The 144,179-nt window shown below is 43.4% G+C and overlaps 7 protein-coding genes across 16 annotated transcripts; 4 read left to right on the top strand and 3 right to left on the bottom strand.

Annotated features, from left to right (window-relative positions):
- Window positions 1-10,109: 10,109 nt before the first annotated feature.
- On the top strand, window positions 10,110-21,052 carry nmur1b (neuromedin U receptor 1b). Of its 2 annotated transcripts, XM_035787625.2 has the most exons (4): window positions 10,111-10,501; window positions 17,162-18,059; window positions 18,415-18,772; window positions 19,502-21,052. In XM_035787625.2, exons 2-4 carry the CDS (start codon window positions 17,183-17,185, stop codon window positions 19,512-19,514), a joined length of 1,248 nt encoding a protein of 415 aa, XP_035643518.1. In that variant the 5' UTR covers window positions 10,111-10,501; window positions 17,162-17,182; the 3' UTR covers window positions 19,515-21,052. The 2 variants fall into 2 exon arrangements, with proteins under 2 accessions (XP_035643517.1, XP_035643518.1); XM_035787624.2 differs by lacking the exon at window positions 19,502-21,052 and having other exon boundaries at window positions 10,110-10,501; window positions 18,415-18,920.
- An 8,270-nt stretch (window positions 21,053-29,322) lies between these two features.
- cpdp (CPD photolyase) lies at window positions 29,323-49,545 on the bottom strand. 4 transcript variants are annotated; one of them, XR_008064995.1, is made up of 11 exons: window positions 49,374-49,545; window positions 48,815-49,182; window positions 48,292-48,443; window positions 47,772-47,954; window positions 46,462-46,620; window positions 45,821-46,019; window positions 45,217-45,369; window positions 41,513-41,634; window positions 37,757-37,916; window positions 34,782-35,080; window positions 29,323-34,680 (listed from the first exon to the last, which is right to left on the bottom strand). XR_008064995.1 is itself a non-coding variant. In XM_035787619.2 (11 exons), exons 1-10 carry the CDS (start codon window positions 49,382-49,384, stop codon window positions 34,932-34,934), a joined length of 1,656 nt encoding a protein of 551 aa, XP_035643512.1. In that variant the 5' UTR covers window positions 49,385-49,545; the 3' UTR covers window positions 29,323-34,781; window positions 34,917-34,931. The 4 variants fall into 4 exon arrangements, 3 of the variants coding, with proteins under 3 accessions (XP_035643512.1, XP_035643513.1, XP_035643511.1); XM_035787619.2 differs by having other exon boundaries at window positions 29,323-34,781; window positions 34,917-35,080; XM_035787620.2 differs by having other exon boundaries at window positions 34,917-35,080.
- On the top strand, window positions 49,102-59,729 carry LOC118394431 (UAP56-interacting factor). Of its 4 annotated transcripts, none has more exons than XM_035787621.2 (10): window positions 49,102-49,313; window positions 49,865-49,973; window positions 50,467-50,604; window positions 51,131-51,303; window positions 51,547-51,752; window positions 52,520-52,589; window positions 52,707-52,771; window positions 52,944-53,018; window positions 55,726-55,864; window positions 59,171-59,729. In XM_035787621.2, the coding sequence occupies exons 1-10, from the start codon at window positions 49,257-49,259 to the stop codon at window positions 59,267-59,269; spliced, it is 1,131 nt and encodes a 376-aa protein (XP_035643514.1). In that variant the 5' UTR covers window positions 49,102-49,256; the 3' UTR covers window positions 59,270-59,729. The 4 variants fall into 4 exon arrangements, with proteins under 4 accessions (XP_035643514.1, XP_052319376.1, XP_052319375.1 ...); XM_052463416.1 differs by lacking the exon at window positions 59,171-59,729 and adding an exon at window positions 56,631-57,307 and having other exon boundaries at window positions 49,111-49,313; window positions 49,890-49,973; XM_052463415.1 differs by lacking the exon at window positions 59,171-59,729 and adding an exon at window positions 56,631-57,307 and having other exon boundaries at window positions 49,111-49,313; window positions 49,884-49,973.
- A 4,739-nt stretch (window positions 59,730-64,468) lies between these two features.
- Window positions 64,469-88,827, bottom strand: LOC118394429 (TSC22 domain family protein 2-like). Of its 2 annotated transcripts, XM_035787616.2 has the most exons (4): window positions 86,410-88,827; window positions 75,980-76,054; window positions 66,712-66,763; window positions 64,469-66,192 (listed from the first exon to the last, which is right to left on the bottom strand). In XM_035787616.2, exons 1-4 carry the CDS (start codon window positions 88,170-88,172, stop codon window positions 65,818-65,820), a joined length of 2,265 nt encoding a protein of 754 aa, XP_035643509.1. In that variant the 5' UTR covers window positions 88,173-88,827; the 3' UTR covers window positions 64,469-65,817. The 2 variants fall into 2 exon arrangements, with proteins under 2 accessions (XP_035643509.1, XP_035643510.1); XM_035787617.2 differs by lacking the exon at window positions 75,980-76,054 and having other exon boundaries at window positions 86,410-88,825.
- A 13,168-nt stretch (window positions 88,828-101,995) lies between these two features.
- pfn2a (profilin 2a) lies at window positions 101,996-109,493 on the top strand. Of its 2 annotated transcripts, none has more exons than XM_035787614.2 (3): window positions 101,996-102,333; window positions 104,427-104,619; window positions 107,273-107,591. In XM_035787614.2, the coding sequence occupies exons 1-3, from the start codon at window positions 102,205-102,207 to the stop codon at window positions 107,368-107,370; spliced, it is 420 nt and encodes a 139-aa protein (XP_035643507.1). In that variant the 5' UTR covers window positions 101,996-102,204; the 3' UTR covers window positions 107,371-107,591. The 2 variants fall into 2 exon arrangements, with proteins under 2 accessions (XP_035643507.1, XP_035643508.1); XM_035787615.2 differs by lacking the exon at window positions 107,273-107,591 and adding an exon at window positions 107,598-109,493 and having other exon boundaries at window positions 102,000-102,333.
- A 4,511-nt stretch (window positions 109,494-114,004) lies between these two features.
- LOC118394427 (uncharacterized) lies at window positions 114,005-118,723 on the top strand. Its single transcript, XM_035787613.2, has 7 exons — window positions 114,005-114,400; window positions 114,635-114,808; window positions 114,927-115,045; window positions 115,126-115,288; window positions 115,404-115,519; window positions 115,618-118,548; window positions 118,636-118,723. The coding sequence occupies exons 1-6, from the start codon at window positions 114,037-114,039 to the stop codon at window positions 118,543-118,545; spliced, it is 3,864 nt and encodes a 1,287-aa protein (XP_035643506.2). The 5' UTR covers window positions 114,005-114,036; the 3' UTR covers window positions 118,546-118,548; window positions 118,636-118,723.
- A 13,962-nt stretch (window positions 118,724-132,685) lies between these two features.
- ahsg2 (alpha-2-HS-glycoprotein 2) lies at window positions 132,686-136,969 on the bottom strand. Its single transcript, XM_035787612.2, has 7 exons — window positions 136,616-136,969; window positions 135,838-135,948; window positions 135,664-135,745; window positions 135,177-135,334; window positions 134,527-134,634; window positions 134,263-134,340; window positions 132,686-133,423 (listed from the first exon to the last, which is right to left on the bottom strand). The coding sequence occupies exons 1-7, from the start codon at window positions 136,823-136,825 to the stop codon at window positions 133,025-133,027; spliced, it is 1,146 nt and encodes a 381-aa protein (XP_035643505.1). The 5' UTR covers window positions 136,826-136,969; the 3' UTR covers window positions 132,686-133,024.
- Between the last annotated feature and the right edge of the window lie 7,210 nt (window positions 136,970-144,179).

The raw sequence follows: 144,179 nt of genomic DNA, 5'->3' as shown, positions 1-144,179 counted from the left end.
CTGGTCCTTTTGTGGCAGGGCTGAAATGCAGTGGAAATGTTTTTTTTGAGATGCAGTTCATTCGCATGGCAAAGAGGGACTTTGCAATTAATTGCAAATCATCTGATCACTCTTCATAACATTCTGGAGTATATCCAAATTGCCGTCATACAAACTGAGGCAGCAGACTTTGTGAAAATGTATTTGTGTCATTCTCAAAACTTTTGGCCATGACTGTACATGCACATTTCCAGATGTCATCAGAAGTAATACAATCAGGGCACGGCAGAGGCCAGGGAGAGATCTGCAGTGTTGATTTTTTATGACATTTGAACGTGCATCAGATGGCAACAAGATCATATTGTACAGCCATTTCATCAGATAACATGAATACAAAGCCGGTGAGAGGTGGTTAGAATAGGATGGGAGGCCAAGAGTCTGTGTATCCAATAGAGAGTCAGAGTCCCGAGTGTGGGAACAAACATATTCAATCCCACAGTTGGGTAAACAAGCAAGTTCATAGTCAACAAAGCACTCAGGAGTCATGAGACACAGCTAGCCATTGTAAGTTCAAGAAGTCACTTACCCCAAAAAAATAATTTGATAGAGTAGCTCTCTATGAGTCCAGTAGGTTATAAAAGTATGTGTTTAAATAAATAAATAGCAGGCCTATACTAGTTAATTAAAGCGTTTGAGTAAGATCAAATAATAAAGGAATAATAACAAGTTAATTAGCCTGGCTAATATTCCTATCAGTTGCTTCTCTAACACTCTGTCACAGCAGACATGGACCAATACAGTGAGGCAGACAGAGGCAGTGAACAATGTCCTGTGTTACAGAATAACCAGTGAAGTTTACTTTAAAGGACACATTTAGAGCTGCTCTGTCAACAATCACATTTGTCTAGTACTTGAAAAAGTAGGGTCTGTTCCATCTCATGATTTATAATCAGGGTGAAAAAAAACAACATGGTTTGTAGATGTGTGATTTATGTAATGGAAAGGTTGAGCATCACATACAGTACCAGTCAAAGGTTTGGACACACGTACTCATTCAAGGGTTTTTCTTTATTTATACTATTTTCTGCATTGTAGAATAATAGTGAAGACATCAAAACTATGAAATAACCCATATGGAATCATGTGTAAGCAAAAAAGTGTTAAACAAATCAATATACATTTTATATTCTTCTAAGTGACCACCCTTTGCCTTGATGACAGCTTTACACACTCATTCTCTCAACCAGCCTCATGAGGAATGCTTTTCCAACAGTCTTGAAGGAGTTCCCACATATGCTGAGCACTTGTTGGCTGCTTTTCCTTCATTCTGCGGTCCAACTCATTCCAAACCATATCAATTGGGTTGAGGTCGGGTGATTGTGGAGGCCAGGTCATGTGATGCAGCACTCCATCACACTCATTATTGGTCAAATAGCCCTTAACACAGCCTGGAGGTGTTTTGGGTCATTCCAGCAAAATGTTGTGAAAACCATGCTGGTGTGCCTTGAATTTTAAATAAATCACCTACGGTGTCCCAGCAAAACACCCCCATAACATCACACCTCTTCCTCCATGCTTCACGGTGGGAACCACACATGTGGAGATAATCTGTTCACCTACTCTGAGTCTCACAAGACATGGCGGTTGGAACCAGAAATCTCAAATTTGGATTCATTAGACCAAAGGACAGATTTCCACTGGTCTAATGTCTATTGCTTTCTTGGCCTTAGCAAGTTTCTTCTTCTTCTTGGTGTCCTTTAGTAGTTTTTTGCAGCAATTCGACCATGAAGGCCTGATTCACACAGTCTCCTCTGAACAGTTGATGTTGAGATGTGTCTGCTACTTGAACTCTGTGAAGCATTTATTTTGGGCTGCAATCGGAGATGCAGTTAACTCTAATGAAGTAATCCTCTGCAGCAGAGGTAACTCTGGGTCTTCCTTTCCTGTGGCGGTCCTCATGAGGGTTAGTTTCCTCCTAGCGCTTGATGGCTTTTGCCACTGTCCTTGAAGACCTTCATCTCTTAAAGAAATGATGGACTGTCGTTTCTCTTTTCTTATTTCAGCTGTTCTTGCCATAATATGGACTTGGTATTTTACCAAATATGGCTATCTTCTTCTGTATACCACCCCTACCTTGTCACAACGCAACTGATTGGATAAATTCCACAAATGAACTTTTAACAAGGCACACCTGTTAATTGAAATGCATTCCAGGTGACAACCTCATGAAGCTGGTTGAGAGAATGTCAAGAGTGTTCAAAGCTGTCATCAAGGCAAAGGGTGGCTACTTTGAAGAATATTTTTTTTAACACTTTTTTGGTTACTACATGATTCCATATGTATTATTTCATAGTTTTATGTAGAAAAACAAAGAAAACCCCTGAAATGAGCAGGTGTATCCAAACTTTTGACTGGTACTGTTTTTCCACCTTTATACATCAGTACAATAACCATGTTATGTTACAGCCTTATTCTAAAATGTACAATGTTGAGGAATTACCCAGAACACTGAACCGTAACTTGAGGTCAGTAGGAGACAAACTGTAAACATTTAGAAATAAGTTAAAATTGTAGAAGGAAAAAACAAATTTTCACTTTGTTACATTTAGATTTGTTGAATGTGCACCAAGGACGGCATCCTTCGTTCCACTGGTCTCTTTACCGCATGTTATGTTCTTAACTAACATCGTCTTTGTCTGCTGACAACCCACTCATTGTCGGTACCTTGACGCGGTGAGTGGGGTTCAAACCAAGACAGACCATTCATTTATCATTTCTTTAAAATGCTCACATAATCACCTGTGTGTGTGTGTGTGTGTGCCCTTTCCCTCTCCCTTCTGCAGGTGTGACTGTCACAGCTGCAACATAACTATTCAACATGACAGAGTGAGTAGTTATTGGAAATTGAGTGTGAATTGAACTATGAACTATGAATACTGCTCCAGTGTTAATGTTATTGTGTGCCACTGGATGTGCTGTGTTTTGGTAGCTTTCATTATATTCAGGTGACCTGACTCGGACACAGTGGCAGCCCTACCCACCTGGTGGCCTGTAATTGGCTGGTATCTTATCTGCAATAAGAATGGAGGCAACAGAGACAATGGCAGGATGCCTCCCAGGAGGAAGCCCTGTAAAGAGGGACACATTTTATCCATACTTCCTCATTGGCGTGACTGTCATGTAGCGTTTCTGTTCACATGCCACTTATCTGAGATCCTCGTGTGTATTCCAGTCTCATGACACCCAAAGCAACACTGCCACCACTGCTGCACCTTCAGACAACCCTTCACTAGCTACTCACGGAAACAGGGATGACCTTTTCATATTCCTTCATTAGTGTGACAGCTAACGTTGTTAATCACATGCCATTTATCCTATTCCACTAGTGTGTTCTAGGCTGCCTGTTGTGATTTATTTAAAATTCAATGAACACTTAACCAGCATGGCTACCACAGCATTCTGCAGCTATATGCCATCCTATCTGGTTTGCGTTTAGTGGGACTATCATTTATTTTTCAACAGGACAATGACCTATCACACCTCCAGTCTGTAAGGGCTATTTGGCCAAGAAGGAGAGTGATGGAGTGCTGCAAGAGATGACCTGGCCTCCACAATCACCCACCTCTACCCAACTGAGATGGTTTGGGATGAGTTGGACTGCAGAGGGAAGGAAAAGAAGCCAAGAAGTGCTCAGCATATGTGGGAACTCCTTCAAGACTGTTGGAAAAACATTCTGGGTTCTGCTGGTTGAGAGAATACCAAGAGTATGCAAAGCTGTCAAGGCAAATGGTAACTACTTCAATAATCTAAAATCTAAAATATATTTTGATTTGTTTAACTTTTTTTGGTTACTACATGATTCCCATATGTGTTATTTCATAGTTGTGATGTCTTCACTATTATTCTACAATGTAGAAAATAGTTTTTTTTTTAAATGGAAAAACCCTTGAATAAGTAGGTGTCCAAACGTTTGACTAGTACTGTAGATTAAAAAACTACCAGCCACTCAGATTTGTTATCCGCCTCCCCCCACACAAAACAAAAAGATGAGTCTGCTTTCTAATGTTTCTAAACCAGGAAATGTATTACTAGTAAGAAGTAATGTGTTATTATTGCTTTCTGATCTTTTAATCATTGTATGTTCAATTAAATAATTTAGATACAATAGTAATAACAGATGAACAGTTCTACAACTGAACATCAATAATCAACAAAGTGCCTACCCTGCCATTTTTATAAGGAGTACATGATGTGATCATAAGTAGAAATAGAGAAGTACACTAATAAATCTAGGAGAACAATTCAAGTATTTGAGTATGTTAACTAAGAATGAATGAATAACATTTTTCGTGGGTACTCCATGCTTACTCAAGCACTATCAGTAGGTGGGACAAAAATGTTCCGCTGCTGGCTGTTACCATGGTAACTTGGGCACTTGCTTGTCTGTGATGGACTGTGTTGCAATGTTTGATTTTTTTCCGGGAGAATTGGGCTACATTGAAAATGATGTCACAGGCGTTTTTTTGTGGTTATTTCTAAGTTGCACTGTGGCCGCTATGGCATTTCTCATAAAAGTATATATATATTTGACTGTGACCTGCTGTCAGGCAGCTGTTGCTGAGTGAGTGATTGGTGGGGAGGGCCAGAGGGTTGTGTGTATGGGGGGTGATTCAGGCCATAATTTAGCCTAGTGAAGCTACTGATACCTCTCACCAAGTCAGCTAACGTCTTTCCAGCGCCATAAGATACCGCCATGAATTAACATGGACTGTCAATGGAGACAAGTTTTTTAAGGCGTCAAACTGCCGAAGCGTTCGCGTCACGTTCATGTCACGTGACACGTAGTGTTCACGTTGTGTAAAGTGGCACTGACATGTCACTGTCAGTTGTAAGTTTATTATGAAAGATCTCACCATGAATGCCTTAACCGTCTACATGACATCTACATCGGCTTTCACTTTGTGTACAAGCGACACTTACGCGTCATGTGTAAGTGATGTAAGTAATGGTTTAGTTTATTCTTAAAGATCTGACCATGAACGCCATTCATTATTTTGTTAAAAATATTTTCCAGAGTAATCGAATCAATTTCATTTCTCAATTTAGCTAAAATAGACATCACCTCAATACAAAAATGATTAGGCTAGTTGATTTTTCTAGCCAGATACCATTACTGTGTAGATATGCCTATTTCTCACATCAATACAGACACAAGGGCTTCTTTGTTGGAGGTAGCCCTATTCAGAGATGAGGTAGCCTAGGTCTCTAGTGGCGCATTCAAAACAACTTGGAACTCAGCAATCTCTGACATCAGTGTATTTCAGACAACTGTGAACTCAGGGGAAAAATTCGCTTAGACTGGGATTTTTTTTTTGTAACAGTCATTCAACTCCGAATTCCAATTCAGAAACACCTTTCTCTGACTTTCTGACCTGAAAATCACTGATGTTGTGATAAGACCTATTTCCCCCCCCCCCCCTTGTGTCACTGGATTTAGATACATAAAAATGGTCTCCATGAGTTAATCTGACTAGGTAAAGAGCCTTATTGCCCAAATCAATATGACACATATCCTGGCAGTTATACTAGACTGAAAGCTACGTTCACCACTGGTCTGGTTTAACCAGGCTAAGTATAACGTATCACGACTAGAAATTCCATAAAACTTATGCAAGAACCCCCTATTAAGTCTAGAGCTTCTAAGAAATGATCCAGGCTAGAGAAGTTGCAGCCAGGAAGAGGACACACTCCTTACTGTGATTTCACTCTGCCCAGTAGGACCATGAGTGCCTGCAAACAAAAGTCTTGTTATCTCCACTCACCCTCAGTTCTGTACATAGTTACGTGTATTCAATCACTAGGTCTTAATCCTGTGCTGCAGTCGAGTCAACATTTATTTATCCAGGCAAGTTAATTCACTTATATTTACAGTGATGGCCTGGCCATTAAGTGGCTTCCGTCGGTACTTGAGACAACAGGAAAACAGGAAGAGAGAAACATAGGATCATTTCTTAGAAGCTCTAGACTTAATAGGGGGTTCTTGCATAAGTTTTATGGAATTTCTAGTCGTGATACATTTATACAGTATAAATAATATGGGAATAGTCATATTTTTACATCCATTTTAATGTATGTGCGTCCCCTCCTGTACTCCCTGTTCACTCATGACTGCACAGCCAGGCACAACTCCAACACCATCATTAAGTTTGCTGATGACACAACAAACAGTGGTAGGCCTGATCACTGACAACGATGAGACAGTGTATAGGGAAGAGGTCAGAGACCTGACCGTGTGGTGCCAGGACAACAACCTCTCCCTCAACGTGATGAAGACAAAGGACTACAGGAAAAGGAGGACCAAGCACGCCCCCATTCTCATTGACGGAGATGTAATGGAGCAGGTTGAGAGCTTCATGTTCCTTGGCGTCCACATTACCAACAAACTAACATGGTCCAAGCACATCAAGACAGTCGTAAAGAGGGCATGGCAAAACCTATTCCCCTTTAGGAGACTGAAAAGATTTGGCATGGGTCCTCAGATCCTCAAAATTTCTTACAGCTGCATCATCGAGAGCATCCTGATGGGTTGCATCACTGCCTGGTATGGCAACTGCTCAGCCTCCGACCGCAAGGCACTACAGAAGGTAATGCGTATGGCCCAGTACATCACCGAAGCCAAGCTTCCTGCCATCCAGGACCTCAATACCAGGCGGTGTCAGAGGAAGGCCCTTTAAATGGTCAAAGACTCCAGCCACCCTAGTCATAGACTGTTCTCTCTACTACCACATGGGAAAACGGTACCGGAGCGCCAAGTCTAGGTCCAAGAGGCTTCCAAACAGCTTCTACCCCCAAACCATTAGACTCCTGAACAGCTAATCAAATGACTACCCAGACTATTTGTACCCCTTCGCTACAGCTACTCTCTGTTAATATCTATGCATAGCCACTTTAATAACCCTACCTGCATGTACATAATTACCTCAATATTACCTCGACACCGGTGACCCCGCACATTGACACCGACTCTGTACCGGTACCCCCTGTATATAGCCTCCACATTGACTCTGTACCGGTACCCCCTGTATATAGCCTCCACATTGACTCTGTACCGGTACCCCCTGTATATAGCCTCCACATTGACTCTGTACCGGTACCCCCTGTATATAGCCTCCACATTGACTCTGTACCGGTACCCCCTGTATACAGCCTCCACATCGACTCTGTACCTGTACCCCCTGTATATAGCCTCCACATCGACTCTGTACCGGTACCCCCTGTATAAAGCCTCCACATTGACTGTGTACAGGTACCCCCTGTATATAGCCTCCACATTGACTCTGTACCGGTACCCCTGTATATAGCCTCCACATTGACTCTGTACCGGCACCCCCTGTATACAGCCTCCACATCGACTCTGTACCTGTACCCCCTGTATATAGCCTCCACATTGACTCTGTACCGGTACCCCCTGTATATAGCCTCCACATTGACTCTGTACTGGTACCCCCTGTATATAGCCTCCACATTGACTCTGTACCGGTACCCCCTGTATAAAGCCTCCACATTGACACATTGACTCTGTACCGGTTCCCCCTGTATATAGCCTCCACATTGACTCTGTACCGGTACCCCCTGTATAAAGCCTCCACACTGACACATTGACTCTGTACCGGTTCCCCCTGTATATAGCCTTCACATTGACTCTGTACCGGTACCCCCTGTATATAGCCTCCACATTGACTATGTGCTGGTACCCCCTGCATATAGCCTCCACATTGACTCTGTACTGGTACCCCCTGTATATAGCCTCCACATTGACTCTGTACCGGTACCCCCTGTATATAGCCTCCACATTGACTCTGTACCGGTACCCCCTGTATATAGCCTCCACATTGACTCTGTACCGGTACCCCCTGTATATAGCCTCCACATTGACTCTGTACCGGTACCCCCTGTATATAGCCTCCACATTGACTCTGTACCGGTACCCCCTGTATATAGCCTCCACATTGACTCTGTGCCGGTACCCCCTGTATATAGCCTCCACATTGACTCTGTACCGGTACCCCCTGTATATAGCCTCCACATCGACTCTGTACCTGTACCCCCTGTATATAGCCTCCACATTGACTCTGTACCGGTACCCCCTGTATAAAGCCTCCACATTGACACATTGACTCTGTACCGGTTCCCCCTGTATATAGCCTCCACATTGACTCTGTACCGGTACCCCCTGTATAAAGCCTCCACACTGACACATTGACTCTGTACCGGTTCCCCCTGTATATAGCCTTCACATTGACTCTGTACCGGTACCCCCTGTATATAGCCTCCACATTGACTATGTGCTGGTACCCCCTGCATATAGCCTCCACATTGACTCTGTACTGGTACCCCCTGTATATAGCCTCCACATTGACTCTGTACCGGTACCCCCTGTATATAGCCTCCACATTGACTCTGTACCGGTACCCCCTGTATATAGCCTCCACATTGACTCTGTAACGGTACCCCTGTATATAGCCTCCACATTGACTCTGTACCGGTACCCCTGTATATAGCCTCCACATTGACTCTGTACCGGTACCCCCTGTATATAGCCTCCACATTGACTCTGTACCGGTACCCCTGTATATAGCCTCCACATTGACTCTGTACCGGTACCCCTGTATATAGCCTCCACATTGACTCTGTACCGGTACCCCCTGTATATAGCCTCCACATTGACTCTGTACCGGTACCCCTGTATATAGCCTCCACATTGACTCTGTACCGGTACCCCCTGTATATAGCCTCCACATTGACTCTGTACCGGTACCCCCTGTATATAGCCTCCACATTGACTCTGTACTGGTACCCCTGTATATAGCCTCCACATTGACTCTGTACTGGTACCCCCTGTATATAGCCTCCACATTGACTCTGTACCATAACACCCTGTATATAGCCTCCACATTGACTGTACTGGTACCCCCTGTATATAGCCTCCACATTGACTCTGTACCGGTACCCCCTGTATATAGGCTCCACATTGACTCTGTACTGGTACCCCCTGTATATAGCCTTCACATTGACTCTGTACCATAACACCCTGTATATAGCCTCCACATACCGGTGACTCTGTACCGGTACCCCTTGTATATAGCCTACCTACCTTGTATATAGCCTACCTACCTCCCCTCCACTCTAACCACTAGGCTACCTACCTCCCCTCCACTCCACTCTAACCACTAGGCTACCTACCTCCCCTCCACTCTAACCACTAGGCTACCAACCTCCCCTCCACTCTAACCACTAGGCCTCCTACCTCCCCTCCACTCTAACCACTAGGCTACCTGCCTCCCCTCCACTCTAACCATTAGGCTACCTACCTCCCCTCCACTCTAACCACTAGGCTACCTACCTCCCCTCCCCTCCAACCACTAGGCTACCTACCTCCCCTCCACTCTAACCACTAGGATACCTGCCTCCCCTCCACTCTAACCACTACGCTACCTACCTCCCCTCTACTCTAACCACTAGGCTACGTACCTCCCTCCACTCCACTCTAACCACTAGGCTACCTACCTCCCCTCCACTCCACTCTAACCACTAGGCTACCTGCCACACCAAATATGAGTAATATTAAAGTATCAGGTACATTTTGTCCACATCACCTCAGCATACGGTGGACTGAAGTGTTTTAAACGAGTGTTTAAGTGATATTTAAAACGGAACATTGGACTTGCAGTACAGAGACAACTTTTTTCTAAGCATTTTCACGATTGATGTTTTACAGTTCACGTCTTCTTCTCTTGTTTATTTATTTGGCTGTTGTTGTATAGAAGCGGTTATTGGGTGAGTGTTTAGTCGGAACATTAGCTTTCACCCTGGACAACGTGTTGAAGAGGTAAAATAATAGAGGCCATCTTGTCAAGGTAAACTCTATTTTTGTGTGTGACATCACTGCCCTTTTTACTGGGGCCGGGCTCTGTGTTTGTGTGTGTGGTGTGTGTGTGTGTGTGTGGTGTGTGTGTGTGTGTGGGGGGGGGGGTAATAAAAGTTGAACCTTTTTTAAATTGGTTGCCACTGTGAACAAAAGCTCTATCAAACATCACTACATCAGATGTCAATTGACACAGTCAGTGGTTCACTGCAGGTCAAGGACTCAATCTTACAAGGTGTGTGGTGCAGTTAGGAGATGTACATAGGGGATGTGACCAGAGGGAGGAGGAGGACAGAGAGCTGAGCATCATTTACTCTCCCAGAGAAAAATAGAGAGAGAGATTTTATGTTTGGTGCTATGCTCTCCAATTCACGAAGACAGAGGAGAGAGCAGCGCTCTTTGTCTCTTCACTCCAGCAGTTCAGGAGGTTAACATGGGGAACCTAACCGGTAAAGTATAGGAGGACGTCATCGTTGCAAAGTTGAAATCCAAGCAGTGGAGGACAAATGACGAACATCAATGTGACCTTTTTCCCCTCTCCTTTACATACATCCGTGTCTGAAGAGAAAGAAGAAGAGGACATTTAAAAAGGACAAGGTAAGTTTTCCATCTTTCCATCCATGGCACATGACTATGGAAGAACATTTCTGCAATGACTACCATGAATGCTTATTATAAACAAATGCCCATAAAATAGGTGCATTAGTGTACATTAGTGTTTCTTGTTAGACAAAGACAAGACAGGCCCACTGTACATTCCCAAATATATACAGCTATGGGTTCAACACTGTTTATAGTACCTATATCGCTAAAAGAATGTCAAAATGACCAGTATACTTTATACATTTATACAGTATAAATAATATGGGAGTCATATTTTTACATCCACTTTCATGTATGTATTTTAATACCTCTCATAGCTAATTATCTTGAACTTGATATGAATTTGGATGGGAGAGAGCAGGATGGGAGAGAGCAGGATGAGAGAGAGCAGGATGAGAGAGAGCAGGATGGGAGAGAGCAGGATGGGAGAGCTGTATGGGAGAGAGCAGTATGTGAGAAAGCGGGATGGGAGAGAGCGGGATGGGAGAGAGCGGGATGGGAGAGAGCGGAACGGGAGAGAGCAGGATGGGAGAGAGCAGGATGGGAGAGAGCAGTATGTGAGAAAGCGGGATGGGAGAGAGCGGGATGGGAGAGAGCGGGATGGGAGAGAGCGGAACGGGAGAGAGCAGGATGGGAGAGAGCAGTAGGTTGTTGTTTTGAATTAATCATGACTTTGTCCAGGCTGTGTTTATGCAGTTGGATCCGTGGCTGGTTTGGAGCCAAATATTTTAACTGAATTGTTACTATTGTTATGATTATTATAGTTTACATTGGTTATTTGGAGTGACAAAATCCATTTGGATCTTTTAGCTTTGTTTAGAAAAATGTGTAATGATGATTTATGACAGGTTGGTCACAGATACCTTAAATAAGTATGGGCTTCGCATAGAGTTGATCAGGCTGTTGATTGTGGCCTGTGGAATGTTGTCCCACTCCTCTTCAATAGCTGTACAATGTTGCTGGATATTGGCGGGTACTGGAACAAGCTGTCCTACACGTTGATACAGAGCATCCTAAACATGCTCAATGGGTGACATGTCTGGTGAGTATGCAGGCCATGGAAGAACTGAGACATTTTCAGCTTCTAGGAATTGTGTACAGATCCTTGCGACATGGGGCTGTGCATTATCATGCTGAAACATGAGGTGATGGTGGCGGATGAATGCAACGACAATGGGCCTCAGGATCGAGTCACAGTATCTCTGTGCATTCAAATTGCCATCGATAAAGTGTAATTGTGTTCATTGTCGTTAGCTTATGCCTGCCCATATCATAACTCCACCTCCATCATGGGGCACTCTGTTCACAACATTGACATCAGCAAACCGCTCGCCCACACAACGCCATACATGTGGTCTGCGGTTGTGAGGCCGTTTGGACGTACCAAACTCTCTAAAATAATGGAGGCGGCTTATGGTTGAGAAATTAACATTACATTCTCTGGCAACAGCACTGGTGGACATTCCTGCAGTCCGTATGCCAATTGCACTCCCTTAAAACTTGAGACATCTGTGGTATTGTGTTGTGTGACAAATCTACACATTTTAGAATGGCCTTTTGTTGTCCCCAGCACAAAGATCTCCTGTGTAATGATCATGCTGTTTAATCAGCTTCTTGATAAGCCACACTTGTCAGGGGATGGATTATCTTGGCAAAGGAGAAATGCTCACTACTACAGGCATTTAAACAAATTTGTACACCACATTTGAGAGTAATAATGTAAGAACCAATGCTGGAGTAGAGATGCAGGTACGGAGTCAAGATTTAAATAAGGAACAGATACAGAACAAGACTGGAACAGTGTCAGCACACGGGTAACACAACGACATACAACAATTAATCATGAAGCGGGGAACAGACATACAGTGGGGAGAACAAGTATTTGATACACTGCCGATTTTGCAGGTTTTCCTACTTACAAAGCATGTAGAGGTCTGTACTTTTTTATCATAGGTACACTTCAACTGTGATTGAGTGTGTGGACAGGTGTCTTTTATACAGGTAACGAGTTCAAACAGGTGCAGTTAATACAGGTAATGAGTGGAGAACAGGAGGGATTCTTAAAGAAAAACTAACAGGTCTGTGAGAGCCGTAATTTTTACTGGTTGGTAGGTGATCAAATACTTATGTCATGTAATAAAATGAAAATTAATTACTTAAAAATCATAAAATGTGATTTTCTGGATTTTTGTTTTAGATTATCTCTCTCAGTTTAAGTGTACCTATGATAAAAATTACAGACCTCTACATGCTTTGTAAGTAGGAAAACCTGCAAAATCGGCAGTGTATCAAATACTTGTTCTCCCCACTGTATATAGGGGAGGTAATGACACAGGTGATTGAGTCCAGGTGAGTCCAATAATTGCTGATATGCGTGACGGGGGGAAGGCAGGTGTGCGTAATGATGAGGACAAGAGAGCGTAATGCTGGGGAGCCTGGCACCTTCGAGCGTCAGGGAGGGGGAGAGGGTGCAGTTGTGACAGTATCCCACCCTCTAGGGGCACCGCCTGACGTCCCACCTGGGCGAGCCTGATGTGCCAGGCGAAGGCCTGGACAAGCTGGTTGGGGCGTAAAAGCCAGACAAACCAGCTGAGGCATGGGAGCCTGACGACCCGGTTGAGGCATGACAGCCTGATGATCCCGCTGGAACGTGGGAGCCTGGCGAGCCGGCTGAGGCGTAAAACCCTGGTGATCCGGCTGAGGCCTTACGTGGGATGGGCGCCTGCAGAGCCAACCGGGACAAGAAAACCCAGAGACAGCTAGGACGTGGAAGCCAGACGAGCTTAAGCACCCCCGGTTACATCAGTGGCGCCGCCCCAGACCCGATGTCACCACCAACCGGAAAGCCAGCACTCCCCGATGATTCATTTGATGGCTTACGGATTCTGTAACAACCAATGCTGTAGTAGAGGAGCTGGTACGGGGAGTCAACATTTAAATAAGGAACAGACATTGAACAAGACAGGAACAGCGTTAACACATGGGTAACACAACGACATGCTACAATTAATCCTGAAGTGGGGAACAGAGCTTGGGAACAGACATATATAGGGGAGGTAATGACACAGGTGATTGAGTCAAGGGGAGTCCAATAATTGCTGATGCGCGTGATGGGGGAAGGCAGGTGTGTGTAATGATGGCGACAGGACAGTGTAATGCTGGGGAGCCTGGCGCTTTCCAGTGCCAGGGAGGGGGAGCGGGAGCAGGTGTACCAGATAAGCCTTTTGTGCCTATGGAACATTTTTGGGCTCTTTTATTTCAGCACATGAAACATGGGAACAACCCTTTACATGTTGCGTTTATATTTTTGTTCAGTCTGGTGAAACAAGTGCATGTGATGAGTAACCTTGTCTGGGACATTGGTTTTAGCACAGAAGGCTAACACTGCCAGGAGAATCAGGTCACGCCACCAATATAACCGAGGTCTCCTGTGAGCCAACACAAGTTCTCATGCAAGAATTAACCATCATGCGAGCTTAGTTCCTGTGTTACATTTTGCAATGTGTGTTAGCAAAGTTATATTAGAGAGACAAGATGTATTCACCCCTTCATGAAAGGTTATATCTTCCTGCTACAGACCAGAACATCTGAAATCAATCAATCTCACCTGGAAGAGGAAAATACAACACTAGCGCCATTTTGGTATATTCATTCAGTATGAAATGTAGCATAACTCATAAAAAACAACAACATATTAATGGGAATGCAAATAAACAATTCTGTTCCTTTTGTCAGTAAAAAGGTATCCTTTCTTTGCTCCATCCAGTACATTGGCTGGTGCATGAAAGGTTTTCTAAATGGATGAGTGCATAGCAAGGCATCACATTACAGAAGAGGTATGCAATCACAAGTTAATGGCTCCTCCAAAATGTATCTACTGTGCCACTTGATTCAATCATACTGTGTTCTGTTGTTCATGAAAAAAAATTGTAACATGCATTTGTAAAACCCCCTGAGGGTAACACATTTGTAATCTTCAGATATTAAATCAGTTTCAACCTGTATTATGGGCAACAATGAAATATGGAGAAATCATAAAGAATAAAAGAAATCAATAACACTTTATTTGAAGCTTAGCTACGTATTATTCTGTAGGTACACTACAGCTCAAAAGTTTGGAGTCATTTAGAAATGTCCTTGTTTTTTAAAGAAAAGCACATTTTTTGTCCATTAAAATAATAATAAAATTGATCAGAAATACAATGTAGACATTGTTAATGTTGTACATGACTACTAAATGATTTATTATGGAATATCTACATAGGTGTACAGAGGCCCATTATCAGCAACCATCCCTTGTGTTCCAATGGCACGTTGTGTTAGCTAATCACATTTAAGTCATTTAGCAGACGCTCTTATCCAGAGCGACTTACAAATTGGTGCATTCACCTTATGACATCACCTTACATAATCCAAGTTTATCCAAGTCATTCTGCGAAATGAAGGCATTTCCATAAGAGAAATTGCCAAGAAACTGAAGATCTCATACAACGCTGTGTAGTACTCCCTTCACAGAACAACACAAACTGGCTCTAACCAGAATCAAAAGAGGAGTGGAAGGCCCTGGTGCACAACTGAGCAAGAGGACAAGTACATTAGTGTCCAGTTTGAGAAACAGATGCCTCACAAGTCCTCAACTGGCAGCTTCATTAAATAGTACCCGCAAAACACCAGTCTCAACGTCAACAGTGAAGAGGCGACTCTGGGATGCTGGCCTTCTAGGCAGAATTGCAAAGAAAAAGCCATATCTCAGACTACCCAATAAAAAGAAAAGATTAAGATGGGCAAAAGAACAAACACTGGACAGAGGAAGATTGGAAAAAAGTGTTATGGACAGACGAATCTAAGTTTGAGGTGTTCGGATCACAAAGAAGAACATTCCTGAGATGTAGAAAAAAATAAAAGATGCTGGAGGAGTGCTTGACGCCATCTGTCAAGCATGGTGGAGGCAATGTGATGGTCTGAGGGTGCTTTGGTGGTGGTAAAGTGGGGGATTTGTACAGGGTAAAAGGGATCTTGAAAAAGGAAGGGTATAACTCTGTGGACAGCGCTTAATTGGAGCCAATTTCATCCTACAACAGGACAATAACTCAAGGCACAGCTCCAAACTATGCAAGAACTATTTAGGGAAGAAGCAGTCAGCTGGTATTCTGTCTATAATGGAGTGGCCAGCACAGTCACTGGATCTCAACCCTATTGAGCTGTTGTGGGAGCAGCTTGACCGTATGGTATGTAAAAGTGCCCATCAAGCCAATCAAACTTGTGGGAGGTGCTCCAGGAAGCATGGGGTGAAATCTCTTCAGATTACCCCAGAAAATGACAACTAGAATGCCAAAGGTCTGCAAGGCTGTAATTGCTGCAAATGGAGGATTATTTGATGAAAGCAAAGTTTGAAGGACTTTTTTATTTCAATTTAAAAAAATGTTTTATAACCTTGTCAGCGTCTTGACAATATTTCCTCTTCATTTTGCAACTCATTTCAAATATGTTTTCATGGAAAACAAGGATGTTTGTAAGTAACCCCAAACTTTTGAACGGCAGTGTAAATTCGAGACACTCCACTTAGTAAGACATGTCAAGTTTAATATGGTATGTATTCATTTGTGGATGTCCATCACACATTCTGTATAATATGTTCCGAATTACAATTACATTTTTTTCGAATTGCAATTCGTACAATATCTTACGAATTTACAAATAAGTATGACATGTTACGAGTTCCAATTTGTTGTGGCTAACGTTAGCTAGGTGACTAGGTCGCTAAAGCCAACGTTAGCTAGGTGACTAGGTCGCTAAAGCCAACGTTAGCTAGGTGGCTAACGTTAGCTAGGCTAGGTGTTAAGGTTAGGAGTTAGTTTAAAGGGTTAGGGCTAGCTTACATGCTAAGTAGTTGCAAAGTAGCTAAAAAATAGTAAGTAGTTGAAAAGTTGCTAATTAGCTAAAATTATGAGATTCGAACACGCAACTTTAGCGTTACACGCCCACCCATCCCGACCAACCAACATCCTTTCATTTTGGCCTTAACTAACCTTCAGTCTTATATAACCATACCAAACCTAACATTTCAAACTAATTTGAATGTCCCAGGTTTACATTTACTATGTTTCGTCTAGTTTTTGAGACCAGGCTGCGTCATAACACTTTATAACACCTCATAACCATGTCATAACAGCTGTCATAGCCTGTCGTACATAACATTGTAACACTGTTTTCACACAGACGTTTTGTTGAATAAAATGTACATGTTAATGTTGTGCCATACAGCATATTGTGATATTTTATAACCTGGTTATGACCTACATAAGTGTCAAAACCCACAAAAACCTACCACCAAGGAAAACCATTCAATTACACCAAACTTGTAGTAGGCTTTGTTAGATAACATTTCCTGGAATTAGCATTGTAATTGCACACACATTGATATTAGACATACAGTACCTACCCCACTGCTCATTTGCTGATGACTGGGATGAATTCAGAAGCGAGACAAGACACCCTCATTGTGACATATGACTGACATATGAGCATGCACGTAATAGGTCACGTCATAATCACCAACTGCCAAATGTTGTTTGTTCAGACTGCAGCTAAACTGTAACCTACACTGAACCAAGCAAAACATTCCATTCCTATTATTTCCATTCTCCCCCTCAGGTGTTGTGTCCCCATAAACCAATGGCTCAGTATAACTGTTCCTCTCTGCGTCTGCCTGCCACCACTCCTGACCAGCTTGGTTGGAATGTGTCCTGGGCCCTGGGCAACGTCAGTGCTGATGACATGGAGAACATGTGCCTGAATCGGAGTCAGTACCTGGAGAAGTTTCGAGGCTTCCAGCGGTCGCCTGTTTTCCTGCCGGTTTGCATTACCTTCCTCATCATCTTCGCTGCGGGAGTGTTAGGTAACGTGCTCACCTGCGCCGTCATTGTGCGCTACAAGGTGATGCGGACGCCAACTAATTACTACCTGTTCAGTCTGGCCGTGTCCGACTTATTGGTCCTAGTCCTGGGTATGCCGTTGGAACTCTACGAGATGTGGAGCAACTACCCGTTCCTGTTCGGCGCTGGTGGCTGTTACTTCAAGACCTTCCTGTTTGAGACGGTCTGCTTTGCATCCATTCTCAATGTAACGGCACTGAGCGTGGAGCGCTACATCGCCGTGTTACACCCGCTGAAAGTCAAGCACGTGGCCACGCACACCCATGCCAAGCGTGTCATCCTGATGCTGTGGGTCATGTCCATGGTGTGCGCCATGCCAAACACCAGCCTCCACGGGTTGGCCGTGTTGAGGCCTCGATTTGGCCGCCAATACCCAGAGTCGGCCGTCTGCATGATGGTCAAGCCCATCTGGATGTACAACCTGATTATACAAGTGACCACGGTGGTCTTCTTCCTGATGCCTATGCTCACCATCACTGTGCTGTACCTGCGCATCGGCCTGCAGCTCAGGATGGAGAGGGGCATGCAGGGGTTCGGGATCGGGCAGGGTTTTGGTCCTGATCGCCACTGCAAGCACCAGCAGAGGACGCGCCACAGACAAGTCACCAAGATGCTTTGTGAGTTCCTCATCCACTTTCTCTATAGTGCCTGAAGGATAGAGAGGAGATGTCCAGGAAATTACAGATTACAGACCGATCTCTCTATTGAATAGGGATTTAAAATGATTTGCTGAAGTACAACTGTTCCTAAACATGTCTGTTGTTACTTAACCATTGCTCTTGCTCTCAGAAGATAAGATGTTCTGGAAATGCGACAAATTATAGTCTAATATTTATGTTGAATTGGGACTTTAAATGTGCTAAAGTACAAACCAAAAGATTAGTTTCTAAACATGTTCATTGTCACTTAAACATTGCTCTTGCTCTCAAAGTCTGCAGATGTCTTGTCTTGTCTGTCCAACTGTCTACGCAGGCGTACTGGTGATTGTTTTTGGCATCTGCTGGGCTCCCTTCCACATTGACCGTCTCACGTGGAGCTTCATAAGCTCCTGGACTGGCCACCACCACCTGGTCTTCGAGTACGTCCACGTCGTCTCCGGGGTCTTCTTCTACCTCAGCTCGGCGGTCAACCCCATCCTCTACAACCTCATGTCCACCCGCTTCCGGGAGATGTTCCAGCAGATCACGTGTCGCTCCGGCCTCTGTGGCGGCGACGTGCGCATGCTGAACGCCCGTAGCACCCAAATGACCCTACGTAGTATCGTCTATGAGAAGCCACAACATAATGGGACCCCAGAGAGAATCACCCTAGACAGAGAGGAGCAGAATGTGTACGTAAACCCCCACGGCCAGCATGTATATGGCAATACAAGCCCTGATTAGATAGAGGGTGATGGGGTGGGGGTACCAAAACAATGTACAAACATTAACTAAGATTGGGTACCAAAACAATGTACAAACATTAACTAAGATTGGGTACCAAAACAATGTACAAACATTAACTAAGATTGGGTACCAAAACAATGTACAAACATTAACTAAGATTGGGTACCAAAACAATGTACAAACATTAACTAAGATTGGGTACCAAAACAATGTACAAACATTAACTAAGATTGGGTACCAAAACAATGTACAAACATTAACTAAGATTGGGTACCAAAACAATGTACAAACATTAACTAAGATTGGGTACCAAAATGAGAAAATGTGTAGCTGATTGAACGTGGACAGCGAGAGTTTGGATGGAAAGCAACAGAGTTGAAGTTGAGCCCTAGACTTTGGATTTTAAGTGGAATTCTCACTGGGCGATACCAAAATTAACCAGGATGAGGTACCAAAATTAACCAGGATGAGGTACCAAAATGTCATTATTAAATCGATCACTGATTGAATGTGTAGCAGGTAGGTATTTATTGGGATGACTCATGTACTGAAGGCAGCTTTGTAGAGTAGACACTAGTTGGCACAGCCACAAAGTCATGAAATCAGATTTTAAACCTAACCACCCTGCTAACCTTATGCCTAACCCTAACATATAGCCAATTTTGACTTCGCAGCCGGCCCATCTAGTGGAAATCGCTTAGCTCTGCCTCCAGAACACGACATCTCAATAAACATCAACCAGCGACTGTGTACAGCCAGAGTGGATAGAGAGAAACATCAACCAGAGACTGTGTACAGCCAGAGTGGATAGAGAGAAACATCAACCAGCGACTGTGTACAGCCAGAGTGGATAGAGAGAAACATCAACCAGCGACTGTGTACAGCCAGAGTGGATAGAGAGAAACATCAACCAGCGACTGTGTACAGCCAGAGTGGATAGAGAGAAACATCAACCAGCGACTGTGTACAGCCAGAGTGGATAGAGAGAAACATCAACCAGAGACTGTGTACCGCCAGAGTGGATAGAGAGAAACATCAACCAGCGACTGTGTACAGCCAGAGTGGATAGAGAGAAACATCAACCAGAGACTGTGTACAGCCAGAGTGGATAGAGAGAAACATCAACCAGCGACTGTGTACAGCCAGAGTGGATAGAGAGAAACATCAACCAGCGACTGTGTACCGCCAGAGTGGATAGAGAGAGACATCAACCAGCGACTGTGTACAGCCAGAGTGGATAGAGAGAAACATCAACCAGCGACTGTGTACCGCCAGAGTGGATAGAGAGAAACATCAACCAGCGACTGTGTACAGCCAGAGTGGATAGAGAGAAACATCAACCAGCGACTGTGTACCACCAGAGTGGATAGAGAGAAACATCAACCAGCGACTGTGTACCACCAGAGTGGATAGAGAGAAACATTAACCAGAGACTGTGTACAGCCAGAGTGGATAGAGAGAAACATCAACCAGCGACTGTGTACCACCAGAGTGGATAGAGAGAAACATCAACCAGAGACTGTGTACAGCCAGAGTGGATAGAGAGAAACATCAACCAGCGACTGTGTACAGCCAGAGTGGATAGAGAGAAACATCAACCAGAGACTGTGTACCGCCAGAGTGGATAGAGAGAGACATCAACCAGCGACTGTGTACCGCCAGAGTGGATAGAGAGAGACATCAACCAGCGACTGTGTACAGCCAGAGTGGATAGAGAGAGACATCAACCAGCGACTGTGTACCGCCAGAGTGGATAGAGAGAGACATCAACCAGCGACTGTGTACAGCCAGAGTGGATAGAGAGAAACATCAACCAGAGACTGTCTACAGCCAGAGTGGATAGAGAGAAACATCAACCAGCGACTGTGTACCGCCAGAGTGGATAGAGAGAAACATCAACCAGCGACTGTGTACAGCCAGAGTGGATAGAGAGAAACATCAACCAGCGACTGTGTACAGCCAGAGTGGATAGAGAGAAACATCAACCAGCGACTGTGTACAGCCAGAGTGGATAGAGAGAAACATCAACCAGAGACTGTGTACAGCCAGAGTGGATAGAGAGAAACATCAACCAGCGACTGTGTACAGCCAGAGTGGATAGAGAGAAACATCAACCAGCGACTGTGTACAGCCAGAGTGGATAGAGAGAAACATCAACCAGCGACTGTGTACAGCCAGAGCGGATAGAGAGAAACATCAACCAGCGACTGTGTACAGCCAGAGCGGATAGAGAGAAACATCAACCAGCGACTGTGTACAGCCAGAGCGGATAGAGAGAAACATCAACCAGCGACTGTGTACAGCCAGAGCGGATAGAGAGAAACATCAACCAGCGACTGTGTACAGCCAGAGTGGATAGAGAGAAACATCAACCAGCGACTGTGTACAGCCAGAGTGGATAGAGAGAAACATCAACCAGAGACTGTGTACCGCCAGAGTGGATAGAGAGAAACATCAACCAGAGACTGTGTACAGCCAGAGTGGATAGAGAGAAACATCAACCAGAGACTGTGTACAGCCAGAGTGGATAGAGAGAAACATCAACCAGCGACTGTGTACAGCCAGAGCGGATAGAGAGAAACATCAACCAGAGACTGTGTACAGCCAGAGCGGATAGAGAGAAACATCAACCAGCGACTGTGTACAGCCAGAGTGGATAGAGAGAAACATCAACCAGCGACTGTGTACAGCCAGAGCGGATAGAGAGAAACATCAACCAGCGACTGTGTACAGCCAGAGCGGATAGAGAGAAACATCAACCAGCGACTGTGTACAGCCAGAGTGGATAGAGAGAAACATCAACCAGAGACTGTGTACCGCCAGAGTGGATAGAGAGAAACATCAACCAGCGACTGTGTACAGCCAGAGTGGATAGAGAGAAACATCAACCAGAGACTGTGTACAGCCAGAGTAGATAAGAGAGAAACATCAACCAGAGACTGTGTACAGCCAGAGTAGATAAGAGAGAAACATCAACCAGAGACTGTGTACCGCCAGAGTGGATAGAGAGAAACATCAACCAGAGACTGTGTACAGCCAGAGTAGATAAGAGAGAAACATCAACCAGAGACTGTGTACAGCCAGAGTAGATAAGAGAGAAACATCAACCAGAGACTGTGTACAGCCAGAGTAGATAAGAGAGAAACATCAACCAGAGACTGTGTACAGCCAGAGTGGATAGAGAGAGACATCAACCAGAGACTGTGTACAGCCAGAGTGGATAGAGAGAAACATCAACCAGAGACTGTGTACAGCCAGAGTGGATAGAGAGAGACATCAACCAGAGACTGTGTACAGCCAGAGTGGATAGAGAGAGACATCAACCAGAGACTGTGTACAGCCAGAGTGGATAGAGAGAAACATCAACCAGAGACTGTGTACAGCCAGAGTGGATAGAGAGAAACATCAACCAGCGACTGTGTACAGCCAGAGTGGATAGAGAGAAACATCAACCAGCGACTGTGTACAGCCAGAGTGGATAGAGAGAAACATCAACCAGAGACTGTGTACCGCCAGAGTGGATAGAGAGAAACATCAACCAGAGACTGTGTACAGCCAGAGTGGATAGAGAGAAACATCAACCAGAGACTGTGTACAGCCAGAGCGGATAGAGAGAAACATCAACCAGCGACTGTGTACAGCCAGAGCGGATAGAGAGAAACATCAACCAGAGACTGTGTACAGCCAGAGCGGATAGAGAGAAACATCAACCAGCGACTGTGTACAGCCAGAGTGGATAGAGAGAAACATCAACCAGCGACTGTGTACAGCCAGAGCGGATAGAGAGAAACATCAACCAGCGACTGTGTACAGCCAGAGCGGATAGAGAGAAACATCAACCAGCGACTGTGTACAGCCAGAGTGGATAGAGAGAAACATCAACCAGAGACTGTGTACCGCCAGAGTGGATAGAGAGAAACATCAACCAGCGACTGTGTACAGCCAGAGTGGATAGAGAGAAACATCAACCAGAGACTGTGTACAGCCAGAGTAGATAAGAGAGAAACATCAACCAGAGACTGTGTACAGCCAGAGTAGATAAGAGAGAAACATCAACCAGAGACTGTGTACCGCCAGAGTGGATAGAGAGAAACATCAACCAGAGACTGTGTACAGCCAGAGTAGATAAGAGAGAAACATCAACCAGAGACTGTGTACAGCCAGAGTAGATAAGAGAGAAACATCAACCAGAGACTGTGTACAGCCAGAGTAGATAAGAGAGAAACATCAACCAGAGACTGTGTACAGCCAGAGTGGATAGAGAGAGACATCAACCAGAGACTGTGTACAGCCAGAGTGGATAGAGAGAAACATCAACCAGAGACTGTGTACAGCCAGAGTGGATAGAGAGAGACATCAACCAGAGACTGTGTACAGCCAGAGTGGATAGAGAGAGACATCAACCAGAGACTGTGTACAGCCAGAGTGGATAGAGAGAAACATCAACCAGAGACTGTGTACAGCCAGAGTGGATAGAGAGAAACATCAACCAGAGACTGTGTACCGCCAGAGTGGATAGAGAGAAACATCAACCAGCGACTGTGTACAGCCTGAGTGGATAGAGAGAAACATCAACCAGAGACTGTGTACCGCCAGAGTGGATAGAGAGAAACATCAACCAGCGACTGTGTACAGCCAGAGTGGATAGAGAGAAACATCAACCAGAGACTGTGTACAGCCAGAGTGGATAGAGAGAAACATCAACCAGCGACTGTGTACAGCCAGAGTGGATAGAGAGAAACATCAACCAGCGACTGTGTACCGCCAGAGTGGATAGAGAGAAACATCAACCAGCGACTGTGTACAGCCAGAGTGGATAGAGAGAAACATCAACCAGAGACTGTGTACAGCCAGAGCGGATAGAGAGAAACATCAACCAGCGACTGTGTACAGCCAGAGTGGATAGAGAGAAACATCAACCAGTGACTGTGTACAGCCAGAGTGGATAGAGAGAAACATCAACCAGAGACTGTGTACCACCAGAGTGGATAGAGAGAAACATCAACCAGCGACTGTGTACAGCCAGAGTGGATAGAGAGAAACATCAACCAGTGACTGTGTACAGCCAGAGTGGATAGAGAGAAACATCAACCAGTGACTGTGTACAGCCAGAGTGGATAGAGAGAAACATCAACCAGAGACTGTGTACAGCCAGAGTAGATAGAGAGAAACATCAACCAGAGACTGTGTACAGCCAGAGTGGATAGAGAGAAAGTAATAAAGTTTAGTCCTTCGACGTTGAATTTAAAATGGTTTTCCCCACACACATACATTTAGTTATATGTGGAATATTCAAATGTTTATTCTGTGCAGATGAACGTGTTCTTCAACCAGATATTAATATTCAGATTGAACACATTATTTATAGAAGCTTATTTTGAAAAAGAAACGATACCCAGCTTTGTAAAATATCTTATTAATATAATACTGATCTTATTCTGTTCATATGTTTCAGGAGACACGATTAAATTGTAACAGTCTTCTTCCATGCGTTATTGTACTCGGTACACTATCAAAATCCCACTCACTATGAATGTACATCACAGGCAATATTGAAAGTATATGGGAGATAGAAATGTCATGACACAGACTTGGAAAATGTGATGTACGTATGACATCCTTAAAGAAATGGAAATGGGGCAGGATTTCCATCAGCAGTAAGTAAATATGTATGCTAAACAAATGCTGTGTGCCTTTTTAGTCATGCTCCACAATGCACAGTATTGCTTCAAGTGCTTTCTGAAAATTGTTTTATTCCTGTGTAAACTGATTTCAAATTAATATTTTAGAAGGTTTCAGCATCACGTACATTTCCATTGCTAAACAGAAGTTACATCATACAGTATTTAGTCATTACTTGCATGCTCCCATAACGTGTCAAATGTTTTTGAATGGTCTCTATTATGAAAATATATAGTTCTAGATGATATATTAGATGTAACCTGTCATGTTGTCATGTGGGTTCAGAAAGGACTTGATTTTTTTTTTTATAGAATACAAATTCATGTGTTATGTTGCTTTTAAGTAGCCTACTGTAAAATCTGAACATTATTTCGGAAAACACAATGGTTTTACTGACGAGCGGCATGACAAATCTACATGAAAAATCGGTTTAAATTGCAACAGTATAATTTACATTTGATAGAAAAAATCGTGGGGATATTATAAAGCCAATCTAATAGGAACACATTTCTTCAAGACGAATAAGACTTCTCTTGAGCTTTCTGTGTGCCATTGAGAATATTTCATTTAATATAGGAATAGCTAATTATATTCACAATCTCTCTGTTTGAATGACAGCTCTGAGTGAACAGTGCAGCATGAATCTCACACACTTCCCCATTATTACATTTGACCCGGATCCATCCGGATAATGAGCTAGTGACGGCTCTGCTGACTTCCTACTCTCCTAATCAACACTTCTTTATTCGCTTTCTAGCTAACGACAACACCGATCGTAGCATCTCAGATTCACAGTCCGTCTAGTTGAATGACCGAGGACACAATATAAAATGTCCGAAAGTTCCCGGGATTATGATTTTTTACCCTGAGCCATCTGGGGTAATGACTCCACCGACTGCCTCGTCTGGCTTCACTGTGCTCTGGGGCAGAATACTTACCACTCAGACGTGTGTGTGGAGCGAACTTCAGAAATCCACACAGTCCCTGGGGAATTACAATAGGAGTCCAGCGCAAGTTACGGATAATGATGAAAATATGCATCTGGCACAAGTTGAGGTGACCTAGGAATTTAATAACAAATATAACAATGAAGCCAAAACCAATAGCATTGAAACACAGTGCAGGTGTAGCTGTGGAAGTCTGATAGTTTTTGTCTGGCGATAGCGTGCTCCATCAGTGGTTTGACAAAGAGAAGTGTAACCTGGTTAAGAAAATGATCACAATCTATTAGTAGTTTATCATAATTATTATAGTCATGTGATGTCCATGGAGATACCATGATTAATTAGATTTATTTGTTTGATAATAATTTTAACCTTTATTTTCCCAGGTAAGTTGAAAACAAACTCTCATGGACAATGATGACCTCACAGACAGCAGCAAGAACAAAAACACATTGATGAAGTAAAACTGTAAAACAGCACTAAAGTATAGTCTGTGTACTACACATTGTTAAGAGTTCAGGAAATTGGAAATGTAAGTGCCAGAGGCGATATTCTCTCCATCTCTGTCATCAACTGGCTGAAGTTGCTCATCTTAATGACTGCACACACTGAACACCAGTTGTATTGATTGACAGGTACCAAACCCAGAAGGTTTTAAGCTGAAAGTTAAAGCTAGGTCCTGTCTACGAGACTCATGGGCCAGAGGCAATACCATCACAGTGAGATAGCAATAACCAATCACACAATGAACTGGCTAAAGTTAATCACTTTCAGCTAAAGGTGGTAAGCTGAACATCACTGTTATGAATTTACTTCTAAACCCAGAAGCTGTAACCTCCTTTATCACCTAAGGCCTGTTTACAAAATTCATTAGTACACTCTCTGGAGAGGCCGAACATCATCGGAGTGTAAATAAGAAGAAAATAAGACCTAATATTCTCCCTATAAGAGTATCTCGTTCATATATTTAAGCAGGCTTATTTTAGACATTGTGGAGGCAAACTTTAGGATTCACCAGGGCACCATCAAGATTCTGCTGTCATTGTACGGTCTATAAACTTACACTCATCAAAACTTCTGTGGTGAGGAAAGAATTTTCTCAGTGCCAAAAGAGGGAGAACTTTCTTCAAATTCGATTTTCATCTTCAAATCGCTATACATGGAAGGGTTCTTCTAAGCCTGGTAAAAACCAGAGATCTTTGAATCAGACTTTTACAATCAACTTGCTTGGTGCCCACAAGAAAGAGCCATCAGCTACCCTTTCACACTACTGAGCTGTGCCCAACTGTATTGTGTGGCCTGGTCAGACATCCAGCATAATTGCTGAAACAATGCTGGAGAAGACAACATGAAAGGAAAACATCAGAGCCTCTGCACTGTACAGTAGAGTTTGGCATTGTAAAAGGGGGTGAGAAGGGTATAAGAGAGGAGCTGGGATGAAGCTTCTCTGTTTACATTATTAGTGTCAACAGGGCTATTCTCGGCCCCGGATGGCTGGAAAAACATATTTATAAAACATTCTACCAGAACCCTCTGCACTCTATGAAATAAACAGCACCTCAAAGAATTTTAAAGCACACCACCAATGTAAGGCACGTGATAATGAAAATACATTATTATGTGTGGCTTCTAACCCCTTTGGCATCACATCCACTCTGTGTGTAAACCTACGCAGCATTACGCTTTAATAGAACACCTCATTACATGAAATAAAACCATCTATTCAAGTCAGTAGGTTGCATGCCTCGGAGTTAAGATGTCCATATATGGTCATCCTTTACAACTCGAAGACACACCTCCAAAGGAAGAATCTGGGGTTATCATACCTTATGAGTAGTTGAACGCAGACATAATACAAGCAAGCGTGTCATGCGATCGCATAGAAACCAGGCCTGTAATTTTGTGATTTTAGGGGCAAGGCCATTTGGCTTTTAAGATGTGCCCAATCTGCCAGGCAACTAGCAAAAATATCAAATTAAATGTATTTGAAAAAAAACAACAAAAAAAACACTAGCTATTCTGTTAAGAAGGCATATAAATTTACATAAATAATTAAGTGTAGGTGATGTGTATTGGCTATAGTCGGTCATGTCAAAACTGATGCTAACATGAGGGAGAGGCGCCTGAAAATGTAGCCAGACTTTTAATTACAAACTAATATATATATATATACACACACATCCAAATACATTTAAACTCAATTTTTCCACAATTCCTGACATTTAATCCTAGTAAAAATTCCCTGTCTCAGGTCAGTTAGGATCACCACTTTATTTTAAGAATGTGAAATGTCAGAATAATAGTAGAGAGAATGATTTATTTCAGCTTTTATTTCTTTCATCACATTCCCAGTTTACACACACTCAATTAGTATTTGGTAGCATTGCCTTTAAAAATGGTTAAACTTGTGTCAAACGTTTCAGGTAGCCTTCCACAAGCTTCCCACAATAAGTTGGGTGAAGTTTGGCCCATTCCTCCTGACAGAGCTGGTGTAACTGAGTCAAATTGGTTGGCCTCCTTGCTCGCACACACTTTTTCAGTTCTGCCCACAAATGTTCTTTAGGATTGAGGTCAGGGCTTTGTGATGGCCGGCCACTCCAATACCTTGACTTTGTTGTCCTTAAGCCATTTTGCCACAACTTTGGAATTATGCTTGGGGTCATTGTCCATTTGGAAGACCCATTTGTGACCAAACTTTAACTTCCTGACTGATGTTGCTTCAATTTTTCCACGTCATTTTCCTTTCCCATGATGCCATCTGTTTTGTGAAGTGCACCCCCACAACATGATGCTGCCACCCCCGTGCTTCACGGTTAGGATGGTGTTCTTCAGCTTGCAAGCCCACCCTTTTTCCTCCAAACATAACAATGGTCATTATGGCCAAACAGTTCTATTTTGGTTTCACCAGAGGACATCTCTCCAAAAAGGACGATTTTTGTCGCCGTGTGCAGTTGCAAACCGTAATCTGTTTTTTTTTAATGGCAGTTTTGGAGCAGTGGCTTCTTCCTTGCTATGTCGATATAAGACTCGTTTTACTGTGGATATAGATACTTTTGTACCCGTTTCCTCCAGCATCTTCACAAGGTCCTTTGCTGTTGTTCTGGGATTGATTTGCACTTTTCGCACCAAAGTACGTTCATCTCTAGGAGACAGAACACATCTCCTTCCTGAGCGGTATGACGGCTGCGTGGTCCCATGGTGTTTATACTTGCGTACTATTGTTTTTACAGATGAACATGGTACCTTCAGGCATTTGGAAATTACTCCGAAGGATGAACCAGACTTGTGGAGGTCTACAATTTTTTTCTGAGGTCTTGGCTGATTTCTTTTGATTTTCCCATGATGTCAAGCAAAGAGGCACTGAGTTTGAAGGTAGGCCTTGAAATACATCCACAGGTACACCTCTAATTGACTCAAATGGTGTCAATTAGCCTCTCAGTAGCTTCTAAAGCCATGACATTTTCTGGAATTTTCCAAGCTGTTTAAAGGCACAGTCAACTTAGTGCATGTCAACTTCCACAATTGTGATACAGTGAATTATAAGTGAAATAATCTGTCTGTAAACAATTGTTGTAAAAATGACTTGTCGTGCACAAAGTAGATGTCCTAACAGACTTGCCAAAACTATAGTTTGTTAACATGAAATTTGTGGAGTGGTTGAAAACTGAGTTTTAAATGACTCCAACCTAAATGTATGTAAACTTCTGACTTCAACTGTAAGTATATACAGTGGGGCAAAAAAAGTATGTAGTCAGCCACCAATTGTGCAAGTTCCCCCCTTAAAAAGATGAGAGAGGCCTGTAATTTTCATCATAGGTACACTTCAACTATGACAGACGAAATGAGAAAAACAATTCCAGAAAATCACATTGTAGGATTTTTAATGAATTTATTTGCAAATCATGGTGGGAAATAAGTATTTGGTCAATAACAACAGTTCTCAATACTTTGTTATATACCCTTTGTTGGCAATGACAGAGGTCAAACGTTTTCTGTAAGTACCAGTGATGGTACCCCCTAATATTAGGATTAGGGGGTACCATCACTGCCATAGTGGAAACCCTTGCAACCCCCGGAAGGTGGAGGGTCCCACAACCTCCGGGGGCCCATGTGCTCCCCATCACACACCTGTCTACATTTTAAATAAATCATTTTGACATTAATCCTCCTTTTAAATGTCAATGTGTAGCAAGTGAAGTGTTTGTGATGTCCAGTCTACTTGGGTAGTAGGTGAGGCAGACAAACAATATAGTTGTGATGCATCTAATTAGCCTATTTTCCAGTGGCAGGCTATAGGCCTACAGGACAGTTGTATTTTTTTTTAATAATAAGAAGTTACTGATTAGTATGCTGTTGCATCGAAAATCTATTTCACAATCTGCAATGTTTGAATTTCCCACTTTAATTACTGAAGTAAAATACATTATTGCCAACAGCCAGCAGTCTAGATTGCCTAGCATAGGAAATTGATCCCATGTAAATTCATAAAATCTTTGAACTATCCCTTAAGTGTTGATGTGTGGCCTACATTTGCCAGTGTTTTTGATTTACAATGGCCGTACCTATACATTTATGGGAAAATATAAAAATAACTGTCCTGATGTACAGAAAAGTAAGAGGATTGCATATTTCAAAATATCGCTCTCTGTGGGACACTTTGCAAAGTCTACCTAGGCCAGTGCTAATGACTCATCTCCACTAGATGGCCACACAACACATGTCAAACTCAAGGCCTCATCTACAGTGTACAAAATATTAGGAACACCTGCTCTTTCCATGACAGACTGCCCAGGTGAAGCCAGGTGAAAGCTATGATCCCTTATTGATGTCCCCTGTTAAATCCACTTCAATCAGTGTAGATGAAGGAGAGGAGACGGGTTAAAGAACGACTTTTAAGCCTTGAGACATGGATTGTGTGTGTGTGCCATTCAGAGGGTGAATTGGCAAAACCCCTAAATGTAAGTGGCTTTGAACAGGATATGGTAGTAGGTGAGAGACGCACCAGTTTGAGTCAAGAACTGCCACACTGCTGGGTTTCACGCACAACAGTTTCCCGTGTATCAAGAATGGTCCACCACCCAAAGGACATCCAGTCAACTTGACACAACTGTGGGAAGCATTGGAGTCAACATGGGCCAGCATCCCTGTTGAACGCTTTCGACACCTTGTTCAGCCACAACAAATTAAGGCTGTTCTGATAACACCCTTTATGAAACTTCTATTAGCTAAAATAAGCCTCACGTATCAAAATAAAAATTAATTGCCTTCTTGACTAAATTCAACTGTCATTGCCACACATACATACAAACACTCTTCACTTGCTTAATAATTAATTATCTGCTTAACGTGGACAGATTTAGCGTGGAGTGAAGTCTCCTGCTTTGCCTCTACATCTCTGGCACTAACCAGTGGAAGTGGGAATGTTTGTGGTCAATGGGGTCAATGGGAGTGTCAAAATTGGTCAATAGAATGAAGTTACATTTTAGATGCAAGTCTTATTTGATCGAAGTTTCCAAATGGTTAGGTTGTTACAAATGTACTAATAAAAAATAAATCAGGCACGTGGCATCCCAGCAACTTTGAGAAAACCAATGTTATCATAGTTTTGGGGCGGCAGGGTAGCCTCGTGGTTAGAGCGTTGGACTAGTAACCGAAAGGTTGCAAGTTCAAATCCCTGAGCAGACAAGGTACAAATCTGTCATTCTGCCCCTGAATAGGCAGTTAACCCACTGTTCCTAGGTCGTCATTGAAAATAAGAATTGTTGTTCTTCTTAACTGACTTGCCTAGTTGAATAAAGGTAAAAAAATAAAATAAAAAAAAGTTAGTAGTGCACAATAGTGCCCATTGTTCACATGCTCCCACCTCCACCCGGTTTGCAGACATTAGTATTGTTAGACCATCGAGTCCTGCATCTTGTCCTTATATAGATCTTTGTTTTACTCAGCGATATATGACGTTGCCACAAGCAGCACCACAGATGAGCGCATACTTTGTGATAATCCTTGAGTGTATCTGCACATGTGGGTTCGCTTCAAAAGCTACACGATGGCTGCAGGACCGGAAACAGAGGAGAAGTTCAGTCTGGCAACGCTCCTAGTTGTTATGGAAATCGACCCAATATTGCAGATTACTTTGTGCATCGCTGACTGACTATCTTTAAACTTATTTTCTGTTGTCTATGCAACAGCAGGGTCAACAACGTAGAAAACTTCCAGGTAGTCAATAAAAAGTGATACGCAATGCTCTTTTTTGTGCATCCTGAAGATCACTGATCACCTTGGTTACAGCTGATTATACTATGTTTAGCTCTGAAATCAGACTGGCTTTGGGATATGACAATTATTGTAGAGAAAATCTTTCAGCTGTGAATTCATCAGGTTTTGAAGTTTTACAAATGTTATATAAAGAGTTGATGTTGGGTTAACATTATAAAATACATTTATTGGACACAGAACACTATACTAAAAACAAATGGCAACTATTCAAAAATACAACGCACAATGCTAATCTCTTCGTAAGACAACTGACACAAAACAATAATGGTAACACTTTACTTGACACCAAGCGCCATAACACTGTCATGACCAATATAATTACACGTGTTGTGACATATATTGTGTTACCACGCTGGGTGTCATGGAAAGTGTTACCACGCTGGGTGTCATGGAAAGTGTTACCACGCTGGGTGTCATGGAAAGTGTTACCACGCTGGGTGTCATGGAAAGTGTTACCACGCTGGGTGTCATGGAAAGTGTTACCACGCTGGGTGTCAAGGAAAGTGTTACCACGCTGGGTGTCAAGGAAAGTGTTACCACGCTGGGTGTCAAGGAAAGTGTTACCACGCTGGGTGTCAAGGAAAGTGTTACCACGCTGGGTGTCAAGGAAAGTGTTACCACGCTGGGTGTCAAGGAAAGTGTTACCACGCTGGGTGTCAAGGAAAGTGTTACCACGCTGGGTGTCAAGGAAAGTGTTACCACGCTGGGTGTCAAGGAAAGTGTTACCACGCTGGGTGTCAAGGAAAGTGTTACCACGCTGGGTGTCAAGGAAAGTGTTACCACGCTGGGTGTCAAAGAAAGTGTTACCACGCTGGGTGTCAAGGAAAGTGTTACCACGCTGGGTGTCAAGGAAAGTGTTACCACGCTGGGTGTCAAAGAAAGTGTTACCACGCTGGGTGTCAAGGAAAGTGTTACCACACTGGGTGTCAAGGAAAGTGTTACCACGCTGGGTGTCAAGGAAAGTGTTACCACGCTGGGTGTCAAGGAAAGTGTTACCACGCTGGGTGTCATGGAAAGTGTTACCACGCTGGGTGTCAAGGAAAGTGTTACCACGCTGGGTGTCATGGAAAGTGTTACCACGCTGGGTGTCAAGGAAAGTGTTACCACGCTGGGTGTCAAGGAAAGTGTTACCACGCTGGGTGTCAAGGAAAGTGTTACCACGCTGGGTGTCAAGGAAAGTGTTACCACGCTGGGTGTCAAGGAAAGTGTTACCACGCTGGGTGTCAAGGAAAGTGTTACCACGCTGGGTGTCAAGGAAAGTGTTACCAAAATAACACTAGGAAATACACGTGAAATAAAACATCAGTGATGTTCTTGACAAGCCAAAGAATATCAAATCACGCAAAACCGTAATACATGTACATGCACTAGCATCATCTGCATAGTCGCTTAGATACCAGATACAAATTAAATGGAGTATTATTACCTTTGACCTCAGAAGAGTGTTTGACATGTTTGATCTGTTTCCCAACCAAACACACATTGATATATTGATATATTGATATAGCTACAGTATGTTCCATTTAACAGATTATTTTAACTAAAGCGACTTACAGTTGTGTGTATACATTGTTTCTGCAGTCCATGTAGTTATATATAAACCTGAAACCACAGCATGCTGTGGCTGAAAACCCCCAGCTGTGCTCAGTAGGGGGAAAACGTTTTGAAACAGAGTGAAACGGAGAGGTACTACCTGGGCCCGTATCAACAAAGCGTCTCAGAGTAGAACATTGGTCGCAGGTGCCGAGAATGGAGACTATTTTTTCTCCTCTCATGGGTAAAAATAAAAGCTATGCGTGAATCCTCTTTAGTCACAAGAGTCCCACCTAGTCTAAGGAATACCTAGGATAGGATAAAGTAATCCTTCTCACCCCCCCCCCCTTAAAAGATTTAGATGCACTATTGTAAAGTGGCTGTTCCACTGGATGTCATAAGGTGAATGCACCAATTTGTAAGTCGCTCTGGATAAGAGCGTCTGCTAAATGACTTAAATGTAAATGTAGTCGGCAGATATTTAGGAGACCTCATGAGCTGTCCTAACCAGTTAAGAGTTACCAGCAGGTGTCTTGAAAACAGTAAAGGACAGTGCGCCATAGACAAGCAATGATCTGGAGTTGAAAGTTAGTTCAACTCAATAGTTCTATACGATCAACCCATAAATAATATAGACCTTCATGCAACAGTAGGTATTTCTTGCGCTTTTGACAATGATTTTACACGAGGCCTAATTCACATTATGATATGCCTAAATACTTGATCACATTTTCTTTTTGACTATTTCATTAACCTACATGTATATCAAGTTGTCCCTTTGGAGTGCAATATTCCTAAATTGGGCATGCCTATAAGTTTGGCAATTGACAGCATCTAGTGGCTGTGCTTTTGGTGGTTAATGATAGACCTTTCAAAATGTTTTAGGCAACATTATTGGCAAGTGACTTGATGCCTACTGTGCTAAAAGAGATTCAGAGTTGTTGAAGGAGAGAGATGAGTGTGTTGATATAACAGTAATATAATGAAAATTCCGCTTTTAACAACCATCATATTGTATGATTCAGTGCAATGCCTTTCAAATAAAAAATATCTTTGTAAAAAAAGAAGAAGAAGTTATGCATGCCAACATATTAGGCAAGAATTAAGAGTGGTTTTTTATTGTCGTCTTAAAACAAGTGAACAGGATTCCTAGGACCTTTCCTGAGATGCTTTGTGGATACGGGCCCTGAACAATAAGAACACAGATATAGATACATGTGCTGTGCCGAACTTGACCCCATCTTAAAGTCTGGAGTAGGTTCGAGAACAAGGTAGTATTCACTAGGCACCAAAACAGAAAGAAACAGAGGGACCACCTTGAATGTGTAATAAGAAAGGATTATTTTCCTTTTTGCATTGAACAACATTTTGATACGTTTTTGCCCTTACGAATATGACCCAGGTATGGGAGGGACCACCTGAAAATGTAATAAGAAATGATTATTTTCCTTTTTGCATTGAACAACATTTTGATACGTTTTTGCCCTTACGAATATGACCCAGGTATGGGAGGGACCACCTGAATATGTAATAAGAAATTATTATTTTCCTTTTTGCATTGAACAACATTTTGATACGTTTTTGCCCTTACGAATATGACCCAGGTATGGGATATAAAGGCTCCCAGACTCTATACACTCTTCCCCCAACTTGCCTCAACTTATCCTCATTACAGGTCTTTGGGGCAGTACTTCCTCTCAAACTGTGCCACGTCAAACTTGCGGGTGCAGCCTTTGTAGTTCATGTACCGTATCTTTCCGAAGATGGGTCTCTCGGCCCAGCCCTGGTCATGGACCCCACATATGGACCACATACAACCTACGGAGAGATAGAGAGGGTTGGGGGAAAAGAACGTTGCAGTGTAAAACAGACACGGTAGCAGTCGTAAGAACAAAGATTCAGCACGAGGCAAGCAGGTAGAGGTTGTCATGACGTTGCCCTCTTTGGGTACAGCAAGCTCCAACCCCCTCTCCCTGCCTCCCCCTTTCGTCCTTCAACTAGGCTGCTGTGGTCAGAGAGAGGTCGTAAATTCCTGAGGATCTCCTCATGGCCACACAGTATAGAGATAAGAGTGAAGTTCCAGAGAGAACAAAGGAATTTCTTCCACCTCACAGAACTTGAGGTCCAAACAACGTTTACATTCCGGAGAAGGTATAAAAGATCAGTGAAGAATCCAGCTACGAACTGGTCCGTTTGTTACAACTTGGGGAAGCTCATGGGAGACGGTGCGGCCACATTACCATAACGCTGTTTATATAATAGCCTCAGATATGAGGTTTAATTGTTGTATAAGATGAATGAGTGAGGATGATACTGTTTGTAAAATTGTGTAATGCGATTTTGGACTGTTTAATGAAGGAAACTCCAATTCTCATTTGAGTTGAACTAAATCAGAGGGCCGCCCATGAACACAGTTAGGGTCAGTCATCCTGGGACAGCCCCTTTTCTGCAATTCCAAATAAAACCCCAATCTTGAGAATTCCTCAAGTAGACCAAGTTTCTCTCAATCATGTTTCTCTCAAACAAAGGTTGCAATCCATTGCGGAATCTTTTAATCATACCACGTGGTTAAACTCTTAGACTATCGATACCGACAGAATAAGAACAAGTCTTTGATATTAATTACTAGTCTGCAGCTAGGAATTCGGTATCATTGGACGCGAAGAACGACAACCGCCGAAACATTCATTATATCACTCTGAAAAATCAACTTTAACCACAACAGAGAGAGAGAGGGAGAGAGAGAGAACGAAAACTCTCCAACAGAATCTTTTCAACAAAGATCCTGACGACACACTGAGTGTAAATATATATTGATTGCAATTGTCCCTGAATGAGTGAGCGTTCATGTGCAAAGGATTAGCATTACAATTGTTATAATTATCAACTTTGTAGTGTCTCATCTTAGTCGACCCCCACTTCCCTTTTGTCTAACAAGCCGCGATGCCGGTTTAGCCCACTAGGGCACATTCTCCTATCATTTCTTGTAACCATATTTACTGTGTTTATGCATTTCTGTGAATGACTTAGTTAATAAATAAATGATTTAAGACAATTGATGTATGGATGACTCATAGTGAAGACTGGGTTCGTGCAGATAACCAACAATTTACGACGTTTGGAATGAGACTAATGTAAGGTAAAGTAAATAATTCATGGGAAATTATAATAATAACTTTGTAATCTGAATATTTTCCTTGGTGCCTCGACTTCCTAGTTAATTACAGTTACATGATTAATCAGTTTGATCGCGCAATACTAATTACAGAGAATCTTTGATAAAAACCAAGTCTTCAATTTAATGATAGTAAAGACACGACAAGGTGCAAATGGATGTTGGTTTAATTTACACAGCGCTGGTGATGACAGTTAGTTAATATAGTTAATATATTTAGAAAAAGGTTTGCTTCCCAAATGTCAGCATTCAAAAGACAATTTGTTTTATAATAACCCCTTAAATCAGGCAAAACCTGTCTTAACCAGAAAGCGCAGGTGGAGTCTACTAGGTTCAGATGCAGCCTTCCCATTAAGGTACCAAAATCAAAAGAACATACCCAAACGGTAAAGCTGCACAATTAATTAAAATTGCGATCTAGACATGCGCAATATCCATCATCGCAAATCTGCGATATTTTTTAAATGCCTCTTAGCCGTTAGCCATCTTTAATGCCCGTTTATTTTACTTTTGATTTATTGCTCGAGTTGACGGAGATCCCCCTCCATCTCTCCTCTTTAGGCCGGAGATCCCCCTCCATCTCTCCTCTTTAGGCCGGAGATCCCCCTCCATCTCTCCTCTTTAGGCCGGAGATCCCCCTCCATCTCTCCTCTTTAGACCGGAGATCCCCCTCCATCTCTCCTCTTTAGGCCAGAGATCCCCCTCCATCTCTCCTCTTTAGGCCGGAGATCCCCCTCCATCTCTCCTCTTTAGGCCGGAGATCCCCCTCCATCTCTCCTCTTTAGGCCGGAGATCCCCCTCCATCTCTCCTCTTTAGGCCGGAGATCCCCCTCCATCTCTCCTCTTTAGGCCGGAGATCCCCCTCCATCTCTCCTCTTTAGACCGGAGATCCCCCTCCATCTCTCCTCTTTAGACCGGAGATCCCCCTCCATCTCTCCTCTTTAGGCCGGAGATTCAAATTGACTTCAATGCTTCCCACAGTTGTGTCAAGTTGGCAGGATGTCCTTGGTGTGGTGGACCATTCGTGACACACGTGAAACTATTGAGTGTGAAAACCCAGCAGCACTGCATTTCGACACAAACTGGTGTGCCTGGAACCTTTTACCATACCTAGTTCAAAGGTTCTTAATCTTTTGTATTGCCCATTCACCTTATTTAAAAAAAATATATAATATATTTGTTTTACCTTTATTTAACTAGGCAATTCTATCAGATCTAGGAACATTGAAGGGGTGTAGGAAGGGGCTAGGTGCAGAAATGGAACCAAAACAATAGGTGCTCTGGGTAAGAATTGAACCAACCACCAGTGAGTCACTTACCTACGAATCCGTTGGGGTCCTGCCCATCCAACTCGTATCGGTCGTTGAGGTAGATGGCGATGGAGAGCGCTCCCTCTGGTGAAGAGGTCCACTCCAGGATCTTCTTGGCCCAGTACATCCTTAGGAAGCCATGCATCTTACCCTCAATCACCATCTGGTACTACAGGAGGAAGGATAGAAGATGGAGAACTTATTTACAGTGATATAGGGCTGTCCCGGTCAACAACAAAAAAATCTTGGTTGACCGAGTCGTCGTTCTTTCGACCAATCGATTAGTCTAAATTTAAAAATGTGTATTCTTTCATATACAGTGAATTCGCAAAGTATTCATACCTCGACTTTCCACATTTTGTTACGTTGACTTATTCTAAAATTGAATAAATTGTTTTTTCCCCCGTCAATCTACATACAATAACCCATAACAACCAAGCAAAAACAAGTTTTTCGAAATCTTAGCAAATGTATTCAAAACATTTAAAAAACTGAAATATTACATTTACATAAGTACTCAGACCCCTTTACTCGGTCCATTGTTGAAGCACCTTTAGCAGCGATTACAGCCTCAAGTCTTACTGGGTATGACGCTACAAGCTTGGCACACCTGTATTTGGAGATTTTGTCCCATTCTTCTCTGCTGATCCTCTCAAGCTCTTTTAGGTTGGATGGGGAGCGTAGCTGCACAGCTATTTTCAGGTCTCTCTAGAGATGTTCGATCGGGTTCAAGTCCGGGCTCTGGCTGTGCTACTCAAGGACATTGAGATTTGTCCCGAAGCCACTCCTGTGTTGTCTTGGCTGATGGAAGGTGACCCGTCACCCCAGTCTGAGGTCCTGAGCAGGTTTTTAATCAAGGATCTCTCTGAACTTTGTACCATTCATCTTTCCCTCAATTCTGACCAGTCTCCCAGTCCCTGCCGCTGAAACACATCCCCACAGCATGATGCTGCCATCACCGTAGGGATGGTGCCAGGCTTGGCATTCAGGACAAAGAGTTCAATCTTGGTTTCATCAGACCAAAGAATCTTATTTCTCATGGTCAGAGTCCTTTAGGTGCCTTTTGGCAAACTCCAAGCGGGCTGTCATGTGCCTTTTACTGAGGAGTGGCTTTTGTCTGGCCACTACCATAAAAGGCCTGATTGGTGGAGTGGTGCAGAGATGGGAGAACCTTCCAGAAGGACAACCATCTCCACAGAGGAACTCTGGAGCTCTGTCAGAGTGACCATCGATATCTTGGTCATCTTTCTGACCAAGGCTCTTCTCCCTCGATTGCTCAGTTTGGCCAGGCGGCCAGCTCTATGAAGAGTCTTGGTGGTTCCAAACTTCTTCCATTTAAGAATGATGGAGGCCACTGTGTTCTTGGGGACCTTCAATACTGCAGTAATGTTTTGGTACCCTTCCCCAGATTTATGCTTCAATACAATCCTGTTTCGGAGCTCTACGGACACTTCCTTCAACCTCATGGCTTTGTTTTTGCTCTGACATGCACTGTCAACTGTGGAACCTTATATAGACAGGTGTGTGCCTTTCCAAATCAATTGAATTTACCACAGGTGGACTACAATCAAGTTGTAAAAACATCAAGAATGATCGATGGAACCAGGATGCATCTGAGCTCAATTTCGAGTCTAATAGCAAACGGTCTGAATACGTATGTAAATAAAAGTATTTTTGTTTATTTTTAAATTTGCAAACATTTCTAAAAACCTTTTGTGTGTGTAGAGCAGTCCACATACTTTTGGCCATGTGTATATGGATGATTTATAAAGCCAGGCACATATGTCTTTCACCTTTCTCTACATCTCTCCTGTTGCCTTCCATCAGCAGGCATTTACATGGTCCTCTCTCTACCGGCTCTAACACAATTAGCATAATGGAACCGGGCTATGACAATTGCTCCCTCATAACCAGATATAATAAGAAAGGATTATTTTTTACTGCACAACAACTGTAACCTGTTCATTACGACCAGCACTGATCTCTAACCGCGGGTGGAGTTTGATTAATCGGGTGCATGCTTAGACAACATAATCTGTGCTACAGCTGAAAACACAGTTAGGCTTTTGATTATAGAGCTAATTAAAGTTGGGGTTCTCTCTCTCCTTTCTTAGACAATTAAGGCAAGGGCTGTTTTCTCCTCAACTTCACTGCAGCCTCCACCACATTGTTCTCAACACCAATATCCTGGGTAACTTTGCTATTATACACATAGCAACATGGTCTAGGAAAAGGTGTCAATAATATTTTTATTAGTGTTGCGCCATTGTTCTCATGTAATATAACCATATACAATTTCAGTAGTGCACGTCTTAGCGTGATGGACTTTGCCATCCCCACGGCCTCCACAATGGATTAGTCCACTCAGACAGGTGTCTTGTACACTGATTTTTTCAGTCGAAGCAGTAGCAATCTCGGTCGACCAAAAGCTTATACAAAACAATCGTAAATTTCCTTTCCCCCTTCTGATGACCAGGTGGCGAATCGCATCTCTGCATGTCTGGCAGACATATCAGTGTGGATGACGGATCACCACCTCAAGCTGAACCTCGGCAAGACGGAGCTGCTCTTCCTCCCGGGGAAGGACTGCCCGTTCCATGATCTCGCCATCACGGTTGACAACTCCATTGTGTCCTCCTCCCAGAGCGCTAAGAACCTTGGCGTGATCCTGGACAACACCCTGTCGTTCTCAACTAACATCAAGGCGGTGGCCCGTTCCTGTAGGTTCATGCTCTACAACATCCGCAGAGTACGACCCCGCCTCACACAGGAAGCGGCGCAGGTCCTAATCCAGGCACTTGTCATCTCCCGTCTGGATTACTGCAACTCGCTGTTGGCTGGGCTCCCTGCCTGTGCCATTAAACCCCTACAACTCATCCAGAACGCCGCAGCCCGTCTGGTGTTCAACCTTCCCAAGTTCTCTCACGTCACCCCGCTCCTCCGCTCTCTCCACTGGCTTCCAGTTGAAGCTCGCATCCGCTACAAGACCATGGTGCTTGCCTACGGAGCTGTGAGGGGAACGGCACCTCAGTACCTCCAGGCTCTGATCAGGCCCTACACCCAAACAAGGGCACTGCGTTCATCCACCTCTGGCCTGCTCGCCTCCCTACCACTGAGGAAGTACAGTTCCCGCTCAGCCCAGTCAAAACTGTTCGCTGCTCTGGCTCCCCAATGGTGGAACACACTCCCTCACTACGCCAGGACAGCGGAGTCAATCACCACCTTCCGGAGACACCTGAAACCCCACCTCTTTAAGGAATACCTAGGATAGGATAAAGTAATCCTTCTCACCCCCCTTAAAAGATTTAGATGCACTATTGTAAAGTGGCTGTTCCACTGGATGTCATAAGGTGAATGCACCAATTTGTAAGTCGCTCTGGATAAGAGCGTCTGCTAAATGACTTAAATGTAATGTAATGTAAATGGGGTCAGCCCGACAGTGAGTTGACTTGATTGAGCTTCTTTTTGACTTCCCGGTGTAGTTTTTCTGGGCATTGCTAACCAGCAAACGGTTAGTAGTCGAAAATTCTCTTTAATCCTTCGCAATTTACAGTAGTGAGTGCATTCATATGTGTCAAAATGATTGGAGTTGTTTTCATGCACTCACTATATTATAAGTTGCTTTGAATAAACGTGTAAACTGCAGATTTTATTACATGATTTATGTTAATAAATAAATAAAAGTATTGTTGTTATTCTGAGACTTGCTGAATTGGCTGGTTTGCATGTTGATAGTCTATGGGCGGTCAGCACTGTAAACGATACCTGGGCTGCGTTCCAGAGCTTGTCGTGGGTCTGGGCTTTCTCCAGCTGCTCGCGGGTATAGACGTATGGCCTGGGGTCTTTGGCGTGATCTTTCAACGTTTTCTGGGCCCAGTCATTTGCACCTAGATCAAATACAAGGATCGTTAATGTTAACTTCGCAAAACAGAACGGAAACATCCCTTCCCCTTTAAAATGTCACAATGATCTTTAAAATTGTTGCAATGTCTAAAACCCTGCACATAATCTACCATGTAGATACTAATCAAATGTTATTTGAAATGCTTACGGGCCCTTCCCAACAAAACAGAGAGAAAGAAAATAGAGATAAAGTAATAACACGTAATAATAAAAACTTAACGAGTAACGATAACTTAGCTTTATACACAGGGTACCAGTGCCAATAACTTAGCTTCATACACAGGGTACCAGTGCCAATAACTTAGCTTTATACACAGGGTACCAGTGCCAATAACTTAGCTTTATACACAGGGTACCAGTGCCAATAACTTAGCTTTATACACAGGGTACCAGTACCAATAACTTAGCTTTATACACAGGGTACCAGTGCCGAGTCGATGTGTGTTAACAAACCTCCAAACGAGCTTCAACGCCATACAACACTCCTTCAGTGGCCTCCAACTGCTTTTAAATGCTAGTAAAACTGCTCTTCAACCGATTGTTGCCCGCACCCTCCCGCCCAACTAGCATCACGACTCTGGACGGTTCTGACTTAGAATATGTGGACAACTACAAATACCTAGGTGTCTGGTTAGACTGTAAACTCTCCTTCCAGACTCACATAAAACATCTCCAATCCAAAGTTAAATCTAGAATTGGCTTTCTATTTCGCAACAAAGCGTCCTTCACTCATACTGCCAAACATACCCTCGTAAAACTGACCATCCTACCGATCCTTGACTTTGGCAATGTCATTTACAAAATAGCCTCCAACACTCTACTCAGCCAATTGGATGCAGTCTATCACAGTGCCATCCATTTTATCACCAAAGCCCCATGTAATACCCACCACTGCGACCTGTATGCTCTCGTTGGCTGGCCTTCACTACATATTCGTTGCCAAACCGACTGGCTCCAGGACAGATATAAGTCATTGCTAGGTAAAGCCCCGCCTTATCTCAGCTCACTGGGTCACCATAGCAACACCCACCCGTAGCATGCGCTCCAGCAGGTATATTGCACTGGCCATCCCCAAAGCCAACACCTCCTTTGGCTGCCTTTCCTTCCAGTTCTCTCCTGCCAATGACTGGAACGAATTGCAAACATCTCTGAAGCTGGAGTCTTATAGCTCCCTAACTTTAAGCATCAGCTGTCAAAGCAGCTTACCGATTGCTGCAGCTGTACACAGCCCATCTGTAAATAGCACACCCGACTACCTCATCCCCATATTATTACTTACGCTCTTGCTCCTTTGCTCCTCAGTAGCTCTACTTGCACATCATCATCTGCACATCTATCACGCCAGTATTAATGCTAAATTGTAATTATTTTTGCCTCTAGAGCCTATTTATTGTCTACCTCCCTACATTTGCACACACTGTACATAGATTTTTCTATTTCTTTTGCGTTGACTGTAAGACACTGTAAGAGACTAAGTTCAAGTAAGACACTCAACATCAACTGTTCTGAGGAGACTGCGTGAATCAGGCCTTAATGGTCAAATTGCTGCAAAGAAACCACTACTAAAAGGACACCAATAAGAAAAGGAAGAGACTCACTTGAGCCAAGAAACACAAGCAGTGGACATTAGACCGGTGGAAATCTCTCCTTTGGTTTGACAGGTCCAAATTTTAGATTTTTGGTTCCAACCGCCGTGTCGTTGTGAGACACAGAGTAGGTGAATGGATGATCTCCGCATGTGTAGTTCCCACCGTGAAGCATGGAAGAGGTGGTGTGATGGTGCTTTGCTGGTGACACTGTCTGGGATTTATTTGGAAGTTACACTTAACCTGCATGGCTACCAAAGCACTCTGTAGCGATGCGTGGGACTAGGATTTGTTTTTCCAACAGGACAATGACCCAACACACCTCCAGGCTGTGTAAGGGCTATTTGACCAAGAAGGAGAGTCATGGAGTGCTGCATCAGATGACCTGGCCTCCACAATCACCAGAACTCAACCCGATTGAGATGGTTTGGGATGAGTTGGACTGCAGAGTGAAGGAAAAGCAGCCAACAAGTGCTCAGCATATTCCTTCAAGACTACTGGAAAAGCATTCCAGGTGAAGCTGAAAAAAAGGGGGGAATAGCAGCAGTTGTGGCCTTTAGCTCAGCCCGAATGTTGCTGTAATCCATGGCTTCTGGTTGGGATATGTACATACAGTCACTGTGGGGACGACGTCATCAATGCACTTGTTTACGAAGCTGTGATTTCCTGCCATGGCCAGCGAAGAGCCCGGATCTCAATCCCATTGAGCACATCTGGGACCTGTTGGATCAGAGGGTGAGGGCTAGGGCCATTCCCCCCAGAAATGTCAGGGAACTTACAGGTAGGTGCCTTTGTTGGAAGAGTGGGGTAACATCTCACATCAAGACCTGGCAAATCTGGTGCAGTCCATGAGGAGGAGACGCACTGTAGTACTTAATGCAGCTGGTGGCAACACCAGATACTGACTGTTACTTTTGACCCCTCCTTTGTTCAGGGACATATTATTCCATTTCTGTTAGTCACATGTCAGTGGAACTTGTTCAGTTTATGTCTCAGTTGTTGAATCTTATGTGCATACAAATATTTACACGTTAAGTTTGCTAAAAATAAAACGCAGTTGACAGCGAGAGGACGTTTCTTTTTTTGTTGAGTTTAGATTAAGTCTCTCTTCGTAAATAGTATGGTCTACAGCTTATCGTGAGGTATTCTACCTCAGGCACCAGCTGTTGTTAACAAAGAGAAACGCACCCCTCACTTCAGTTTACCTGGGGCGTCCGTTTGATCCTGCAGATGCATAGAAAAACCAGCTAGACATATTATCCATGTCCTTGTTCAACCATGACGGACTCTGAGAAATATAGGATATTACAGTTCTTCTGGTCCCGTTGATAGGATAGTCTCGAACGGAGCCATCCAGTTTGTTCTCCTGATTCGCCAATAGAACAGAGGGTAAAGGCGGACTATTTATTCGTCAGGGTGCTCGCATGTCGGCCTCCCTTATGCCGTCTCTTTTCCGAGTCCCTGGGATTAGGGTCTGATCCAGGGCGAGCAGTATGACCTGTTCCACAGATATTTATTTTCCGAGTCCCTGGGATTAGGGTCTGATCCAGGGCGAGCAGTATGACCTGTTCCACAGATGTTTCTTTTCCGAGTCCCTGGGATTAGGGTCTGATCCAGGGCGACCAGTATGCCCTGTTCCACAGATTTGTTTATTTTCCGAGTCACTGGGATTAGGGCCTGATCCAGGGTGAGCAGTATGCCCTGTTCCACAGAGTCGTTGAAGTAGAAATCTGAATCCAAATCAAGGTTAGCGATTGCTGTTCTGGTGTCCAGAAGCTCTTTTCGGGAATAGTAAACTATGATCAGCACAAAAAAAAAAAAATATTTGAGCCTGTAGAACAGGCCTGTCGCCTGTATCCATCGCAGCGCAATTCTAATCAGGTATTTGCTTGGGGCTCTGGTCAAATGTAGTGCACTACATAGAGAATAGGGTGCCATTTTGGATGCCGATCACATCTTAACTCAAGAGAACTCACTCACCCTTCACACTGTCATAGCTGGGGTTGTAGAAACAGAAGTTATCGGTCAACTCTCTGCGCACCACCAGTTCTTCTGTGAAGGAGGAAACGGACTCGCCGGCACTCTTCCCACAGCACTTTACCTGCAGCACCACGCGCTGGGCAGACAAGTGACCTGGAGATAGGTAGGGATGGAGGTAGGGATGGAGGTAGGGATAGAGGGATAGAGAGCAGGAGGAAGAGAAGGAGGGACAGTCAATAGAGTCCACCTTGAGCTTCAGAAATAAGTTTTAAAAACATTTGCATACAAATAACACTGGATACGAGCAGGCCTGCAAAGCCTGTGTTTCTTTAGGTGGGAGTGGGGCTTCACACCGGGTGGGTGGGATTGGGGCTTCACACCGGGTGGGTGCTAGATGTATAAGGTCATAAGAAGTGTGTTTGTAGGCTGGTATCAGGTGAACACTGTGTTTTGAGTTGGCATGTTGAATTTACTTCAACATTTAGAATGGAGAGAGCTGACACGGGTGTGTATTGCAGGCTCATAGTGGGTGTGTGATTATAGGCTGAAATAACACTATAGTTTGTATTGGCACAAATTCCAGTAAGCGGCTTCCCCAACTGACCGAAGCGGATCCACGGCGAGAGCTGACTAACGGCAGAAGAATTGGGGTTGTTCCTCTGAGTGGCAAAGTTCTTGAGGCGCAGGTCGATGAAAGATTCCAACATGGCTATGCCTGCTGCAGTGCCAGACTTGGCCCAATCCACCTCCTCCACCGTCCTGTCCACCTCCAGAGAGGACAATGCCTCTGCCCAGTCTACTGGCTGGAAGGAGAGAAGAGCTTCATTTATTTAAGGTTGTGAAAAGTTTAATATATATGGAGTGGCCTATACCAACAGAGGACGAAAGACGATGGGAAAGATATGAGGAAGAACTTAGGTCTTCTCTAAAAACAACATCAAACTTACTTCCACTTTGGTGTTTGCAGGTCTGGAGGGACTTGATAGGTGTAAGCAATACAACAGAAGCTCCATTGGATGGCTTTGCAAAGTCATCACCTTATTACTTACACCTATCCTGTGCATTCTGCTAATACGGTGGAAGGGAGACGGTGGGGGCTATGGGTTGTTTTCTGATCAGGCAAGAATTTAACCAACCCAGAGACCAACTCATTAACCAACCCAGTTTAGTGGATTGTGTCAATACAAATACCATTAAGGAATCCCTCGTCTTAATGAGGCCCATCTTCTATAAGCAACCTCTTACTTTGGCGGTTCGGAGAGCAGCGTGTGGGTGTTTGTCCACTAAAGGCATCTCTGTGAGGAACTCCTTCAGAAGCTTGGTGATCTTGTTACGGATCGTCCTGGCAGAATACTCCAGCTTGTCTGATGCCACCCAGCAGGGCACCACGTTATGGGCATCGACCTGCGGTAGTGACGGGGAGACGTGGTAGTTGACAGACTGGAAATCCTTTGTTAATATAGCCTGAGAAATTGAAGGAAGAAAGCTATACAGGAATTCAATAGGTGTTCAGTGTTGGTATAACAGAGTGAGTTCCATCCCTGTCTACCCAACACGGGACACAAACCTTCTAACACAAATATTTTGCACAAATGATACTCTAGAAGCTCCGGCCCCAAATAACACTGACCCAGAAAAATAAATGCATCTGGGTGCGACTTTCATCTGACTTTTACCCCATAATGTTAAATCAAGCCACAATCAAGCCACAACACACCGTCTGTGCATTTTTGTGATACATTTGACAAAAATGTTTGCAAATTGCCATGCAAAATATCAGAATTGCTGCAGCAAAATAAAGCACTTTTACACGCAACTATCACATTAAAAAAAAAAAACGCAAAGTAATGAACCGAAACCGGATGCACACGTGCGCCATCGTGCATAAATGTATTTCTCCCATTACAACAAACGCGATCACGACACACAGGTTAAAATATCAAAACCAACTCTCAACCAATGACATTAATTTGGGGACAGGTCGAAAAGCATTAAACATGTATGCCAATTTAGCTAGTTAGCTTGCTAGTTAATTTGTCCTTTTTAGCTAGCTTGTTGTTGCTACCTAATTTGTCCTGGGATATAAACATTGAGTTGTTATTTTACCTGAAATGCACAAGGTCCTCTACTCTGTCAATTAATCCACACATAAAACGGTCAACCGAATTGTTTCTAGTCATCTCTCCTCCTTCCAGGCTTTTTCATCTTTGAATTTATATGGTGATCCATCTACACTTTCATAGTATTACCACGACAACCGGCAAAACAGTTCGTCTTTCAATCACCCACGTGGGTATAACCAAAGAGGAGATGGCACGTGGGTACCTGCTTCTATAAACCAATGAGGGGATGGGAGAGGCATGTCTTGCAGCGCGATCTGCGTCAGAAATAGGAATGACTTCTATTTTAGCCCTTGGCAACGCGATGCTCGCGCACGCGACATGTCCGGTCTGGTCAGCATGTAAGTAATCCTGAAGGGACTGATCTTCACACTTGTATGAAAGGGATATCACACAAAAAATGCTAAGTATTCCTGAAGCGACTGATCTTCATACTTGTATGAAGGGGATATCTGACGGAAGCCCCTTTTTGACCTCCTCCACCCACTGCAGCGGTGTCCTTAGAGGGGAGAAGTCGGTCACTACTGCCCCAAAACTCCAGTCCGCCACAAACCCTGGCAGCAATTCTCCAGCGGAGCCCTGGAGCAGGTGGAACTGAATATCCAGGGCACTGCAGTCCTGTGAAAGGGGGGACGAATAAGTGCACGGGACAAGAGGGAAGCAGGTATAGAGGAGAATCTCAATTGGAATATCTTGATTCCTTTCGCCCCCCAGCATACACTCGAGTAGGAGGAGGAAACGTGGAAAGAAATGCACTTGTAAGAAATGAGTCTGTCCTCCTCTATCACTCCATCAGGCAAATTACATTTACATAAATAAAATAAAAATGTACTCAGTTCTGCCTCCAGGGAAAGACTCATGGCAATAAAAGTCAACCTACTCCCAAGATAGAAAGAACAGGGAAGAGAACACACAAGTCATTTTCACCCCAGACAACAATGGAGGGTTTCTCTACCTTTGCAACTTCCTCCAGTCCCCTCAGCATGAAGCCAACATGGCGGATGGTGGCCAACTCTGAGTTTTGTGGTACCACCAAACAGAAACAGATATGCAGGGGCAGCTTCTCTTCGAGGGCAAGCTGCTGGGCATAGATCAACGCCCAGTTATCTACAGAAAGAGTCAAAGAGAGAAGCAAACATTCTGTTACTGGTGAATATGGCTGCAAATACTGAAAAGAATCCACAAAAACAATTCCCACTACAATGTCAACTCAAACTATACTGGCTTGAATAGTTTATTTTTCCATTGTCATTTCGAGTATGGTGGAAACACAGCTCAGCAGTGTGAAAAGGCTGCATTCAATGCACTTTCTATTGGACATTCTTATTTAGAATGACAGCCTATTCCGGCTGTGATACAGCCTGGAATCGAACCTGGGACTGTAGTGGTGCCTCTTGCACTGAGATGCAGTGTCTTAGACCACTGCACCACTTGGGAGCCCACTGTATATTGGTAGTGGATATACTGGAGATTCTCACCTTGGACCCTGTGATCCCGGTTCATCCAGTAGACTACTCCCTCTGAACCTTGCTTTATCTTCTGGGTTTGGGACAGAAAACGGAGGCGCTGCTTGTTGAATTTCAAGTCCTTCTTCTCCTTCCGCTGCTCTGCCACCACATCCTGCAGCCAGCCCTCTACTCTCTCCCTCTTCCCCTCTTTTACAGCCTGCAGCTTCTGCCGTTTGGTGTTGTCCATTTTGACAAATGTGGCCTTGCGTTTTTCTGCTGGCATGGTGGTTCGATTATTAATGCTGCTTGGGCCTACTAATTTGGTAAAGGAGCAGTGTCTTTGGCTCTCGAGTGTCACAAACTTCCAAATGTGCTTGGATGCTGGAATGAGCAACAAACTGGATAGAGGGAAGCATTGGATGATAATTACTAAAGAAATATAACTTTTTCATCTTCAATACATTTTCTAATAATGCAAGCAACCATGGCAAAACAGGATGTCATCATGCAGACCAAGACACCATTTGATGTAAGTCAGGAAATAATTAAATGACACTCGCACTGAAATGTTTGGCAAGAAATGCCTTACCTGCGATGCATACAGATTATTGTAAACGTGTATCGCAGTCCTCTTCAGAGTTAAACTGAGGCTTCTTGATATGTATGTATTCAAACAACAGCAGATACGTACACATCTACACGCGTGTCGTGTTCTTTTTGTTTTATAAGAGCAGATCTTTTGGTGAGGGGGGGGGGGTATTATGACAACTACACATCCCAAAATGCCATTCGTGTCTCTATTTTTTGCCGTCGTCACTAGTTACCACAGCCACAAAGTCTTAAGCTCCCCATGTCTAAAATTTCTATTCTTAAAATCTGATTTTAAACCTAACATTAGCCACACTCCTAACCTTATACATACCCCTAAGACCAAATAGCACCTTTTTTAAACGAAATAGCACATTTTGTCTTTGTGGCTGTTGTATCTAGTGACAACCGTTGAGACGGGGGGGGATATTTGACGTCACTAGATAGCTAGGCTGGCTAGCTAGCGTGCTAATTTTTGTGAATTTTATCCAGAATATTTTCCTGTGTGTAGCTACAGATTTCCACAGTATGAGCAACGTTGGTTTTTCGGCTACACGGGGGATCAGCTCCAGCGGACCTGATAAGGTCGACATGTCTTTAGGTAAGGCCGCTCGCGACACCGTTGATGTGGGTGGGTCACTGGCAGCTCGAGCTTGGTTGTTGTAGCTTGCTTGCTAGTTTGCTAAATATTCGCATATGAGGGATCATAATATGCATCGTTATATAGCTAATTATATGCATTTTTTAAGATACATTACACTGTATATTTAAAACGACTTTACATACAACTCTAGGCAACTTTGTTTGCTAACCGCTAGTTAGCTGCGTTCATTCAATGCGACCAAGCCAATTAGCCACTACTACTCAGTTACCGAACTGCTAGCTAACGTTAATTGTTATGCAGGTCTATTGGCCCATCCAAATGTCAGCGAGAATGATTATTGTAGTTAGCTAGTTAGTTAACTAGAATGTACAAATTCAGCCAAGACTTCCAAGAGCCAGACAAACTTTAAGCATGGCATACATAACGTTAGATTGACTGAAATAGCTCACTGGCAAATAAACGTATTGTTTTGTTCATCTGACTGTCCTAGATGATATAATTCGTTTGAACAAGAAAGAGCAACAAGCAAGGAGGCCAGTCCCGGGGAACCGCAGGCCACTACAGAAGGGGAAGGTCTTTGTCCAAGGGAAGCCAGTTGGAGCGAGGACCAGGGGACAGACTCAAAGACGTGTGTACAGTAGTTTTGTTTGTGGTGCTCTTCACTGCAACTAGTTCTCCATTGTTGACCATAAACTAGGTGGTTCGAGCCCTGAGTGCTGATTTCCGCTTTGCGTCATGTGTAAGAGCCCTTAGCCACATTGGCTATATACCACACCCCCTTGGGTGGCAGGCGTTGGGCCAGTAACCGAAAGGTTGCTAGATCAAATCCCAGAGCCCGCCAGGCCATGTTTCTCTTCCACAGGGGCCTCAAGGTACACTCTATTGGCCCATAGGTGTCTCTGACCATATGTAGACTTCTACTCCTGAACAAGGCAGTTAACCCACTGTTCCTAGGACATGATTGTAAATAAGAATTTGTTCTTAACTGACTTGCCTAGTTAAATAAAGGTTACATATATACATTTTAAATATTGCTTAAATAACTTAATATAATCATGCCTGGGATATTTGAAATGCCAGTGAACTAGTTAGACCTTCCAATACATCACATCAATTGAATTCTCCACATGAATAAGAAGCTGTGTCATTTCCAGGAGGTGGTGTACCAAGAGGTGCGATAACGAGAGCAGGTTTTGGAAGAGGCCGAAAGATTCCCCCTCCGGTTGGTCGACGCCGGGGTCAAGGGGTTATCACTGGACTTGCAGCCCGGAAGACTGCAGCACTACAGAAAGGCATCAGTCCGCTCAACCGACCTGCTATCAACCGGGTACTAAGGGCTCATACATCTGGGACATTTTCATTAGGGCACACTGTAGCAAAACGTGCATCAGAACCAAAATGAGCATCCCTTATTGGACAAGTTAAGATAATACCTCGCTGTTTCGAACTGTTTTCCTCCGTTTCATGCCTAGTTAACATGACCCTTGTTGGGATCAAAGAGGAGAGAGTTAGTTTCCAAAGAACACTGTGCTCCTCTGTTCACCATCTCTATTTACATTTTCTCTCTCAGAAGTTACAGCCCTTCAACAACCAATCACGGCCCTTCAACAACCAATCACGGCCCTTCTACAACCAATCACGGCCCTTCAACAACCAATCACGGCCTTTTATCCAACCAGCCCAATACAGACAGGTGCAAGGCCAAAGGAGGCCCTACAGACAGACAGACGTACAGAGACGCCTCGACTCGACGAGACCCTTTCAGCAGCGGAGACGGTGAGTAAATAACATTTGCAGCATTACTCCTGGATGACTCCCCTCCATGGAATATCACTATGTCACACCATCAGCCGGTCCCAGACCGCTATCTACCCCTTCTTCCCTTTGGCCATAACCGTTCAATGTTTGCAGACCTGTATGTATTAAAGGACAAAGCAGCCATTGAAACAATAAAAGTGTTCTCCCTGCTACTGTTATTAATGAACAGCTGAGAGATTTGGGGTGAAGAAATGTAACCATTCTAAAATGCATACAGCTATGGGATGCAAGGACTTGACCATCCATTATATCAAAAGTATAGTTTTAACCATGTGTTGAAGCTATAGGGTGTTTGTTTACATTTACTTTGTTTGCAAACATTGGAGCAAAACAAGCTTATATTTTGGGTTCTGATGGGGTTACGACTGTTGAACTAAACTCATGAGGCCTTTATAAGTTATATTCAAGAATTGATGGGTACATATAATTAATTTACAAGTCCAAAAAGGGATGTAGCAACTGCAGATGTCCTCTTTAAGTAATGTGGGGGAAGCGTCATATACACTGATTATACCTATATAGGCCTATAAGATCTGCAAATATCGAAGGGTTAACATCAAATGCAAAGTGGTAGGGAACAAATTGGCCCTGGCTCTGTTTAACGCTGAGAATCACTGAAGCGTTGTTCCAAGTGCTCTCCAATAACATTGCACAAACAAAGGACATCATGGAACATTTCCATCTCCATCCTTAGACCAACCATCTATTTTGTCTTCTCCTTGTAGGCCCTTGCCCCCTGTCCAAACCCAGAGAGAAGCCCGCCAGGCCACGTTTCTCTCCCGCAGGGGCCTCAAGGTACACTCTATTGGCCCGTAGGTGTCTCTGACCGTATGTAGACTTTTTGAAATGTATTGGACACAGTGCACGGAAAGTCCTGTCTTTGTCTCAACTGTACATTCTTCCATACTGCAGATTCACGCCCAGGTCCCGAAGCCGACTTTAACCTCTATATCCCCTGCCCCAGTTAGAACCCGCCAGTGAGTATTTGATTTGTGTCTGTGTGTGTGAGACTGTCGCCTCTTGACAGACAGCATTCCACTCTATAATATAGTGCACCCTCATCATTCTTGAAGACTACACATCAAACCTTTGCTCGTCATTATCCACAAGTCGTCTAACCATGTGTGTGTCTGTCTGTCTGTCCACCAGGTGGCGCACGTCAACAAACAGCAGTGGGATCCTGACCGTTTCCATCGACAACCCCACTGCCATGACACAGTCTGAGTGAGTCACATTATGAAGCCACACATACCATTATATGAGCAGAGACTGACTAAATACATAGGGCCAGTAGTTACCATACCAAAGAACCTCATATTAACTAAGGGCCAGTAGTTTTTCCTAGTCCGTTCAAGTAGTACGAGGGTGGCAGGTAGTTAAGAGCTTTGTGCCATTAACCGAAAGGTCGCTGGTCCGAATCCCCATGTTGGCTAGGTGAAGAATCTCTGTGCCCTTGAGTATTGCCCTTAACCCTAATTGTTCCTGAAAGTCGCTCTGGGTAAGAGCATCTGCTAAATGACAAAAAAATGTAAATCTCCTGGCCCTATGTATACAGTGGCGACCAAATATATTGGCACCCTTGGACTTTTCTTACATCATTTGTTACTTCTTCTAAAATAATTGAATAAGTCAGTTCTGCAAATTTCTGCCCTGCTAGTGCTGCCCCGGTCAACTGTAAGTGCTGTTGTCAAATCAAATCTTCTTCGTCACATAATCATGATTGACAGCTGTAATTCTGGGTGTAGCGCAATGCTTGTGAAGTGGAAACATCTAGGAGCAACAACGGCTCAGCCGCGAAGTGGTAGGCCACACTAGCTCACAGAACGGGACTGCCGAGTACTGAAGCTCGTAAATATTGTCCGTCCCACCGAGTTCCAAACTGCCCCTGGAAGCAACGTCAGCACAAGAATTGTTTGTCGGGAGCTTCATGAAATGGGTTTCCATGGCCGAGCAGCATGCGCAATGCCAAGCAACGGCTGGAGTGATGTAAAGCTGCCGCCATTGGACTCTGGAGCAGTGGAAACGTGTTCTCCTGTGTGATGAATCACACATCACCATCTGGCAGTCCGACGGACAAATCTGGGTTTGGCGGATGCCAGGAGAACACTACCTGCCCCAATGCATATAATTAAATGTAATCTTTATTTAACTAAGCGAGTCAGTTAAGAACAAATTCTTATTCACAATGACTGCCTACACTGGCCAAACCCGGATGATGCTGGGCCATTTGTGCACAGACCTATGGGACTCCCAATCACGGCCGGTTGTGAGAGCCTGGAATCGAACCAGGGTGTTTGTATTAGCGCCTCAAGCACTGAGGCGCAGTGCCTTAGACCGCTGCACCACTTGGGAGCTCCCTGTAAAGTTTGGTGGAGGAGGAGTAATGGTCTGGGATTGTTTTTCATGGTTTGAGCTTGGAACATTTGTTTCAGAGGCTGAATGGAAGCAAGTCCCTGCAGCACTGTTCCAACATCTAGTGGAAAGCCTTCCCAGAAGAATGGAGGCTGTTATTGCAGCAAAGGGGGGACCAACACCATAATAATACCCATTATTTTGGAATTAGATGTTTGACAAACAGGTGCCCACATACTTTGTCATGTAGTGTAACAAACTCTTCTTATAGCAATCAATGAGCTTGCTGCACCTTTCGACTGGCAATTTGGCCCACTTTTCGGCAGGAAACTACTAAAATTCTTTAATGTTTCAGGGATGCCCTCCAACTACTTTTTTCAGATCTCACCATAGGCTTTGGAAGTGATTCAGGTCTGGATTCTTCCATGGCCACTCCAAGACAGTCCAGCTTTTCTTCTTGAACCATTCCAGGGTGCTTTTGATGTGTCTTTGGGGTTGTTGTCCTGCTGGAAGTTCCACAACCTTCAACAGACACCGTTTTTGGACAGTGGGTTGAACATTGCACTCTAAACACCTTGATAATCTGCTGATTTCATGATGTCTTGCACACATTCAAGGCCCCCAATACCAGAGGCAGCAAAGAAACTCCACGGCATTATCAAACCTCCCCAAGTCGCTCTGGATAAGAGCGTCTGCTAAATGACTTAAATGTAAATGTAAAATGATTGTAGGCAGGGTGTTCTTTTCTTTGAATATTTAATTTGGTCACCAGTAAACACAGTGCTGATCTGTATTGCCAATGTACAATCATTTTGTTTCATTGGTCTACAGAACATTTTAAAGCTTGTTAGGTGGGTCTTTGAGAAGTTCAAATCAGGCTTTCTTGTCTCTTTCAGTAGTGAGGTCTTCCTATGTTTACCAACAACCAAATTAAGCAGGTTGCTTTGCTGCTTCTGGTACTTGGGGCCTTGAATGTGTGCAAGACATCATGAAATCAGCAGATTATCAAGGTGTTTTGGAGTGCAATGTTCAACCCACTGTCCAAAAACTTCAAAAACTGTGTCTGTCTCATGGTTGTGGAACTTCCAGCAGTTAAACAATCCCAAACAAATGTTAAAAGCACCCTGGAATGGTTCAAGAAGAAATGCTGGACTGTTCTGGAGTGGCCAGGGAAGAGTTACAATCGGAATCACATCCATAACCTATGGCAAGAGCTGACAACTGCCGTTGGTGGAGGGCACTCCTCAAACATTGAAGAATTAGAGCAGTTTGCTGCTTTAAAGTTAGCCAAATTGCCAGTAGAATGGTGTTACAAGCTCATTAATGGCTACAAGAAGCATTTGTCTGCAGTTCTTGTCCAAAGCCTGTGCCACCAAGTACTAGTTCCGGGGTGCCAATAATTGTCCATTCATCTTTTATTTTCTCAAATCTAAACTTACATTTACAAAAAATAAAATTGTTTCTGCAATGTAATTTTAGAATAAATAGGGAATTATTTAAGAAAAGTACATGGGTGCCATTATATATTTTCGGCAATTGTCCATAACCACTCGCCATATTTTCTTCTCTGTTGTCCCAGGCCTCCTTGTGCTTGGTCCCTGCACCCCTCGGCCCCCACCAGCTCTGCCCCAGTCAAGATAAAGGTGGAAGAGGAGAAGAAAACGGAACCACCTAAAGGAGTCCCCTTGCAGTTTGACATTAACAGTGTGGGGAAACCGGTGAGAATAAGATAGAATTGGGCAATCGTACACAAAGGCTACATTTACAAAGGCAGCCCAATTCTGATGTTTTTGCACATTTTTGGCAAAAGAGCTAATCTGATTAGGTAAAATATCAGAATTAGGCTGCCTGTGTAAACACAGCCCAAGTTGTTTCAGATCATGTCCTCGTGAGCCTCAATGTACAAAACATTAGGAACAGCTGCTCTTTCCACGAGACTGACCAGGTGAAAGCTATGATCCCTTATTGATGTCACCTGTTAAATCCACTTCAATCAGTGTAGATGATGAGAAAGAAGACAGGTTAAAGAAGGATTAGGCCTTGAGACCTAGAACAGAACAGGGCTCCGGGCAGCCGAGCGGAAATGGAGGAAAACTCGCCTCCCTGCGGACCTGGCATCCTTTCACTCCCTCCTCTCTACATTTTCCTCCTCTGTCTCTGCTGCTAAAGCCACTTTCTACCACTCTAAATTCCAAGCATCTGCCTCTAACCCCAGGAAGCTCTTTGCCACCTTCTCCTCCCTCCTGAATCCTCCTCCCCCCTCCTCCCCTCTGCAGATGACTTCGTCAACCATTTTGAAAAGAAGGTCGACGACATCCGATCCTCGTTTGCTAAGTCAAACGACACCGCTGGTTCTGCTCACACTGCCCTACCCTGTGCTCTGACCTCTTTCTCCCCTCTCTCTCAGATGAAATCTTGCGTCTTGTGACGGCCGGCCGCCCAACAACCTGCCCGCTTGACCCTATCCCCTCCTCTCTTCTCCAGACCATTTCCGGAGACCTTCTCCCTTACCTCACCTCGCTCATCAACTCATCCCTGACCGCTGGCTACGTCCCTTCCGTCCTCAAGAGAGCGAGAGTTGCACCCTTTCTGAAAAAACCTACACTCGATCCCTCCGATGTCAACAACTACAGACCAGTATCCCTTCTTTCTTTTCTCTCCAAAACTCTTGAACGTGCCGTCCTTGGCCAGCTCTCCCGCTATCTCTCTCAGAATGACCTTCTTGATCCAAATCAGTCAGGTTTCAAGACTAGTCATTCAACTGAGACTGCTCTTCTCTGTATCACGGAGGCGCTCCGCACTGCTAAAGCTAACTCTCTCTCCTCTGCTCTCATCCTTCTAGACCTATCGGCTGCCTTCGATACTGTGAACCATCAGATCCTCCTCTCCACCCTCTCCGAGTTGGGCATCTCCGGCGCGGCCCACGCTTGGATTGCGTCCTACCTGACAGGTCGCTCCTACCAGGTGGCGTGGCGAGAATCTGTCTCCTCACCACGCGCTCTCACCACGCGCTCTCTGCTCTGTTCTAGGCCCTCTCCTATTCTCGCTATACACCAAGTCACTTGGCTCTGTCATAACCTCACATGGTCTCTCCTATCATTGCTATGCATACGACACACAATTAATCTTCTCCTTTCCCCCTTCTGATGACCAGGTGGCGAATCGCATCTCTGCATGTCTGGCAGACATATCAGTGTGGATGACGGATCACCACCTCAAGCTGAACCTCGGCAAGACGGAGCTGCTCTTCCTCCCGGGGAAGGACTGCCCGTTCCATGATCTCGCCATCACGGTTGACAACTCCATTGTGTCCTCCCAGAGCGCTAAGAACCTTGGCGTGATCCTGGACAACACCCTGTCGTTCTCAACTAACATCAAGGCGGTGGCCTGTTCCTGTAGGTTCATGCTCTACAACATCCGCAGAGTACGACCCTGCCTCACACAGGAAGCGGCGCAGGTCCTAATCCAGGCACTTGTCATCTCCCGTCTGGATTACTGCAACTCGCTGTTGGCTGGGCTCCCTGCCTGTGCCATTAAACCCCTACAACTCATCCAGAACGCCGCAGCCCGTCTGGTGTTCAACCTTCCCAAGTTCTCTCACGTCACCCCGCTCCTACGCTCTCTCCACTGGCTTCCAGTTGAAGCTCGCATCCGCTACAAGACCATGGTGCTTGCCTACGGAGCTGTGAGGGGAACGGCACCTCAGTACCTCCAGGCTCTGATCAGGCCCTACACCCAAACAAGGGCACTGCGTTCATCCACCTCTGGCCTGCTCGCCTCCCTACCACTGAGGAAGTACAGTTCCCGCTCAGCCCAGTCAAAACTGTTCGCTGCTCTGGCCCCCCAATGGTGGAACAAACTCCCTCACGACGCCAGGACAGCGGAGTCAATCACCACCTTCCGGAGACACCTGAAACCCCACCTCTTTAAGGAATACCTAGGATAGGATAAAGTAATCCTTCTCACCCCCCTTAAAAGATTTAGATGCACTATTGTAAAGTGGCTGAAAAGTACTGTAAAGATGTCATAAGGTGAATGCACCAATTTGTAAGTCGCTTTGGATAAGAGCGTCTGCTAAATGACTTAAATGTAAATGTAATGTAAATGAGACAATTGAGACATGGATTGTGTATGTGTGCCATTAAGAGGGTGACTGGGAAAGACAGAAGATTGAAGTGCCTTTTGAATAGTATGTGCACAAGTCAGACTTCTCTCTGCTACCACACGGCAAGTGGTACCGGAGTGCCAAGGCTAGGTCCAAGAGGCTTCTAAACTGCTTCTACCCCCAAGCCATAAGACTCCTGAACAGCTAATCAAATGGCTACCCAGACTATTTGTATTTTTTTTTTGTGTATTTTCTTAAAACTGCATTGTTGGATAAGGGCTTGGAAGTAAGCATTTCACTGTAAGGTCTAAATCAAATCAAATCAAATGTATTTATATAGCCCTTCGTACATCAGCTGATATCTCAAAGTGCTGTACAGAAACCCAGCCTAAAACCCCAAACAGCAAGCAATGCAGGTGTAGAAGCACGGTGGCTAGGAAAAACTCCCTAGAAAGGCCAAAACCTAGGAAGAAACCTAGAGAGGAACCAGGCTATGTGGGGTGGCCAGTCCTCTTCTGGCTGTGCCGGGTGGAGATTATAACAGAACATGGCCAAGATGTTCAAATGTTCATAAATGACCAGCATGGTCGAATAATAACAAGGCAGAACAGTTGAAACTGGAGCAGCAGCACAGTCAAGTGGACCGGGGACAGCAACACCTGAAAGTATTCGGCGCATGTGACAAATAACATTTGATATATATTTTTATTCTGGTCTCTGACCATTGCTAGTTATAATTAAAACATGTTTTTTCAAAAGTATTATTTATAGGTATTACTGCACTGCTGAAGCTAGAAATCCAAGCATTTCGCTGCACCTGCAATAACGTCCATGTACACGACTAAAACATTTTGATTTTGTGTGAAGCGAATTGAATGTTTTTCTGACAAGCTTTCTCTCCCAACTGTTGTCACATCAGACTGCGATGACTTTGAATGAGCGATTCCGCATCCTGAAAGACGAGCGCGTCGCCACTGCGCAGACCAGCAAAGGCAGCCGATTCATCACTGTGGGTTAAGAGAAGGGGGATCCCCAAAACCTTTGTGTCCCAGACACACACACACACACACACACACACACACTGATCCCCACCTATCTGATATAGAACCGTTTTAAAAGGACCCTGAGCTGATCGTAAGCTGATCCTCCTGAGTGATTCTCCTTATGGAGCAGACTTGGGGTAGAAAGAGAATGATGCATTCTCAGTAGGATGAGCCTAGTATGCTGATATTTGTTGCTTACTTGCATTCATTTTTATGAAAACAGTAGGCATACGTTCTAAATTGTATGCTGTTCGAGTAAATATTAGGCAAACCAGATTTGGACACCGCCTTTTTGATGTAAAATAATTATGGTAGAATGTTTTTTATATGTATAGATATGGGATACGGTTCTATAGGAAATGTTATACTTTAAAATGTTTTCATACTAACTACAAAGTCATTTTGTTGAATAAACCCCTAATTAATGTACGAAAAGGCTTTTTTTATAATTATTTCTGCGTAATCACGGTAAGCCTGCAGCGCATATCCACTGTTAAATATAGAAAATAGATTAATTAGGGGGGAAAAATGTAAGAGGTCTATCTTGTCCATACCTGCACGGATGCAGTTGCTCTAGGATAGTCACCTGATGTTTGCTACCCAATTTATTTTTTTAGGAGCGCAGTAGCCTAAGCCTGCAAAAGTTTGGTAGGTATCAAAGAGAGAGGGGGGAATTGGTAGGCTCCCAGCCATATTATTGTTCTTCTGTAGCAATTGTTGATTTTTTTCTTTGACCTTGCATGCAACAGAAATGGCAAAAATATAAGACCGTCACTGCCCAAGTGGCACCCTACCCCCTACATTGTGCACTACTTTTGACATTGGGATGATGTCGTGGCCAAAAGTTTTGAGAATGACACAAATAATAATGTTCACAAAGTCTGCTGCCCCAGTTTGTATGATGGCAATTTGCATATACTCCAGAATGTGATGAAGAGTGATCAGATGAATTGCAATTAATTGCAAAGTCCTTCTTTGCCATGCAAATTAACAATCCCCCAAAAAACATTTCCACTGCATTTCAGCCCTGCCACAAAAGGACCAGCTGGCATCATGTCAGTGATTCTCTCATTAACACAGGTGTGAGTGTTAATGAGGACAAGGCTGAAGATCACTCTGTCATGCTGCTTGAGTTTGAATAACAGACTGGATGCTTGGAATCATTGTTCTTCCTCTGTCAACCATGGTTATTTGCAAGGAAACACGTGCCGTTATCTTTGCTTTACACAAAAAGGGCTTCACAGGCAAGGATATTGCTGCCAGTAAGTTTGTACCTAAATCAACCATTTATAGGATCTTCAAGAACTTCAAGGAGAGCGGTTCAATTGTTGTGAAGAAGGCTTCAGGGCACCCAAGACAGTCCAGCAAAGTCCACCATCTCCTAAAGTTGATTCAGCTGCAGGATCGGGGCACCACCAGTACAGAGCTTGCTCAGGAATGGCAGCAGGCAGGTGTGAGTGCATCTGCACGCACAGTGAGGTGAAGACTTTTGGAGGATGGCCTGGTGTCAAGAAGGGCAGCAAAGAAGCCACTTCTCTCCAAGAAAAACATCAGGGACAGACTGATATTCTGCAAAAGGTACAGGGATTGGACTGCTGAGGACTGGGGTAAAGTAATTTTCTCTAATGAATCCCCTTTCCGATTGTTTGGGGCATCCGGGAAAAAAGCTTGTCCAGAGAAGACAAGGTTAGCGCTACCATCAGTCCTGTGTCATACCAACAGTAAAGCATTCTGAGACCATTCATGTGTGGGGTTGATTCTCAGCTAAGGGAGTGGGCTCACTCATAATTTTGCCTAAGAACACAGCCATGAATAAAGAATGATACCAACACATCCTCCGAGAGCAACTTCTCCCAACCATCCAGGAACAGTTTGGTGACGAACAATGCCTTTTCCAGCATGATGGAGCACCTTGCCATATGGCAAAAGTGATAACTAAGTTGCTTGGGGAACAAAACATTGATATATTAGGTCCATGGCCAAGAAACTCCCCAGACCTTAATCCCATTGAGAACTTGTGGTCAATCTTGGACACTGTGTTTACAACCCTCCAGACGAGCTTCAATGCCATACAACCCTCCTTCCATGGCCTCCAACTGCTCTTAAATACAAGTAAAACTAAATGCATGCTTTTCAACCGATCGCTGCCTGCACCTGCCCGCCCATCCAGCATCACTACTCTGGACGGTTCTGACTTAGAATATGTGGACAACTACAAAAACCTAGGTGTCTGGTTAGACTGTAAACTCTCCTTCCAGACTCAAATCAAACATCTCCCATCCAAAGTTAAATCTAGAATTGGCTTCCTATTTCGCAACAAAGCATCCTTCACTCATGCTGCCAAACATACCCTCGTAAAACTGACCATCCTACTGCTCCTCGACTTCGGTGATGTCATTTACAAAATAGCCTCCAATACCCTACTCAATAAATTGGATGCAGTCTATCACAGTGCCATCCGTTTTGTCACCAAAGCCCCATATACTACCCACCACTGCGACCTGTACGACCTGCTCTTGTTGGCTGGCCCTCGCTTCATACTCATCGCCAAACCCGCTGGCTCCAGGTCATCTACAAGACCCTGCAAGGTAAAGTCCCCCCTTATCTCAGCTCGCTGGTCACCATAGCAGCACCCATCTGTAGCACACGCTCCAGCAGGTATATCTCCCTGGTCACCCCCAAAACCAATTTTTCCTTTGGCCGCCTCTCCTTCCAGTTCTCTGCTGCCAATGACTGGAACGAACTACAAAAATCTCTGAAACTGGAAACACTTATCTCCCTCACTCGCTTTAAGCACCAACTGTCAGAGCAGCTCACAGATTACTGCACCTGTACATAGCCCATCTATAATTTAGCCCAAACAACTACCTCTTCCCCGACTGTATGTATTTATTTTGCTCCTTTGCACCCCATTATTTCTATTTTGCACATTCTTCCACTGCAAATCTGCCATTCCCGTGTTTTACTTCCTATGTTGTATTTACTTCGCCACCATGACCTTTTTTGCCTTTACCTCCCTTATCTCACCTCATTTGCTCACATTGTATATAGACTTATTTTTCTACTGTATTATTGACTATATGTTTTACTCCATGTGTAACTCTGTGTTGTTGTATGCGTCGAACTGTTTTGCTTCATCTTGGGCAGGTCGAAATTATAAATGAGAATTTGTTCTCAACTTGCCTACCTGGTTAAATAAAGGTGAAATAAAATAAAAAATCCTCGAGGCGGGTGGACAAACAAAAACCCACAGCTTCTGACAAGCTCCAAGCATTGATTATGCAAGAATGGGCTGCCATCAGTGGCCCAGAAGTTAATTGACAGCATCCCAGGGCAGATTGCAGAGGTCTTGAAAAAGAAGGGTCAACACTGCAAATATTGACTCTTTGCATCAACTTCCTGTCATTGTCAATAAAAGCCTTTGACACTTATAATTACACTTCAGTATTCCATAGTAACATCTGACAAAAATATCTAAAGATACTGAAGCAGCAAACTTTGGAAATTAATATTTGTGTCATTCTCAACTTTTGGCCACGACTATACATACCGTAGTATTTTATTTGGCCTTTACGGTAGACTTTCACAAATCCTGTGAAATAGTTGTGAGGAGTCTACCGTGTCCGGAAGTGACTCCACCATTAATTTTCTGGATTCAATTTCACTCAAAAATCATTTAAAGCTTAGTTTTACTATCGACAGTTACAGATGATTTCGGGATTGTATATCGATTGGCTCTCCTTAAATATGTCATCTGATGTATTCATTTGTTTCTTAATTGTTTAATCGAACGTTTCGGTGCATGTAAACTACACTTCCCTGAATTAGCATAGTGCCCATGTGCACCCAACTATAACCCTTTCCGAGCTTGTTTTCCCTCGCTAAACTATGCTAGTTTTCGTCATTGTGAAACTTCAATACTAAACCTCAACTTCAAAACGCCATTGCTAGCTATACAATCATGTAACTAAGAAATTTGCTGGAAATAAACTTAAGTGTTGTTTTGTTGAATAGCCACGACTAGTTCGAGCAATCCGTCTTATCGTAACGATATCCTTGACTCTCATTGTTACTTCATCCAATTGACAGGTGTGGCATATCAAGAAGCTGATTCAACAGCATGTTCACTACATAGGTGCACCTTCTGCTGGGGACAAAAGCCCACCAAAATGTGCAGTTGTGTCACACAACATGTCTCAAGTTGAGGGAGTGTGCAAATGAAATGCTGAATGCAGGAATGTCCACTAGAGCTATTGGCCAGATAATTAAATGTTAATTTCTCCCCCATAAACTGCCTCCAATGTCTTTTGGAGAATTTGTCAGTATGTCCAACCGGCCTCACAATGACAGACCACGTAACCACGTCAGCCCAGGACCTTCACGTCCGGCTTCTTCACCTGCAGGATCGCCTGAGACCAGCCACCCTGACAGCTGATGAAACCAAGGAGTATTTCTGTCTAATAAAGCCCCTTTGTGAGAAAAAAATAAATAATTCAGATTGGCTTGGCTCCCAAGTGTGGGCCTATGCCCCTGCCCAGTCATGTGAAATCCATAAATTACAGCCTAAAGGATTTATTAAATTGACTGATTTCCTTATATGAACTAACACAGTAATATTGTTGCATATATATTTTTGTTCAGAATAAATGAATGGTGGATACTCATATTTTATTCAGGAGGATTCCTTCATCTTTAAGAGGATAAAACAAACCCTTAGTAAAGGAGCTCAACTTGAATCACACAAGAAAAGCTTAAACATTGACTGTGGCAGTAGGAAATCCATTCATAAGACAGAACTGTTGAACTCCATCTTCAGTGCAGATCATACAGCAAGTGAGAAAAAAATATGTTCCACCTCTCACTCAGGCCACTTTCAAAATGACACTGTTTAATGGCAGTCTCTGACAAACATGACTATCACAATAGTTCATCAGTAACAACAGCCTGGGACTGTTTGATAGAACTAATCAAATGAAAACTACCAGGTTAACAAGCCAGTCTTGTTGGAAGGAAATTACTCCTCAATAGTCAAGTTGTGAGGAAGAAGCTAACTAATACAATACTACGTTTTGTATTTATGTAGCGAAACTAATTACACATACAATTGTGACAATTTCAATTATGTCTCAGTCTCCTGTAGTTTCTAATGGGTAGTAATCTCACAGAAAAAAATGGAATCTGAATATTGCATTTATTTAAATACATTAAATTTGCAATGTAACAAAACTATTGGCATATGAAATTCAAACACCATTTAAATGAACAAAACATGGCTCACTTCATTTTCTGTAGCTAGTGTACTTAACACTTGTTTGTATCGCTCTACCAAAACCCTAGCTCTTTGTCTCCATGTCTTTTTCCCCCATTTACATTGTTCACAGACTACTATCTTACAATAAGAGTGCTGAATAAAAATATGAGGTAAGAAAGTGGTTTGAAAATTACAGATCATGCAGAACATGCTAAACAGCAACAAAAACATTTTGTTGTGAAAGTGAGAGAAAAAAAATATACAGAAGTGCACATTACAAAATAATAAATCGAATTACAGCTTTGCATCTTTGGTTACAAAGTAGGTATGAACGATTTCACAGCTTTTTTCCCCCCACCCCAAAAACACATGTACAAGAAGACACGAGTATGACAATAAACGTTCCATTTTGGAGACAAAGAAACTAGCAATTGGATTGGAAGTTTGTTAAAAAAAAAAAATAGTCTACCGCAGATTCACGTTCAGATTTCCTGTCCGTAGACTTGGTGTTCACCTGTACAAACTTTGCTATGTTCTTAATACTTTACACTATACAAAATGTACATTCAAACTGGATCTTGACTGATGCGGATAAACAATTCCATTTTAAAACTGCCTGTTTAGTGTTAGACGTATGTCAGAGTTTCTTTATTATTGCCTACATATTCAACTGGTTAATGTAATACACTGCCAATTGTGTGTACAGACTATTTTAAACACTGATAAACAAAAAAAAAGGCTATTTGTTTTTTAAATAGTTTTTTTGTGACATTGTTCCTTTCATGAAAATAGCAGCCCCGTAATAAATAAACATTAACCGTAGAACTTTAGACTGATGCATGGATTGGACTCATGTCGAAGAAGTAATGGCGGCGCGGCTCCGAAAATAGATCTCTCCCCCACTTCTTACTTACAACATGAAACAGCAAGGCTAAAAACACATCTCTTACAACAAAACATCTCTGGGACGCTCCGATTCATCCTCATGTGAGCTGCACAACTCCTTTGTAGCCGAGGGGGGGGTCTGGTCCACAGCACTCAACCAGTCCAGGCTTCAGTATGGCGCCCCATAAGAAAAGCCCCCGTCTCTCTCACGCAATGATTGCATTAACACTGGGAAAGCCAAACAGGCACAGAAGCACTGCTCTTGGTTGTGATGGCCAAGCTGGTGGAGAACAAGACAATATAATTATTTTGTTGTTTCGTATGCTAATTTAGAATAATTGGAGGGTGCTTTTCTGCTTTTTTTTCTCCTGCTGAGGAGGATGCACTTCAAGCGGAGTTGCCGTTGGGCTGCGGTTGCAGCAAAGGATGGCTGGCGTCAAGCTGGGGTTGGGGCTGTATTTGCTGGGCCTGGAGCGGAGGCTGCATTTGAGGCTGGGCCTGGAGCTGAGGCTGCGTTTGAGGCTGGGCCTGGAGCTGAGGCTGGCCTTGGCCCACCCCTTGCTGGGGAGGCGTGCTGCAGGAGGAGTTTGTGGCGGGCGGACGGACGGAGAGCTCAGACAGCTGGTCGCTGTTGGCCAGGGATTTCAGCACGGCGTTCTCCTGTTCCAGCATAGAGTTCCTCTCAAACAGCTCCTTGATCTGCTCCTTCAGCACTTCCACCTCCTCACGCACTGCATACATCAGATGGCTTTTCACTAAGTCCTGAAGGGAGAGAAAACAGGGGACATGCTATTAGTATTTAGATCACTAACATCCTCAGTGGGAGGAAAAGAACAGAACAAGCTATTAGGTCTTTAGCTCGCTAACAGCCAATGCGAGAATACAGGCTAGTTGTTTTCTGCTCTATGTACATTAACTGAACAAAGCAAACCCTGTAGGCACATGATGATTTCGCAAACAAAAATGGCCTGGAGCGGCAATGAAGTCAGCGATAAGTCAGACCACAATTTTATGCTTGTATTCGTCCTTGTCAACAATTAGCTCACACCAGGGAAACTAGTTGGAGTCTCTAGATGGCAAATTATTTGAATTACTTTAGTTTCAGTTAAGTACCAAGGAGGGACCTAAACCAGGAACCTAAAACATGACATGAGTTGAGATTTGTTCCTTACACTACAGTAGTTCCATTTCAACAATGAGATTTCAACAAGAGACTGTTTAAAACAAGAATGAAAGCAAATGATACCATATAATTAATATGATTAAATAAAAAACACTTACCATCGCCTGTTCGATTTTATTATCAATGGCAACAACACTGGCTCCAGAGGCACTGTAAAAGGAATAGAGGAGAAATTAGACAATCATAGGGTTATGGAACTAATTATTGATTACTTTTCATACACTTTTAAAAAAGGTTTCTTTAACTTTGAACATTTCTGACACTAGAAACCTGAGAGATACCATGGGCCAGTTTATCATGAAAGTAAAGTGAAAAGTAGCCTAGTAGCCCAGCCTGGTCTCAGAATAAACGTAACATAGTAAATGTAAATCCGGGACACTGAAATTAGTATGATGTGTTACATAAAGACAGATGGTTACTTAAAGCAAAAACTTAAAGTAGGGAGGATGTGTAACGCGAATGTCTAGCAACGCAAAGATTGTGAGTTCGACGCATTATCAGGGTCAGAACGACAGATTTCTACCTTGTCAGCTCGGGGATTTGAACTTGCAACCTCTCGGTTACTAGTCCAACACCCTGCCGCCCATTTAAAGTACAGAATAATACGAAATGCTCTGAGACCAGGTTGATTAGTCATTAACTTTTTTCCATATTATTCCTCAAATATCCTAACTATCATACATCGTAAGTGCTTCAAATGCAGTAAATTCAGTAAAGCATCGGTGACAATGATATTAAAAGGGTAGCCTATTAAGATATGAATGCCACGCTACTAGTACTACTAGCATGCTAAGCTACTAGCAGTGACCTAGACTAACAGTTCAATGTAGGTCACAGCAAAGCCTACAGGAGAAAGGCCAGCCATATGGCCGCATTAACACTGCAATGCAACTTTTTGGACGACCGGACAAAATTCACATAGAAATGAGAGTTATATATTCTCATTGAAAGCAAGTCTTAGCAGCGATAGAGCTGATCTATATGCGCTATTTCTATGCTTCCCATTTTTAAGTTTTGTTTTTGCATCTTTTCCTTTTGTACACCAGCTTCAAACAATAATTATCTACACTACACTTGTTTTGACAAACTGAAATTAGGCTAACAATTTGAATTTTAGCAGCCAGGAAATGGCAGAGCGATTTCTTAGTGAATCTTTAAAAATGGAGACACGACTCACATTCCTAAACTGTGCAATCAACATATATCACGAGATGAACGTGCAACGTAAAAGTTAGACACAACACATCTTGTGACACCTGTCCATCAGTTATGAGAACCAGAATGAAAATAAGTCTTGTGCCTCAATAATTGTGTGTGTGTGTGTGTGTGTGTGTATTGTTGTACTCTCATGGCTGAGGCAAATCTATATGCATGAAAAAATGTACATTAAAAAACTAAACTAACATGCATTCATTCAATGACGTGTGAATTCTGCACCGTGACCTTTTTGGCAATGTCTACATGTATCGAACGTGTGCACAAAACATTCCAAACATCCAACTGAAACCACATTTCCAAACCTAATTTAGAAAATATAAAATATCAGCGACAACTACAGACCCAGTCCGCATTAACGGCACACTTAAAACCAACGCTCCACTATCGAAAACGGGCGACGGTGAAACTAAAGTACTGAGCAAAAGTTACCCAGTTATTTTTTTATTTTTTTTAAAATCAGGTCAATCAAATAGAAACAATTATTTTTTTAAAATTAAAAACGAGTGTTACTACGCAACTAATCATAAATCAAATGGCAATGGTGGTTTATGACTCAGGTCATGTGTGGGTTTTTTTACATCTCAGGCTCTAATGAGCACACACACAGAGCTTCCCTCAAAATGAGTGTTGGATGGCCCTGGAGCACGACACAAGACATTCTGTTCTTTCACCATCCAATTTAGTTGTCCAAGAAGGGCGGAAGTACAAGCAGATTAACATCAGCAGGCTTCTCCACAGAGGAATGCCCTCCTAGCTCTGCAGCCAGTCCAGTGACATCATTTGTACCACTAAATCTCCTCTTTGAGCTCGTTGACAAGAGGATGATGGGTAATGAAGACCGAATAAGACAAAACATGTCACATGCGTGGATGCAGTGGGCACACTCCCCCCAAAACCTCTTAAAAAAACACAAAATGCCCACACACATACTATTAGAAAAAAAATGTCAAAATTCCATCTGTGCTTGCCTGTTGCAAAGGAACTAATAGAAACATATTGAAAGTATTTGTCCCTGCCCACCTGGTCCACCAGGCAGGCCCCACTGTTAGGGAGTTGTTACATAGGCCAAAAAAATAACTTTAAGCAGGCAAAACACAAACTTCAATGTGTGTTTAATTGTTTAGTTCCAGGTGTACACACAGGCCTTCTATAAAAAAAGGTTCCTGCAAGTTAAAAAAAAAAAAAAAAAAAAAAAAAAAAAAAAAAAGTCTGACCAGATCTCTTGCTCTGTAAAAGCACAGACCTCGCTGTGGGCCCCAAGTCCAAATATCTCCAGACTGGTCCCATGCCAGTGAGAGACCAAAAACTAAAATCAGTTGAAATTCTTAAATTAAATGAATGCAAACATGGACTGGCCTAATCATGTGACCTAATCATGTGACGTATGGTGTCACTGGTCCTTTGGCACTTTAATAAAATCTTACACAACATCAAAACAACCAGAATTAAACATGTCAGCTTAGCAGTTAAGAGCGCTTTGGCCAGTAACCAAAGGTTCGCTGGTTCGAATCCCCGAGCTGAGTAGGTGAAAAAATATATAAATCTGTCGATGTGGCCTTGAGCAAAGCACTTAACCCTAATTGCTCCCGAAAGTCGCTCTGGATAAAAGCGTCTGCCAAATGACTAATGTAAACATTGGGCTCTCTAGCTAGCGAGTGTACAGTATGTACACTGCCTAACTGGGCGTAAACGGGCAATACCGGCATTACGAATTTAGATGCTGGGACAGACTGAAGGAGAGTTTGTTTATTCATTTGCTCAGAAAGGAACAAACGTGACATAGCACAGGCCTGGGTTACAGGACAAAATAGAACAGTCATGTGGTTCTTCCAGGTTTGCTCAAGATGAACCTGGATAAAACCAGCCACTGGTGGTTGAGGGATGGTAGAGTCAATGTTGACCACGACGAGGACAGTCTGTTCTGGCCATTAGACACAGTGAATAGAAGATACTGCTATTCAGTGTAAAGGATTGAGGGATTGCCAAAGATAGCTAGTGCTGGATCAGCACCAGTGGTGGAATTCAGCACCGATCAGAGCTGCCACAAACCAGCAGACCATAGATCAGACTGGGCAGTGCCCACTCAAATTAACCTATTTTAATACGGTACGTACCGTTTTTTGACATTCTGGTGGGCCTATGCATCTATATAGAAAAAAAACTAAACCAAAATCCTTCCATTGGCATAATTCTTGCAGTGCGACCACCCGAAACTCAGCGAAGGTCTTGAAGGTCTTGAATTTGGCCCCAGCGGCAAAATTAGTTTGACACCCCTGGTATAATCTGAGAAGGTGCATAGAGTATCTATTGTGACACTAACAACAATATTTTTGTGATGCTTACAGCCGTTTATGGTTGGATGTGGAACAGTCACAGCTTTCTTCAAAAGCATCTCGTCCATCCAATAATTTAACAAAATCAGCTGGTTTGAATTAAGCTGGTGTTGAATCATGAAGGGTTGGTTACACACTGCTACATAGGCCAAGAAAAATAACAAAACGAGTTACCAAAGCCCAATGGCAGCTTTGAGTGTCTGAAAGGAAAACAAATAAATTAGAGTAAAAAAAGAAGAAACTGTCCAAGAAGCAAAATTACACTTAGAAGTGGTGATATTTTTGTTGTAAGGCAACACAAATGTGGCCAGGTGATGTTACAAGTTCACCCAAACCTTTTCTGACAGTTTAAGCCAATAGTTTCTAGTTAAGCCACATAGGCCTCCCTCTTTGTTCGAGACACTGACTTCGAACATGTACCGTCGGTGGTATAAAGCTACTTCTCCGGCTCTGCGTGGGTGAAGGTGTCAATTCGCCTCTGTTCGTCAGAGCCCACAGGGGCAAAAGGGTTGAGCTGAGATCAAACAAAAAGCCGCTGGAGGGGAAAAAGGGTTCTTATCGCCCATCTTACACAACTCTGTAAAGCTGACCTTTTCTCAAGCACCGGACAGAGCTTAATGTAGCTCAAATTGGGGTTTGGTGTTCCGAGCAGAACGACCGAGACGGCTCAAACCTCAAGGGTTCAAGAGAAGGTATTAAGTGTATTAAGTATCTAAGACGCATTACCCACCGAAGAGTGGACAGTCATGAAGCGCTCTGACATTGATGAAGACTGAGTGGGAACCTGGAATAGTTGTCATATCTTGCCCCTGGCCACTGTTGCCTCAGTGTCACTAGGATCAGTAACTTTGGAGCTTCAGTGAGGGAGAGAAGCAAAGTTGTGGCCTTTGGCTCAGCTTGGCTTACGATAAAACCAGTGCGAAGCTCAAAAAGGCAAGGCCAGTCCACATGTTCAGGACCTGCAGGTTGACTTGACTACCTTGACACCTTTGAGAGTACATACCTGCTACTAGCATGAAAGGCTTTTCAAAACCATGTGTGACTGGAAGCATACTCCTTTCATAACTAGAAAAAAACTGAACAGATACACCAGTCTGGAGAATTGGCAATGGGGCAATTATCCATCCATAGTACTCTTTACAGTTAACATTAGGAGGAAACGGTGAAGCATGATGTTGAGACATCGGAACAAATCTCTATGGAATCATGTTGACAAGACACACAATCTGTTTCAAAATTAGGTTGAATAACTTACATTTTTTAAAATAATATGTCACATGCTTTGTAAAAACAGGTGTGAAATAACAGCTAAACGCTTACTTATGGGCCCTTCCCAACAATGCAAAGAAAGGAGAAATAATAGAAAAGTACCAGTACCGAGTATTGATAGCTTGGCTATATACAAGGAGTACCAGTAGTGAGTTGATGTGCAGAGGTACGTGGTAAGTTGAGTTAGATATATACAGTACAGATAACTAGGAATAAAGTGACAGATCATAAACAGTAGCAGCAGCGTATGTGAAGAGTCAAAAAAGTTAGTGCAGACTAATCTTTACAGCCTCCTGAGGGGGAACTTTGACATGAAATACAGACTCAGCGCGCCAAGGGAACCATTGAGATCTACAGATGATCTGAGCCTGGCCTGTTTGCACTTCTGCCATGGAAACCCGGCACTCATGGGTGTGTGTGTGTGCCTACGGAGCACCTCTTGAAACAGGAAGTTAACCAGAAAGTTGGGCCGAGGGCATCCCTCCTCCCTCGCTATCCTGTGGTGCTGCTGGTGGTGATGGAAACCAACTAGAGATAGACATTCCAGGTGATTGCAGTAACAGTAAAGTCTCCAAACAGCCACAGCACAACTGAAATCCACATGTACTCATCCAGGCAGATGCAGTGCATGTTACTGCAGCTTCCCGGTTAAAAAGCACTCAGTCAGCCAGCCAATCAATGCTTTAGTACTAGTGTGGCTCAGGCACAAAGCATTGTGGGAGGTCGGGTGTTTGAAATGACTGCATATGTATGTGTGCAGTTCTCCTCAGCTGTTTTAACGATGTGCATTCATTTCCAATCTGGTGCTGCCCTCTCCTCAGATATGGTTTCATGTACAGCGCCTTCAGAAACTATTCACACCCTTTGACTTTTTCCACATTTTGTTGTGTTTCAGCCCGAATTTAAAATCCATTCAATATATTTTGTCACTGATCTACACACAAGACTCCATAATATCAGAGGGATTCATGTTTTTCAAAATATTTACAAATTAATAAAACCACAAAAACCTGAAATGTCTTGAGTCAACAAGTATTCAACCTCTTATGGCAAGCCGAAATAAGTTCAGGAGTAATAATTTGCTTAAAAAATCACATAATAAGTTGCACGGACAGTGTTTTACCCCACACATACAATGATCTATAATGTCCCTCAGTCAAGCAGTGAATTTCAAACACAGATTCAACCACAATGACCAGAGGTTTAACATTGACTCGCAATGGGCACCTATTGGTTGATGGGTAAAACATTTTTTTTTTTTAAAGAAGCAGACATTGAATATCCCTTTGAGCATGAAGTTCTTAATTACACTTTGGATGGAGCATTAAAAAAAACACAGTCTCTACAAAGATACAGGTGTCCTTCCTAACTCAGTTGACAGAGGAAACAGAGTTTAATGACTGATATGAGAAAACCGTCTGTATCAACATTGTAGTTACTCCACAAAACTAACCTACTTGACAGAGTCAAAAGGGACACCTGTACAGAATAAAAATACATATCCTGTTTTCAACAAGGCACTAAAGTACTGCAAAAATGCTGCAAAAATGTTGGCAAAGCAATTAACTTTTTGTCCTGAATACAAAGTGTTATATTTGGGGCAGATTCAATACATTACTGAGTACCACTCGCCATATTTTCAAGCATAGTGGAAGCTGCAGCATGTTATGGGTATGTAATCATTAAGGACTAGGGAGTTTTTTAGGATAAAAAGAAACTGACGTGAGCTTGGCAAAAGCAAAATCCTAGAGGAAAACCTGGTTCAGTCTGCTTTCCACCAGACACTGGGAGATGAATTCATCTTTCAGCAGGACAATAACAAAACACAAGGGCAAATCTACACAGGAGTTGCTTACCAAGAAGTCAGTGGATGTGGCAGAGTTACAGTTTTGACTTAAATCTGCTTGAAAATCTATGGCAAAGACCTGAAAATTGTTGTTTAGAAAAAGGATGTGGGAAGAAAAAATAAGAAAAAATAAAATGTTGCACAATCCAGGTATGGAAAGATATTTTTTTATAACTTCCAGACTTTCCCAGAAAGACTCACAGCTGTAATCGCTGCCAGACGGGATTCTAACGTGACTCAGGGGGTTAAATACTTATCTAATCAAGATCATTCTTTTTCATAATTGTTTTACGAATGTTAGAATTTTTGTAACACGTTGACAGACAGTATTTTGTGTAACTCATTGATAAAAATAAAAAAAATAATCAATTTTAAATCATACTTCGTAAAGACAACAAAATGTGTAAAAAGTCAAGGGGTGTGAATACTTTGAAGGCATTTTTATAGACGCTCCCCTGAATGCACCCTCCGTCTTAGCTGTCTGAAAGGGGTAGGGGAAGTCATCTGTTCTGTATGTAGGCGAGATAGGGAAAGGTATCGGATGTGTCATGTCCAATAGGCATATAATCAGATTATTTTTTTGTGTAATTATTTTTTTATACCTTTATTTAACTCGGCAAGTCAGTTAAGAACAGATTCTTATTTTCAATGACTGCCTGTTCAGGGACAGAACAAAAGATTTGTACCGTAAGCTCAGGGGTTTGAACTTGCAACCTTCCGGTTATTAGTCCAACGCTCTAACCACTAGGCTACCCTAAAGGACTTCATATTATGACTGAAAAGTACTTTCCTTTCTAGCACCACTCGGTCCAGTGTCATACTGACCAGTGTCATACTGACCAGTGTACAGTCGTGGCCAAAAGTTGAGAGAATGACACATTCATTTCAAAGTTTGCTGCTTCAGTGTCTTTAGATATTTGTCAGATGTTACTATGGAATACTGAAGTGTAATTACAAGCATTTCATAAGTGTCAAAGGCTTTTGACAATTACATGAAGTTGATGCAAAGAGTCAATATTTGCAGTGTTGACCCTTCTTTTTCAAGACCTCTGCAATCCGCCCTGGCATGCTGTCAATTAACTTCTGGGCCACATCCTGACTGATGGCAGCCCATTCTTGCATAATCAATGCTTGGAGTTTGTCAGAATGTGGATTTTTGTTTGTCCATCCACCTCTTGAGGATTGACCACAAGTTCTCAATGGGATTAAGGTCTGGGGAGTTTCCTGGCAATGGACCCAAAATATTGATATTTTGTTCCCCGAGCCACTTAGTTATCACTTTTGCCTTATGGCAAGGTGCTCCATCATGCTGGAAAAGGCATTGTTCGTCACCAAACTGTTCCTGGATGGTTGGGAGAAGTTGCTCTTGGAGGATGTGTTGGTATCATTATTTATTCATGGCTGTGTTAGGCAAAATTGTGAGTGCGCCCACTCCCTTGGCTGAGAAGCAACCCCACACATGAATGGTCTCAGGATGCTATACTGTTGGCATGACACAGGACTGATGGTAGCGCTCACCTTGTCTTCTCCGGACAGGCTTTTTTCCAGATGCCCCAAACAATCGGAAAGGGGATTCATCAGAGAGAATGACCTCAGCAGTTCAATCCTTGTACCTTTGGCAGAATATCAGTCAGTCCCTGATGTTTTTCCTGGAGAGAAGTGGCTTCTTTGCTGCCCTTCTTGACACCAGGCCATCCTCCAAAAGTCTTCGCCTCACTGTGCGTGCAGATGCACTCACACCTGCCTGCTGTCATTCCTGAGCAACTCTACTGGTGGTGCCCTGATCCCGCAGCTGAATCAACTTTAGGAGGCAATCCTGGCGCTTGCTGGACTTTCTTGGGCACCCTGAAACCTTCTTCACAACAATTGAACCGCTCTCCTTGAAGTTCTTGATGATCCGATAAAATGGTTGCCTGTGAAGCCCTTTTGTGCAAAGCAAGGATGACGGCACGTGTTTCCTTGCAGGTAACCATGATTGACAGAGGAAGAACAATGATTCCAAGCACCACCCTCCTTTTGAAGCTTCCAGTCTGTTATTCAAACTCAATCAGAGTGATCTCCAGCCATGTCAGCTGGTCCTTTTGTGGCAGGGCTGAAATGCAGTGGAAATGTTTTTTTGAGATTCAGTTCATTTGCATGGCAAAGAGGGACTTTGCAATTAATTGCAATTCATCTGATCACTCTTCATAAGATTCTGGAGTATATCCAAATTGCCGTCATACAAACTGAGGCAGCAGACTTTGTGAAAATGTATATTTGTGTCATTCTCAAAACCTTTGGCCATGACTAAGTCAGTTGAGGTTCAGGGAACAACAGTTTGTTTATGCACTTTAGTAGGTCTTAGTGTTACTGAGGAGGCAGGTTGCCTGACACTTTGGGCCAGTAACTCAAAAGGTCGCTGGTTCGAATTCCTGGGCCGACTTGATGAAAAATCTATTGATTTGCCCTTGAGCAAGGCACTTGCTCTAATTGATCCTGTAAGTCGCTCTGGATAGGAGTGTCTGCTAAATGACTAAAACGTAAATGTACTGATGTAGGCCTATTGGCTGAGTGTGAGAGGTTTGGCTGGCCAACATTCCCACTGCCATGCGGTTTCCATCCATGCACATCCACAAAGGAAAGCTCACTGTTACTGAGCTGCTATGCACTGCACCATAAACACACACAGGAAGGCCTGTCCCATCCAGTCCAGTACAGTACCTATCACTGTGGGCCTTAGAGTCCTGCAGCCTGCTGCCAGACTGGAAGGCCCGGTAGAACACCATGGAGGGGGTCCTGTGTCAACCAAAGTCAAAAGAAAACAGGAGAGAAAAGGAGAGGGGATGAATCAGAGAATACAGGAGAAAACGAGAAACCTGTCTCGTATTGTTAAATTTACTTAAAATCAGAAGAACACCCTGTGTGCATGGTTAACTAGATAGGACAGAGGCTGTGCCTGAAGGCGTTTCAGTAAATCAGCTGTCACAAGTTCAAGATGAGCACAAAGTACATAATTCACAAATATTCAAATAGAATTTGCTGGGGGGGGGGGGTTCAAGTGCCTGTTGAGAAAACAATACATGTACATCTAACCCCACACTCTTAAAAATATTTATAATGCAGCACAGGCAACTGAGGCAAAAACTATAAAATGGCTTAAGTGTTGAGTTCTGCAGAGAAGGAAAGGAGTTATTTTGCCAACCACTGTGTTGATAGGGGGCGAGCTCAAATGGATACCATTCCCTCCCATGGGGCCCTGGAGGCCACAAGCACACCATGTTCCATGAGGACGGAGATGCCCCCCTCAAAGCCCCATGTCCATAAACTGAACTACACGTGTGCATCCCCCCCCCCCACCGTACAGCATGTGTGTGAATATCTGAACATTGAGCCATGGCTCTTTTCCTAGAAATCTCTGGCACAAACTCTCTTTGTCACACAACACTTTTGAAGCTCCACCTTCACGTTTTGTCTCGCTTCATACAAAACCCAACATACATAAACTCATGCAGTACTAATAGTGTGGAGCAATTAGTGCTTTTTGAAGTCTGTACGGTTCAAATTTTTTTATATCGTTTTTTTTATTTAAAAAATGAAGTGTTCCACAAAAGGCACGAGGCGGGTTCAATGCTGTAACATAATAAAACAAGGATTACAAATCTCATGTTGGTAGCATCTGTCCATTACGGCTCATCATTTAACATGACTTTAATGGAATATTTCAGTTTTATTTGATGACTTTATTATTTCATTCCAAGTCATCATCTCATCTCTATAGAGCTGCTGCCTATGCGATCTGACAACCAAAAATATATATTTTAGTAGTTCTTCAAAGTAAATAAGTCGTTATTTTATGACTGCTGAATAGCAACTATTCATAAACTTGTCTCGTGTATTTTCAGGTAGATACCGCAAAGCAACTGCTCTCTATCCCTTTCCATCAAGCATTCTTCTGTCTCTTTTTCCCCTCCGTGTCTGCCTCACATTCACCTAGAACAGCAGGCGGATAAGAAAACACCCAGACCGGACAAGTAGGTGAGCAATGGATTATGGTCATTGTCATTTATTACCACAGTTTAGTGCAGAAAACATGTAGAATATTGGCCTGTTGGAAACTACAACAGTTCAGCTTGATCAGATTTATCTCGAGAAAACTGCGCAATGTCGCATTAAGCTCACAGAAAAAGAAATGTAATTCAAATAATTCAACCGATGCCGCTCAATTAGCTGTTTACACACACTCATGTAAAAAGAGGACGTTACATCACTGGTCAAGCTAAGGAGAGAGAGTTGCTGCAGGTCGTTTGTGGGCTCGGCTGGGCTTAGATTAGTGTTGGGCAATATCCAGACGGGCATACCTTCATACTGTTCCTATACACACAAAACACATTTAGGCAGCAGGGATCTTGATCCAGGAGGGGATTGATCGTCTCTGCCGGAACCAAGAAGATTGATCTTGCATTAGCCACATAGCTAGCAAGTTAGCAAACCAAATGCATAGCTGGAGTCCTGAGCTAGAGATCATTTATTTGGCACATCTTAGATAGTTAACTTAAGCAGTGGCATAGCATTTCCTAGCAGCATACCACCCTGCATCCCACTGCTGGCTTGCTTCTGAAGCTAAGCAGTGTTGGTCCTGGTCAGTCCTTGGATGGGAGACCAGATGCTACTGGAAGGGGTGTTGGAGGGCCAGTAGGAGGCACCTCTTCTTCTGGCCTAAAATATATATATACCCCAATTCCCCAGGGCAGTGATAAGGGATGTTGCCCTGTGTAGGGTGCAGTCTTTCAGATGGGATGTTACATGGGTGTCCTGACTCTCTGTGGTCACTAAAGATCCCTTGGCACTTATCATAAGAGTAGGGGTGTTAACCCTGGTGTCCTGGATAAATTCACAATCCGGCCCAACATTCCATCAAGGACACCTAATCATCCCCAACTTACAATTGGCTCATTCATTCCCCCTGTAACTTTTCCCCAGGTCATTGCTGTAAATGAGAATATGTTGAGTCAACTTACCTGGTAAAAGCATGCAGGGCTTTTTTGTTGTTGTTGACAATATTGAAAATCATACCGTCGGTATTTCAAACTACCCCAGTATACCGCCCAAGCCTAGATCACATGATTCTAGAACACCATCGTCAATGTAACAGATGAACTGGAGCAGTTATCCTCTCCTGTTTTCAAGTTGTAAATCTCCCGACTCTGGAAGGACACCTTAGCCCAATTATGACTGGTTGTAACCTTCTCCTAAACTAACAGACCTCAACCCCTGAAGCAACACGCCCATCAGCACATGATTGAGGTAGCCTAGATAACAGCCATATCATGGTAAGCTGTTGATTCCTAGGCCTGAATTGGTTGAAAAACTACTAGTAAACTTTGCTACAACATGACTGATAGTTGAACGTAGAGGTCGAGCGATTATGATTTTTCAACGCCTATACCGATACAGATTATTGGAGGACCAAAAAAGTTGATACAGATTGAATCGGACAATAAAAAAATTTAAAAAATTGTAATAATGACAATTACAACAATAAATACTGAATGAACACTTATTTTAACTTAATATAATACATAAATAAAATCAATTTAGCCTCAAGTAAATAATGAAACATGTTCAAATTGGTTTAAATAATGCAAAAACAAAGTGTTGGAGAAGAAAGTAAAAGTGCAATATGTCTCATGTAAGAAAGCTAACGTTTCAGTTCCTTGCTCAGAACATGAGAACATTAGCGCACGCTAACTAGCTAGCCATTTCACTTCGGTTACACCAGCCTCATCTCGGGAGTTGATAGGCTTGAAGTCATAAACAGCGCAACGCTTGACGCACAATGAAGAGCTGCTGGCAAAATGTTTGAATGTTTGTTTATACGCCTGCTTTTGCCTACCACCGCTCAGTCAGATACTTGTATGCTCAGTCAGATTATATGCAACGCAGGACACGCGTGTAGTTAATTAACTAGTGATTATGATTGATTGTTTTTTTATAAGGTAAGTTTAATGCTAGCTAGCAACTTACTTTGGCTTACTGCATTCGAGTAACAGACAGTCTCCTTGTGGAGTGCAACGAGAGAGAGAGGCAGGTCGTTATTGCGTTGGGCTAGTTAACTGTAAGGTTGCAAGATTGGATCCCCTGAGCTGACAAGGTGAAAATCTGTCGTTCTGTCCCTGAACGAGGCAGTTAACCCACCGTTCCTAGGCCGTCATTGAAAATAAAAATGTGTTCTTAACTGACTTACACTGGTTAAATAAAGGCATTAAAAAAGTTATTTTTTATATATAATTTTTTTTTTAAATTACAAAGAACAAAAGAAAATAATTCGGCGCCCAAAAATACCGATTTCCAATTGTTATGAAAACTTGAAATTGGCCCTAATTAAAAATTGGCCATTCCGATTAAAATCGGTCTACCTCTAGTTGAAAGGTGTCTAACCTAACTCAATTACAGCCCTCAAGCAAAACTAATGACCCAGAACAACCGGTTCAACAAAAATAACCTTTTCAGGCATTCTTTTCCATTGATGTCAACCATTTCTGTCTGTGTCAAACGTTGGCTGCGTTCACCCCTGCACACACAGAACCGCCTTGAGTGAGCCTGGTGGCTGGTTGGTTTGCTTGCAGGGTGTTGGACCTCGGCGCAACCTCACGAATTCACTCAACATGTGAAAAGCCATAGGGACTTTGAAGGGGAGGGAATCAATTCAGTTACATAAATCGGGATATTATTTTTTTGACAATATCGCAATATTTTTGCACTAGTCGGCTGTATTGCCACCAAAACGCCAGTATTTTTTCATCTATAGCTTGTTCTCTATACAATTTTGAAAATGGTGAGCAAAGATATTTTTTGCAATTTATTTCCATGACTGATCAAAACAGTCAGATTTCTCTTGTTCCTCTGCAGCAGACATGGTGAGCAATATATTAGAAACACTGAATCTTAAAACATATAGAATTGTGACAATTGTAGTACATATCGTATCGGCACCCAAGTATGGCGATATCGTATCGCGAGGTCCCTAGCAATTCCCAGCCCTAGAAAGAAGCAATCTCTCCTGGTGTTCATAAGGCCATCTGTCCCATCCATCAGAGCCTGGGCAGAACTAGGTCAAGACTATTTAGATTCCAGCGCTCTGTTAGAGTCCCCCTGCGGCACAGGTTTAATTCAGTGGGGTGTTGGGGAGTAAGAGAACGGGGCTCAATGCCCACTCTGTAAATTCATAAATATGGCCACACTTCTGGGAATGTTCCCCTGTACTGTAGGCCCTTAAATCAGGAAGCAGGGTTGATGGAAAACAAAACTATGGAGAGAGTCAAGGGAACTGACTTTCGTGGAACTGTGGTTTCTTGGACTCACTGCGTGTCCTGTAGGCCATGTCGTGTTTTCCCTTACTCTTGTCAGGATGTGGATAGGCTAGGCAGAAAAGTTACAGATATGAAGTTTGTGACATTGCTTTAACCTACCTGGACAATCTATCAGCGCTTTCAGAGTTACACAGATAAGAAAGTGGAGCAAAGGAAAGGCCTCTTGACTATTCAAACATAAAACACCACTCACCTAAATACTGTGCATAAATAACATCCTCTGCTTTAGCCCTTTGTGACATACAGTAAATCTATTAAATCAGGGGGCTGAGGAGCATTTCTTTCTGAAGCGCCTTTCTTTCTGAAGCTAGGGCTGACGTGCCTTTCTCTGTAAACAATGGCGGGAATCGGTACCTGGGGCAGTGTTGATCAAATCAAAATCAGCTGATATCTCAAAGTGCTGTATGACTGAGATGGGAACCTAAATACGACAATGGAGAGACCGGCAGAGTGGGTCCGCAGGGAACAATGCACCTTTTTTTAGAATAGCAATAAAATGTTTAAAAAAGGCAGCGGGACTTGAGGTGCAAAGATTACCATTGGTAGGCTAATTCCGTTCACCCATTTTAGCCAAAAGGGCCTGCTGAATGAAAGTGAAGAACATGAGGCTGGATGCAGGCTAATGTCGTCAGGTACATTGTAAATGAGTAGCAGAGGCTGCAGGAGAGTCAGGACACAGTGATCAGCGGTGGTCCAGGCCCCTCAGGATACAACTGGACACCCTGGGGTTAAAGGCCAAGTGCCACTCGTTATCACACACCCTGACATGAAATGCATATACTTCCCCTAACAGACTATTGTACTCAAAACTTTTAAAAGTTCATCCCAACCCCCCATTCTCTACCCACATTCCACACACACTCAAACCCAAGCCACAAACCTCCTTGTCCACACACACACACCCCTCCCCCAGACTCACCTCCTTGTCCACCCCCCCTCCAGACACCATTGTCAACCCCCTCCAGACACCCTCCTTGTCCACACACTGGCTCATTTCACAGTGTCAATCCCTCCTTGTCCACACTGGCTCATTTCAGTGTCAATCACACCTTGTCTCCTAGTGGGCTGCTGAGTCAAGTTGCACAACTCAGCTAACTTAGACCTAAAACACATTCCATCCACCAGGTGATTTACAGAGACTGACTGACACCATAAGGTCAATTTGGCTACAATTGTTGTTAAACTGTTGTTGTAAGCAAATAGCCTCAGTTCATTATACAAGTATATCTAGTTAAACATCTTCCCCTAAAATGTCTGTTACTCTGACAACACCGCATAAAACTGCAAAATGTCCTGCAACAAGTTTTTCGACCATCGGACACATATTAAACGTCTAACAGGAACCCAAACCGGCTGCGCGACCTGCGCATAAATGTATTTGGTCTCCCCACACCAAATGCATTCACGACACGCAGGTTAAAATATCAAAACAAACTCTGAACCAATTATATTAATTTGGGGACAGGTCGAAAAGCATTCAACATGTATGGCAATTTAGCTAGCTAACTTGCACTTGCTAGCTAATTTGTCCTTTTTAGCTAGCTTGTTGTTGCTAGCTAATTTGTCCTGGGATATAAAGATTGAGTTGTTATTTTACCTCAAATGCACAAGGTCCTCTACTCCGCCAATTAATCCACACATAAAACAGTCAACCAAATAATTTCTAGTCATCTCTACTCCTTCCAGGCAACTTTCATAAATTAGGTGCATTACCGCCACTGACCTCGTTCGGCTTTCAGTCACCAACGTGGGTATAACCAATGAGGAGATGGCACGTGGGTACCTGCTTCTATAAACCAATGAGGAGATGGGAGAGGCAGGACTTGCAGCGCGATCTGCATCAGGAATAGAACCAAATCCTATTTTGGCAACACAAACGCTCGTTGACACGCGCGAGCAGTGTGGATGAAATAATTGAATAACACATTTCTAAATTTATTTTGCAACGCTCGCGCACGCGACACAAGCGGTGCAGTCAGCCTGTCAATCTGAAATAAAAAGTAGATACATCGGGGGAGAGTAGCTTAAAATCGGCCATCTTCAGGCTATCTATGGCTGAGGGGAGGGAGGGGGGTGAGATTTGAGTCAAGACACAGCTAAGCTCTACAGTAATCACTTGCAGGAAGAACTGGCAGGGGGGATACTGACTTAACGAATGATGCAACAGTTGACTCTAAAAAATTAAAAAATACATTCCCGAACTTGCCATTACAATAACAGTTTAATGCTGAGGGAAGGGGACCCAAGTCCCATTACAAATTCTAAAACATGTGGGCAGAATGTGCAACACAGATCAGATCATGACTTAGTCTCATTACAATAACAGTAACAGTTGAAGTCACAGCAACAAATTAGAAACCCAATATCACCAACATATTTAATGGCGTTTGATTTCTATTGTGAGAATGGGGAAACAAACTTACAACTGGTTAGTTGGACCTAAGTGTTATAGCCCTGATGTAAACAAGGAAGATGGGCCTAGTACATAGCCCACATGCCTATCCTACACACCAATCTGGAAACATTATAGAATAGGACTCCATGGAGCTCCACTCACTCTGCATCGGCTTCCTAGAGATATTGGGAATACCTCAGTCACCTCTAAACAGAAATGTCATTCAACACTTAACTGATGTGCAACAACTGCCAGTTTGCCTTGCCTCTCTATGCCTGTCAGTCAGTCAAGGGGCCTGGCACTAGACACTGCAACATGGGATGTTCCCCGCTGGCAAAAAAGACACTAGAGTGGTAATGCACAGAACAGAAGAACATTTCCTCTGGAAAAATGTGAAGCACGGAGCCTAAAAAAGGTCACAGCAGCCTATATTCAGCCTATATATTTTGCAGCCTATATTCGAGTCAGGTAATTGTTTCCGTAAGGCACTCGTAGCTTAATATTTATCTGGCATAGAACACACAACAAGCCGACGAGGTAAATAGATCAACTATTCTACTACGGGGTTGTCAGATTTTCCTATTTTATTACTCGTTTCGTTTACAGAGGAAAAATACATGTGGACTGTTACAGCATCTTCAACGTGCGCCCCAGCAGAAATATGGTTTTTCATGTTCCATATTTTTGGGCCGTGGTGAAAATTGTTTTGCCGTGACACAGCGCCACAGCTATACGACTGCATTGGAAGCACTGAAACAGATGCAAAGTTACAGCCAAGTCTCGCCAGCCAGGGCCACAGTGTGGTTTTGGTTGAGGCACTGCAGTTTCATACACCACTCAGATCCTGACAAGGGACGGTGGATGACTGACAACGAGCTTTTGAATTAAGTTTCAGACAGAGAGTGAAAAAAGTATGTATGGCAGAAGAACGTGACAACTAGTAGTGATTTCTGGTTCTGCATTGACGTTTTTAAACACAGCAACTTAGGAAAGGCACAACTGTGTAACTTACATGTTCAAACACACAACTAAAATCTATTTTTCAAAAGGCCAAAAAGGAAAGTTAAGCTCATGAATCAACAAAGAGCAGAACCAGAGCGTTCAAAATAAAGTAAAACATGTGCTGCAAAAACACACAAAACTACTTTTTGAAAAAGCCAGTAAGGCAAGTTGGGCTCGTAAATCAACAAAAAGGGTCAAACGATTGTAGGTATCTAGGACATGTGACCGAAAACAAAATGCCTGAGCTGCTGCATATATACTGCCTAGTCTAGGCTATATTTCAGTCTATAAAACCGGTATATGGAAACCACCAAGAGATTTGAGGCACTTCACGGTTTCCTCTAATGCTTGCCGACCCCGAAGAGCACTCAACTCAGGAACTGAAAGTTTTAGCATATGAACAGGAAGTGTGAGTGACACCTCTCACCCCTAACACCCCCACAACCCTAACCCCCTCAACCCTAACCCCTTCAAAAAAAGCAGATGATCACATCCTAAATTGAAGTCTAGTTCCTAAACTGTATACACTAAATTGACTATTTTCAATCAAAGGTCACCATCTGTAAAGCTCCCATGCCAGACTGTAGTCAATACTTCAATATATCTGTTTGTAGGCCTATCTAAAAAAAAAAAACTTGACTCCTGTATCAAATGTACACACATCATACAGCCTAACAGTCCCTGAGCAATCCACTTGGCTAGACTTACACACCACCCCCCCAAAAAAAAAAAAAACACCCAACAGCACTGCACCAACTCCTGGCCCATCCCCTCAGAACCTTTTCCTAAGTGGGGTCTACTAGCTAAGTGAATGGAAATTCTGATAGCATGAAATGTGGCAAAACATCAGCTCCAGCCTCCACCATACTTCAACGAGGAAGCCTTTTTCTAGGTCAGGAGCTAACAAAAAAAATAACAAATAAAAAGGTCAAGCACACAGGAGGACTAAGACAAAATGAATATCTGGCCTCCAGTGTAGAAGGTGGCTGGCTATAAGCTTATTTTGCAAGTTTGTTACAGAGGCCATCAACTTAGAAATTGCCTTAAAGGCAGAGTGCAGTCAATAACGTGACTTTCCTATGATGTGCATGTACTGTGAAATAGTGAAAATTATGTTTGGGGGGGAGAAACACCTGAAATATCTGGCTTTTTTGGAAGATCGGGAGTTTTGGCTGGCCTGGTGACATCATGAGGCGATAAAGTGGTTAATAGACCAATAAGAAAGAGTTCCAAACCTCTGCCAATAACGGACACTTTTCAGTTTTCCCCACCCCACTCCGACAGTCCTAGCAAAATTCTTGCTTGAGAAATTGCTCTTTGCTAAGAAGCTATTTTATTTTTTATTTTTGACCATGTCAACATAATAAAATCATAGTAAAGGTACTTAATCGACACCCAGAAATGATTTGATAATGAAATAAAAACATCTGCATTGGACCTTTAACTTGTGATGGCAACAGAATTAGGATAGCTGGAGATTAGCCTGGGTCAAATCAGCAACATTGTATTTCGACTAACAACTGAAACAGCAACACGAGTACACACACTTCTGTACACCAGTAAGGAGTTAGTAATGTATGCTCATTGCTATCTAACCCAGGTGTTAAGTTGAGGGGGGGGGTTACTTGGGCTACACTCCAGCTCCCTTTCGAGAGTCTACCTACTGAGAAACATATTTCCTGCCTGTGTGCCCCTCCGCTCCCATGTATAGCTATGCTACATCCCAAATGACACCCTAGTCCCTACATAGTGCTCTACTTTTGAACAGAGCCCTGGAAGAACGCCCCGTTTGTCTGTCCAGCCACGCCAACCAAACCACTGATGACAAGACGTCATCGTGACAAGAGGAAAGAAATGGGACGTCTCCAGAACGCACCCGCTGCTCTCTCCTCTTCTCCAGTCCATCTACACGTCCAGGGAGCTGGCTGACTGGATGCTACATGCAGCCATGACTTCAAACACAGACCCTCCCCCTTGTGAACACACACACATGCTTATGCCCCCCTCGCTTCATAAAACCACTCCACAGCTGCAATATTTTTCCACACTGCTATAAAAGCCTGCCAATTCAAATCGATCTTTATTTGTCAAATGCTCCAAATACAACAAGTGCAGACCTTACAGTGAAATGCTTACTTACAAGCCCTTAATTGTACTGCTTAAAAGAGAGAAAGTGCCAAAATGGTTTAAACCTCAACATATGAGATTGAGCTATTGTTTCGCAATAGCTATTATTAGCTAGGCCTTAGTCATGCGTCTGAATGGCCCTGCCCCTAAGAGTCTCCAGTATGTGGCCCGACAGCATTTAGTTGACTTTCTAGCCAGGTTATTCCCTTCCATATGATAAATGGTGAACTGTGACAGGGTGAAAGGTGGTGGCTTACCTGTCCTCGTCTATGGCTATTCCAAACAGGCTGTTCACAGAGGGGTTGTTGGCCAGCTGCAGGCTCTCAGGGATCTTCATCAGGTTTTTCTCAGAGAAGGCGGGAGGCTGGCCCTCCTCCACATGGCTGAACCCTGCCGGGAGGCCCTGCGCCCCCCTGCCATCGCGGGCCTGTTGCCCGGGCAACAAGGAGGCAGTCAGGTTTGGCATGGCGGTGGGGGCTAATGTGGTGGCGCTGGAGGCACTGGGCACAATGGTGGGCACGTTTTGGGTGCCGGGGGGCGAAGGGTGGAGGCCGACGGGTTGACGAATACCCGTGGGGGTATACTGACCTACAAGCTGTTGCAGAGTAGCGCTTCCGCCCAGTACCATGGATGACCCAACACCTCCCACACCTCCACCCATCAGGCCTGAAGCTGGCTGACTGACAGGTAAAGAACCCCCCCCCCCCACTGCTGCCATCTCCCCTACCTGCCCCAGCATCGGAACCCCAGTGGCGGGAGTCATGACCAGTGAAGGGCCCTGACCCACAGTTTGTCCCACATAGAGGGTCTGGCCGGCTGAGGCCACTGCCTGCATGCCCGGCTGGTTCTGTTGGTAGTAGTCTGCCTGGTTCTGGGGCAGGCCTGGGGGCTGGTTGGGCAGGTGCTGTCCCAGTGGAAGCTGCTGTAGCATGGCCTGCTGCTGGGGAGGGTAAGCAAGCGTCTGGGTCTGGGCTGCAGGGGTCATGCTTGGGGATTTCTGTATGTGAATTCCACTTTGAGGAAGACCGTTGAGCCCCACAGGAAAGAGGTTCTGGTTGGCAGCAGGTTGGATAGTACTCAGCGTTGGCTGCTGACCTGGGACAGCCATGAGGTTGTTGGTGGGGAAAGTGTTGTGTGTGGCTGTTCCAGGCTGCCCCATGTTGTAGTTTTGGTGGTGAGGCTGCTGCTGCAGTGTGTCCATTGGGTGAACGTGCAAGGCATTAAGAGCAGCAGCATCCACTATGGAGTCTAGGCCCTGGCCGGAGTGAATCGACGGTGCAACCACCGTACCACCCGTCAACCCCAGCCCACTGTCCCTGTCAGCACTGGGGTCAAACGCATTGGCATGTCTAATGTTATCCGTAGTCCTGTTAACCACAGTGTTACCCTCCGAGTCTTTCTCATAGAACTCTGTGCAAGTCCATCGGCCCTTTCTGAAGGGCTCTCCAGTACCATGGTCAAGTTTGATGACCCTGAAACGTGAACTGCAACTTGCTGTCGATGACATAGCAAAAGTAGGGGTTAAACTAGTCACTACTGGCTGGGATGTGCTCACTGACACTGTTGTAGCCCCCCAACTGGCCACTGGGGCAGGCTGTGGCATGAGCCCGGACTGAGCAATAGGGAGGCCGCTTGACGAACCACTTCCCAGTGTTTGCTGGCTAACATGAGGCGAGCCTGCCACTCCTGCCTTTCGAATAGCAAAACCTTCATTTGGAGGCCCCGACATTGCAGGTATCTGCCCAACTTTAGGTACACTACGCGGTGGGACCATAACGCCAGGTGCCTCTTGCTCCCCTACATGGTTTAGGGTTTCCTCAGACGAACTTCGATCACATACCTCCGGCTCGAAGTCAGCCCGGGACACGTCGAATATTTCCGACGACACGTCTTCAGTCCGTGATTCGTCTGGGTCGTCCAGGCTCTCCGTGTCGTCCGTGGCACTGCTGGCCGCCACCTGAGCCTGTGTCACACTTGTGATCTGAAAACAGCTTTTCTTTTTAGCCGGCATTTTAGACATTTTGAGAGCCTGCGTTCACAACTCCCGTCTAAATGTCTCGCGTTAAAAGCAAGTGAGTTAGCTAATATCAGCTGACAACTGGCTATCTGAAACAGCGAATTTGCATCGATGGAAGTTTTTTAAACTATTATCAAGAGGAGTATGAGTCATCCTTGTTCCTTCCTCCTCTCGTCTCCTGTTGCATTTTACGAGTTCATAACATTGAAGACCAACCCTTCCAAGTCCAGCGTTTGCCAATAGAAGTAGTAATTCGATAACTGATCCAAAGCTTTGATCCGTCCGTACTGGCCTGTTCAGTAAAGTAATGTCCGGACCCCGTAGTTGTCAGATGGCGGCTGTCGCAGATAGTTGCCCAGCTGCGGCAGCTACTTTAGACTGTGAAGCGGGCCCGTACCTCTCCACTCAACTAGCTAGCTGGCTACAACAACACTCCCTTTACGTTGGGACAAGTATGTAAGACATCTCTCGGAACAAGTTACCTCTCCCCTCTTGACTTACGAACTTAAAACGATTCAATACTAACACTCGTTTCAAAGGTATATGTAACCCATTTCCAAGAATAAATCGTCTCTAGTTTACACTTCAGGGAACTGAAATTCCGAACAGCTACCTCCCTCATTCTTGTCAAGATGGCTAGCTAGCCTAGGCTAGTTATGTACGACCGCACTGCATCGTGGGTAACATACGCAACAATATTTGCGTACATGATTATTGAGAATTTCATTTCCCTCGTCTCTCTCTCTGTCTCTGTCTCTCTCTCTCTCTCTCTCTCTCTCTCTCTCTCTCTCTCTCTCTCTATATATATATATATATATATATATATATATATATATATATATATATATATATATCAGCAAAAAAAGAAAGAAACGTCCCCTCACTGCCAACTGCGCTTATTTTCAGCAAACTTAACATGTGTAAATATTTGTATGAACATAAGATTCAACAACTGAGACATAAACTGTACAAGTTCCACAGACGTGACGAACAGGGAGGGGGGGTCAAAATAAAAAGTAACAGTCAGTATCTGGTGTGGCCACCAGCTGCATTAAGTACAGCAGTGCATCTCCTCCTTGTGGACTGCACCAGATTGGCCAGTTCTTGCTGTGAGATGTTACCCCACTCTTCCACCAAAGCACCTGCAAGTTCCCGGACATTTCTGATGGGAATTGCCCTCACCCTCCGATCCAACAGGTCCCAGACGTGCTCAATGGGATTGAGATCCAGGCTCTTAGCTGGCCATGGCAGAACACTGATAGTCCTGTCTTGCAGGAAATCACGCACAGAACAAGCAATATGGCGTTGTCATGCTGGAGGGTCATATCAGGATGAGCCTGCAGGAAGGGTACCACATGAGAGAGGAGGATGTCTTCCCTGTAACGCACAGTGTTGAGATTGCCTGCAATAACAACAAGCTCAGTCCAATGATATTGTGACACACCGCCACAGACTATGACAGACCCTCCACCTGCAAATCAACCCCGCTCCAGAGTACAGGCCTCGGTGTAACACTCATTCCTTCGACGGTAAACAGGAATACGACCAAACCCCATGGTGAGACAAAACCGCGACTCATTAGTGAAGAGCACTTTTTGCCAGTCCTGTCTGATCCAGCAACAGTGGGTTTGTGCCCATAGGCGACGTTGGTGCCAGTGATGTCTGGTGAGGACCTGCATTACAACAGGCCTACAAGCCCTCAGTCCAGCCTCTCTCAGCCGATTGTGGACAGTCTGAGCACTGATGGAGGGATTGTGCGTTCCTGGTGTAACTCGGGCAGTTGTTGTTGCCATCCTGTCCTGCGGGTGTGATGTTCGGATGTACCAATCCTGTGTAGTTCTTGTTATACGTGGTCTGCCACTGCGAGGATGATCAGCTGTCCGTCCTGTCTCACTGGAGCTCTCTCTTAGGCGTCTCATAGTACGGACATTGCAATTTATTGCCCTGGTCACATCTGCAGTCCTCATGCCTCCTTGCAGCATGCCTAAGGCATGTTCACACAGATGAGCAAGGACCCTAGGCATCTTTCTTTTGGTGTTTTTCAGAGTCAGTAGAAAGGCCTCTTTAGTGTCCTAAGTTTTCATAAATGTGACCTTCATTTCCTACCGTCTGTAAGCTGTTAGTGTCTTAATGACCGTTCCACAGGTACATGTTCATTAATTGTTTATGGTTAATTGAACAAGCATGGGAAAGTGTTTAAATCCTTTACAATGAAGATATGTGAAGTTATTTTGATTTTTACAAATTATCTTTGAAAGACAGGGTCCTGAAAAAGGGACATTTATTTTTTTGCTGAGTTTAGTAGCTTTTAAACAACTTGTCTTAATTGAAAGGCATTAACAGACTACATTTTGTATGCATTTCAACATTTCTCAATGTATTTTAAACCTGATTGTTATTTGTTGGGGCATCATTTGAACTCGGCATTTTTATTACTCACTTGGCTGACATCCCCCTCCTCTCCCCTGTAACTATTCCCCGGGTCGTTGCTGTAAATGAGAATGTGTTCTCAGTCAATTTACCTGGTAAAACAAGGGTAAAAAAAAAAAAATTGTAATAAACTCCACCGCTTACAATCTGTTCCGCTCAATGGATGGGTGATTAACACTATTGAAGGGACTGGCAACAATTCCCCTCCTTCGAACCCTGGGTGTCTTTGTTTTCAACAGGTTCTGATTCTGCACACCAATGTATACAAATCTTAAAATATTCAGTAAGTTCAATAGAATTATAGATTGGTGTGAATCCCGAGATAAATATTTTTCATTAGGATCTGGCATGTTCAGTGGTATAAAGTACTTAATTAAAAATAATTTAAAGTAATACTTAAGTAGGTTTTTGGGGTATCTGTACTATTTATATTTTTGACAACTTTTACTTCACTACATTCCTAAAGAAAATAATTTACTTTTTACTCCATGCATTTTCCCTGACACCCAATAGTCCTCAAAACATTTTGAATGCTTAACAGGACAGGAAAAGGGTCAAATTCACGGCTTATCAAGAGAACATCCCTGGATGTCATAAGGTGAATTCACCAATTTGTAAGTCGCTCTGGATAAGAGCGTCTGCTAAATGACTTAAATGTAATGTAAATGTCATCCCGACTGCCTCTGATCTGGCAGACTCACTAAACACACATGCTTTGTAAATGATGTCTTGAGTGTTGGAGTGTGCCCCTGGCTTTCTGTTAATAGAAAAATACAAGAAAATGGCGCCATCTGGTTTGCTTAATAAGGAATTTAAAATGATTTGTACTTTTACCTTAGATACTTTAAGTTTAAAAAATACATTTAGACTTTTACTCAAATAGTTGTACTTTTTCCACCACTGGGCAAGTTGGAACCACTGCCTAAAGATATTTAGATCTGACCGTGTTCACAGTATAACTAGAGGGACATTCCAAGCATATCATGATGATTTTTGCTTTATTAGTTTGAGATGATTGGATTGCTCATAATATTACTCAGCTTCTTCAAAATGTTGTCTCTTTTCATTTATTTCAGCTGTAATGTCCCCATGAGACCTCGTTTTCCAGGTGGGACCACGTGAGACACATGTACTGTAGCCTACAGAGAAAACGTTTCCCAACAACAATGTCGGCATAGCACTGTAATATTTTATTTCTTTAAATGCTTATTTACTGAATTAGCTCATGGTAACTTGCCTTGCTTTGGGGCACGGCAGCAATATGCAAAGCCTTATGACTGATGATTCTCTGATCACCAGACTTGGTCATATTCATATCCTTTACAAATTGATCATTGTGTTGTATCGAAGCATTTTAGGCACTTTATGAACAGCCAACCTCCACTGAAAAACCCATGATTCATTCTCTAGAGTCTAAGACATTAGGGGGGTTATAAACTGACATATGGAATTGTTTTAAGATGGTCATGCCATGGCTCATTTAGCTATTTGATTTAGAATTTTAGGATACTTTAAGTGTAAAAAATATATATTTAAAAAATATTTGATAAAATATTGAATTTGGACTTTACTACCAAATCCTATAGAAATGCATTTAAAACAGATTCATACATGGAAAAAATAAGACAGTCAAAAAATGCATAATAAGGAATAAGGTTTTGTAGTGTCTGTCCTATATCTAGGAAATCTAAGACAGCTCAGGAAATATATAGATATAGCGTACCAGTCAAAATGTTGGACACACCTACTCATTCAAGGGTTTTTCTTTATTTTTACTATGTTCTACATTGTAGAATAATAGTGAAACATCAAACTATGAAATAACACATATGGAAACATGTAGTAACCAAAAAAGTGTTAAACAAATCCAAATAGATTTGATATTCTTCAAAGTAGCCACCCTTTGCCTTGATGACAGCTTAGCACACTCTTTGCATTCTGTCAACCGGCTTCATAAGGAATGCTTTTCCAACAGTCTTGAAGGAGTTCCCAAATATGCTGAGCACTTGTTGGCCACTTTTCCTTCACTCTGCGATCCAACTCATTCAAAACCATCTCAATTGGGTTGAGGTCAGGTGATTGTGGATTCCAGTTCATCTGATGCAGCACTCCATCACTCTCCTTCTTGGTCAAATAGCCCTTACATAGCCTGGAGGTGTGTTTTGAGTCATTGTCCTGTTGAAAAACAAATTATAGTACCACGAAGCGGAAACTAGATGGGATGGCGAACGCTGCAGAATGCTGTGGTAGCCATGCTGGTTAAGTGTGTCTTGAATTCTAAATAAATCACAGACAGTGTCACCAGCAAATCACCATCACACCTCCTCCTGCATGCTTCACGGTGGGAACCACACATGCGAAGATTGTCCGTTCACCTACTCTGCGTCTCACCAAGACACAAAAATCTCAAATTTGGACCCATCAGACCAAGGGACAGATTTCCACCGGTCTAATGTACATTGCTTGTGTTTCTTGGCCCTAAGCAAGTCTCTTCTTATTCGTGTCCTTTAGTAGTGGTCTCTTTGTAGCAATTCGACCACGAATGCCTGATTCATGCAGTCTCCTCTGAACAGTTGAAGTTGAGATGTGTCTATTACTTGAACTCTGTTAAGCATTTATTTAGGCTGCAATCTGAGGTGCAGTTAACTCTAACGAACTTATCCTCTGCAACAGAGGTAACTCTGGGTCTTCCTTTCCTGTGGCGGTCCTCATGAGAGCTAGTTTCATCCTAGCGCTTGATAGTTTTTGTGACTGCACTTGAAGAAACTTTCAAAGTTCTTGAATTGTTCCAGATTGACTGACCTTCATGTCTTAAAGTAATGATGGACTGTTGTTTCTCTTTGCTTATTTGAGCTGTTCTTGCCATAATATGGACTTGGTATTTTACCAAATAGGGCTATCTTCTGTATACCACCCCTACCTAGTCACAACACAACTGACTGGCTCAAACACATTGAGAAGGAAAGAAACTCCACAAATGAACATTTAACAAGGCACACCTGGTAATTGAAATGCATTCCAGGTGACTACCTAATGAAGCTGGTTGAGAGAATGCCAAAAGTGTGCAAAGCTGTTATCAAGGCAAATGGTGGCTACTTTGAAGAATCTAAAATCTAAAATATATTTTGATTTGTTTTACACTTTTTTGGTCATTACATGATTCCATATGTGTTATTTCATAGTTTTGATGTCTTCACTATTATTCTACAATGTAGACATTTTTAAAACTAAAGATGAACCCTGGAATGAGTAGGTGTGTCCAACATTTTGACTGGTACTGTATATATATATTTTGTCACATATTTAACCCCTTTTGTGGTGTAGGCACAAAACTCCATCTGCACTTCCAAGTAGGGGTTGCCTCCAGAGGAGTCATTTGTGGATTGGTCAAAATAGTTTGTAGACAAAACCGTTCTGATGCTACAGCCGTTTTTGTGAGAAACCCCATTTTTGGGATGTCTCATGGTCTGACAAACAGGTAGCTCGGCCACCTTCCACCACAGATGTGGAAGGCTGCCATTGGAGGATGTGGTGGATTGAGACACAGCCCATGCAAAAATTATATATCACTAGTTAAAATTTTGAAGGGGATTTTAAAATTATATTAGTTATATTTATGCACCGGTTTCTTATATTTGAAAAAGGAAATACTGCGTAACCCTGCATAGTCTGCGTAACATGTCTGACATATTTCTGCCGTTGCATCAGGTTGTGACATAGACAGTGCTCTTTGTCACTAGAAGAACATAATCATTGCATTTCGATGGGAATATGCGTTTTAGAAAATGTATATTTAAATACCTCTTAAGGATCCGCCCCTTTTATTCCCAATTTTCACCTAAAATGACATACCCAAATCTAACTGCCTGTAGCTCAGGACCTGAATCAAGGATATGCACATTCTTGATACTATTTGAAAGGAAACACTTTGAAGTTTGTGGAAATGTGAAATTAATTTAGGAGAATATAACACATTAGATCTGGTAAAAGATAATACAAAGCAAAAAACATGTGTTTTTAATTTTTTTGGTATCATCATCGTTGAAATGCAAGAGAAAGGCCAAAATGTATTATTCCAGCCCAGACGCAATTTAGATTTAGCAGTGTATGTGCAAAGTTTTAGACTGATCCAATTAAGCATTGCAATTATGTTCAAAATGTTGTATCAAGATTGCCCAAATGTGCCTAATTGGTTTATTATTAACTTTTCAAGTTCATAACTGTGTGTAAACGGTGTGAAATGGCTAGCTAGTTAGCGTGGTGCATGCTAATAGCGTTTCAATCGGTGACATCACTCACTCGGAGACCTTGAAGTAGTTGTTCCACTTGCTCTGCAAGGGCCGTGGCTTTTGTGGAGCGATAGGTATAACGCTGCTTCGAGGGTGACTGTTGTCCCATGTGTGCAGAGGTTCGAGCCCAGGTAGGGCCGAGGGGAGGGACGGAAGCAAAACTGTTACATGTGCACTCTCCTCAAACAATAGCATGGTATTATTTCACTGTAATAGCTACTGTAAATTGGACAGTGTGGTTAGATTAACAAGAATTTAAGCTTTCTGCCAATATCAGATATGTCTATGTCCTGGGAAATTGTCTTGTTACTTACAACCTCATGCTAATCACATTAGCCTATGTTAGCTCAAACGTTCCGTGGGTTACCCACCGATCCTGTAGAGGTTTAAAGACGTGCCTACTCTGAACTCTCTGTCTCCTGCGTCTGACTCCTTCCTCCACTACACCCCGGACATTACACCATAGATTGCGCACAGGCCAATTTGAAGATATTACCAAAGATACTTAAATTAAAAGTGTTAGCAGCACAAAGGGAATGTTGTTATAACATGTCCTTGACATTTGGTTGTCAGGTTTGAGTTCATAGGGGCTTGCCCTTTTTAGGTAAAACTTTGCATATATTTAAACATATTACAGACAAAACAGGTTTTCCAGTATATTTGTTTGCATTCGTTTTCACACAGTAATATCACAGATAGAAGGGGTTAATACACCGACCAGGTGAAAAAGCAGACGCCACTCAACACAAATACCCCAAACCACAGGGGAACTAAACGGTATCCAAAAAAACAGCTCACGTACACGAAACAGCCGTGACATACATGCGTGCGTGCACGACAAGTACACATAGAACAATACCGCACAAAGAGCAGGTGGGCCGGCTGGCTAATAAAGCCCAACTAATAACCAAATTAACAACAGGTGTAACCAATAAACAGACAAGGAGGGGGAGGAAATAATCAGTGGCAGCTAGTAGCAGCTAGTGACGACAACCGCCGAGCTCCACCCGAACGGGAAGGGGAGCCACCTTCCGTAGGAGTCGTGACAAATGGAAATGTATAATAATATATGCCATTTAGCAGTTTTTTAAAAATCCAAAATGACTTAAAGTCCTGCGTGCATCCATTTTACATATCAGTGGACCCAGGAATCGAACCCACAACCCTGGCATTACAAGTGCAATGCTCTAGAAAACTAAGCCATAGAGAACCAAAAATGTAGGGTTTTCAACCTTGAGAGTCAATGAACTCCATGTCTTTCATTGTATGCAAAGTGACTTTTCCTTATAATGTTGAAGTAGAAGTTTTAGATGTTACATCTGCATCAATAACATTAGTTTCGAAATGGTGTCTTGCTTTTTAGTATACAAACAATCAGTTGCAACATTTTTAAAAATACATACCTACTGTATCTCAATGCTTATGGTGTTTCTAAATGATACCCATAATATAATAATAATAATAATATATGCCATTTAGCGGACGCTTTTATCCAAAGCGACTTACAGTCATGCGTGCATACATTCTATGTATGGGTGGTCCCGGGAATCGAACCCACTACCCTGGCGTTACAAGCGCCATGCTCTACCAACTGAGCTACAGGACATCACATGTACCCCTCAGGCCTTGTACCCCTCAGGCCATGTACCCCTCAGGCCTTCACCTATCAGCTGTGATGATACTGATGTGTGGTGACCAGAATATGTGAGCGGAGCGGGCCCAATTTGACTGAGCGAGATTCCCAAAGGCAGCCTTTGGTGTCTGCGACAATTTCGCTCCAATAGCGCTCACTTCACCAGCTAAGGCCATGCCCGGTCCAGCATGCATTTGTATTCTACGGCTATAGCCCCTTGCTTTAGCTACTGACACGGAGCTCACATAAATATTTTCATAAAAAACTGATAAAACACACAGGTGCAAAATCAAGAAGGACGTACAAAAATGAAGACCAAGAGAGGGAGTGCGGTGATGTCCACAACTAAAGAATCATTGTGGAATATTTGTATTTATTTTACCTTTATTTAATTAGACAAGTCAGTTAAGAACAAATTCTGATTTACAATGAAGGCCTTACCGGGGAACAGTGGGTTAACTGCCATGTTCAGGGGCAGAATGACAGATTTTTACCTTGTCAGCTCGGGGATTTGATCCAGCAACCTTTTGGTTACTTACCTAACGCTCGAAAACTCTCGGCTACCTGCCAGAAAAAACACGTATCCAGACTATAATTTTTTAATTGATCCATTATTTTACCAGGTAAGTTGACTGGGAACACATTCTCATTTGCAGCAACAACCTGGGGAATAGTTACAGGGGAGAGGAGGGGGATGAATGAGCCAATTGTAAACTGGGGATTATTAGGTGACCATGATGGTTTAAGGGCCAGATTGGGAATTTAGCCAGGACACCAGGGTTAACACCCCTACTCTTACGATAAGTGCCATGGGATCTTTAATGACCTCAGAGAGTCAGGACACCCGTCCCATCCGAAAGACAGCACCCTACACAGGGCAGCTGAGCCCTGGGGTATTGGGATATATTTTTTTAAACCAGAGGAAATTGTGCCTCCTACTGGCCCTCCAACACCACTTCCAGCAGCATCTGGTCTCCCATCCAGGGACTGACCAGGACCAACCCTGCTTAGCTTCAGAAACAAGCCAGCAGTGGTATGCTATTGATTTAATACAACAAAATGTTGTTTAAATACCGAGCGCTTAATGTCCCTGACTCCTTACCAGCCTAGTGTGTCACACTTCTTGCAAATGCTTCACAATGTATTTCTTTGTAGGCTATAGCCTTGAAACATTCTAAATAATATAGGCTGAATAATTCATTTTGTTTATGGCTCCATGTCTGGCTCCTGACCTTTTAATTAAGAGTGTTTATATACATGTATATGTATATATATATGTATATGTATGTATATATGTATATGTATGTATGTATATGTATGTATACATATATATATATACACATATATTTACATTTACATTACATTTAAGTCATTTAGCAGACGCTATACATAAATATACATATATATACATACATACATATATAAACATATATATACACATATACATACATATATATGTATACATATACATACATATATATCCATATACATACATATACATATATATACATATATATACATATATCCATACATATACATGTATATGTATGTATATGTGTATATATATATACATATATATACACATATACATATATAAGTGTGTATATATATATATATATGTATATGTATATGTTTAGCTACCTGAAACGTTTGACCCAAGTTAAACAATTTAAAGGCAATGCTACCAAATACTAATTTAGTGTATGTAAACTTTTGACCCACTGGGAATGTGATGAAATAAATAAAAGCTCAAATAAATCATTATCTCTACTATTATTCCGACATTTCACATTCTTAAAATAAAGTGGTGATCCTAACTGACGTAAATAATAATATAATAATATATGCCATTTAGCAGACGCTTTTATCCAAAGCGACTTACAGTCATGTGTGCATACATTCTACGTATGGGTGGTCGTAAAACAGGGAATGTTTACTAGGATAAAATATCAGGAACTGATTAAATATCAGCAACCCCCCTTGGGTTGTGCCGTGGCGGAGATCTTTGTGGGCTATACTCAGCCTTGTCTCAGGATGGTAAGTTGGTGGTTGATATCCCTCTAGTGGTGTGGGGGCTGTGCTTTGGCAAAGTGGGTGGGGTTATATCCTTCCTGTTTGGCCCTGTCCGGGGGTGTCCTCGGATGGGGCCACAGTGTCTCCTGACCCCTCCTGTCTCAGCCTCCAGTATTTATGCTGCAGTAGTTTATGTGTCGGGGGGCTATGTTCAGTTTGTTATATCTGGAGTACTTCTCCTGTCCTATTCGGTGTCCTGTGTGAATTTAAGTGTGCTCTCTCTAATTCTCTCTTTCTTTCTCTCTCTCGGAGGACCTGAGCCCTAGGACCATGCCTCAGGACTACCTGACATGATGACTCCTTGCTGTCCCCCGTCCACCTGGCCGTGCTGCTGCTCCAGTTTCAACTGTTCTGCCTTATTATTATTGGACCATGCTGGTCATTTATGAACATTTGAACATCTTGGCCATGTTCTGTTATAATCTCCACCCGGCACAGCCAGAAGAGGACTGGCCACCCCACATAGCCTGGTTCCTCTCTAGGTTTCTTCCTAGGTTTTGGCCTTTCTAGGGAGTTTTTCCTAGCCACCGTGCTTCTACACCTGCATTGCTTGCTGTTTGGAGTTTTAGGCTGGGTTTCTGTACAGCACTTTGAGATATCAGCTGATGTACGAAGGGCTATATAAATACATTTGATTTCATTTGATTTGGGGAAAACTGAGTTTAAATGTACTTGGCTAAGGTGTATGTAAACTTCTGATTTCAACTGTATATTGACTCAAGACATTTCAGCTTTTCATTTTTTATTAATTTGCAAGAATTCTTAAAAACATCATTCCACTTTGACATTATGGGGTATTGTATGTAGGCCAGTGACAGAAAATCTCAATTTAATCAATTTTGAACTAAGGCTGTAACAACAAAATGTGGAAAAAAATAATCAAGGGGTGTGAATAGTTTCTGAAGGCACTGTACACTATCCAAGGAAATGCTAACTTACAGGTTCCTACTTGACATTGTAACAACAATAACACACCATCTATACACACCATCATATACATATATATTTATATTCCGGACTCTAATATTTCTACATTTCTTAATTCCTTTATTTGTATTTTTGGGATTTGGCAGCAGAGAACTGGAAGGAGAGGCGGCCAAAGGAGGAATTGGTTTTGGGGGTGACTAGAGAGATATACCTGCTGGAGCGCGTGCTACAGGTGGGTGCTGCTATTGTGACCAGCGAGCTGAGATAAGGGGGGACTTTACCTTGCAGGGTCTTGTAGATTACCTGGAGCCAGTGGGTTTGGCGACGAGTATAAAGCGAGGGCCAGCCAACGAGAGCATACAGGTCGCAGTGGTGGGTAGTATATGGGGCTTTGGTGACAAAACGGATGGCACTGTGATAGACTGCATCCAATTTATTGAGTAGGGTATTGGAGGCTATTTTGTAAATGACATCGCCGAAGTCGAGGAGCGGTAGGATGGTCAGTTTTACGAGGGTATGTTTGGCAGCATGAGTGAAGGATGCTTTGTTGCGAAATAGGAAGCCAATTCTAGATTTAACTTTGGATTGGAAATGTTTAATGTGAGTCTGGAAGGAGAGTTTGCAGTCTAACCAGACACCTCGGTATTTGGAGTTGTCCACATATTCTAAGTCAGAACCGCCCAGAGTAGTGATGCTGGACGGGTGGGCAGGTGCAGGCAGCGATCGGTTGAAAAGCATGCATTTAGTTTGACTTGTATTTAAGAGCAGTTGGAGGCCACGGAATGAGAGTTTTATGGCATTGAAGCTCGTCTGGAGGGTTGTTAACACAGTGTCCAAAGAAGGGCCAGAAGTATACAGAATGGTGTCGTGTGCGTAGAGGTGGATCAGAGACTCACCAGCAGCAAGAGCGACATCATTGATGTATACAGAGAAGAGAGTCGGCCCAAGAATTTAACCTTATGGCACCCCAATAGAGACTGCCAGAGGCCCGGACAACAGGCCCTCCGATTTGACACACTGAACTCTATCAGAGAAGTAGTTGGTGAACCAGGCGAGGCAATCATTTGAGAAACCAAGGCTATCGAGTCTGCCGATGAGGATGTGGTGATTGACAGAGACGAAAGACTTGGCCAGGTCAATAAATACGGCTGCACAGTATTGTTTCTTGTCGATGGTGGTTAAGATATCGTTTAGGACCATGAGCGTGGCTGAGGTGCATCCATGACCAGTTCTGAAACCAGATTGCATAGTGGAGAAGTTGTGGTGAGATTCGAAATGGTCGGTAATCTGTTTGTTGACTTGGTTTTCGAAGACCTTAGAAAGGCAGGGTAGGATAGATATAGGTCTGTAGCAGTTTGGGTCAAGAGTGGCCCCCCCTTTGAAGAGGTGCTGAGAGAGTGACAGTGTACCTTCTAGCCATACTCCCAAGTACTTGTATGAGGTGACTACCTCAAGCTCTTAACCCTCAGAGGTAGTAATCACACCTGTGGGGAGAGGGGCATTCTTCTTACCAAACCACATTACCTTTGTTTTGGAGGTGTTCAGAGCAAGGTTAAGGGTAGAGAAATCTTGTTGGACACTAAGAAAGCTTTGTTGTAGAGCATTTAACACAACATCCAGGGAGGGGCCAGCTGAGTATAAGACTATCATCTGCATATAAATGGATAAGAAAGCTTCCTACAGCCTGAGCTATGTTGTTGATATAAATTGAGAAGAGTGTGGGGCCTAGGATCGAGCCTTGGGGTACTCCCTTGGTGACAGGCAGTGGCTGAGACAGCAGATTTTCTGACTTTAAACACTACACTCTTTGAGAGAGGTAGTTAGCAAACCAGGCCAAAGACCCCTCAGAGACACCAATATTACTTAGCCTGCCCACAAGAATGGAATGCTCTACCGTATCAAAAGCATTGGTCAAGTCAATAAAAATAGCAGCACAACATTGCTTAGAATCAAGGGCAATGGTGACATCATTGAGGACCTTTAAGGTTGCAGTGACACATCCATAACCTGAGCAGAAACCAGATTGCATACCAGAAAGAATACTATAGACATCAAGAAAGCCAGTCAGTTGATTATTGACAAGTTTTACATTTAAGCTAAGGTAAGCCTACATAAAACACAGGCCTTAAAATCCTCTATGGGAAAAATGAATGGTGGAAAATTGATTGGACCCATTTACCTGTTTGACCGCTAGGTTTTATGGGTAGTATGAGTCAAACTGTGTTCCTCTTACAATATTCTCTGGAATAATATACAGAGGTCAACAAATCAGGAAGGGTGTTACATTACTACAGCAACATGCTCTAGACACTCACCCTGTCTATTCATTTCTCAATTTAACTGCCAACAATACAGTTTCGAGAGAAATAGATTATGCAGTACTAAAACTTGAAGACACTCCAGAGAACTCTGAAGTGCAGGACATGTCCGTTTTTATTCTTCCGCCCCTTGTGCTATAAAGCGCCAGTGAGTCCATTGTGCGGAGTGATCTGACGCAGACTACACCCATGCACTGCCTGATTACATTGGCTTTCTTTACTGCCCGAGCCAAGACGTGTGTGAACGTTGAAGTGGGGGTACAATTAGAGACACTCAATTGATCCGTAAGCAGCGCAAAATCGGCTGTAATTGTCTTATCTCATAAACTACACTTTGGAGTTCATAGGGAGCTGTAGATTTCAACATGTCTTGGCAAAGCTACGTGGATAACCTGATGGCGGATGGCAGTTGTCAGGATTCCGCCATTGTTGGCTATACGGACGCCAAATACGTTTGGGCAGCACATGCCGGTGGTACTTTTAACAACATAACGGTAAGAAATGAAATGAGAAACAAATAACAAATGTGAATCAGAATTAATGCTGGCAGGGATAATCACAGCCTCGCCGAACCTAGTTTAGCTAAAGAGTTCGCTTGCTAGCTAACTCCACCGTCCATTCCGTTTGACCAGCAAGCTAGTAACGTTAGCATGTTAGCTTGCTATTGCTAACGTCATATGTACAATGCGACTTGGCCAATAATATTAGGCTAAAACTGTTGTGGACTTATCCTGGCTGCTAACAATGTCCAGCTAGCTAGGTACGGTTAGCTAGGTACGTTTAGCTAGCTGCCCAGAATTAGCCTACCTTGCGGGCATGCTTGCTAGACATTTTTTTTACATGTTATTTTTTATAAATCTCACCTTTTTATATAACTAGGCAAGTCAGTTAAGAACAAATTATTATTTACAATGACGGCCTACACCGGCCAAACCCAGACGACGCTGGGCCAATTGTGCGCCGCCCTATAGGACTCTCAATCACGGCCGGTTGTGATACAGCCAGGATTCGAACCAGGTTCTGTAGTGACGCTTCTAGTACTGCGTAGCAGTGCCCCCCCCCCGTTAACGTTACATCCAATGAATGAGTGTTGTGGTCTAAAGTTAACGTCAGATACCATAGTTGAGTTAGCCAACTAGCTAATGTGGCTAGCTACCTACACTTGCCAAAGCGTCACTAGCTAACGGCCTAATCTGTTTATTCTATACGGGTGTGCTAGCTAGTTATTACGGCATGTTACCCAATGTTTCCATTTGGAGAACCAAGACAATTGATACATTTCGACATTGTTATGGCTAGTTAACTAAGTAAATGTGCAAGGTAGTTTATATTAACTAGTTGAAGAAAGGGGGCTTAAGCGTTTTGCTCAAGTCAGGACCTAACTTGCCTTGTTGCTTCCCAAGATGGCGGCTCTCCCATGCCATCCACAATGGGTGAGCTTACCAACTATACTGATCAAAAATGTAAACTGAACAATTTCTAAGATTTTACTGAGTTACAGTTCATATAAGGACATCAGTCAATTGAAATAAACCCAATAGTCCCTAATCTATGGATTTCACAAGACTGGGAATACAGATGCTGTATGTATGTTGGTCACAGACACTTTAAAAAAAGGCAAGGGCGTGGCAAAAAAAAATCACATCAGAATTTGGTGTGGTCACCATTTGCCTCATGCAGTGCAACACATCTCCTTTGTATTGAGTTGATCAGGCTGTTGATTGTGGCGGGTGGAATGTTTTCCCGCTCTTCGATGGCCGTGCAAAGTTGCGGGATATGGCGAAAACTGGAACACGTTGTCGTTCACCGCGATCAAGAGCATCCCAAACATGCTCACGAGGTGGATGAGTGGGCCTCAGGATCTGGTCTCATTCAATTCTTGGGCAACAGCTCTGGTGGACATTCCTGCAGTCAGCATGCCAATTGCACGCTCCCTGAATCTGGAATTCTGTTGTGAAAAAACGGCACATTTTAGTGGCCTTATTGTCCCAGCACAAGGTGCTGCTGTTTATTCAGCTTCTTGATATGCCACCTCGGGTGGATTGATTATCGTGGCAAAGGAAAATCTTCACTAACAGGGACGTGAACAAATTGTACAATTTGTGATATTTTTGTGCCTTTTGTGATTAAATTTCTGTTGTGTTTTTGTACAATGTAGTTAGTTTAGTTTGTAGACAAGTGTAGCGAGCCAGCTCCACTAATGCATTTTGAATTTAGACTAAGTGCTGTACTACTTATTCATTATTCCCAGTGGATTTTTTTTTTTTTTATAAAAAAATGAGAACAGGGTCAGGGTAGTCGCACCCACCAAAAAAAAAAAACGTTTGACAGAAATTGAGATTGAAACGTGTCAGCTTTCAAAAAATATTGAAAATATCACCTATGCATTACGAAAACTTTCGTTGACGTCTTTTTGGTAGATACCATCCCTCTTGCCATACCATACATACCCTCTTGACAAAATATGACATAAATCCAGATGTGCACCCCATTCCAGATGCTTTTAGTAGTGCTGCCATTTATAAATGTTACATGTCCACTTTTTAATCTGCATTAACTTTGTGAGTGCACTTTAACTGTGTTTCAGCCTCAAGAAATTGATGTTCTCATTGGAAAGGACAGGGCTAGCTTCTTCACCAACGGCATGACCTTGGGTTCGAAGAAGTGCTCGGTCATCAGAGACAGCCTCCATGTTGAAGGGGACTGGACAATGGACATCAGGACAAAGAGTCAAGGAGGAGAGCCAACATACAACGTCACTGTAGGCAAAGCTGGAAAAGGTAAAGGGTGACTACTTTTAGTGGTAAACAAAACATTTCAGTGATTGTGACGTTATAGCCCCAGATCCATCCTACAAGTTTGCGTTTAGACAGACAGACGAATTCTGATCTTTTCCCCACTATTTGATCTTTTGACCAATCACATCTGATCTTTTCAGATCAGAGCTGATCTAATTGGTCAAAAGACCAATTAATGAAAAAAGATCAGAGTAGGGCTGCCCTTCTAACACAGCCTAACATACTCAAGTTTTGCCTTCTAGTCAATGCAAGTGTCTTGTGGATTGGTGGTGATTCGTTCTAGTGCTCTGTTCTCATATTAGTACATCAGCTTTTTTACTATGAAACAGAATACAGCACAACATATATCGGTGTTCTGAGCATGTCAATTGCAAAGGGAAATATCAACATGTACAATTTAAGCTAGGACATCGCTGTGACTTTGGGATAGAAATTGAAGAGAACTTGGGCCTCCCGAGTGGTCTAAGGCACTGCATTGTAGTACTAGCTGTGCCACTAGAGATTCTGGTTTTGCGTCCAGGCTCTGTCGCAGCCGGCCATGACCGGGAGACCCATGGGGCGGCGCACAATTGGCCCAGCATCGTCCAGATTAGGGGAGGGTTTGGCCGGCAGGGATGTCCTTGTCCCATCGCGCACTAGCGACTCCTGTGGTGGGCCGGGCGCAGTGCACGCTGACAAGGTCGCCAGGTGTACGGTGTTTCCTCTGACCCATTGGTGCGGGTGGTTTCCGGGTTAAGCGGGCATTGTGTAAAGAATCAGTGCGGCTTCGTTGGGTTGTGTTTTGGGGGACGCACGGCTCACGACCTTCGCCTCTCCCAAGTCCGTACGGGAGTTGCAGCGATGGCACAAGACTGTAACTACCAATTGGAAATTGGGGAGAAAAGGGGAGGTAAAAAATCTAAATCAAAGAGAACTTGTTGAATTTCATCACATGGGCAAGATGTCCATTGAGGTAAAGTACATAGATGTCACTTATGAAGAGCCATGCTTTGTATGAGAGAAATGAAGCATAATTCACAAGCAGTCTCATTCAAGTTAGTGTATTGAAATGGCAGAAGTGAAGAAACAAGAAGTCAAGGTTTGCCTACTCTTAAGTCCATCTGCCTTTGTGGTCCTTACTGACGTCTGTCATTTGAGTCTAATCAACAACTTTGTGGGTCTTTACCTTTTTTCAGCTTCTTCTTGCCTCTTAACTATTGGGTGCTTGTCAACCTCACTAACATTTTAGATGCATGCTGTCTGTTTAACATTATTTCTAGCCCTCTATATCATCTCCCTGGACAGTAGCCTACAACGTCTCAACATTTTGGGGCAGGCAAAACGGTTCTGTAGCCTACATTTTTGATTAACTGGCAGTCCATGGACTTCCATTTAAGGCAATGTCAAATACTCCACCACTAATACAGGGCACTACGCTGACATATTTTTCCAATGAGCACGTGTGTTGCCTATTTTGAAAATGTAGGACCGCACAAAGAATTTTAGGAGCAGAGTGAAAAAGGTGATAAAGCTAGAATTCTTCATTTTTCTTGGCAAACTGGTGCTCCTAAATTTAAAATTCCTGGCTGCACAGCAAAATATGTATATGCAAGTAAAGTGGTCGGCACTGTAGAGCCCTGTAATAACCCTGAGTTAGATTCCAGTGTAGAAGTAGCTTTAAAAACATAGCTCACACATCCCCCAATTCTGTACACACCTTGTGTTGGTCACATTCAAATCTTTTGACGTTCTAGTCATTTAGCCGACGCTCTTATCCAGAGTAACTTACAGTAGTGAGTGCATACTGTTTTGTGCCGGCCCCATGCATGACATTGATGAGTGTTATCCTCGTGAAAAAAAAATATTCTACAACCGTAGTTAGCTGTGTTGTCAGTGGTCAAGACACCTACAAAGGTTTTGGGGGTATTTCCCTCCAAGCATGCTCTTCCCTGCAACTAGGGCTGGAAATTACCAGGGACCTCACCGATACATTTATTGCGATTGTCACAATTCTGTATGTATTGCGACTTTATATTGTAATTGCGTTTTGACGTTCCAAACATATTGCTCACCATATGTCTGTTGCAGAGGGACAAGAGAGACGTGGGAAGTTTTGATCTGTCATGTTAATAAAAGTGCAGAAAACAAATTGACTCCCTATTTCAAAAGAAGATGGAAAACAAAATATGATGGGGAAAATTCTTATTTTTTTTCATGCAGGTACAGCCAATTAGTGCAAAAATAATATTGTGAAGTTGTCAAAGCAATACGATCAAAAAATGTCCCGATATGGAACTATCGATTTTAAAATAAATAAAAATTACCCTCATCACTACCTGTAACACACGCAAGCCATAACTTTAACTTCTGTTATGCCGACTGTACAGAGTTTCCCCTAGTTTTTTTTCTTCAGCGGTGGTAGCTGTTCCCATAAACTTCCAGACATTGTGTCAGCAGAAATATATATATATATATATATATTTTTTTTATTATTAATTTAAAAAATTCCAGCGGTAGCAACAATTCAACGGCGGGCCACCTCTGCAAAATGAATATAGGGGAAACACTTCCATAGGCTCACTAACCTTCTTTTCCTCACTTGACTGTCTTTCCCATTGACCGCTCTAAACTTCCCCTTTCCTTTCTTCTCTTTCAGTCTTGGTTCTTGTAATGGGCAAAGAAGGGGTCCATGGAGGTGGATTGAATAAGAAGGCATACTCAATGGCAAAATACTTGAGGGATTCAGGGTTCTAGTGTCACCAAGCTTGCTTAGTTAAAATTGAGGGACAAAAAGAAGAGAAAATAAAATATTGCTGTTAAGATTTCTCCTGCAAGCAGTCAAATGTCGTGGAAACTTTAATAGCAATGGAGAGTAATGGTGGCGGTAAGGTCCTATGTCACCTTTATCCCCACTTTTAGCGGGGGAAAAATACTTTCTTGTCAATTTGTCATTTTTCCTTTTGTTTCCTTGTGTGCTCCAGCATTGGTTTTAGTCATGGGAAAAGAAGGGGTCCATGGCGGACAGCTCAACAAGAAAGCATATACTATGACTGAGTACCTGAGGAAGTCTGGATATTAAGGCAGCCTGTCTACCCACCTAGCAGTTCCCTCTGGCTCCCCCTCATTGTGTTGACAGTACTTCCCGGATTAGTTAGCAGATGCATTTCTCTCCCAGTTCCATTTTCATGTACACCCTTTTATATTTTTTTTCATGTTAATTCATTTTTTTTGTTGTTTTTTTTGCTGCTATCTCCCTGTTCGTTCTCACAGTATTAACACTACAGTATGTTCTCAACTCTATTTCTGACACTACAATAACAAATTGTGGATGTTTATTTACCAAAACACATGTGCAAAGAATTGAATGATAATGTAATAAAGTGTATACCAAATTTGGACTTGGCTTGTAAAAACAAACGATGAGGAATCACACTGAATGGCTGTGTCATTCAATGGTGCAGATAGTTTTGGGTGGGACAATGCCTTATGAGCATACTGAAGAGATAACCGGCTGGTATTGTTTTCCTTTTCTGCGGGTGGTTTCCATGTCAGGATTTGAAAGTTGCATGCATATCTTTTAGCAGGGTTGAGGTTAATACCATTTTCTTTCCAGACAATTCAGAATGTTAACTGAATTTCAGTGTAATTCCTGAATTGAAATGGAATTGTCCCTAACCCTGTCTTTAACCATACAGAGCTGAACTCTCCTTGCCCTTCACAAAACTTTTATATTCCCGCAAAATGTTATTTTTATTCAGGCGTCAATTTTTTGCTTTGTCATTGGATACTACATAAATCCAGAATAATCCTCTATACATACACCTTAAAACCCCTGAGTCAGACATTTCTTTTGCATTGTCTTCCATCAAATGCTTTTGCTGTTGTAACTTGAATGTGGTCTTACACGTCATTGTGGTGTTGGAATATTGTAATGGCAGATCAAATCAGTATTGCTGAGGATTTTTGTTGATAGAAATTCCTCCCATGAACCCCCACGACATCTTGAAGTCTCCATGGACATTCCATCTGCCAGCTCCTGTATTTCACGCTGCCGTTTTGTGCAGCGTATCGTCCAGACTCCCTACATAACCATGTTTTGTCAAGTTGGCAAGTTATATTTTCCATAGGACCAATTGTTATGTCACAGTTAGGGGATTTTTCAGAATGGCTTCAAGTCATTGTGAAGGATGACTGTTGTCCTCTGTTTGACTGTAATCATTAGACTATACTTCAGATGACTGTAAAACACACTGCTTCTTATGATGACTTTTAAAACACGAATTGATTTGCTGATAATTTGTTGTTAACAGATAATTGCAGTCTCATTTGACACCTGTGGTAACCAGAGTATTCTCACTGAATGCATTTGACTGTAAACCCAAGCTCTGAATTTATCGCCTAGTGCTCTACTTATCATCATGTGTATCAGCAACTGTCATAGCACGGTACTTAACAGTAAATTTAAAAATAAAAAAAATATGAAAAAAAAAGTGATAGTGTGTACACTAAATTTAAAAAATGGTGTTGGTTGGAATAAGAACACTTGTCTTGTGAAAACTTTATAAGAAAAACTGTGTATCCTGTGCCATAACACAGATCTGGTCTGTTGCTACTTTGAGTTTGATTATTATTCTTTTTTAAACTGCTGCCCAAGCAAGAACTAACTTCAATGGCATTTTCCTTCGGGATATTTTGGCATCAACCGATACACTCCAGGCTTTGTGGACTATGTACAGACCAAAAAATACATTTTTCCCTTATGCATTTGGATTCAAAATTATGAAATGTGCATTTTCAAAATTTGGGGAAAATGCTATAAATTTATAAATCACCTTTTTGTTTACAGACAGATCAAATAAAAGCTATTCCAACCAGAACTGTAACCCTGTGTGTTCTTGGTTTATTAACTGATTTCAATTATGTAGTTATTTGATTAAACTGATCTTAATGGTAAAAATGCTGCAACATTACAGTAGGAGATGTGGGAAAACGTGTTGGACAACCCTACTATATATGTCATTTTTAGACAGGCAGCCCAATTCTGATCTTTCTCCGCTAATTGATATTTACCAATAATTGGGCAAAAGATCAGAATTAGGCTGCTTGTGTAAACGCAGCCATAGTTAGCGGTTTCCTGCTCAGACGTTGCATGCATCAACCAATGTGAGCGTTCCTCTGCTCAGGCTTTGCTGACTCCTTACCAATCTTACAATTCCTGGATAGGTATTTTACTCTGCTAGAGCTGCCACGCTCAACTGTAAGTTTTGTTATTATGAAGTGGAAACGTCTCGTAGCAACAGCTGCTAAGTTGTAGGCCACACAAGCTAAAAGAACGGGATCGTCCTCGGTTGCAACACTCACTGCCGAGTTCCAAACTGCCTCTGGAAGCAATGTCAGCACAAGAGCTGTTAGTCGGCAGCTTCTTGAAATGGGTTTCCGTGGCCGAGCTGCCGCACACAAGCGTAAGACCACCATGCACAATGCCATGCGTCTGCTGGAGTGGTGTGAAGCTCACCGCCAGTGGACCCTGGCGCTGTGGAAATTAGCTCTGTTCCGGCCATTTATGAGGTGTTCTCCCCTCAGCAGCCTTCTGTGCACTCGACCACGGTTTCCCAAACTAGATGCTGTGTTTACATTGGCAGTCAAATTCGGATATTTTCCACTTATTGGTCATTTTGACCAATCCGATCAGCGCTTTTGACAATAGTTGGGCTGCCTGTGTAAACACAGCGTGAGAGGATTTTATCGTATAATGCTGCTTTTATTTAAAAAAGTGGGTAGGTTGTATATAATCCACTTGATTTTTTTCCCCAGAGTTCCCAGTTGTCTTGTAAGTACAATATACACTATATGGGCAATCTCGTGCCTGATGGCACAGTCGATAACGTGGCAGCAACCATTGGTTTATGCATGCAAAGTTTGAGCAGGGGAACATGATCGCTGCTTACACCTGTCAATCTCTGCATATAGTGGGCGCATTTCTCTGTCTAGACATTGCAGATGAATGCCAGAGGTATACTACAAGGCAGGATTATGGAGGTAGCCAGCTAACTTGTCTAAATATTCTCTTAACTTTTTATTTTGTAGAAATAAACTTGGGTCTAATTCAATTTAACAAATGAAAATACACTTTGTTTAGCTTTTTTTTACAGTGCCTTCATAAAATTCTCAGGACCCATTGACTTTTCACATTGTTACGTTACAGCCTTATTCTAAAATGGATTAAATAAAACACTTCCCTTATCAATCTGCACACAAAACCCCATAATGACAAAGCAAATTCTTTTTTAAATTGTGGCATTTTTTAAATTGTATTATTATAAAAGAAATACCTTATTTACATAAGTATTCAGACCCTTTGCTATGAGACTCAAAATTGAGCTCAGGTGCATCCTGTGTCCATTGATCATCCTTGAGATGTTTCTACAACTTTATTGGAGTCCACCTGTGGTAAATTCAATGGATTGGACATGATTTGGAAAGGTACAAACCTGTCTATATAAGGTCCAACAGTTGACAGTGAATGTCAAAGGAATTGTCTGTAGACCTCCGAGACTGGATTGTAATCGAGGCACAGATCTGGGGAAGGGTATCAAAATATTTTCTGCAGCAATGAAGGTCCCCAAGAACACAGTGGCCTCCATCATTCTTAAATGGAAGAAGTTTGGAACCACCAAGACTCTTCCTAGAGCTGGCCACTCGGGACAAACTGAGCAATCAGGGGAGAAGGGCCTCAATCAGGGAGGTGGACAAGAACCCGATGGTCACTCTGACAGCTCCAGAGTTCCTCTGTGGAGATGGGAGAACCTTCCAGAAGGACAACCATCTCTGCAGCACTCTACCAATCAGGCCTTTATTGTAGAGTAGCCAGACAGAAGCCACTCCTCAGTAAAAGGCATATGACAGCCCACTTGGAGTTTGCCAAAAGGCACCTAAAGACTCTCAGGCCATGAGAAACAAGATTCTCTGGTCTGATGAAACCAAGATTGAACTCTTTGGCCTGAATGCCAAGTGTCACGTCTGGATTAAGCCTGGCACCATCCTTACAGTGAAACAGTGTGGTGGCAGCATCATGCTGTGGGGATGTTTTTCAGCAGCAGGGACTGGGAGACTAGTCAGGATCGAGGCAAAGATTAATAGAGAAAAGTACAGAGATCCTTGATGAATACCTGCTTCATACCGCTCAGGACCTCAGACTGGGGCGAAGGTTCACCTTCCAACAGGACAACGACCCTAAGCAAACAGCCAAGACAACGCAGGAGTAGCTTCGGGACTATCGAACATCTCTGGAGAGACCTGAAAATAACTGTGCAGCGACGCTCCCCATCCAACCTGACGAAGCTTGAGAGGATCTGTAGAGAAGAATGTTAGACACTCCCCAAATACAGGTGTGCCACGCTTGTAGCGTCATACCCAGGAAGATTTGAGGGTGTAATTGCTGCCAAAGGTGCTTCAACAAAGTACTGAGTATAGGGTCTGAATGCTTACGTACATGTGATTTTTATATTTTTCCTAAATTTGCACCAAAAACACGTCATGCTTTGTCATTATGGGTATTGTGTGTAGATTGATGAGGTGAAAAATGATTTAATCAATTTTAGAATAAGGCCTTAATGTATCAAAATGTGGAAAAAGTCAAGGGGTCTGAATACTTTCTGAATGCACTGTAAATTATAGCAATCTGGTGCCTGATGGAAAAGTCAATATTGTAGCCAATGACTGAGCAGGGGATCTCGACCAGGGTCTAGGGGTCGATTTGGGACCATTGTCTTCAAAAGGTGACCATAAACAGATGGTGTGTAGAAATTTGGTGTTTAGGTGTGTAGAAATTTGGTGTTTAGGTGTGTAGAAATTTGGTGTTTAGGTGTGTAGAAATTTGGTGGTTAGGTGTGTAGAAATTTGGTGTTTAGGTGTGTAGAAATTTGGTGTTTAGGTGTGTAGAAATTTGGTGTTTAGGTGTGTAGAAATTTGGTGGTTAGTTGGGTAGAAACTTGGTGGGTTGGTGGGTAGAGAATTGGTGGCTTGTTGGGTATAGACTTCGTGGTAGGTGGGTTGCCTACTGTACTTTGCAGATACTATGGAGTGTAGACCATTGAAGAGTGGACTAGATATGAGGGTGCAGAGTGGTTGTGTAATTTACCAGCCTTGTGAAGTGTGGACCAGTAGGAATGAGGGAGGAGGTTGCTGGACAGATGCAGTTCAGGGCCAACATGGCATACTTGAATTCCTCCTCACACACTACATGATCTGGGGAAACGGAGAAGAACAAGATTTGATGACGTTGTAAAAAGAGTTACAGAGATGAGACAACCACGTGTCCATCCAAACTTTTTATGTAAGTAAAGTACATGTCAGATAAAAAAAAATATCACGACAGGCCTGATGTAAAATTTGTCTGTAAACATTTTCAAATGGCGACAAAACAAAATACGCTAGACAAGGTGATAACTTTTGGGTAAAATTCAATATGCAGGAAATGGCGATGAAACCGCGTTAATGCGCAAATATTGATATAATAACTGTCGTATTGAAGTAAACGCGATATGTTGTGGCAAAATGTGCACTATGTCATCACCCTTAGCTGGAAAGAAGCATCAATCTCATCACCGTGCACATTCACCATCCTGTTAATTTCATCATGTTATTTAATCTGCAGCCGAATACACTGCATGCTTTCCAGAGTCATAGTGGGAGGACCACACAACATATCATCACGACCCCAAATTTACTCTGATATCATGGTTATTATTGTAACGACCCTGGGTTTATAAGCGCGGAAATCGACTCTGCCGCTTGAGCATGCTTCTGCGGCACAGTCGATAGTGCGCCGGACCTCGGGCTAGAAGGTCAAGGGTTCGAGACCTGCTCCCTGCTGTTTCGACATTGTATACAATGTTTTTCCATAAAGTATTTTCCACCGCAATATCTCGTATAATTAAATGTACAGACAAAAAGATCCCATCATGTCTATCGCATTTTGGTTTTGTCGACATTTGGAAAGTTTACCGATAAATGTGCTGTTCCCATCAGGCCGGCAACATGCACTTTAATCGCATGAAAAGGTTGTTTGGAAACCTGGTTACAGGAAAATATTCTAAGCGTACACGTCAATCAACCAAATACGACTAATTGATCACAGCTGCATATCATCACAGTTGCGTTCAATTTGGACGCAATGTTCAGATAGAAATGTAGGCTGTAATGTAGAATAGACATATGTCTCTCATGTAGAATACGGAATCAGGTCAGCTCAGAACAATACATTTCTGTCTGCATCGTTCTGAATGTCGCACCCTCGTGAAGGTGACGTGGGTCAATTGATTAGAGACACCTGTGAGTGGGAGGTCTGAAGTCTAATTGGTCGGTAATCATATTCAGCTTCTGGCGGCAGTGAGTGAAGGAAACTCTTTCAGCACACTGATGTGGTGGTCTTGTGTGTTTGTGAAACGCGATTTTAGTCCGATGGCATTGAAGGCAAAAGGGGAGCGTCTCTCTTTAATATGTTTAGGGCTAGTTGTGGTAGTATTGAACTCCTTTGGTCAGTGCGCTGCAGTAACACAAACAAGATCGTCAAAATCCTCCATTGTCCTGGGACCCCATTTGAATGGGGATCTTAACAATGGTAAAGAGGAGCAGTCTACAGGTGCTGTGCGATTTGGAAGGCTTATACTTGGACGTAATGTCAAACCAAGAAATGCGAGTTTTTCTGGTGATGAACATACTGTCTCCAAAGTCCGAGTTTCCAATGTTTCACTGGATGATGCTGACTACCAGTCTGACATGGGTATGTATTGTCTCTAACTTGCTTTTTGTTATGCTAATTTTGTTTCCATTTGTAGGTATGTTTTGACTTAACAACAATTAGTTGCACCTTCCAGTGTAAATGGAAGTATTTGGTCGAACTATGCTGTTAGGGACTCTTAGTCCTGTGAATGGCTTTAGTAGTATTGCCCTACAACCTAGGTTAATGGACTACCATTGGTGTAGTTAAAAACCTAAGTGTTCTTCTACTTTAAAGGTTGGGAACCTAAGCAGCTGGGAGGACACGTTTATGGCACAATTAGGCCAAGTAGTCCAGTGGTGCAAAGTCTCTTGCAGATGGAACCAAGTGTAGAATGTGTTGGCGACTCCATGAAACTAAAGTTCCATGACACAGGCTCTACACCAGGCTCTCTCTTTTCTGTGGACCGAGGCAAGTAAATCCAGCTGTTATCCTGGTATTTAAGTCATTTGAAAGCTGTACAAGTTAAATGTCATTTGTTGTGTTACTGGTTAACAAATTTCCTTTCTCTTGTTACAATGTTTTGCAGGAAATAAGTCTCCCCTGCCTCTGTCACAGTTGCCCACAAACTGTGGTCATTCCATCAGCACCACTCACCAGGATTGGATTTTTATTGCAATCTATAAAGGCTGTTATGTCACACTGGAGGTTGGAAGTCATTCAAATTGTTCCTGTTTTATTGTGAATTTTAACACTTTCCAAGGTTAACTTTAAATTTAATCTTGCAGGATGGTAATTATGTTCTGCCTATGCGTTGGTGTGGATTGCCAATTAAAATGTCCTGCCCTGCCAAAACCTTTAAACCCAACCCTCCTACTGTTTCCTGCTACCCTGAGGGCATGGTGGTGAAAATGGAAGGGGGCACCTCTGCCAAGGATCTCAGGGTCAAGTGTAAGTCATTTACATAAGTCTCAATCCTTGTGCATTCTCTCAAGAGGAACATGTGCTAGTTGGATAAGTACATTTGTGACTGTATTCTTTAATTTTGACTCTTCCACTCTTCCAGTCAAAGGACACTGGCAGCCGTTGATGAGAGTTTCATCCCATTGTGGCTACAGTGTGGTAGCTCATCTAGAAGCTGTGACCATTTCTGCTCATTATGAACCCTGTGTGGAACTTAAGGTCTGAATTGTCAGTTATGTTAATATTGTCCTTGCTGGTTTTGAAGGATGTGGGTGGGAATCAATGATTTGATTCTAATGTTAATTTCTTTATTACAGGATGGGATGTTCACCCTTGAACTTGCTGGCGAGGGGGAGTTTAAAGTGTCCTGTCCTAGTCCTGTTGACCAGTCTTTCCCTCGCCCCAATTACCCCCAAACCCCTGTGTTTCCGGTTCCTCCCACCATTGCTCTTCAACCAAGTCCAATGTTTCCTCCTCAGCCTACTTCACCCCCTAAACCCCAGGCTCCACTGCATCCTTACTACACAAAGCCTGCTGAGAAGCCAAAACCTGCTACTCTGCCTCCTGGGATCCCTCAGTATTACTTTTCCTTCTACCCTCTGCCTGCAACTCCTCCCCCTGCTACCAAAGTTCCTCAGGGCCATGAACAACATCCTGACTACCGACATCCCAAGCCTGTAACTAGCTCTCCACCTAAAGACCCCCAGCCTCCTTGGTATTCAGAGTCCTTCTACCCTCGGCCAGCTGAGCCAGTTACTCGTATGCCTGGCGAACTTCCCCCTGCAACAGAAGCTCCAAATGACAAGGTGTACTATCCTTACGACCGATATCCTTATGACCCTCAGCCAGCCAAGCCTGTAACTCGTCCTCCTGTGATTCAAAGGCCTGCTACTGAAAAGCCAACATCTCCACTGCATCCTTACTACACACAACCTGCGACTCTGCCTCCTGGGAACCCTCAGTATTACTTTTCCTTCTACCCTCTGCCTGCAACTCCTCCCCCTGCTACCAAAGTTCCTCAGGGCCATGAACAACATCCTGACTACCGACATCCCAAACCTGTAACTGGTTCTCCCGCTGAAGACTACCAAATTCCTTGGGAGTTTTTTGACCGTCAACCAGCCAAGCCTGTGACGCGTACTCCTGTGACTGTACCTACACCTGCCATACTTCCCCCTGCTACTGAAAAGCCAACATCTCCACTGCGTCCTTATTACCCGAAACCTGCTACTCTGCCTCCTGGGAACTCTCAGTATTACTTTTCATTCTACCCTCTGCCTCCTAAGCCTGTAACTCCTCCCCCTCAAGTGTCTACTCCTGCTACCAAAGCTCCTCAGGGCCATGTGCAGCATCCTTACTACCCACATCCTCTCTATCCACCACATCCCAAGCCTGTAACTGGCTCTCCCCCTAAAGACTCCCAAATTCCTTGGGATTCCTTTGACCCTCAACCATTTAAGCCTGCTATGTATCCTGTGACTCAGAAGCCTACACCTGCCATGCTTCCCCCTGCTACTGAAAAGCCAACAGCTCCACTGCATCCCTACTACCCACATCACTACCAACAGTTCTACCCTGAGCCAGCTAAGCCCATTACAATCCCACTTAGGCCTGCAACTCAAACACCAGAACAAACGCCACTTGTAGTCCATACATGGATACCTGCTCCTCAACAACCAAGTCATCCAAGAACTACTAAAGCACCTCCAACTGTGGCTCCTAGTTCACCTCAGCCAGGTGACTCTTATCCACCACATCCTGGGTATTGTCCTGCAGTCTGCCCTACTGGTTTCTTGACCTGCTGCCCCATGCCCATATCTTTCCATCAACACCACCACAACCATTTTGGCCCTGTAACATCCAAGGATAGTGGTATCATTCCTGCTTACCCTTTCAAACATACATCTGACCTGTTCAATTATGCTTCAGTTTCTGGACCTACCCAAGCCACTACAACTCCACAACCTATAACGGTTCAGACCGTTGCCCCTACTAAAATGACCTTGACTGGTTTCCATGACTACTGGAGTCAGCATGGCATGAGGTTTTCAGCCTCCTTGGCTTCATATGCCCAAGTACCTAGTGATGCCAACAAGCCCTCAGAACCCCAAAGTCCAAAGCAATCACATTTTCAGCCCTACAACCCACAGCAGCCAATGCGCCCATATTTTGAAGCACCTGCCAGTGACTCCAACAAACCTATGGCACAGCAACAACCAATTCAGCCATATCTGCCCCATAACCCACAGCGGCTTATGCATGCATATCCTCTGCCATACAACCCACAAGGTCCAGTACAGCCACATGGCCAAGCACCTGTTTATTCTAACAAGCCCTTGGAACTTAAGCGACCTGCCAGTGATCCAAGTAAACCATCTGAACCTCAGTCGCTGTCTAGTGACCTCAACAAGCCCTTAAAACCCCAACCTTCAAAGTGGCCAAATTATCCTTTCAGACCTCCAATGTGGTATGATCCTGACATGTTCTACGCATCCAAGCCTCTGCTGCAACCACACCACCAAACCCAATTGTCTGAATCTGCAATGCAGATGCATAGCACACTTGAACAACTGAGTCCTCAAGAACATCCACATGGCCTGCTTCAGCCTCCAAGACCAGTCAAGGAACTGGGTGGCTCCCTTCCCAGTAATTCAAAGGGTATCTCTAGCCTTCAGCAGCAAAACCCCTCAGGCCATCAAATGCCTACCCATTACGGCTCATTGCCAATATATTATGCTGGTGCCAAACCATCCTACCCCCAGAAACCTGCAGCCAAGCCTTCTGGTAAACCCTCCAGATCTGAATTTCCAGAGTCATTCGAACACTATTGGAAGCCCATTGTGCCACTGGGGCCTAACGAAGGGTTCCATGTCTCTTACCCGGCCCAGTCCGCAGGAGGTTCTTACCCGGCCCAGTCCGCAGGAGGTTCTTACCCGGCCCAGTCCGCAGGAGGTTCTTACCCGGCCCAGTCCGCAGGAGGTTCTTACCCGGCCCAGTCCGCAGGAGGTTCTTACCCGGCCCAGTCCGCAGGAGGTTCTTACCCGGCCCAGTCCGCAGGAGGTTCTTACCCGGCCCAGTCCGCAGGAGGTTCTTACCCGGCCCAGTCCGCAGGAGGTTCTTACCCGGCCCAGTCCGCAGGAGGTTCTTACCCGGCCCAGTCCGCAGGAGGTTCTTACCCGGCCCAGTCCGCAGGAGGTTCTTACCCGGCCCAGTCCGCAGGAGGTTCTTACCCGGCCGCTAACTAAATGGTAAGTCATTTTGTCCTTCAGTCAACTACGGAGACACGTTAAGTCTGTAATTGAACAGTGGACTTAACATGCATCTGTCTTTTTCAGGATGCGCGACCCTTCTCATCCTTCAGTTAATGGTGCTGATGCTGACCAGAAGCGGTCATGTTTTCCCAATAAAGTAATTAACTAACAAGTGCGTGACATTGTTTCCCTTAATTGCATGTTAAATTTAGGTGTTTTAAGGAATGTTTTAGCCAGGTGTGATTAACACTTGTATTGTAAACCAGAAGGCACAATGTCCACTCCCCCCAGTCAATTTCACCACAAACTTAAATTCTAAAACTGATCATAGTTTAGTAACAATATCAGCCCATGGCTCCGGAAGCTATTTCAGATTACTGCCAGTGTTTCAGCAATGTTCTTCCACTCAAATATGGTGAATGCCTCCCATCTAGTGCTCATATTGAAAAATAGTTAAGCTTTTCATGTGAATGGGTTCAACTGGTTGCATGCTACTGATCTCAATGGAGTTTATTTGCTATTGAATGTGAACCATTACTCACAGTCCATCAATTTCTATCCTGCCTGCCACTTTGGAGTCTACTGCATTTTGCTAGCATCCCACTCAGACTGCACATGCATTTGGTGGCAATACATTGAGGATAATGGGTGACAATGTTGACAATGTTATCACTCATTTGCGCATGTCTAGAGTGAACTACAAATCTTTTCTGCAGTGTTAAGAAATACTGAGGGACTTTTTTTTGGGGGGGGTTTAACACTGCAACAATTGACTTAGTTGAGTTCACACAAGTAGTTGTGTATGGGGTTGTTGTGGCTTGTTCAATACTGGGTTACGTTAAGACCTCAGCCAACAAATACTGTTGACCTGGTTGTCTACAATATTTGCTGGAACAGTGCTAGAAAGTACAATCCTAAAATGAGGCAGCACGGCTTTTGAGTCTCTTATCCAAAGCAACTTACAATTAGTTGGTCGGGGTTAGATGGTGTCTAATGGGCTTAACTGATCCTTTGTAGCTCAGCTGGTAGAGCATGGTGTTGCCGGGACAGTGGGTTCAATTCCTGGCATCACACGTATAGAAACTGTATCCACACATGACAGTCGTTGGCTAAAAACAGGTTTCTGTGCCAATGTACCACACAACCAATTAACAAAGCATACAGACTTTGGGCACTTCAAAATCATGGTTTGGGTTTTCAAAACACTCCATCTCAACAAACATCACACCCTACCTTGTATGCTTACCCAGAATTGAAGGCATGGCTTGACATTCATCAATTGGCCTTGTGATTTGCTAAAGTCAGGGACTTATTTCTGCTGTGATTCCTATTTTCTTTTTACATCAATATATTCAATTAGTGGCGTAAAGTACTTAAGTATTTTGGGGGGGTATCTGTACTTTGTATTTTTGACATTCCTAAAGAACAGTACTTTTCACTCCATACTGTTTCCCTGACACCCAAGACTACTCACATTTTGCATGCTTAGCATGACAGGACAATGGTCTAATTCACCTATCAAGAGGTCATCCCTACTACCTGATCAGGTGGATTATCTAAACACAAATGCCTCATTTGTAAATAGTGAGTTTTGGGGTGTGCCACTAGCTACCCGTAAATTAAAACAAACAAGATGGTGCCGTCTGGCTTAATATAAGGAATTAGAAATTATACCTCTTACTTTTTGATACTTAGTGCCTTTGGATAGTATGCAGACCCCTAGACTTTTCCCACATTTTGTTACATTACAACCTTATTCTAAAATTGATTTAAAAAAAACATTTCCTCAGCAATCTACTCCATACCCCATAATGATAAAAGGTTCTTAAATGTTTGCTAATAAAAAATATAAAACAAAGTATTCAGACCCTTTGCTGTGAGACACAAAATTGAGCTCAGGTGTATCCTGTTTCCATTGAGCATCCTTGATGTTTTTACAACTTGATTGGAGTCCATCTGTGGTAAATTCAATTGATTAGACATTTGGAAAGGCACACCTGTCTATATAAGGTCCCACAGTTGATAGTGTTATGTCAGAACAAAAACCAAGACACGAGGTCGAAGGAATTGACCGTAGAGCTCCAAGACAGGATTGTGTTGAGGCACAGATCTGGGGAAGGGTACCAAAACATTTCTGTAGCATTGAAGGTCCCCAAGAACACAGTTGGCTCCATCATTCTTAAATGGAAGTAGTTTGGAACCACCAAGACTTCCTAGAGCTGGCCCCCCGGACAAACTGATCAATCGGGGGAGAAGGGCCTTGGTCAGGGAGGTGACCAATTCCTGATATTTAATCCCAGTTAAAATTCCCTGTCTTAGGTCAGTTAGGATCACCATTTTATTTTAAGAATGTGAAATGTCAGAATAATAGTAGAGAGTGATTTATTTCAGCTTTTATTACTTTCATCACATTCCCAGTGGGTTAGAAGTTCACATACACTCAATTAGTATTTGGTAGCATTGCCTTTAAATTGTTTAACTTGGGTCAAAAGTTTTGGGTAGCCTTCCACAAGCTTCCCACAATAAGTTGGGTGAATTTTGGCCAATTCCTCCTGACAGAGCTGGTGTAACTGAGTCAGGTTTGTAGGCCTTCTTGCTTGCACACGCTTTTTCAGTTTTGCCCCCAAAAAATTCTTAAGGATTGAGGTCAGAGCTTTGTGATGGCCACTCCAATACCTGGACTTTGTTGTCTTTAAGCCATTTTTGCCACGACTTTGGAAGTATGCTTGGGGTCGTTGTCCATTTGGAAGACCCATTTGCAACCAACCTTTAACTTCCTGACTGATGTCTTGAGATGTTGCTTCAATATATCCACATAATTGTCCTACCTCATGATGCCATCTTTTTGTGAAGTGCACCAGTCCCTTCTGCAGCAAAGCACCCCCAAAACATGTTGCTGCCACCCCCGTGCTTCACGGTTGGGATGGTGTTCTTTGGCTTGCAAGCCTCCCCCATTTTCCTCCAAACATAACGATGGTCATTATGGCCGAACAGTTCTATTTCTGTTTAATCAGACCAGAGGACATTTCTCCAAAAAGTACAAGCTTTGTCCCCAGGTGCAGTTGCAAACCGTGGTCTGGCTTTTTTTATGGCCATTTTGGATTAGTGGCTTCTTCCTTGCTGAGTGGTCTTCATGGTTATGTCAATTATAGGACTCATTTTACTGTGGATGAACACTGCTCAAAAAAATAAAGGGAACACTTAAACAACACAATGTAACTCCAAGTCAATCACACTTCTGTGAAATCAAACTGTCCACTTAGGAAGCAACACTGATTGACAATACATTTCACATGCTGTTGTGCAAATGGAATAGACAACAGGTGGAAATTATAGGCAATTAGCAAGACACCCCCAATAAAGGAGTGGTTCTGCAGGTGGTGACCACAGACCACTTCTCAGTTCCTATGCTTCCTGGCTGATGTTTTGGTCACTTTTGAATGCTGGCCGTGCTTTCACTCTAGTAGTAGCATGAGACGGAGTCTACAACCCACACAAGTGGCTCAGGTAGTGCTGCTCATCCAGGATGAAACATCAATGCGAGCTGTGGCAAGAAGGTTTGCTGTGTCTGTCAGCGTAGTGTCCAGAGCATGGAGGCGCTACCAGGAGACAGGCCAGTACATCAGGAGACGTGGAGGAGGCCGTAGGAGGGCAACAACCCAGCAGCAGGACCGCTACCTCCGTCTTTGTGCAAGGAGGACCTGGAGAAGCACTGCCAGAGCCCTCCAGCAGGCCACAAATGTGCATGTGTCTGCTCAAACGGTTAGAAACAGACTCCATGAGGGTGGTATGAGGGCCCGATGTCCACAGGTGGGAGTTGTGCTTACAGCCCAACATCGTGCAGGACGTTTGGCATTTGCCAGAGAACACCAAGATTGGCAAATTCGCCACTGGCGCCCTGTGCTCTTCACAGATGAAAGCAGGTTCACACTGAGCACACTTGACAGACGTGACAGTCTGGAGTCGCCGTGGAGAAGGTTCGGCTGCCTGCAACATCCTCCAGCATGACCAGTTTGGCAGTGGGTCAGTCATGGTGTCGAGTGGCATTTCTTTGGGGGGCCGCACAGCACTCCATGTGCTCGCCAGAGGTAGCCTAACTGCCATTAGGTACCGAGATGAGATCCTCAGACCCCTTGTGAGACCACATGCTGGTGCGGTTGGCCCTGGGTTCTTCCTAATGCAAGACAATGCTAGACCTCATGTGTCTGGAGTGTGTCAGCAGTTCCTGCAAGAGGAAGGCATTGATGCTATGGACTGGCCCGCCCGTTCCCCAGACCTGAATCCAATTGAGCACATCTGGGACATCATGTCTCGCTCCATCCACCAACGCCACGTTGCACCACAGACTGTCTAGGAGTTGGCAGATGCTTTAGTCCAGGTCTGGGAGGATATCCCTCAGGAGACCATCCGCCACCTCATCAGGAGCATGCCCAGGCGTTGTAGGGAGGTCATACAGGCACGTGGAGGCCACACACACGACTGAGCCTCATTTTGACTTGTTTTAACGACATTACATCAAAGTTGGATCAGCCTGTAGTGTGGTTTTCCTCTTTAATTTTGAGTGTGACTCCAAATCCAGACCTCCATGGGTTGATACATTTGATTTCCATTGATAATTTTTGTGTGATTTTGTTGTCAGCACATTCAACTATGTAAAGAAAAAAGTATTTAATAAGAATATTTAATTCATTCAGATCTAGGATGTGGTATTTTAGTGTTCCCTTTATTTTTTTGAGCAGTGTAGATACTGTGTAGTTTCCTCCAGCATCTTCACAAGGTCCATTGCTGTTGTTCTGGGATTGATTTGCACTTTTCGCACCCAAGTATGTTCATCTCTAGGAGACAGAAGCATCTCTTTCCTGAGCGGTATGACGGCTGCGTGGCCCCATGGTGTTTATACTTGCGTACTATTGTTTTTACAGATGAATGTGGTACCTTCAGGCGTTTGGAAATTTCTCGCAAGGATGAATCAGACTTGTAGAGGTCTGAAGGTACCACATTCATCTGTACAAACAATAGTACGCAAGTACTCAAATGATGTCAATTAGCCTATCAGAAGCTTCTAAAGCCATGACTTAATTTTCTGGGATTTTCCACGCTGTTTAAAGGCCCAGTCAATTTAGTGTATGTAAACTTCTGACCCACTGGAATTGTGATAGAGTGAATTATAAGTGAAATAATCTGTCTGTAAACAATTGTTGGGAAAATGACTTGCACAAAGTAGATGTCCTAACTGACTTGCCAAAACTATAGTTTGTTAACAAGAAATTTGTGGAGTGGTTGAAAATTGAGTTTTAATGACTCCAACCTAAGTGTATGTAAACTTCCAACTTCAACTGTATCTGGAGAGACCTGAAAAGAGCTGTGCAATGGCGCTCTCAATTGTAAGGTATCATGTGTAGATTGATGAGGGGGAAAAAATAATTGAATACATTTAGGAATAAGGATTTAACATAACAAAATTTGGATAAAGTCAAGGGGTCTGATTACTTTCCAAAGGTACTGTAAGTACATTTTAGCAATTACATTTTATTTTGATACTTAAGTATATTTAAAACCAAATACTTTTAGACTTTTACTCAAGTAGTATTTTGCTGAGTATTTTCTACTTTTACTCAAGTATGACAATTGGGTTCTCTTTCCACCGAAATACAATGACATAGATACAGACACATTACAGACATAGAGATTCATGACATAGATACAGACACATTACAGAAATAGAGATTCATGACATAGATACAGACACATTACAGAAATAGAGATTCATGACATAGATACAGACACATTACAGACATAGGGATTCATGACATAGATACAGACACATTACAGACATAGAGATTCATGACATAGATACAGACACATTACAGACATAGAGATTCATGACATAGATACAGACACATTACAGACATAGAGATTCATGACATAGATACAGACACATTACAGACATAGAGATTCATGACATAGATACAGACACATTACAGACATAGAGATTCATGACATAGATACAGACACATTACAGACATAGAGATTCATGACATAGATACAGACACATTACAGACATAGAGATGAAAAATGCTCATCTTCCAGATGAGTATGAGGGGGGAGTTTAAGTACAATTCTTACAAGCTTGTTTGGCTGGTAGCTTATTCTTTAGATGTTTGGGGCTGCTGGTGAACCACGACGTGCAGCATAATGAGAGAGACACTGGACTAGTGCACTTGTCTTCAGGGTGTCTATAGCTAGGGGTTCCATCCAATTGGCGACAGATTTTCATGTGGCTTTTCTAAAATCTTCATAACAACAATATGCCATTTCAGAGTTTCCTTTATGCATACTGTCATCCATATGCATTCAGATCCAACCTTGTTCATCCAGTGACATCAATAGATGAGGGATATTGGCCCAATGAGACACATTTAAGTGTCTTTAAAAACAGCCTTTTACAAATTACAAAACACTATTCCTTGTGTAGCAAATGCAAAACTTTATAGCACATTGTTTGTGTTTTTTTTAGGCTACTTTCATAAAACAATAATTGTCCACCTCACGGTTCAGCTGTCAGAGATTTGAACACTAAATGTATCATGGCACTGTATGGATAGGCCTGTAGGCTTAGCTGTCCACTGTATGGATAGGCCTGTAGGCTTAGCTGTCCACTGTATGGATAGGCCTGTAGGCTTAGCTGTCCACTGTATGGATAGGCCTGTAGGCTTAGCTGTCCACTGTATGGATAGGCCTGTAGGCTTAGCTGTCCACTGTATGGATAGGCCTGTAGGCTTAGCTGTCCACTGTATGGATAGGCCTGTAGGCTTAGCTGTCCACTGTATGGATAGGCCTGTAGGCTTAGCTGTCCACTGTATGGATAGGCCTGTAGGCTTAACTGTCCACTGTATGGATAGGCCTGTAGGCTTAGCTGTCCACTGTATGGATAGGCCTGTAGGCTTAGCTGTCCACTGTATGGATAGGCCTGTAGGCTTAGCTATCCACTGTATGGATAGACCTGTAGGCTTAGCTGTCCACTGTATGGATAGGCCTGTAGGCTTAGCTGTCTACTGTATGGATAGGCCTGTAGGCTTAGCTGTCTACTGTATGGATAGGCCTGTAGGCTTAGCTGTCCACTGTATGGATAGGCCTGTAGGCTTAGCTGTCCACTGTATGGATAGGCCTGTAGGCTTAGCTGTCCACTGTATGGATAGGCCTGTAGGCTTAGCTGTCCACTGTATGGATAGGCCTGTAGGCTTAGCTGTCCACTGTATGGATAGGCCTGTAGGCTTAGCTGTCCACTGTATGGATAGGCCTGTAGGCTTAGCTGTCTACTGTATGGATAGGCCTGTAGGCTTAGCTGTCCACTGTATGGATAGACCTGTAGGCTTAGCTGTCTACTGTATGGATAGGCCTGTAGGCTTAGCTGTCCACTGTATGGATAGACCTGTAGGCTTAGCTGTCTACTGTATGGATAGGCCTGTAGGCTTAGCTGTCCACTGTATGGATAGGCCTGTAGGCTTAGCTGTCCACTGTTTGGATAGGCCTGTAGGCTTAGCTGTCCACTGTTTGGATAGGCCTGTAGGCTTAGCTGTCCACTGTATGGATAGGCCTGTAGGCTTAGCTGTCCACTGTATGGATAGGCCTGTAGGCTTAGCTGTCCACTGTATGGATAGGCCTGTAGGCTTAGCTGTCCACTGTTTGGATAGGCCTGTAGGCTTAGCTGTCCACTGTTTGGATAGGCCTGTAGGCTTAGCTGTCCACTGTATGGATAGGCCTGTAGGCTTAGCTGTCCACTGTATGGATAGGCCTGTAGGCTTAGCTGTCCACTGTATGGATAGGCCTGTAGGCTTAGCTGTCCACTGTTTGGATAGGCCTGTAGGCTTAGCTGTCCACTGTTTGGATAGGCCTGTAGGCTTAGCTGTCCACTGTATGGATAGGCCTGTAGGCTTAGCTGTCCACTGTTTGGATAGGCCTGTAGGCTTAGCTGTCCACTGTATGGATAGGCCTGTAGGCTTAGCTGTCCACTGTATGGATAGGCCTGTAGGCTTAGCTGTCCACTGTATGGATAGGCCTGTAGGCTTAACAGTCCACTGTATGGATAGTGCTTCTACACCTGCATTGCTTGCTGTTTGGGGTTTTAGGCTAGGTTTCTGTACAGCACTTTGAGATATCAGCTGATGTACGAAGGGCTATATAAATAAAATTTGATTGATTGAATTTGATTGATAGGCCTGTAGGCTTAGCTGTCCACTGTATGGATAGGCCTGTAGGCTTAGCTGTCCACTATATGGATAGGCCTGTAGGCTTAGCTGTCCACTGTATGGATAGGCCTGTAGGCTTAGCTGTCTACTGTATGGATAGGCCTGTAGGCTTAGCTGTCCACTGTATGGATAGGCCTGTAGGCTTAGCTGTCCACTGTATGGATAGGCCTGTAGGCTTAGCTGTCTACTGTATGGATAGGCCTGTAGGCTTAGCTGTCCACTGTATGGATAGGCCTGTAGGCTTAGCTGTCCACTGTATGGATAGGCCTGTAGGCTTAGCTGTCCACTGTATGGATAGGCCTGTAGGCTTAGCTGTCTACTGTATGGATAGGCCTGTAGGCTTAGCTGTCCACTGTATGGATAGGCCTGTAGGCTTAGCAGTCCACTGTATGGATAGTCCTGTAGGCTTAGCAGTCCACTGTATGGATAGGCCTGTAGGCTTAGCTGTCCACTGTATGGATAGGCCTGTAGGCTTAGCTGTCCACTGTATGGATAGACCTGTAGGCTTAGCTGTCCACTGTATGGATAGGCCTGTAGGCTTAGCTGTCCACTGTATGGATAGGCCTGTAGGCTTAGCTGTCCACTGTATGATATTCATATTCTAATATATACACTGCATTCAGAAAGTATTCAGACCCCTTGACTTTTTCCACTTTTTGTTACATTACACCCTTATTCTAAAATTGATTAAAACATTTTTTTCCCCTCATCAATCTACACACAATACCCCATAATAACAAATCAAAAACAGGTTTTTAGAAATTTTTGCAAATGTATTAAATATGAACTTAAATATAACAGTTACATAAGTATTCAGCCCCTTTACTCAGTACTTTGAAGCACCTTTGGCAGCGATTACAGCCTCAAGTCTTCTTGGGTATGTTGCTACTAGCTTGGCGCACCTGTATTTGGGGAGTTTCTCCCATTCTTCTCTGCATATGTTGGCACCACAAACTGATGCTGGCACTAAGACCACACTCATTGAGCTGTATACGTCCATAAGTAAACAGTAAAACGCTCACCCCGAGGGGGCGCTCCTAGTGGCCGGGGACTTTAATGCAGGAAAACCTAAATCCGTTTTACCTAATTTCTACCAGCATGTTCAATGTGCAACCAAAAACTCAAGACCACCTTTACTCCACACAAAGAGACGTGTACAAAGCTCTCCCTCACCCTCCATTTGGCAAATCTGTCAATAATATTATCCTCCTGATTCCTGCTTACAAACAAAAACTTAAGCAGGAAGCACCAGTGACTCGGTCAATAAGAAAGTGGTCAGATGAAGCAGATGCTAAGTTACAGGACTGTTTTGCTAGCACAGACTGAAATATGTTCCGAGATTATTCCGGTGGCATTGAGGAGTACACCACATCAGTCATTGGCTTCATCAATAAGTGCATCGATAACGTCGTCCCCACAGTACATACCCCAACCAGAAGCCATGGATTACAGGCAACATCCGCACCGAGCATAAAGGGTAGTGCTGCCGCTTTCAAGGAGCGGGACTCTAACCCGGAAGCTTATAAGAAATCCCACTATGCCCTCCGACGAAGCATCAAACAGGCAAAGCGTCAATACAGGACTAAGATTGAATCGTACTACACCGGCGTCGGATGTGGCAGGGCTTGAAAACTATTACAGACTACAAAGGGAAGCACAGCTGCGAGCTTCCCAGTGACACAAGCCTACCAGACAAGCTAAATTACTTCTATGCTTACTTCGAGGCAAGTAAAACTGAAGCATGCATGAGAGAATCAGCTGTTCCGGATGACTGTGATCATGCTCAGAGTAACCCATATGAGTATTTAGTAAAACAATTCTAATAATTGTACATTTATTTAACTCTGGTATAAGCACTTTAAACAGGTCAACATTCACAAGGTCACAGGGCTAGACAGACTACCAGGACGTGTAATCCAAGCATGCGCTGACCAACTGGCAAGTGTCTTCACTGACATTTTCAACCTATCCCTGTCTGAGTCTGTAATACCAACATGTTTCAGGCAGACCACCATAGTCCCTGTGCCCAAGAACACTAAGGTAACCTGCCTAAATAACTACCGACCTGTAGCACTCACGTCTGTAGCCATGAAGTGCTTTGAAAGGCTGGTCATGGCTCACATCAACACCATTATCCCAGAGACCCTAGACCCACTCAATTTGCATACCGCCCCAACAGATCCGCAGATGATGCAATCTCTATTGCACTCCACACTGCACTTTCTCACCTGGACAAAAGGAACACCTATGTAAGAAGGCTATTCATTGACTACAGCTCAGAGTTCAACACCATAGTGCCCTCAAAGCTCATCACTAAGCTAAAGATCCTGGGACTAAACACCTCCCTCTGCAACTGGATCCTGGACTTCCTTAAGGGCCACCCCCAGGTGGTAAGGGTAGGTAACAACACATCCACCACGCTAATCCTCAACACAGGGGCCACTCAGGGATGCGTGCTCAGTCCCCTCCTGTACTCCCTGTTCACTCATGACTGCATGGCCAGGAACGACTCCAACACCATCATTAAGTTTGCTGATGACACGACAGTGGTAGGCCTGATCACAGAATACGACCAGACATCCTATAGGGAGGAGAGACCTGGCCATGCGGTGCCAGGACAGCAACCTCTCTCTCAATGTGATCAAGACAAAGGAGATGATTGTGGACTACAGGAAAAGGAGGACCGAGCACGTCCCCATTCTCATCGACAGGGCTGCAGTGGAGCAGGTTGAGAGCTTCAGGTTTCTTGGTGTCCACATCGCCAACAAACTAACATGGTCCAAGCACACCATGACAGTTGTGAAGAGGGCACGACAAAACCTATTCCCCCTCAGGAGACTGAAAAGATTTGGCATGGATCCTCAGATCCTCAAAAGGTTCTACAGCTGCACCATCGATTGCATCACTGCCTGGTATGGCAACTGCTCGGCCTCCGTCCGCAAGGCACTACAGAGGGTAGTGCGTACTGCCCAGTACATCACTGGGGCCAAGCTTCCTGCAATACAGGACCTCTACACCAGGCGGTGTCAGAGGAAGGCCCTAAAATTGTCAAAGACTCCAGCCACCCTAGTCATAAACTGTTCTCTCTGCAACCGCACGGCAAGTGGTACCGGAGCGCCAAGTCTAGGTCCAAGAGGCTTCTAAATAGCTTCTACCCCCAAGCCATAAGACTCCTGAATATCTAATCAATTGGCTACCCAGACTATTTGCATTGCCCCCCTCTCTTTTACGCTGCTTCTTCTCTGTTTATTATCTATGCATAGTAACTTTAATAACTCTACCTACATGTACATATTACCTGAATTACCTCGACTAACCGTTGCTCCCGCACATTGACTATGTACCGGTACCCCCTGTATATAGCCTCACTATTGTTATTTTATTGCTGCTCTTGAATTATTTGTTACTTTTATTTATTTATTTTTATTTATTTATTATTATTATTTTTTTCTTTTCTTAAAATGGCATTGTTGGTTAAGGGCTTTTAAGTAAGAATTTCACTGTAAGGTCAACATCTATTGAATTCAGGGCATGTGACAAGTCAAATTTGATTTGATTTGAGATCTCCTCATGCTCTGTCAGGTTGGATAGGGAGCATCGCTGCACAGCTATTTCATGTCAAAGGGGGCTGAATACTTATGATACACACTGCATATTATTAGATGTAAATGTAATTAGATAAAATATTACTGTGAAGTGTCATTCTGGTTCCACCTCTAGCCCTGATCTGAAATGACTAGATGGGTGAAATTAAAATAGTAAAATATAATTCTTACATATTAAATTGTTTTCCATGCATCGAGATACACTTTGTCAATCTGGTATCTTCCCCAGCTTTAAGAGTCTTATAAAGTCCTGGATTGTTTTGCTCAGTTCCTCGAGGACTGCCTGTAGGCAGCTGCCAGTTGTTGTTAGGATGATGGTGTCACCGGGTCCACAGACATGGCATGGATATCAGGTTGCCAACAGCATCAGCAAAAAATGGCACCTCTTCAACCTTGATCATTGCTCTTTGCCAGGATTAGCAATGTATTCTGAATGGTCAAAACAAGTGATTTATGCTTTCAGTTCATTTTATATTTCCATGCTGATAATTTACTTGGAATGTCTGCATATTTATGTTGTCTTCCATCATCAAGAAGGCCTTACTGTTTTGCACAGTAAAATAGATATGTGAAAACAAGAGTGTGCGTGTGTAGGTTCTGAGTCTAAAGAGGTCCTCAGTAACCCCGAATACACACTTGCCTTCTTTGACCAATCAAAATGGATAGTTCTTTGAATTGGAGTATTAGAAAAAGGGGTTTCATAAGTCATTGTTTACACAAGCAAAGTACCATTGAACATTTTTGAATGAAAGCTGTGTTGCTATCACAGACTTGTTAATGAAGCCCTTTCAAACCAAATGGTGTTTTCTGGATTCAAATGTGTCACTTAAATCCTTTTCTAAATTGTCCACAGTTATGTCCATATTTTCTAGCCACATATTTTTTATTGTTTTGATGTACATGATCATTCAGAGATTTATTAGGATACTATAATTTTGATTAGAAATGTATAGTACCAGTACTTTCTTGTAGCATAGAACAGCCATACTCAACACGCAGAACTCAGTCGGGCCTTGACTCCTGGTATCGTATAAACACACATAAGAAATGGAAAATTGTGTAGAATTGCAGGACATGAGCTTTAAAACGGTAAAACGTTCTCTCCGCCCCAATGGCAAACTGTGTAAAATTAAATTGCTAAATGTTCTCTCCACTAACAAGAGGGGTGTTAACCGTTTCAACAGTTTTGGGTCACATGGGTTGTGAAGTGGGGGGGGTTTGTTACTATGCCGATAAATACAGTAACAATATCCATCTGGACCTTTGCCACCTAGGAAATGTGTGTGACCGGACCTGCTCAAATAGAACTTGAGTACCCCTGCCATAGGCCAGAGTCAGTGCTATGTATCACAAGGCGGCCCAATCTGGACAGCATGGATCAATGAATAGTTTCATTATAATAATAGATGAATGAATAGTTTCATTCTTAGAGGATGGATGATGCCAGTGCTTCTGAAAATAGTCATTGATTTTGAATACCTTATGAATTATATCACCAGAGTGACTAACAACCTTCATGAACACAGTGAGTCCTATCGTCACGCCGGTGTGATTTAGGACTTCTAACCCCTTTTATGTGTTTGAGCTACAGACTTCTGAGTTATACCATTTGGATTCGTCCACTCCCTTTGTATCCTTTGGTACCAAACATTAGTTTGTTTAACCGGGGCGGAGCTAAAGCCATGTTTGTGAGACAAGGGAGGATCCCGAAACGGCCCAGGCCAAGGTCTTTCATACAAAAACATCTGTAGAATCCGAATGGTTTGAGCTTTCAAGTATTAAAAGATATGACGCTCACAAGCTACACAAGAGTCGTTAGAAGGTTCTTCTACACAGAAGATCATAGGAAATCCCAGGACATAGTGTCTATAATACTGTAATAAACTCACATAGTTGCGGTCATAAACTCTGAACTCCAAACAGTTGTTACTGACTAGTTGGATATTAATTTCCCACTGAGAAAACAATTTCTGTACTTACAGCATTCATTTGAATTCATTCTGATCAGGTTTTTGCATTGGCATAATATAATATATATATATATATATATATATATATATATATATTTTTAACATTTGCCAAAAAATGAATCTCATGAATTCAACAGTTTATGTCAAATAGTTGTGTCTTCTACTTGTAGCCCTGGTTGTCCTGAAAAGAAAATGGTGAAACACTTAATTGCAAGGCTAAATATAAGGGCTGGACATCAAAGTCAGATAAATAAATAGCCAATTTCTGCTGGGGTCTCGTTTAGCTGTGAAAGACACATGAGAAAGTAAGTAAAATGTAATTCTTTATTACCCCTAGATACAGAGCAGTTCAGAGTACATACAGCCATTGCACATTGAGCGTAGTAAATTAACCGTTATTACCTACATTTTAACCCTTACTTGTAACTCCCACATGTTTAGAACCATGACACACCCCCCTGAACAAATAGCTAGTAAAGATGTAGTAAATCTCTGCCTAACCAATTAATGAGGAAGGTCTTGTAAAAGCACAATGAAAAGCAGACTCAAGCCCTTATGTGGTATTCTCTGATCATGCAGTGGGCCCAACGCATGCAGTTCGATGACTGCGACATTAAAGAGTCTGTGCTTTGTAAAATCTGATCGCTTCTCAGAAAAAATTCTTCTTCCCTGGACACACTGGCACAGGTGCAATAAGTGCAGACACAATAGCTGGGCTGTCTGGGGCTTCCCTCTTCACCACCCCAGATACAACAGGTGCGTCCGTGCCTACAACTGGATCGACTACGAACACAGGGGGCGCTTCGGTACCCACAGGGACCACCACCACGGGGACCACAGGGACCACCACGGGGACCACAGGCACTATGGACTCCTCGGACTCGCCAGACTCGCCAGACTCGGCAGACAGAAGGCCGCTGAGGTCGGGGTCGTGGAGGGCGGTGAGTTTGTGGTGCCTCAGGCCGTGGACCTTGGGGAGGTTACCAGCGTGTACGTGGACCACTGGCGCAGGCACCGGGACTGTGCCATTGGTGTCCACGATAGGCATCTGTACATTAGAACGAGATACAGGTCGTCAAAGTACTGTCAGTGCAATGGTTTGTATTCATGTGGCATTTATTGATGTACCCTGGCATTATGTGGCTGAGTGATGAGAGAGAAACTGAAATGTTTTTTTGTCCATTGGGTATTTCCATTTGCGGAATATTTAGCTAAAGCCTTGAATAAAAGAAAAATGGCTACCTTTAATTAAATTCTAAAAATATTTATATTCGATGTGGTAGATGGCACGTGTGTATTAAATATTGTGTAGAGGCTTGTCTCCCATATGAATCTTCTCTTTGTGCCAGACTGGATTCAAATGCCTTCTATTTTTTTCTTTATTTATTTATCTGTATATATTATGTATTTATGTGTATGTGTATGTGTAAGTGTAAGTGTAAGTGTAAGTGTAAGTGTATGTGTATGTGTATATACAGGGTGTATGTATGTATGTAAATATGTCTATTCTTTTACTGCTCTAGGGATATAATTATTGTTTGGTTAACCTTATTCACTACTATGTATTGATTTTTACCTTACATTTTTTCACTCTGTATGCGATGTGCAATGCAGAGAACACCGGAAGAAGAATTATCATTTCATTACCACAGTGAATTATTGTAATGTTTGTTTATGTGTCAGTTAATCCCATAAGGGATGGGTTACCAATTGGCGATTTGACTAGTAAATCAAATGTAATTTGTTCATTCATTTCATTAATTCATTCATATTGTTCGGTTCAAATAAGATATAGCCTTTATAGTATAGAAAACATATTAATAACTCAGTGATGACAAGTCACCTACTTATTCACAGGTGGGAATTAATGCATGTCTTTTCTCTCACCATTGAAGTTGCAGCAAATATATTGCACTGGATTGAGTGTAAAGAACTCACACCAGCCACTTGGCAAAAGCCACGTTGCTGAAAGAGAAAAGAAACGTGTCACAAGGTGGTACTGATTAAATATCAAGACACTGAGTATGTTTCAATAACCACACTATCATACCACCTAGAATGAAACAATGTGTTGGGCATGCATTCTAAGTAGTATGCTAGTATGGCCATTTGAATGCAGGTTTGGCCATTCCTCCTTCCATGTATACTTACTGCCATAGCAGTGGTCAGCGGCACACAGTTGTCATCACTGTCATCAGCAGTGCAGTTAGTTTCTACTATAACGTATTCTGCCAAGTATCTAGCGCCACCAGACACAACCTGCAAACAGAATTGAAGTACATAAGGGCTTTCCACTATAGTTGTGTCACAGTTAGTATATGGGAGGTACTGTCTATGCTCAAACAGAGGAGATGTTTTACTTTATTTTATCTTTATTTACCAAGGCAAGTCAGTTAAGAACAAATTCTTATTTACAATGACAGCCTACACCGGCCAAATCTGGACGACGCTTGGACAATTGTGTACCGCCCAATGGGACTCGCAATCACAGTCAGTTGTGATACAGACTGGATTCGAACCAGGGTGTCTGTAGTGACGCCTCTAGCACTGAGATGCAGTGCCTTAGACCACTGCACCACTCGGGAGCCCCACATCAACATCAGCCTGTCTAATGGAGCCCTTATTCACTTTTTACATTTAGGGCTAGTTTCCCGGACACAGAAAAAAGTCTAGATCTGTGTGCAGGAAACTGGCCCTTAAAATGTTTACCTCATTTGGACATAAAAAACATTACCATACTCTTTTTTAGAAGATTGCACTTGCCTACATGATGATCATATGATCAGAAAAATATGTTTTACCTGAGTTGACATGCGTCCGACTTCCATGATCGCAAACAATGACTCTTTGCCTGTCCTGTTGTTGAAGGTGACCAGCGAGGCAGAGACCATGGCCAGGCCTGCAGTGTCGTTAAGGGGAAGGAGTGAGGCACAGCCCACACAGAGGTCCTCCGTTGATTCTTGACATGGTACCAGATAGAGAGAGCAGGTGAGTGTATTAGTGTGTGCGTGAATATATTCCACTGGGCACAGACGTCAATTCAACATCTATTCCCACGTGGGTTCAATGTAATTTCATTGAAATGACATGGGAACAACGTTGTTTCAACCAGTGTGTGCCCAGTGGGATCTCACCTTCCCGCTTCTGTGGTACCTCTCCAGTCAGTAGCTGTCAGACTTTGTTCACAGAATGTGTTGATTATACTTTATTTGCCTGGGGAACGGGATTGTGAAATTATATAGTTCAATGGATTAGATTGAAAAAAAATGTGACATAAAGATTGCATACCTTCAGTTTTACACTTGAAAGCTGTGACAGACATAACTCCTCCAACCTTTCTTAGTACCACATCACAATCTCCCTCCACTGCCTAAAAAACAACAAACAACATTACCAATGATCCATTGGAATGAACTACATAGAATATAAAATGTATTTAATAAAGTGGAGAATTGGCCTCACTGTGACTACTTTCGGCCTGACGGTGCAGTTGGCGACAGGTGTAGGGTCCAGAACGTGACATGTGGTCTCCAGTAGGTCCACTTCCATCAGATAGATCTCTGATCCATCAGGCTATTGAACAACACTGGAGAGCATGACTGAACAGGAATATATTATATCTGCGCTCTGAGTGGAAGTGCTGATCTAGAATCAGACCCCCCTAGTCGTCCATGTAATCTCATTCATTAAGATCGAAAAGGTGAAACTGATCCTAGATCAGCACTGTGAATACAGCTCCGTAGAGGTTAACTCATGAAAAAAGGGGCTTTGTATCAAAATTGTATTTGTCCTTAGAACACTAGGTTAAACAAAACTGAAATATGTCTATGCTATCTGTCTCAAACATCTGCAAAACTGTAGACTGGTAGGACCTGGGTAGTTAAGATAAACTTGAAAATGTATCTTGTCTTTACATTTACATTTTACATTATAGTAATTTATCAGATGCTCTTATCCACAGAGACTTACAGTAGTGAGTGCATACATTTCCATACTTAAATGTTTTTTGTTCGTACTTAAACAACATAACAATAATTCCGCCTCATTCTGCGAGTACAGAAGTCCAATCTACGTGATGCCGGTATTTCCATTACAATCTGTAATAATGAATGTTGCCTGGTGTGACGTCACACTAGACTGTATCATACATCTATGCCAATCTAGAGATGAGGTATATAGAGATGTATCTATATATGACTCTGTGGATTATTCTATTATCCATGCTCCAGCTCTGGCTCACCTTGGTTAGGATCTTGATGTTATCGATCTGGTTCAGGGCGTACTTGTAGCCGTGCGTGTGCTGGCCGTTGAGGTAATCCTGGGCCACCAGGGCTGCAGCTTTCACGTCGGGCGAGTCGCAGGGCGGATGGGTCACATTATGCAGCAACAACTGGGCCCGTGCCCCCGTCAGCAGCCCCAAAACCAAGGCTATACCCAGGCGACTCATCATCAGGAGGGTTAGGACAGGGCGAGAGGATGGAAGTATTGTAGCAGGTAATGACAGGGGTACACTACAAGAACGACTGAGTCCATATGCCCTGGTATATAGCCTGTACTTTAAACTTCACCACAGAGCCAAGGTAAACACATGTCCACCCCAGACTTCTGTGTACCGTGTGGATTGTGCAAGAATCCTCAGCCTGAACCCCATATGGAATATTGCCAAGATAAATGCTAGACTGACAAAGTCTGGGGTGATCAGGTGCATTGGTGTCAGCAGGTAGATGTCAAAGTTTTACTCTTTAGTTCAACTGAGAAAAAGTCAAGCTTGGATCAAATATGGGATTTCATTGATGTGAATTAAGAAGATGCCATGAAAAGTGATACTGTAGCAAAACTGTAGCCCAGGTCTTCTCTAGATCTTTCGTAGCCTGTGTGTTCAGAACATTCAGTAGCTTTACAAGACAATGTAATTGTCACGACTTCCCCCGAAGTCATTTCCTCTCCTTGTTCGGGCTGTGTTTGGTGGTCGGCGTCACCGGTCTTCTAGCCATCATCGATCCACTTTTTATTTTCCATTTGTTTTGTCTTGATTTCTTACACACCTGGTTTCCATTTCCATCATTAATTGTTGTGTATTTAACCCTCTGTTCCCCCCATGTCCTTGTGTGGAATTGTTTGTTTGTAAGTGCTTGTGCTCTATGTTACTAGTGCGCGTTGGGTTTTGTACCCATGTAGGTTATTTTTGTATTGCTGTGGATTTTGTATTAAACTGCTCCGGCTATTACCTATCTCTGCTTTCCTGCTATTACCTATCTCTGCTCTCCTGCGTCTGACTTCACTGCCACCAGTTCCGCAACCCTTACAGTAATATACATTGTGATTGATAAGGGACCAGTGTAAATTTCATATAATGATTATGAGGCATCACCCTGTATTTCCCTGAAAGGGAGCAAACGGCCTATAGTCTGGTTCCAGATGTCTCTGTGTAGCATGACCCTAGCTCTGTCTGTGTTGTCTTGTGTCTTGCCAATGGTAAGTAAAACAGCATAAGTTGATCTGGGATCAGGCTAGCAATGTAGGCTACTACAATTAGATGGGAGAGCCACAACAACAATGATGCAATGACACCTGGTGGATTATATAGGCTCTGCCACTAAACCAGAGACAAGCGATTTGCAAGTATGCTGCTGATAGGAGATGATTGGCCTACTACAGCATTCATGGATCCCTGCCCCACTCACAACAGGCGCAACTGGCAGGCAGACAAAGGGCCAGATCTTACAACGCCTGGATAGGTACTTTAAGTATCAGCTAACCACATAATATGTTATAGCAATCTGTCAGTTGATGGCAACCATTGGTTGATGCATGCAACGTCGCACCAGGGGAACGAGAACACGTACCAGATATCGGCCGTGTTCGAGAGCATCAAAACGAGTGCAGCCAGTCAGTCAAAATTTACCCATGATACATTGTTGTTTTGATTTTTTTAGGAAGACAAAAACAACAGTCTTCCTAAAAAAGGTCCAGTTACCAGGACCACGAATACAAATTCCATCTAGACACCTTTGCCCTAGAGCACACAAAAAATATACATACCTCAGCCTAAACATCAGCACTATACAGGTAACTTCCACAAAGCTATGAACGAGCTGAGAGACAAGGCGAGAAGGGCATTCTATGCCATCAAAAGGAACATAAAATTCGACATACCAACTAGGATCTGACAAAAAATACTTAAATCAGTTATAGAACCGATTGTCCTTTATGGTTGTGAGGCCTGGGTTCTGCTCACCAACCAAGAATTCACATAATGGGACAAACACCAAAAGGCACAGGGCCTCACTGCGAACACAGGGGCCTCACTGCGGTGACAGTCTGCGGCATCCCATGTTTGGTCCTTCTGTGGCTCAGTTGGTAGAGCATGGCGCTTGTAACGCCAGGGTAGTGGGTTCGATTCCCGGGACCACCCATACGTAGAATGTATGCACACATGACTGTAAGTCGCTTTGGATAAAAGCGTCAGCTAAATGGCATATATTATATATTATATTATGTTTATTCCTTGCACCGGAACCAGTCGTCCACCACAGGAGCCTCGGTCTGACTCTGATGCCAAGGAGCCAGAACCGGCTGATACCCCAATATACACTGAAAGGGAGAAAAAGGTTAGTGGCGGAGTGAGTTCTGGGCTATCTCTGCCCAGGGCACGAACGCCGCCCACTCCCCCGCCCGGTCCTGGCAATAAGACCTCGGAAACCTACCCACATCCTGGTTAACTTTTTCCACCTGCCCGTTACTCTTGGGGTGAAAACCTGAGGTAAGGCTGACCGAAACCCCCAGACGTTCCATGAACTCCTTCCAGACCTTGACGTGAACTGGGGACTCTGATCGGACACTATATACTCAGGCACCCCATAGTGCCGGAAGACGTATGTAAACAGGGCCTCCGATGTTTGTAGGGCCTTAGGGGGACCGGGCAAAGGGAGGAGACGACAGGACTTAGAAAAACGATCCACAACGACCAGGATCGTGGTGTTACCCTGTGAAGGTGGATGATCGGTTAGGAAATCCACCGATAGGTGCGACCACGGCCGTTGTGGAATGGGTAAGGGTTGTAACTTACCTCTGGGCAGGTGTCTAAGAGCCTTGCACTGGGCGCACACCGAGGAGGAGGAAACATAAACTTTCACGTCCTTAGCTAAAGTGGGCCACCAGTACTTCCCTCTAAGACAGCGCACCGTCCGACCGATCCCAGGATGACCAGAGGAGGGTGACGTGTGGGCCCAATAGATCAGCCGGTCGCGGACAGCAGACGGAACGTACAGATGCCCAGCTGGACCCTGAGGGGGAGCGGGCTCTGCACGTGATGCCCGCTTAATGTCCACGTCCACCTCCCACACTACTGGCGCCACCAGGCAGGAGGCCGGGAGTATGGGAGTGGGATCCATGGGCAGCTACTCTGTGTTATACAGCCGGGACAATGCATCTGCCTTAACGCTTTGGGAGCCTTGTCTGTAAGAAAGAGTGGAAACAAAACGGGTGAAAAACATGGCCCACCTTGCCTGGTGAGGGTTCAGTCTCCTCGCCGCCCAGATGTACTCCAGATTGCGCTGGTCAGTCCAGATGAGAAAAGGGTGTTTAGCCCCCTCAAGCCAATGTCTCCACGCCTTCAAAGCCTTGACTACAGCCAACAGCTCCCGGTCCCTCACGTCATAGTTTAGCTCCGCGGGGCTGAGCTTCCCCAAGAAGAAAGCACAGGGGCGGAGCTTCGGTGGCGTACCAGAGCGCTGAAAGAGCACAGCTGCTATTCCAGCCTCGGACGCACCCACCTCCACTATGAACGCCAAAGAGGGATCCGGATGGGCCAGCATGGGAGCCGATGTAACAGAGCCCTCATGTAACTAAAAGCTCTGTCCGCCTCAGCTGTCCACTGCAAGCGCACCGGGCCACCCTTTAGCAGTGAGGTAATGGGAGCTGCTACCTGACCAAAACCTTGGATAAACCTCCGGTAGTATTTGGCAAACCTTATGAACTGCTGCACCTCCTTTACCGTGGTGGGAGTCATCCAATTACGCACAGCTGCAATGCGGTCACTCTCCATCTCCACCCCTGAGGTGGAAATGCGATACCCTAGGAAGGAGACGGACTGTTGAAAGAACAGGCATTTCTCAGCCTTGGCATACAGGCCATGCTCCAACAGTCGACCAAGCACCTTGCGCACCAAGGACACATGCTTGGCGCATGTTGCGGAGTATATCAGAATGTCATCAATATACATCACTACACCCTGCCTGTGCAGGTCCCTGAAAATCTTGTCTACAAAGGCATGGAAGACTGATGGAGCATTCATCAACCCGTACGGCATGACGAGGTACTCATAGTGTCCACAGGTTGTACTAAAAGCCGTATTCCACTCATCTCCCTCCCGGAGACACGTGACTCCTGGGAAGTGCAGCGCCTATCAGGAGATCTATCGCACAATCGCCCAGTCAATGAGGGGGTAATTGAGTCGCATTCTTTTTAGAGAAGGCGAGAGCCAAATCGGCATATTCAGGGGGAATGCGCACGGTGGAGACCTGGTCTGGACTCTCCACCGTAGTGGCACCAACGGAAACCCCTAAACACTTACCTGAGGACTCTCGCGACCACCGTGTGAGAGCCCTCTGTGGCCACGAAACAGTGGAGTTATGACAAGTTAACCAGGGTAGGCCCAGTACCACGGGAAATGCAGGAGAGTCAACAATAAAGAGACTAATTCTGTCCGTATGACCCCCCCTGCGTCACCATGCCCAAAGGAGTGGTGACCTCCCTAATCAACCCTGACCCTAATGGTTGACTATCTAAGGCGTGAACGGGGAAGGGCACATCCACGGGAATTATGGGGATCCCTAAACTATGGGCAAATTATCTATCAATTAAATTCCCAGCCGAAGGTTAAGAGGCCATGATTATTTTCATCATTGTGTCAAGAGATATAGTGCGAAAACACTTGAGTGTCTCCCTTGATCCTAGGTCCTGGCAGAGTTGTGCTGACTCAGGACAACTGAGCTTTGGAGGAATACACAGATTTAAAGGGGAGTCTGTAATTTGCTTTCTAATGATCATTATCTTTTCCTCAAAGAAGTTAATGAATTTATCACTGATGAAGTAAAAGCCATCCTTTCTTGGGGAATGCTGCTTTTTAGCTAGCTTTGCGACAGTATCAATAAGAAATGTTGGATTGTTATTATTTTCCTCAATTAAGTTGGAAAAATAGGATGATCGAGCAGCAGTGAGGGTTCTTCGATACTGCACGGTACTGTCTTTCCAAGCTAGTCGGAAGACTTCCAGTTTGGTGTGGCGCAATTTCCGTTCGAATTTTCTGGAAGCTTGCTTCAGAGCTCGGGTATTTTCTGTATACCAGGGAGCTAGTATCTTAAGACAAATGTTTTTGTTTTTAGGGGTGCGACTGCATCTAGGGTATTGCGCAAGGTTAAATTGAGTTCCTCAGTTAGGTGGTTAACTGATTTTTGTACTTTTATGTCCTTTTGTAGGCAGAGGGAGTCCGGAAGGGCATCTAGGAATCTTTGGGTTGTCAGAGAATTTATAGCACGACTTTTGATGATCCTTGGTTTGGGTCTGAGCAGATTATTTCTTGCAATTGCAAACGTAATAAAATGGTGGTCCGATAGTCCAGGATAATGACGAAAAACATTAAGATCCACAACATTTATTCCACGGGACAAAACTAGGTCCAGAGTATGACTGTGGTAGTGAGTAGGTCCAGAGATATGTTGGACAAAACCCACTGAGTTGATGATGGCTAGTCATTGACTACAGCTCAGCATTCAACACCATAGTACCCTCAAAGCTCATCACTAAGCTAAGGATCCTGGGACTAAACACCTCCCTCTGCAACTGGATCCTGGACTTCCTGACGGGCCGTCCCCAGGTGGTGAGGGTAGGTAGCAACACATCTGCCACGCTGATCCTCCCTCAACACTGGAGCTCCACAGGGGTGCGTGCTCAGTGCCCTCCTGTACTCCCTGTTCACCCATGACTGCATGGCCAGGCACGACTCCAACACCATCATTAAGTTTGCAGACGACACAACAGTGGTAGGCCTGATCTCAGACAACGACGAGGCAGGCTATAGGGAGGAGGTCAAAGACCTGGCCGTGTGGTGCCAGAACAACAACCTATCCCTCAATGTAACCAAGACTAAGCAGATGATTGTGGACTACAGGAAAAGGAGGACCGAGCATGCCCCATTCTCATCAACAGGGCTGTAGTGGAGCAGGTTGAGAGCTTCAAGTTCCTCGGTGTCCACATCAACAACAAACTAGAATGGTCCAAACACACCAAGACAGTCGTGAAGAGGGCACGACAAAGCCTATTCCCCCCCAGGAAACTAAAAAGATTTGGCATGGGTCCTGAGATCGTCAAAAGGTTCTACAGCTGCAACATCGAGAGCATCCTGACTGGTTGCATCACTGCCTAGTACGGCAATTGTTCGGCCTCTGACCACAAGGCACTACAGAGGGTAGTGCGTACGGCCCAGTACATCACTGGGGCTAAGCTGCCTGCCATCCAGGTCCTCTACACCAGGCAATGTCAGAGGAAGGCCTTGAAAATTGTCAAAGACCCCAGCCACCCTAGTCATAGACTGTTCTCTCTAATACCGCATGGCAAGCGGAGTGCCAAGTTTAGGACAAAAATGCTTCTCAACAGTTTTTACCCCCAAGCCATAAGACTCCTGAACAGGTAATCAAATGGCTAGCCGGACTATTTACATTACACCAAATAATGCATGCAGAGCAGAATTAGGCCGATACTCGCTAATGATCAACATAGAGAAAAGAGACGTTATATTCTACAACCACCTAAAAGGAAGCAATTCCCTAACCTTCCATAACATAGCCATCCCTTACAGAGAAATAAACCTGGAGAAGAGGCCCCTAAGCAAGCAGGTCCTGGGGCTCTTTTCACAAACACAAACACACCCCAAAGGGCCCCAGGACAGCAACACAATTACACCCAACTAAATCATGAGAAAACAAAAAGCTAATTACTCGACACATTGGAAGGAATTTACAAAAAAACTGAGCAAACTAGAATGCTATTTGGCCCTAAACAGAGAGTACACAGTGGCAGAATACCTGACCACTGTGACTGACCCAAAATGAAGGAAATCTTTGACTATTTACAGACTCAGTGAGTTTAGCCTTGCTATTGAGAAAGTCCGCAGAAGGCAGACCTGGCTCTCAAGAGAAGACAGACTATGTGCACACTGCCCACAAAATGAGTTGGAAACTGACTTGCACTTCCTAACCTCGTGCCAAATATATGGCCATATTAGAGGCACATATTTCCCACAATGAATTCGAAAACAAATCAAATTTTGATAAACTCCCATATCTATTGGGTGAAATACCACAGTGTGCAATCACAGCAGCAAGATGTGTGTGACCTGTTGCCACAAGAAAAGGGCAACCAGTGAAGAACAAACAACATTGTAAATACAACCTATATTTATGTTTATTTATTTTCACTTTTGTACTTGAACTATTTTCACATCATTACAACACTGTATATAGACATAATATGACATTTGAAATGTCTTTATTATTTTGGAACTTTTGTAGGTGTAATGTTTACTGTTCCTTTTTTAATGTTTATTTCACTTTTTTTAAATTATCTATTTTACCTGCTTTGGCAATGTAAACATATGTTTCCCATGCCAATAAATCCCCTTAAATTGAAAATATTTTATTGAGAGAGAGACAAACCTACACGAAAATAACACATACATTGACATGTATGGATGTAAAATTTGCAAAATAGCATAACTTGGCATCTCTCATAATTTTATTTACTTT

The sequence above is a fragment of the Oncorhynchus keta genome, chromosome 15 (assembly GCF_023373465.1).
Source record: "Oncorhynchus keta strain PuntledgeMale-10-30-2019 chromosome 15, Oket_V2, whole genome shotgun sequence".
NCBI lineage: Eukaryota > Metazoa > Chordata > Actinopteri > Salmoniformes > Salmonidae > Oncorhynchus > Oncorhynchus keta.
This window is presented reverse-complemented; position numbering and strand designations above follow the sequence as displayed.

Excerpts from the sequence above, each read along its gene's own strand:
- LOC118394427 (XM_035787613.2), top strand. The coding sequence starts at position 114,037 with ATGTGGTGGTCTTGTGTGTTTGTGAAACGCGATTTTAGTCCGATGGCA. Across the intron at positions 114,809-114,926 it reads TCTCTTTTCTGTGGACCGAG|GAAATAAGTCTCCCCTGCCT; the intron begins GCAAGTAAATCC and ends AATGTTTTGCAG. Across the intron at positions 115,520-115,617 it reads AACCCTGTGTGGAACTTAAG|GATGGGATGTTCACCCTTGA; the intron begins GTCTGAATTGTC and ends TCTTTATTACAG.
- pfn2a (XM_035787615.2), top strand. The coding sequence starts at position 102,205 with ATGTCTTGGCAAAGCTACGTGGATAACCTGATGGCGGATGGCAGTTGT. Across the intron at positions 102,334-104,426 it reads GTACTTTTAACAACATAACG|CCTCAAGAAATTGATGTTCT; the intron begins GTAAGAAATGAA and ends ACTGTGTTTCAG. Across the intron at positions 104,620-107,597 it reads TGTAGGCAAAGCTGGAAAAG|CATTGGTTTTAGTCATGGGA; the intron begins GTAAAGGGTGAC and ends TGTGTGCTCCAG.
- LOC118394431 (XM_052463414.1), top strand. The coding sequence starts at position 49,257 with ATGCAAGCAACCATGGCAAAACAGGATGTCATCATGCAGACCAAGACA. Across the intron at positions 51,304-51,546 it reads ACCGACCTGCTATCAACCGG|AAGTTACAGCCCTTCAACAA; the intron begins GTACTAAGGGCT and ends TTTCTCTCTCAG. Across the intron at positions 52,590-52,706 it reads TCTCCCGCAGGGGCCTCAAG|ATTCACGCCCAGGTCCCGAA; the intron begins GTACACTCTATT and ends TCCATACTGCAG.
- cpdp (XM_035787618.2), bottom strand. Across the intron at positions 48,444-48,814 it reads CCGGGATCACAGGGTCCAAG|ATAACTGGGCGTTGATCTAT; the intron begins GTGAGAATCTCC and ends CTCTTTCTGTAG. Across the intron at positions 47,955-48,291 it reads GACTGGAGGAAGTTGCAAAG|GACTGCAGTGCCCTGGATAT; the intron begins GTAGAGAAACCC and ends CCCCTTTCACAG.
- LOC118394429 (XM_035787616.2), bottom strand. The coding sequence starts at position 88,172 with ATGTCTAAAATGCCGGCTAAAAAGAAAAGCTGTTTTCAGATCACAAGT. Across the intron at positions 66,764-75,979 it reads TCTAAGGCCCACAGTGATAG|TGCCTCTGGAGCCAGTGTTG; the intron begins GTACTGTACTGG and ends TTCCTTTTACAG. Across the intron at positions 66,193-66,711 it reads ATAAAATCGAACAGGCGATG|GACTTAGTGAAAAGCCATCT; the intron begins GTAAGTGTTTTT and ends CTCTCCCTTCAG.
- nmur1b (XM_035787624.2), top strand. The coding sequence starts at position 17,183 with ATGGCTCAGTATAACTGTTCCTCTCTGCGTCTGCCTGCCACCACTCCT. Across the intron at positions 18,060-18,414 it reads ACAAGTCACCAAGATGCTTT|GCGTACTGGTGATTGTTTTT; the intron begins GTGAGTTCCTCA and ends CTGTCTACGCAG.
- ahsg2 (XM_035787612.2), bottom strand. The coding sequence starts at position 136,825 with ATGATGAGTCGCCTGGGTATAGCCTTGGTTTTGGGGCTGCTGACGGGG. Across the intron at positions 134,635-135,176 it reads TCGGACGCATGTCAACTCAG|GTTGTGTCTGGTGGCGCTAG; the intron begins GTAAAACATATT and ends TTCTGTTTGCAG. Across the intron at positions 133,424-134,262 it reads TATTTGCTGCAACTTCAATG|ATGCCTATCGTGGACACCAA; the intron begins GTGAGAGAAAAG and ends TCTAATGTACAG.